The sequence below is a fragment of the Erithacus rubecula genome (genome assembly GCF_903797595.1).
Source record: "Erithacus rubecula genome assembly, chromosome: 6".
NCBI classification, from domain to species: domain Eukaryota; kingdom Metazoa; phylum Chordata; class Aves; order Passeriformes; family Muscicapidae; genus Erithacus; species Erithacus rubecula.
The window spans coordinates 33,505,273-33,649,451 of record NC_136688.1 but is presented as its reverse complement, the minus strand read 5'-3'; the positions used below and the strand labels follow the sequence as shown (position 1 = coordinate 33,649,451).

At 34.6% G+C, this 144,179-nt stretch overlaps 1 long non-coding RNA gene across 2 annotated transcripts; it reads left to right on the top strand.

The window, feature by feature from the left end:
• Positions 1 to 60,062: 60,062 nt before the first annotated feature.
• Positions 60,063 to 108,905, top strand: LOC306803859. 2 transcript variants are annotated; one of them, XR_013774727.1, is made up of 5 exons: positions 60,063 to 60,218; positions 84,233 to 84,363; positions 103,466 to 103,561; positions 107,006 to 107,130; positions 108,430 to 108,905. It is a non-coding gene; the product is annotated as an uncharacterized lncRNA (long non-coding RNA). The 2 variants fall into 2 exon arrangements; XR_013774726.1 differs by lacking the exon at positions 103,466 to 103,561.
• Positions 108,906 to 144,179: the final 35,274 nt, after the last annotated feature.

Below are 144,179 nucleotides of genomic sequence, written 5' to 3'. Positions count from 1 at the left end.
GCCAGGGCTTTTTGCCATATTTCCAAATATTTTTCCTCTTCACCAAATCTGTTGACCTTAAGACCAAGAAGCAGTGGAAGGTTGGAGATAAAATAAAAAAAAAGAGAGGTATGTAATGGAAGATCTTGATAACAGCTTTTAACTGCAGTACTATTAAGCAGTTCCTTTTTTATTTCAAGTGTCTTCCTATCTCTGTAACTGAACTAACTGCAGTAATTTGACGCATTTCAGTTGTGCATAGAATTTTTTTGCACTACACTAAAATTAAAATCTTGGCTTGGCATTTTATCTGTAACAGGTTCCTGAGTTTAATGAAATTTAAAAAAGTTGAATTGTTTTGCATCTACATTAGGGACATGAAAAATGCTATTGCAAAGTACATTTACCATAGGTTTGCCCCAACAAAATAAATCATTCAATCCTTTTGCTGAGGAGGCATGATGATTGTGTACTGGCACTATCCTATTCAGTTAGTTTCTGCTTAGTTTCCTCAACTTGTACTTATAAACTTGATTTTAAAAATTTAATTAATGCACCTTTTATAAGTGTATTTCAATTCCTTGGCTTTTGGAGTAAAGTGCTGCAGTGAGCTAATGTAGAGAAGCCTTGCTAGATTGATTTTTCCTCAGGAGTGCTCTCTGTTATCTTGCCAACTTTTGCAACTAAGAACAGATCATCTCTTACTGTTACAACTGCAATCACTCTCTTATTTATGCCCCTGCTTCTTCCAAAGAGCAATTAATAAACCTGAAATAAAACCTGCATAAGTTGTCTAAGGTCTCTAGCAAACAAATTGCAAAAATGTAGTTTTCTCATATGTGAGTAAATATGTGCAGAAATACAAAATGGGGAGGTTGGGGGTATGATTGTCAAACCAAGATAAGATCTTAAATTTATTACATGTTATTATTTTGAAGACAGGAAATAGAAGTTATTTATGATATGGTGCAATGCGGAGTCCCAGTTTTCATGAGCATTTGAGATTATTATGAAGAAAAGCCTGTTGAGTGTTGGGTATGGAGATCATCTGTATTTTATATTTGCAGAAATCTATGGCGTATCTATTCCATATAAATATCTCTGTATCATGGCTGAAGTCAACACATATATTCACATTAATTCCTTCAGCACTAAGCCTAGTGCAAAAACCACATTTCTATAAAATTTTGTAAGTGATAGCTAGAGATCTGCATAGGAAATGGGCACGTATCTTGAAAAATTAATATATATATATTTCATTTTTAAGAAGTTAAATTGTTCAGTTTTGATAATGGCTTTATTTATTTATTGACATGAATGCTTAGAACATATTGAACAGTGAAATAAGGAAAAATATTTTATTTGAAAACAAAGTAGAAAAGTGTTTTTATATAAAGAATGGGGATTTCCATTTATAAAATTTAGAAAAAAACCTGTTGTTTTCACTTCTGACAAATGGAAAATCTGCTGTTAGTTATGCTAGTGGTGAACCCTGTTTGCCATTGAAATACTATTGGTCACTTCTAGCTTGAATTGATATGACCTTGTCTTTCTGAGATGAAACATTTGTGTGTCTATTTATGACACTAAGTAACTTTTTGTATGATAATAGAACGAACTGTCTTTTGCTGTTAATTTCGTGAAGTCCTCACATGCACTTCTCAATTTTCTGTATTTACCTGCTTTTCAATATTTTTAAAATAATGGCAGAACACAATATTCAAATATCTATCTTACCTGCTTCATATAAGGGAGTAAAGCCTCATCTATTTGAATACTAACTAGTTTCTTATTCATTTACTGGTGACTTATGTTAAGGTTGTGGTTGCAGTGTTACAATTTAAGATCAGACTAAGTTATTCACCACAAACTCCAAATTCTGGTATTACTTCATCAAGATAGATTCCTACCTATAATAGTATAACTTCAGTACTGCTTTAGAAGGCTTTTGACCTTGACAGGGCCTTTAGTATAGAATTACATCTACCAAGAATCTGAATATTTTCTATTTCAGCCTTTAATTTTCACTTGCGCTTCATTTATGAAATCAATTTTTTTGTGTATCCTCAGTATATTAATTAATGTCGTATTCCAGGATTGTATTAGTGCAATACCTGTCCATTAGGAAATATTAAGCAGGTGAAATGTCATTTGTGACCTTCAATAGCTCCTTATTTATTGTTCTTCAATACTTTATAATGCTTTGTGGGATAGTTTTGGAGTTAGTCACACTCAAAATCTCATTTTACTGCACTTATGATGGACCAGCATAATTTTGTCATTTCACATTTTAGATCTCTCTTATGCTGGTTCATTTTTTCTCTCTCTCTGTATCCTGATCTTCCAGAAAATGTGCAGGTAGGCTAAATTTTTTCACATTATGAGTCATTCCTATAGCATGCTTGCACTCTGCTGACTTTACGTCCTGGCAGATTTGGCTAAACAAGTGTATAACTGAGGATGCATAGAGGAAAATTTTCTGAAGCATTCCAGTATCTTCATTTTATTCATCTATTCTGCTCATGATGGATTTATAAAGGGAAGTCAATATCACATGAACTTAAGAGCTTTCATTAATTTTACTTTTCTTGTGCAGGAACAATGCAATAACACAGCAGTGCTGAGGGACTGAGATTATAGTCTTGAACCCACTGCCTTTGCAAATTATCTTCTTGAATTACTTAGTTTTCAGTTATGTTAAAATTTAAAAGATTGTGACAGTCTGAGGCATGAGGTCTGGTCTATCATTCCAATTTGCAAAGAACTCTCTAAGATGTATGTCTACAAAATAAAAATAATATCTACATAGTATAATATTATTGCATGAATACTTTCAAATGTCATGTCAGTTATTCATGGGCACCTACAAGAGAGGTAGAAGAATGTTGTATAGAGACACCATAATAGAGGTTCTTTGAACTGTATAGAGGCAATGTTTTGCAGCTATATTTTCAGTATATCAGTGTGGGTAATATGAATTAATGAATATTTGTTGTCTAGTGATCTGGGTATAAATAATGAAGAGCTATGATCAAGATGTCCTACAGTCTGGAGTCCTACCCCTGAGGTGAGCTTGCCAATACCCATAGTGCAGTGTCTGAATAATACTTTTCTGTCTTGTCCAGTGAATGTTTAAGCAATTTTATTGAACTACTTTATATGGGCAATATCTCAGTAAAATCCCCTTGGCAGAGTAACTTTCTCTAAATTAGGCAGAGAAGTGATTTTAATTCAGGTCTCAAACATAATATATATGATTTAGAATGCACACTAAACTAAGAAAAATGAGATAATGCTTTTCACGTCAGGTTTTATGAACCCATTATTTATTTACATTTAACATTGAAATTTAGTAAACAGTTTATATTGGAAAATGATAAAGAAGTTTTTAATCTAGCTAAAACATTATTAATTGCTTTTAACCTGACTGTCAAATTACAGAAGAAAAAAATAATTTCCATGCACAGAAAGTTTTTGAACTACATCCATCCATCATTTTCATGCACAGTCCACATGATCCGTGGCTGCATGTGTAAGGAGGACAGTAGTAACTGGCTGCTGCTTCACTCAGAAGGAAGGCTGATGGAGTTCCCATAACAGACTATGAATGTTGAGAGTGTGAGTTTGAACATGGCTTGGTCAAAAAACCTCAAGGCACAAACATTGTTGACTTTCAATATATCTCATTTATTATGTAGATTTATTGTAAATTACTGGTTTTGTCGTTATTCACAGAATAGGAGTTAATGGGATTAACATACTTCACAATTTATAATAAAATTATAAATCTAATTAGTTCCTTATATTTCTGGTCCTTAGTAAGGCTGTTAAAAAAACACTTTTTAGTGTTTCAGTATTCTTTTAAAAATATAATTCATGAGATTTTCATAATGAGCAGAAGGTCTTCTCCAATTTTAAATATCAGTATTCTGCTTAATAAGAGCTACCTTCTACATTTCCCTGTTTGCTCAGAGCAGACAGGAAGACACCAGCTGTTGCAGGAAAACACTGCTCAGTTCATGCAGCTTAAATCAAATCATGATCAAAGTGGTTTATTGATTCATCAGTGACATGCAATTAACCAGCAACTGGTGAACTACATATTCAGACTCTGTATCAGCAATGCAGCAGACAAATGAAAATACAAGGTGCTTGCAGACCATTAAAACATTACAGATTTCTAGGCAACCTTGAAAGCTACCACCACAATGTTCTAAGTGCCCCCTGCTTTGGTCCATCATTGGCAGAGTGGACAACCAGCATCCCCACCCCATGGAGCATGTGCCTTCTTCCCTGGCTTGCTAGGGATGGTGAGAGCTCCTGCTCTCTGTTCCCTGCCAAAAACCCCTCCAAAGGCACAGCTGGGCCTGTGTCCCTGCATGCTGCCCCTGCTCCATCACCTCCCTGGCTGCTGCCAGTGTCTGGCTGTGAGACTGCCCAGCCTGGCTCTGCAGGGTGGCTTTGAGGCTGCATCCCTGTCACTCCTCCAGTTGGTGCTCTTGCTCTTTTTCCACAGTTACAAATTTTCATACTTCATGCTTCTTTTGAAATTGACTTCTTTTTGGTTTCAAAAGTCTCCTTGAAGTTCCTCAAGTTATGTTTTAATCCAACTGGCAGTTCTTTAGCTTGATTAATAGTGAAAAAATGACATCTCAGGCTTGTGGGGTGCTCCTTTTAAATACTCTGCTCACACTTGTGCTTCTGCCCCAGCAGCTGGTTTTATCTGAGTTGTACAAATTAGGTTTGGACTGTACAAGTGCTTCCATGGTCAATTAATGTATAGAATTGAGACAAAATGCTCATATGTGTAGGACAAGGGAAAACTGTCACTGTTGGAGCAACATGACAGAATTGATTTATCTGTTTTAGTCAGCATTAACTGAGAGGCCATCAAGTGTGAAAGCAGTGATGTGCAAATTAAAAAATATTATTACCTGCAAAGAGAAAAAAAGGTTGGGATCAAGAAATTTCCTAAAATAATATCTGATCAAAACAAATGTGATTTGACAGAGTCACTTATCATCTACTTGATTATTCTTTCTATTGATTATAATGAAAGAAAAATGGAAGATTTACTGTATTATTTGTAGGGAAATTATCTTGAGCTTATGAAGTGGAAACAAAGCTTTGTCATTTCATAAACAATTAGTAGCCACTCTCTACCATCTTTGTTTCTTTTCACTTCTGGTACTTAATATTTTCTTGCAATTTTCTAATAAAAATATGTGGGGACTTTTTTAAAGCAATCAAGATTTTTGCATGGGACTTCTTTTATTTTTTTTTTTAAGGGAAATAACTATTTCATCATTCCAGAAAGAAAGAAAAATGTTAGCTTGTAACTTTGTTTTGAGTATACAAATATATTATCCAAATTTTGTGATGAAAAGTACTTTGCTTTGGGTAGGAAGCCCCTTTGCTCTCATTACTTTCAATCCTCACTTTTGTGATTGTGTTGTAAATGTTGTCAATGCAATTACTTATTGCTAAATGTGGTGAACTGGATTTGGATAATGGGTAAACTCCCTCCCAGACACCTGCTCACTTCCCCCATTTGAAGGTGACTGTGAGTGACACAGGCAGACCCTGACATCATTCCACACAGAACATACCTGCAGTATCCATGGTACCAAAACTTAAAAGTTATGAGCAAATTTTGTACCTGATTCTGCACAATATCTTTGACATAGACAAAGAATAATCAAATACTGTGGCTGAACATTGTTGGTGGTATTTTTATGATAAATCAATGTAAATGCACAAGATTACTGCCAGACACACTATGCGAAATTACACACTGAGAATTTTGCTTTTAGATTTTAGGCATTTTTATGCAGGGCAGTAGCTGGAAAGAATTTCACAGCAGCAGAAATTTCAGACTAGACTAATATATTATTGTACCTTATTCCAAGAAAATTTATAAAATTCTACAGCATCCTTTATCTCCAAAATTCAGGAGTCAATAATTATCCTTTTTATCAGTGACACCGACGAGTAAATCTCAGTCTAGACTTTAATACTCACTTAAAAGAGTCTGATTATGTTCCTACATGTCTATTTTCTTCTCTCTTTCACACTTATTAAAACTGGGTATATTTGACTACTGCTCTGTATTTGTGGTAATGAAATTTACACGATGACTTTCTACTTTATCCAGGATTTAGAAGGCTGACACATTAGAAGAAAAGATCTAGAGCATGCACATACTAAGTCATGCTTTCAGAACAGTGAAAATGGAACATACATGAGGCTGTAAATGAACCAGCTGCCATGAGTCCTAACTTTTGGAGCAAGATTCTTCAAAACCAAAAATTGACTTTCAGGCAGGATATGTTTCCAGTTTCCAATGTGTCTCAGAAATTTTCCTTTTAAAATATTGCTGAAGATAGCTAGAATTCTGCAAAAAACTGAAGGAAAAAATGGTCTAAGTATCTTTCTCTCTCAGTCATAAAAGTGAAATAGAGTCTGGACTGTACTATCTTTGACCAGTGGGAACAACTGTATTTCAGGGAGTTAATGAGAGGCTCAGAACAGGACTAAGGAAAGGCCTGGGCATAGCTCTCTGCAATACTAACTGCAATACTACTCTCTCAATACTAACTGCAGTCTGACTTCTCCCACTGTCACGAGCCTTAGGTGGTGTCTGCCAGGGCACAGACTGCCTCACTTAAAGTCTGTCCTGTCTCAGAGTGACCAATATGTGTCCCTTTCTCCATAGGGCTGTAAATGGTAGAGATGTAACAAGGTACCGGGCCATTGTCAGCTCCCTGTGGAACCACAGTGAAGGTCACACGTCTGCAGTCTTCTCTGTGATATAGCTGGTGTCAACACTTCTTCTTACTCAGGTTTATCTCATTTCAAACTGCAGTGCCTGGCCTCCCTGAGGACTTTCAGCCAGGTAGCTAATGCATGTATTACAATATAATCGTATAACCTAACCTTTTTTTTTTTTTTCATTTTAAACATTATTTATTTATTTATTTGTTTATTTATTTTTGACAGCAGAAACAAAGCATGGAAATTATCTGTTTGGAAGAGTAGAAAACATTTGAACTCCTGCCCTGTCTGGGAAGTTTTTCTAAAGTAGAGGATCATTCCTTTTGTAGACAATTTTGAGAATTCTATTGTAAAAGCTGTCAGGAAGTTAATTTTCAGGTAGTGGGCAAACCCTTTCTTGCAATGAATCTGGCTCTGTAATGAGAAAATATTCTATCTGAATAGCTTGCTGTTTCTTTTGCAAAAATATTTACAAGCAAGTGTCTTTTTTTCTTCAGAACAAATCTGTTCTTTCTACCTTATGTTCAACTGAAGTCATAAGCCACTAAGATGCATGACATTTTCTAGCTGGAAAAAAAATTATGATTGCCATTCATTCAGACCTGGACAAGGGACAAAAATTTTAAGTTTTGAATTTGAATAGGACTGTTTTCCAAATGTTTTTTAGAGTGTCCCATGAAGCACGAACTGTTCTTTTCAAGGATGGTTGTGCCAATAGGCTAATATTTACCATGTCAGAAAAAGATTAAACCATGTGAATATTCGTTCATCCCTGTTGACATAAGGAAACTGACAGTCATGTCACATTTTATCATGACACGCACGAGACAAAGAACAGCATCATAAAACCCAGTTCAAAGCAGCCTGTCATGTACAGCAAAAAATATAAGGAGATACTGTCTGACTTTGAATATGCAGTAAAAAATCTTTACTGTCTCCAGTTTTCTTTGGTAAGAAATGTCTTATGCTCAACATTTGAAATATATTAAAAGTAGAATTGCTTTCTTCTGCAATATTTCCTTGTTTTGCTAATTCCCTGTGTTTCACCATATCAAGTTGTATTAGCACCATGCAGCTGGCATGGTTGAGAGTCTCTTCATAAAGATTATGGGGCAATAACATCAGATAACAGTGGATACAATGGATACCATGGTGAGAGATTACTATAGGCAACCCCCTGGGATGATGACACTGATAACTAAGGGGAAAACTCATGTGGCCAAAACTCAGACTAACCTGAGAGACAGTTAAAAGGGCCTTTAAAATATATCAGCAGCAAAAGGCAGTCCAGAAATTGCATTATCCCATTTTTATGGTGAGGACAGTCACCTTGCAAACACAGACATAGACATAGCGTGATAGACTCCCAGTTGACTCTGAACTTCCTTCTCTAGCTGGATCTCTATGTCTATGTGCCTTGGTGGGATTCACCCTAGAATACAAGAGCTGGCTGGTGTCACTGGGACACTTCTGTCAGCGATTTTTTGAATGCTATAGGGAATCTGGAGAGATCCCAGCAGACTGGAACTTGACAAATGTCCCAATTTTCAGGAAGAGTAAGAAGGATGACCCTGGACAGTACAGGACTGTCAGTTTCCCTTCAGTATCCTATGGAGACGATTATTCTAGGAGATATTGAAAACCACCTGAAAGACAACACGGCTCCTTGAGAGGAAAGCCCTGCTTATCAAACCTGATTTCCTTCTATGACCGAGTGACCCACCTTGTAGATCAAGTGAAGCCAGCTGATGTAATCTTTTTGAATTTTGGTAAAGCTGGTACAAACAGAATGGAAAATGAGATGTTGGGAAGCAGTGCCATGGAAAGGCACCTGGAGGTCCTGGTTGACTGAATTGGATCCAGCAGTACCCTGGCAGACAGGAGAGCAAGCTCTGTCCTGGGGTACTTCAGGCACAGCTTGGCCAGCCAGGCAAGGAAAGGAATTGTCCTGCTCTGCTCTGAGCTGGGGCAGCCTCACTGAGAGTTCTGGGTGCTGAAAAATAAGAAAGATATGAAGCTGTTAGAGAACATCAAAAGGAGAGCAATGAAGGTGGTGAATGGTCTACAGAAGAAGACATTAAAGGATCAGCTGAGGTCACTTGATTTGTTCAGCCTGGAAAAGAGGGGACTGAGCATAGATCTCATAGTGGTGTTCAGATTCTTCAGGAGGGGAAGTGGAGGGGTAGACACTGAACTCTTCCCTAAAATTACCAGTGAAAGAACCTGAGATATGACTGACCTGAAGTTGTGTCGAGTGAGGTTTAGGCTGGGTATTAGGAAGGGTCTTCTCCCAGAGGCTGATTGGGCACTAGAGGTGTAGTGACAGCACGAAGCTGACAGAGTAAAAAAGGATTTGGGAGATGCTCTCAGGCACATGGTGTGGCTTTTGAGATGGTCCTGTGCAGGGCCAGAAGCTGGAAGCAATGATCCTCGTAGGTCCTTTCTTACCCAAGATATTCTGATTCTATAATTCTAACCTTGTGATATCACACTCTGTAGTCATGAATCTGTACTCAGAGTTGTGACACCTTTCACATTAGTATAGTTCAACACCAAAAAATGTGCTTTGCCAGAGATATATATTCAAAGGAACAGCTGGATGCTGGGTGACTAGTTTACATTAATTCCCAGGGGGAATTATAGGCCTCGGTGCACACCTGTATTTTGGTATGTGCTTTTGAATTTTTAAAGAAGATGTTATTAAATTCTTAAATCAGAAATTTAAACTTGGAAAGCCTTCAAGTTCTGTCCAGGAAAGAACATAAGCATATACTTCAAGGATGTGTTTATATCTAATTTACTTTTCTGTTGGTAGAGGCTCTGCTTAATCTGTCTGCTGAACAGATGACATCTTTATGAACTGTTTTTGTATTATACTATAATTATGCAGGTGATGATTATGCTAGATAAATGACACAATATGGTATCTTAAAGATGGATTCCTATCACTAATGACAAGTTGAAGCCACATAGATCCCTGGGATTAGCACAGTTCTGTGGATTTTTACAGAGTTTATGAGGATTGTTTATTATAAGTGATGTGCCTTTCTTCCTTATTGCAGTATGCCCTATGAAGGTGGGCACCTATTTCAAAGGGTACCTTTGAACTATATTCAATCCCATAATTCTAGGGTAAAGGAATATTTTTTTCTTAAGAAGACAACAATGGCTGAGAAAACAGATCTCGCAAATCTTACTTTTCAATAATTTTCACATATTTTTCAGTAAAAATATTCCAGGTACTATTCTTTCAATTGACTTAAATGAAGAGTGAAATTTGCCAGTTGATAGCTAGCATTAATGTTCAAATATTTGTTTAAAATGCAGACTTTTTGTTCAATTCTCTGGTGCTCTTATATTGGCTGTATGTCCTGGGAATGTTCCCCTCATGTTTTTCACTCTGCTATATGAAACAACGTCTGTAACTCCAAAAATTGCATGAGAACTGTATCCTTATGTCAGTAGTGATACATCTTTTCTCCAAAACACCTCCCCAGTCTTTTTGAGGACTTGAAAATGTCTTTGGTTGAAGGTAATTATTCTGTATTTCTAGGTCATAGTTTGATATAATGAAAAGGGAGTGGAGAGAGCCTTGAGAGTATTTCCAGGAAAAAATAACCTTCAAGCAAGTTCTACCAAATGTTGAACATTTGCTCTATATGAAATTAGTGGGGGGGGGGGGAAAGGAAAGTGTCATTTTCTCTGAGTGTAGATTGCTTACAGACATTCTGTTTCCTAATACTGAGGTCTTGTGGTGGGTCTTTTTTTTTTCCATTACCCCACAGCTATTCATTAGCTGATGTGCCAATGTCTGTCACAGTTTCTCCTGTGGGACAATGGTGTCTTAATATTTTAGCAACAGCACAGAGATGTAATTATCCGTAAATAATTTAGCATGTGTTTCATCCATGTGGAAGCTATCTAATCAGTCAAAGCAAAAAACTCCCAACATTTCCTATCAAAGTTTGAGTCTTCTACAATATGTTTTCTGTCATCTTTGGATTCTCAAAATAATTCATTAGGTATTTCCTTCCACAAATATTTGGAACATCAAAACCATTTTACATAGCTGGGGACAATTTCAGACATGATGTGAATAAGTATATCCTGAGAAATTTGTGATGTTTAAGCCATATATAGTATTACTGAATATTGTGCACCTCGTTAATATTTATTACCTATATTCAGGAAGAACATACACAACTTTAATTAAAAGTTTTTTAAAGATAAGACTATTAATTATGCTGGTTATATCTCTTCTTCTCTCTGATCAAGCAAGCATTCAAAAATTAATTTTCATCAGCTTCTTCACTTTCTTGTTATTTTTCATCCTTTGCACTTTACCATGACAGTTTCTTAAAATGAGAATGAGATGAAAAACGAAAACATTATTCACCACATGGTTGTTCAGAAGGAGAGGAATTTGGTCCACTGACACCAAACTCCAAAGGATCTAAAAGAGGCAGGTCATATCTGTTCTGGACAGTAGTCCTAGCTTGTTCACATGTTAGTTGTGTCTGCCATCTGCTTATGATTTACCTAATTTCTAAAATACACTGCCTAGAAATAAGTGAGTGAATGTGAGTAATCCCAAGGAATATAATAGCATTATTTCCTTGGGAAGATTGTAATGCATATAGACCTAGGTTAGAAAATCCTTTTGAATGGAGGCCTTGTCTCCCCATATGCAAAGAGTTTACCATTCTCTGGAGGATATATAGATGTATATAAATGAAGTATTTGATTCATATTTGACAAATTTTGATATGTTTCCAATGCATATAATTTTTAGCTAGAGGAGGAGCTGACTTCAGCTATTTTGAATGTTTAAGTTTCACTTAAGATGGTGAAAGACTGTGTATTTACCTGAATATGTGTGTGTTTAGGACAATTTATGGATAATCTCACTTTGTACTGAAATCTCAAAGGTTTCCCTGTGATTCTGAAGTCAGAATAGTGTGAAGAATAATCTCTGCAGTCCTCATAGCAAAAATCTGTCTGCATGTACATGTCTATAACAGAGACATCTATTATCTAGACTAACATAAGCCATGAAAATCTATGCTTAGTAAGGATATACTTGACACAGAATAAATTCTAGCTACTTTTGCTGGAAGATAATGACTAGAGATATCAGCTTGTCTAAATGTGCAAATTGCACTCTCAATGAGGTGGGAATAATAAGCATGAAAATATTTGTCCAAAATTTCTTTTATTTCTATTATTTCTCTATCAAAAGTGTAAAGAATTTGAAATCAAAGTTCTTTTTAGTAATAAGTAAGCATTGCTATTAGTTACTGAATGAGTTTCTTTTGCTTTGGTATTGTTGCTGTGCAAAAAGTTACATTCTTTTAGTGACCAGATGAAAGATATTTTGAACTGTTGAAATATATTAAGCATAAAACCTTTCTGAGTGTATAATATTAGAAGATGGAGAGCCAAACCCTGAGGTTTTTTAAACAGAATTTTATATTATAATGGAGCTTCACTAATTAGAACCAATCTGACTCTCCAGTGTCAACTCCTAAAAAGCTAATGGAGCAGCAGCAGTAAGTATTCATAGAACTATGAATGTAGTACTACTGATCACACTACTGATTTGAAGTCATATCTTTTGTGGTGGATATGTTTTAAACATATTTGAATAATATTTGTGAATAATATATGAGTTACTTTTTTTCCCAGTTAATTATCAAATGCATTATTAATGCAGACATATTATTCAATTGACATTTTAGAAGCTAAAATAATTTTATATAAATAGATTAATCTAGATTTCCCCCCTTTTTTTCTGTGGTTTTTCCCTTAGCTAAGATGACTTCTACTAAATTTTGTTTTACCAGAGAAAGGATTCAATTCAATTTGTTTTTATTATACTGTTAACGTGCATTCTAATGTTCCCGTGGGAAATCACTGTAGTGCCATTAGTGTGCTGTAAATTCACATCAGAGCTTAATTTACAGTAATGTGACTAAGGAAAAATTTAGTAAGTACATAGGATTTTTCACAGAGGTTTTAATCTTAAAACACGAATATTCTTCCTTGTTCCTTTAGCTGCAGCAAAATACTGTTTTTTTGTTAAACATACACTTTAGTTTAACTGTCACATTAGGTATGATTGGAATAGAAAGCTGACTATGGAATTAAATTATTTTTTCCTTATTATTTTATTATATAAACTCACAATATTTACTATCAGGTAGTCTCCAGTTAAAAAAAATGTTACTGAAGTATGCAGTGTTTAAATATATGCATCTTAATCTGGGTGTTTTATGGATGTGTAGATATATATTACCATGCAATTAACATGGATTTAATGAGGAACTTTGACTATTTATAGTTTTATAATTCAGGCAGCATCTCCTCCTGTCTATTAAGATTATAAGGATTTGGTTTTAGAGGACACATTTTCTTCATGTGTGAGTACATTGACAAGTGCAGTGGAGCCCTGATAACTGATATGTCTCAATAATCTTGTCTAATTGACATCTTGGACATTTTTGAGTTTTCACATTACCAGCTGCATTGGCGAAGCATTGATAAATGGAAATATGCAAAACTTGTTTCCAGAGCTCAGATGAAATAAATAGTCTGTACTTTGGAGCACAGCCCGTGAGGAAAGAAGACTTAGCAGACTGTAGAATGGTGAAACTCTGATGCTATAAGTACTGGATAGGGAACAAATAACAGGTGGGGCCTTGCCATCATACAGCTATTTCTGTAATTGCTTCGTTCTTTTTTGAAAATATCTCCAAAGAAAAACAATCCTCAGCAATCCATTTGGTAAATGGCAGAAATAATGATCCCAGATCCAATCAACAGATGTCCAATGTCCTGAATTGTCCATCACTGCAGTATTTCTGGCTCCTCTTTCTTCCCTCTACTACTCTTGCTGTGGGAGTGGGAACAGCCCAGAATAATGTGTCTACTTTTTTTTTTTTTAGTGTTTTCATAGATGGGCAAAGCTCTAGAATGAAATTAAGATACAGTTATAAAAAATAATGAGATGAACATTGCCATGTAAATCTATCAACCTGGCTTCAAATAGGAAGAGTTTGTGCTGTACACAGATATCAGGAATACACTGTATTATGCAGTGTATTCTGAAAGTGTTCTAGCACATTTAGTCAAACTGTTCCACCTGTTTAAAAGTTAAAGGAAGAGTAGAGCAGTAAGGATTGAGCAGAGCTGCTAGTAGACAAAATACTTAGAAACTTTACAGTCATTATCCTTACTTCATCCTTACTTGTTCACATCTTTCCTGTGGCTGATATCCAATCCTCTGAGGGTCACTGAGGCCAATATAAAATTGCTATGGACATTGATAAGAGAAGGATTTCTTTTATATTGAGAAGGTTACATTTAATATATTAAAAAACATTCAGCAATAAAGTGAGTTTCAATTAGAAGAATAAACAATGTCAACATATCTTTGAAAATTCTATTCTGAACAAACAATAACAGCAAAAACCCTCTAAAAATGTCCTATATAAGTGACAATTATACTGAATAAAATACATGATCAGAAACTGATTATAATAAAAAGAGTAATAGAAATATAACGAGACTTATCAGAATTAGGTATGTCTAGACAGATGAAAGTTAAAAGGTCACTTTTTCTCTCTTTGATTATGTACTTTGATTTGTAAAGGTAGGAGTGCAATTTCTGAGTATTTTAAATGTGGTGACGTTATTAGTAACAACACATCCAAAGAAAAATCTCAATAAAATCACTAAAAATAAAAAATAAGATCCCTAGGGGAAAAATAATGTAGTTGAAGAGTCAGTCAAAGTAAGGAACCTTATTAAAACCAGAACAGTCAAATTTTCTGGTGAGAAATATAAACAGAAAATGCAGCAAAAGATCTATACTACTTTATCAGATCACTTTAGAGACTTGGAAAACAAACAGAAATTACACAAGAATGGAAAAGGTCTGAATGTAAGGTGATAGAAGTAATAGGCCAGTCAGACCAGATAAGTCACAAGAAACAGTTACAAGATGTAAAATAAGTAATAAGTAATAAGTAATAAGAATGACTGTATAAAAAATTGAAAGGACAAAATGCCTTACTCATCAGAAAGAAAAGAAAATAGTGGGCAACATAGTGAATACAGATGTATGGAGTTCTTTTTCTACAGTATTTGTAAAAAAATCCATGGTGATTGATTTTAAATATTTTGAAAGTTGTAGGAAATATAATAAAAGAAGAATGAGTGAAATGAAATGTAGTTAAGTCAAATGATTAGGCAGTTTATGAGACACTACCTAGGGTGACTTTCAGTAATGGGGCTTTAGCTCAGGTTAACTGTAAGTTCATCACAAGTGGGGAAATGCTTGATCTTCTCATATCTAGAGTTATGTCATAGGGCAAGAAAAATGATGTTGTAAATGAGCTGCCCAATTTCCACCAGCACTAAATTCTTTTAGTATTTTTGCTTATTTTTTTTTTTTTTTAATTTTAGCTCATAGAAATCCTTTCAAGTACTGAAACAAACCTCTTAAACCTCAACTGGATCAACAAATGCCCAGTGAATGGAAAATCTGGTTTATGATCAGTGAAGAAATGGATCAAATCTTGACAAAGGAAGGAAGATGGCAAAATTCCCCTATTTGCTCTCCAATTTAATTTGAATCTTATTATTATGTTCTCATACTTTAAAATTCTCCCTTGTATCCACATGACAGCTGTAAGTAGTGTAGCAACACATCTGTGTTTCTTCACCCACTCTCCAAAGAAAGGATAATGAAAAATATTTATGCTTTGTGTTTATGTGTTTATTGTAGTATTTCTGTATATATGTAGTACTGGAGAAAATTTCTAATTGATTACAGTCATTACCTGGTACCTCAGAACAGCCTTGGAAAGGATTAATCATCAAAGAATATATTGGGAGCAGGATTTTTTTGTACCTCCACTATCCTACACTATACTTACAGACTAAAGGCACAGATCTATTATATTAATGCAATAAAACATATATTAATGCAGTTTTCTCTTTACTACAGTTGCACATAGACCTTGTGACCAAATTTCAGAAATCTACTTTACAGGGGGTCCTTTCTGGACATTGTATAGATATTAATTTTTAATTTGTGATAATTGTACCTCTTCTTCAGAATAATCCTAATACACTGAGAAATTTCTGACTGTGACAGATAAAGGATTACAAAGTACTTGTCCTTTGTGAAATATTTTCTAATTGTCAAGTTAAAATAATATGATATGCCTCCCAAATATCAATTATTTTCTTAATTTCTTTGGTTATGTTAGACTCATTGATGTTCTTTCTCTATGCACAAACAAATCAATGCCTCTTTTAATTATTTCATCCAGTTCCAGCAGACTCATGTTCTATTTAGTATTAATATGTGTGTGTGTCAATATTTCCCAACTCCATTTCTATTGTTTTGTTTGACTTAATGTTTGGTAAGTGTTTAATGTGTGAGCTCTTATCTTAACTTTCACATTAAATGAGTTAGAAATTTATGTTTTTCAGTGGTTAAATTTGATCTTTAGGGAAAATATATTCAATATAATTCTTTAGTAACAATAAAAAATCTAATTTAATGTGTAATTGTTATAAAAATTTCTCTATTCTATTGTAATACTTGTGTAAAAATGACTATGTGCTTATACCTGCTTCTGGTGTATAATCAAAGTAAGTCTCAAGTTGTGTACAACTAAGGTAAAATTAACAAAATAAACAGTGGATATTTACATACTACAAAAAATTTGCCTGTCAGATTCATGTTCTTCTTGAGTTTAGTTGCCCTGAAACATACAAGACTGTTCTAGTAACCACATATTATTTAAGAAATTCTTTCAGGATGTTTAACTAACAAGCTATATGAAGTCTGTCAGTGATTACACTGAAAAGCACTGGAAGTCTGTCAAGGACCCAATAAAAGCTGTTTCACCTGTATGCCTATACTGTACTGATTTTTGAATGCATATACACAGAATAGAAAGCTTAAGGTAGCACAGCCTCTGTGGAAATAATTTTTCTGTTCATTATAATCTGTCTGAGTTTGAATTTATTAGACCTCAGAGGAAGAGTAGAGAGTTTTATGTTAATGTCTTTCCTGTGGCAGTCAAAACAACTGCAAACAATGCAAAGTCTGAAAAAACCTATTGTGAGACAGATTAAACTGAGTGTGTAGAGGAGCTAATGAATTAGGGTGTTAAACTTGAGCTGTTTTCTGTTTTGCAGTTTTACTGCTTTTTTTTTTTAGGATTCAACATATTAAATTCTCAGGGGGTCACCCTGTCAGCCTCAGTTCTGTGGCCTGGATTTAGTTGAATCAATCCTAATTGAAATTCTGCACAGGTCTGGTATTCTGTGGAGATTGCAGATGAATGACAGTGCAGTGGCAGGAAAGATAAATATGCTGGCAAATGAGATCCAGGGTCTCCACAGAGGATGGAATAAATTACTTTACCAATACAGTGGAGGTAATATGCTGGAGAAAGAAAGTGAAATCGAAGCTAGTTTAATACAAGGCTTGTTAAAAAACATATAAAAAAAGAGGCCAACAATACAGTTAGGATTTACTTATTATACAGATGTCTGACGTGAATGTATTTAGGCCACTTCTTTTCTATTGTGAATAATGAGCAATGCATACACTTTAATTTCATTTATGCAGACAGCAGCTTGCACAATTTAAATTCGTGCAGCATTCTGTGTGTAACTCGAGGCCCAGTGGTAACTGTGGTATAGCATATTGATTAGCAATTTGATAAATAGATAAAATGGCACACTGAGTTTAAGGTGCTTCATGAAAAATGTATTTAAATGACCTTGGCTAATTAGCGTGAATAGCTTTGAGGCACTGCTGCCTGAATGAAAGACATTTTTAGAGTCCAGAGATTTAAAAGGTTTCACGACTGGATGAGCAAAATTTAAACCAAGGGAAAAGAGCAAACATTAATTTTCATAAAAATTAAGGTGAATTAGATGATAGAACTTTTGGAACTGATAGAACTTTTTTCAATTTCTTGCAGGTTCTGTACTGCTCTTCTTAGCATATGCCTGTTACTCTTTTCAGTCTAATTGCTAAATTGCTTACATAACTAGGATTTCAGTACTTTCCTCAGAAGCTTATATTAGAGTCTAATGGATCAGAAAGCATTTTACAATATACATCTAACATTATCCTTTTCTCAAGGTAAGCTATTACTTCTTTAGGTAACTATGTTCTGTTCTGATACTTGAAATAATTCCTTCCTCTGTGCCTGTATCCATCTACAAAAATGTAGGTGATCACTTAGCAAAATTATAGGAATATACCTCTTTTATTGTCATCTCATAAGCCACTTTTTTCCTTTACCTAACAACAGTATTTTATTTGTATTTCCTGAGCTAATTTTTGCATAGTAGTGCTGTTGTCACAGTGCTAAAGTTAGACTGAAGTTCTAACCCAGACTGAAAAAAGTTCTTGCCACCTGTAAATTCTGATATCCATCGGCAATTTTTACTGTCCATTTTCAATCGTGTTTCATTCTGCAGCTGACTTTATTTTCCCTGTTCACACTTGAAGCCTCCTTTTACCACTGCTGTTTTCTTCACAATGAAATTGGTTTGAATCAGTAATTTCACTGGAAGTGCTAGCTCATGTTTCTCTGAGTTCAGTCTTTATTTTCAGTCTATGTTTCGAAAAGTGTGTTCAGAAGAAATTTGGCATGGATCTAAGTGAGCATGGCTCAGTGAGATCACTGCAGGCTGCTGTGCTAATAAGAGGAATACATCTTTTGCAGCAAGTAGAAGAAAGTTGTCTGGATGGAGGTGAGAATGGCAGCTCTGACTGGAAGGGTCTCCTGTGAAGGAAATGAAATCTCCCTGGTGCTGAGTAGTGAACATGCACAGCCAGACAGACATTGCCATGGATCAGTGTGGCATCTACCTTATACAGGGAGCTCAAGGAAGAATGTCTTCCAGCACAATTAGACAAAATTTCATTAGGTTTTTTTTTTTCTGACCTTGACTAAATCACACCACTTTTAGTCATACTGGTTAGTACTAGCTAACCCATTAAGAAAGTCCTCAAGAACTGAGCTAGTCTTGGGTTTTTACTTGTGTAATATTTTATTTCTGGACTGTATGTGACAACTGGTGGAAATTAACAGAACAACCTGTGTTTTAAATTTTTTCTCCAGAAATAATGAATTTTTAATACATGATTAATGAATAGAATTAATTAATATAAAAACTTACTAAGTAAGACAATTTTTGTGATGCCTTGTGGTAAGAAGAATGAAAATTTTTTCATTTGCAACAAGTTAATTAATTAAATTAATTAATTAGTTATTTTTAATGGCAATATTCTATACAAAATAAATTGACAAAAAATTTTAAAGTGAAATCCTGCAATATTATAACAGCTTCTTACTGACTAGCTTATTTTTTTATCCAATTCTAATATATATTTTAAAAGTATTGCTATAGAATAAAAAGAAATGGGTACAATACTTAATAATTCTTTTTCTTCTGCTCATCTTGGCTTGATGGCTGGAAGTGACACCCTTGCTTTGACATAATTTTGCTCTGATTTTTGTTTCTTACAGAAATGTCCATTCATTGACTTTCAGGAACTTCAATTCCTACAATAATATACTAAAATTGCTGTGTTACTCTTCTGTTATTGATGTGATGGGTCTCTTATGTTCTGATTTTTTTTTTTTTTTCATAGGAAAGATGTTCCAACTTTCTAACAGATCCATGGTTTTTTTTTGCACTGGGAGCTCTGGAGCTGGACACAGTGCTCCAGGTAGGGTCTTAGATGAGCAGAAATCTGCTCCTCTGACACTGGAGACACTCTCTATGGACTAACCTGCAAGGAGATGCTTCAGAGTGCCACCACAGTAAGTGACACAGCAGGATGAGCCACTCATCCACTCATTCCATCACACAGGTGAGGAAGCCAGACCTTGTGTTCCACCCTTCAGCTTCTGACACCACAAAACTCTGTGTAGACTATTTATCCTCCTGTTTTCCTCTGTTAAACAGCATTTCCCCTATTTGATCTATCTACTTCCCACTGTATGTAATCAGGTGAGATTACTTATTTGTATATTTAGGACTCTAAATATATTAGGGTCCTAAAAAATTTAGGGCTCTAATGCAGATATATTCCTTCTGGTGCTGAATTCAGGTTGTCCTTTTACTATTTTTTAAAAACAGATGAGGATCCATAAACAAAACCAAATTGATAGAGATGTGGTATAAAAATAAGCATAATACTGATAAAAAAATTATATTACCTTACTTTTATCTTAGACCAATGGGAACTGCCATGTTAGTTCTAGATATGTTTCCTTATACTTGCTATGATAAATAATGACTTTATGGTCCTAAGGAATGCCGTGACTCTGTCTTGAGCAATTTATTTTTCAAGTTTTAGTGATGATTTTTACCTTATACATATTATACCAAAACTCAATAAAAAGATTCTTATCTATGTAAATAATTTACTTTTACCATTTTCAACTTTTACTAATATATACCTCATCTTTAGTAGGAGCTGTATGCTTGCTCACACAGTCTAGGTTTTTTGAGATCATGTCAGAAATAACTTAAACTACAAAAAATAAATTGTAGAAATAAATTATAAATAAAATAATTATATTCCAGAAATAATTTCCTTAAAATGGGAAATTTGATGTTGTTCTTGCTTTACTTGAAAGTGGTGCCATAACAGAACCTGCAAATTTGTTAGTAAAGGGCCTTTTTATTCATCTAACTGTTGATTTAAATGAAGTACATAAAATAAGATCATCTATGTTTATGCTCAGAAAAAAGTCAGCATTTCACAATAATAAGAGATCAAAGAGAAATGCTGCTATTTCGGGAAACAAAGCAAAATTGCTGTTTCTGCTATTCAGAAAGGGAAATTATAATTTGGCAAATGTCAAGATAGAGAACTCTTCAGAGTCAGAAGGCAGTAAATGAGCTTCAGAGTGGAAGGTTCAACTTAATGTCTACACCACTAGGTACAGGTTGATGGAATTACCATAAAAAGTATTTACTATTTTTACAAATACTTTGTACTAAAAGAAGAGTGCAAATGTTTCAAAGTAGGCCAATTTTCACCAAGGGATTGACTGCTATGTGTGTGAATGACATTGTAGAAATACCTGAGGTGCTGCAGTATGAAAATATATCAATTGGGCACCAAGTTTGAACAGTTGTTATCAAAGTGGCGCTGCTAGCATTTGTGATGGTGTCCTGCAGAAGCCCTGCTCCCATTTTCTGACAAGCAGGCTGGCCAAACAAGTGGTCCCTGTGCTGGCATTTGTGCCATGTGGCAGTGCTGTGACCGACCTGCTGGCAGGCAGCGCGCCATCCCGACAGATGGGCATGGCTGCAGCCAGCCAAGGATATTTCATTCCATGTGCAGCAGATGCACACGCCTATTAAAAGTGCTGTTCCCTGCTGAGAGAATCTAAACAGCAGTTTGCCTTGAACTTCTTTTTAGAGTTGGTAATATAAGGCACCACTAACCCAGCTCTGAACTTGGTTGACATGGAGCATCATGAGATACTGTGAGGAGAGGGCAAGGAGTTCAAGGTAGTCTCCTATACTTCTTTCTTCAGGAATCAAAAATTTTTTTGTTAGACATTATGCCAATAACATTTGACACGGGGAAAAACATAGAGCTGAGAGCATGTCCTCTATGGCTAACTATATCAAATGTGCAAGATGTAACCAGAGACTCTAAAAGTTGCAGCACAGCACTGAGCAAAAATTAATTGTGGTCATTACTTTAATGATCAAAGCCCACAAAGGGCAGCAAAAGTAGCCTCTATCACTGTGTAAGTAGCAGAACATTAAATTTCCACTATTAACCATATTTTTTAAACTAGAATAATATATCAATAGAAAGAATATAATTGAAAATACAGGCTATTTTTCTCAAAATTATTTTTACTTAACTCTATGAAAAATATACAGATATAGCTTTTGGGCACATCTAAATTTTTACTGTCTGGAAAATAAAACATCTAAGATATATTGTTTCAGGTGATATCAAATGCTCATATTCCAGCAAAGCCACCATTTTGAAGGTTTCTATTTAAAAGAGTTTCATTAGTATTCTTTATGAAGTTCTTTTGAAAGAATTTACTGAGAAATGGGATGAAATGAGACTATGTCTAAATTTGATACTCTATACCAATAAACCTCTGATTTTAAGCTGGGGGTCATAGTAATACAAGGAACAGGGCAGAGTGAATATATCTTTTTGTTTATATACAGTCTTTACTGTTGTCAGAATATATAATGCATTTTTGCCCTCTATTTAGAACTTGTGGAAAAAAGGAAACACTTCAATCCTTTCAAAATACTGTACAACTCAGCCTGGAAACAAACTGGCAATAGAAATTTTGCTTCTATCAGTGTTTTAGCTTCAGATTTTTAATTACTGCCGAATCAAAAATTTGTAACCTGCCTCAAACCTAGTCCACATTTGTAAATCAGCATTTAGAACACACACTCTCCATCACTGAGGAGTTCTTGCTCTCTAGGATACTGCCCTCCTCCTGTAAGTGCACATATGTTCTGAAAAAACATTATCTCCCCTTCATGTCCCAAATTTGCCCAATTCCAATGATGCTATAAAAAGTAAGAATCCCAGTTTTATATAGTTGGTTACCTTTTTTAATCCACAAGAGGTATAGCATCTAATGTTGTGATGGCTGCTGCCCCATACATGAAAGTGATAAGGATTTGGAAAATAATAACAATCTCACATTTTCATTTTTAAGTGATCCGTAAAGTCTACCTTTCTAACAGTTTTTCCTACTGATTAAGTTCTGTTCTTAGATCTTGCCTGATATGGTCTGACAGAAAACTTCATCCAAGCAGCCTAAAAACCCAGTCTATGAAGCACAAAAATAGGAAATGTCTTTCTGCTGCATCATGTTTCTGATCATTTCCAGAAGTGATAGACTTACTCTTCATAGAAACAGATGCATAGCTAATTTCAGCTAAAATCCATGCCATCTCTATTATTTCTTCTCATTTTGGGGCTGGGCAGGGAAAGAATTAAATGCTTTTCCACATGTCAATGATTTATGAAGCTCTAAACATAAATAATTGTTCCAGATTCAGTTCTGTGCAGGTATTATTCCCACACCATGTGTTATTTTCCTTGTTTGCTTGTGGAGTTTTTTTTGTTTGTTTACTTGTTGTTTTATTTTGTTTTGTTTTTTAATTAAACACTCCTATAGTAGATATTTTAGGTTTTTTTTTTAATTTTAGGGGACTATAATATGCAAAGTTTTCTTACATATATTAAATATTTACATTGCTGTTATTGAAATTGTGGGGATCCAAACTATGATTTTTGCTGTGAAAAATAATCCATGTTCTGAAAAGTTCAATAACTAAATATTTGGGACATACCAAGATTTGTACAAAGGAATTATTTTGTCAATTAATGTAAATTAAATAAAAGTCTGATTGTACAATAAATCCAGCAGACAAAAGAAAGGAGCCTTGTGTTTCTACATTATACAGTTCTGAGATGCTTCTTTCATTTTCAGTCTGCTTTGCTAAGAGAGTAATCTAGCAGATTGTGTTTCTATATATATGTTTAGGCTGGTGTCTACATCTTACCTTTAATTTTGGATATGGATGCAATGAGTAAATTATGGAAGTGACTCCAGCTTTAAAGTAACCAAAGGAAGAGCTACTTGAAACAAGTGATCCATGTCTTAAATCCAGTGAAAAGCAAGATAGAAACTTAACACAATTACTTTAAAAAAGTAGCAATAGCAAGAATTAGGTATTTTCAGAATTCTATAAAATTAATAGTTAACATGAATTTTTCATGATAGTGATTAGAAAACTACTACTGCTTTACACTTTGATAAATGAAAGACTTCAATCAAACTGGTTATTTCAGTGTGTTTATATATTCATGATTTGTAGTGCCAAGTACTATAAGTTTTTTTGCAGGATTTATAAACAGATACTATTTTTGTTATTGCTCTCGCTGAGCTAAAAAAATCTTTCAAAGAAATAAAAATATCTAAAATATAACACATATCCATTGGGAAAACTTTTGGGCAGAACAATAGATTTGTGATTAAATTTTATAACAGAAATTTTTATCAGAAATTTTCTAGGTTTCTTGAAATGTTCTGAGTTTTATTTGGAAATTATAAAAGGACATATTTTTGTTTTGCATGGAGTTTTTAAAAGAAAATTTTCAAGTGTGAATTCTTTTTTCAAAAAATGGATATTTTCCCTTAGGAAAGGGAGGTGGAAAAAATACCCTGCAATCCAAACTCAAATTCCTTTCTTAATGGAAGTGTTATTAATTAATAGGACTAAAATAGCAAACATAATTTTTTGCTAATCTTTCATTGTTCTTTTAAAAAAAGTTTTACTTTCTGAAGATATTTTGAATTTTCTTGATTGATTTGTACACTTGGATGTCACAGTTTTATACTTCTGCCTCAGTATGTTTTCTTTGGGCAAAACTGCAGTGTGAGGTGTGCACACAGAATTAGTTTTAACCCTTAATAGCCAAAAGGAAAATATTGGTTCAAAGCAATAACCATCTGGTCCTCCAGATACAAAAATCATGAAAATATTCCTTCTCAAATACATTGGATACATGTAAATTATCTGACAGTTTGCCAAACAAATACACATGATGAAAAATTATGAATGAAGAAAATGATAAATTAAAGGCTATATTTTAGTTTGGAAACTAATTTGAAGAATATTTATTCTAGGAAATTTGTTTCATATGTTTATTTTATTACTATTTGTGTTCCTAATAATGATTCTGCTGGAATTTCTATCTCAGATATGACAGCAAAGACTTAATTGCTGAAGCTCATGGAATGGTCTTATTTTTGCACTGAGAATATTTCAGCAAAGTACAGTTTGGGAAAAGAGGCCATACAACAAACAAACTGCTCCTTTCCCAGCAGGGGAGATGGCAGCTCAGATGGCTATAGTCTTCCAAAAATCTCAGAAAGAAACTTCCAGTGGTGTACTTTTACACGATCAAAGGACAAATTGGTATTATTGACAGAGATGCTGTTTTAGAGAGAACTCCAGGTCAAACCAAGGACTGCATTCACAATAGCAGACTGGAATTTTCTAATGTCCTGCATGTTGGAGATGGAGTTGAACACAGCATGCACACTTTGTTGAACATGTCTGAACAACATCAAAGTCATTCATTATGTAAATATTGGAATGAACCTTTAAAATTTTAACTTTTAATTTTAGGTCTCCTCTCTGAACAAAATAATTTCATAAAAACTTGCATTTTTAATTAAAACCTATACTTTTTGGTTACTATAACTTCAAGTTCACAAATATTAGACAGCTCTTGATTAAACTGTGGCATTAATGTAACTCTGAAGAAACTTACAAGCTGTCAGGTGCAGTGTTTGATTTGCAAAGAGAATGTGACTGAAGTAATGGTGCATTTGCACTTTCCAGTAGATTCACAGGAAATATATGTTGTGATTTCTGTGACAAGGAATAATTTGTTATAGCTTATATGATAAAAAACTTAAAAATCAAATCAGTTATTGAGAGTTCGATGTTGTCTATTTATTTTCAGTCAGACAAAGAGGAATATAATACTGAAGGGAAAAAAATCGCATAGCATTTTTGGATGGAGCATTTAAACTGTAATGCATCCCTAGAACACTATTCCAGGGATGCATTACAATCATATGATCACAGAGTGATTAAAATTCCATAATGGAGTATTTCTTTTCCAGGTATACACGCAAAAAGATCTCTTATCCTTACAATTTAACTTCCATCCACTCAAACAATTTTGTTCATTAGGTACTGGTGTGGAAGGTAATGCATCTAAAAGAATGAACCCTATTTTCTGGTACAGGACAGTTCATTATCCTAAAAGCTCTTTCATTATATCCCTTAAATTGTGAAGGCAAGGGACATCCTGCCTCTGATTTAGCCTGAGAGCAATGTGCATTCTCAAAGTAAATGGTGGAAATGTCTGTAGGTGTGCACGTGTGCATGTGCACATGCATGCAGTGGTACTTCTATTTGCCCTTTACTGAAGCAGTGAAGCACAAAAAAGTTGAGAGTTGAAAGTTAAAGCACAGTAAATATCATTAAAGTTCTTTTCCTCTCTAATTTTGTACTTTTGTATAGTGGGTCACTAAAGAATAATAGAAATTTAGATATTCGATTCTCACTTTGAGATTTACGTGAAATATAAACAGTAGTTTCTAGACTCTATAAGAAGGAGGCTGATTGATTACTCCAACAGTGAATGAGATTCTGAAGCAAAATGCTTGAAATGACCATGTTTTAAGACCAGGAGAAGAGCTGGCAGGCTCAAGAGCTGATTTGATTTTGCTTCTCCATCTGACATAGTTAACCCAGTAGAAGAAACTTCCTGCCCCTGTAAATTTTTTCCAATTTCTGTCTGTTGACCATTATCACTAAAATGATACTATTATTATAGGTATTAAATCATATTATTACAGCATGACTTGACAATGAAATCAAGTGCCAGTAATACTACTGCACTTGACATCAGCATAATTTTCTGTAATTTGTTCATGGATGACTTGATTATCCTTGTTAGTCTCTTCCAAATCAGAATATTCTGTGATTCTGTGGCTTTTCTGTTCTTTTCTTTGCACTCCCTACAACTGCAAACAAATGTTGCCTGTTAGCCCACATTAAATAAGGCACCTGAATCCTGAAACATCAAGTCTGTTAGGCATTTTTTCCTTATTCTTATGAAAACATGAAAAAAACCCTATCCCTATGAACAAACAAAAGAGACATAGATGCATATTATTAGAAGTAAAAAATAGTAGCATGACACAAGTTTACTTGTATGAGCTGGTGTAGGTCTATTGAAGTGAATGGAGTGGTCTTTAGACTGTGCTGACATATAACTAAAGACTTTGACAGGTTCTCATCCTTGTGGCAGAATTTCCTTTCCATTACCTCCTTTGACTTCCTACTCACTTTTTACCTTGGTTTAATATGCACACTGTGGAGTCTCTAAATTATCTAAATACATTTATACTTGCCTAATAAACTGCAAATTAGGTGATTTCTTGCTGATTCTTTTCTTTATCACAGGAGTCAGTGGTCTCACTAGTTCTGCTGACAACTTTGTAAGCATGTGTGATGTAGCATAAAGGCCACGAGTGTGAAACATCCTAAACCTCTCAAACACCCTTTATATGTGCATGATCTGCAGCACTGATCAGTCAGTGCATATATGGACCAGTCTAGAACATAAAGAAATCTGGAGAAATGCCCACTAGTTTTTTTTCCCCTTTTATATTAAATTTCTTTGTGGAAATCTGTAGTTACCTCTAGCTAGAAATGCATAATGTATAAATTCTGGGTAACTACTTATAATTTTATATTGTATTGCTGAACAGTGGAAGGGGAAAAGGGACAAAACCAGTCTCTCCAGTGATAAATGATGGGATGGTGTGCCAAAATTGAAGGAAATGAGCACTAATGGATCCCTCAATCTGCTTCACCAGGTGTTGGCTACAAAGTACCACACCTGAAATGTTTCTACACTAGAGCAGACAGCATGAGGAACAAACAGGAGGAGCTGGAACCTTTGGCCTGCTCCCAGAGATTTGATATCATTGGTATGTGAAAGCTGGTGGGATGAGTCCTGTGGCTGGAATGCCCTGCCAGATGGTTGCAGGCTCTTCAGGAGGGATAGGCAGGGCAGAAGAGGTGTTGAGGGATTGGCATTGTATCTAACAGAAGGCTTAAAATTCTGCATAATGGACAGACATGTTAATTGAGCCCATTTTCTAAATCACATGTCTGTCTTCAGGTAACTCTGCTTCAACACTAGACCATGTCACATGCCTTGTTTAATCATACAGGTTAAGTCTGTAAACTAAACTAGGCTGGTTGATGGTGAAAAGATTAGATGGCCAAGGTTTGGAATGTAGGATTTAAAATATTCTATAATTAGAGTAGATTAGATATTTCAGCTTTATGTAGCCTATGACTGGTTTTACATTGATTTTGTCCTTATTGCCCTCTTAATTTCCTAATACACTGCACAGATATGTTAATTTACTACTCATGCTGAATGCAAGGTCACAGTGTCTCACTTTTGTTTGCAGTTGATTGCTTATCACCTATTCAAGATTCCATTTCTATTTACCATAGATTTGATGATTGGTCGTCGGTAAGTCCCTACAAAAGAATACTGATCATGTTTTCTTTTCTCTCTAACAGCTGCTCAGTAATTTCACAAGATGTAATGTAAGTCTATTCATGAAGTAAAGTGAGACCCTCTCAGCTCGTGTTGATTGTGCTTGTGGAGGTGCTCACCAGTTTGTTGAATAAATTCTGCAAATTTTTTTTTTTTAAGCAGCCAGAGTGCACACTGAAGGCCACATGAAGAAAAACTTCAACCTCTTTCTTTCTCACACACAATATACATGCTGATTCCAATAGAAGATATGTAGCTAAATCCTGTGTACTATATGGATATTTCAAGAGCTGATTTTTGTGAAGCATTGATTTATGTTCAAGCCCAGTGCACTCCTTCTCCCTGACCATTCCTGTCAACAGGTAGTCAGTAAGATACTGAAGCAGATTCCAGATGCACATCTCAGATGTAGTTGAAGAGGTTTTTCATAACATATTCTGTTAGAGTATTTGAGTTATGTTCAGTACTTATGTGAGAAAATAAAACTGATGATCTAGAATTTTAAAATATACTGTATTTTTATAACTTAAAAAATGACAAGTGAGAGAAAATGCCAGATGGACTATTTGGCTTAAAGTTGTAACAAAAACGGAAATTGACGATGACAATGGTCAGGCAAATATAATTTCATGAGTGAAAGTTCCCAGAGCATCTTGGTTTAAATTTATTGAAGTATGGCTGGCTTGCAAGCATTTCAAATCAGTAAGAATTAACAATTTCTGCTATAAAATGTACAGAGTAATTCTTTAAAGCTTTGTCCAATGAGGCTATCTCTATGTGTGTCATGCTTAACTTCTGTAGTTGCAGATTGTCTACTTTGCATAAAATACAAAATTTATTGGACTAGGGAGGCAGAATATGTAATGGTTGATGATTAGTGTAATAGCACAGTGATTATGGTACTTACCTAGGAGGAAGGATTCTCTTAAGGGAGCAGTGGTGGGTGGTGGTGGAGGGAAGGCACAAATTCTTCTTTGCTGTGTGTGACAAATAGGATACTTGAAAAGCAGTAGAAGTTAATGTGCTTGGCACATGAAAGGTAATTTTTGGAAAAAGTAATTATCACAGGTAGTGCATGCTCACAGAAATTCATGGAGATCCTTTTTCCATATATGAAATATTGTCAATAAAAAGTCTGCTCAAAATTTCCATACAAGGACAAGGAACTTTTTTGGACAATACAACTCAAACTTCCAAATGTCAAAATGTGGTATGGTAATATTTCTCTTAAGACTCAAATTTTGGGGAAAAAGATGCAAAAGACATAATATTCTAGAAATCCTACCTCTAACTTTCAGGAAGCCATTCTATATCTTCAATATGATTTTTCTTAATTTTCAATTTACATAATGGAGAGTTATAAAAATGAGATGGTTTGTGTGCCACATTGATCTTAGAACAAAATTAATTTGTTTTATGATAAGAACCATTTGAGAGATAAATGTTAGATGTTGCTGGGTGAAATAGAAAGAAAATATGGACATTTTTTCCCCTTAATGTGTGTGTTCTACATTTTCAAATTAAGGCAGGCACATGTATAGGCTGCTTTCTAATTACTCCTATAATGTCTAAATTTGTGTTTAAATTAGACACCTGCAGGGTATATCAAATACATCCTTGACCATTTATCTACTATTTTAATGCATCTCTAACCCATGGTATGTATTTGTTTCTTCAATGTGATTGTAGGCATCTCTTCTCTGCCAAGGTGCTGCAATAGATGTTTGAAAATGTTATGATTCATGTTGCCAAGGTTTACTTCCAAGATCATGCTAGCAGCTTCCCACTGGAAATACCCTTCCTTAAACAAAGAAGAGAATCAGTATTCAAGTGACTTTTATGTCACATCCAGTGAATAACATTTAAAATTTTAAAAATTATTATCTATTTAGTAAATAGCAATAGGGAAAGAAAGGGGTAGGATGTTGCAAGTAGAGGACAGAGATTTATACATGGGTGCTTTAAATCAGAATGGAGATATTACTGAATTATCTTCAGATGCTTAGCATTTGCAAACTATTATGTTCATGGTTTTTACACATGTAAAAATGTCTGAAATTAAATATTTTTTACATGTGTAGACTGAACTTTCAGAATGAATGCCCAAGGTGAGCAATTCTGCAGTTAGTTAAAACTATTGCTACGTTTTTTACAAATTAAATTTACAAAGCTGCAAATTAGTTCCGGTTCAGTCTGTCTCAGAACTTAATATTTTAAGGACAAATCTAATAGGGACTTAAATGTTAGGTTACCCTAAGCCAAAATTTCAAAATGGATTTCTCCTCGAAGAGTTAAGAATTGTAAGTTTTCTACAGATATAGTGGTACAGAAAAAAATATAATCTCTGTTGCTGTGGATGTTCAGGGAAGCAGACACTGTGTATGCAGTGCCTGACCTGGAGTCTAGTAGCTATGTGTATAAGTGCAGAGAGCTGACTTCCATGTTCTCAGACCTGTGTGTACATTTTGCATGAAATTTTTTTCATTTAAATATTGAAGTAACTGTGAGAAAACAGAACTCCTGTTTCTGATCAGCTTTACAGAATTCTTTAAGCAGAAAATACCTGTTCTTTTAGGCTTGGGCAATTGTTGAGCTTTGCTGCAGACTGAAAAACTTTGAGCCACTTCAGATGGAAAGGAAAAGACCATAATTCTACCCAACCAGGATACCTTGATGACTCTGGCAGTTTTGTGGAAGAGATGGGTTTGCATGTTTCCAATAGCAACATGAGGAAAAAAGGCATCTCTGCTACTAAAAAAGGGGACTGGAGAGTCCTGTATCGAGATTAATAATTACTGTGTTGACACCATGCCATATATTGATCTTGCCTATTGGAGATTAGTAACATGACAATTAAGTCCCTTTGCTCTTAGTAGAAGAAATCACAATTTCCCAGAGAAGTTGCAGAGAGTCAGTGCTTCCAGCATAAGAGAAGCAATCCACAAAGCTTTCCTTAAAGATCTTTTCTTCCCTACCAGTCCTGGCCTCATTCCTTCTTGCTCTCAATTTGCACTAACTCGCTTTCTTTAATAAGACCCTAAGACCTTACAATTTACTTGAAACATGAACCTAATGCTTGCTTCTGCCAGAAGTTTCAAGCATTTAAATCAGAAACTGCAGCACCTAGAAAGTTTATGAATTCGAGTGCAACAGGGGTTTTGGCATCCAGTATCACTGGATTTAGGTCCTAGAAACCTGCCTGAGATAATTTTTTCCTATTTTGGTAATGGAAATATTTTCCTTTGATAATAGATATATAAGATAGCTATCTCTAAATTCCCTGTGCTTTCTTAATAATAAGTTATTAGGACAGACATAATGCTTGGACCTACTTTATGACATTCAACCTTCTATCTCTAAGTTCCTTTTACCATTATAACTTCTGATGTCACCAGATAGGCAAAATTTTATATATAAATTTGGAATTAATCAGTGTTCATTACTATTAGGGAATGCAAAGATTTATGGATCCCTGTTTTAAAGAATAGCAAGAAAAAAAAATGACTGAAAGTGTGCTGAAATAATTTTAAATTAATTTTTAATCCTGATATTACAGTAGATTTTTTTCCTGAAATGTAAAACACTTCTGGAATAAATTGCAATTATATCCTTCTCCCTTTGTTCTTTAGATTTCTCTGTGCAATTTTTTACCTGGCAGATGTGCGTGTATATACTCATAAGTGAGGAATAGAAGAAATGAGTTGAAGGAGGTGGATTTAAAGCTGCAATCAATTAATCTGTTGCTAGGGAACTGTCAGCTGCCCACTCACAAAATAGCAGTTAGCTGGCTGGAGTTAGAAAACATATAAAATGGAAGTACAAAACACTACATGTCTCTCTCTTAATATTGGTTTTTGTGGTGTTTTTTTTTTTTTTTTTTTTTTTTTTTTTTTGTTTTTTTTTTTTTTTAAATTTACTGATGTTTTTATGAAGGAAAAAGGAAGGAAAGTTTAACAGCCAAGGTGAAAATGTCACACATATTACTCTCTTAGTTGAGATGCTTAATTAACTCACTGCAGGAGTTTGGGTTCATGTTTGGCTACTTTTATGTTTATCACTCTTAACCAATATGAGGTGGAGTGGTGAAGTATGTGGAAATACATTATGGAAGAGCATATTTGACCACATCAGGTTAGCTTAATGTGGTTTGATTGGGGAATACTTTGAAACTCCTAGGCATTTAATGGAACACCAGTTAATTAAAGCTTGATGAATTTCAAAGAGTGAGCTGTGGCTGGTTGAGATAAGAGATGACCCTGCCTGATACATATAGAAGATTTAATTTCAGTCACTTAGAGCTCACTCAAGTGTGTGAGGGACTTTAGACTTGAAACAGAATTCCCCATCTAAAGTTCAGATTTGATTTTTGACCGTGGCAAAGCATCTGTCGCAGGCATTTCAGGTTTGTTTTGCTTGTTCTGGCAGAGAAGGACTCATTTTGAAATGACTTTCATGTATTTTGGAAACTTTTAGAGAAATGTTTGCAGAGAAGCTGAGTTTTCTTACTAATGATAGTTTCCATTCTAACTCTTCAGACATTTTTTGTAATCCTTGGTGCTCATAATTTTCAATATTAATGTTAAAGACTAAAGTGAAACTCCATTAAAAGTTTTCCTGTAAGTGTCTAGGTACTCTCATGTGAGGCAGAATATACTGATCTTCCCTGAACAATGTTCTCATATGACTTCTACTGGCAGAGGATAAAAAGCTAGAACAAATTTTGAGATTTTCTTCTAGTCTTATAATTTGTATTCTTGCTTCCATTTCTACATATTTAGATGTATGGGAGAGTCAAAAAGTAGCAAAGGATATGATGGAAGAATTGGCTTTGGCCATTCAATCATCCAGCTACATGGAGCCTCCTACATATCAGCTCTAGTGTCAGCTGTAGTATTTAAAGCTCTGTGTCTGCAATGTTAATGCTTAATTCACATTTATAAATTGGAAATCATAAATATTGTCATGTGTGTTTGGTAGGAATTAACCAACTTAAATGTGAGCCACCAACCTGGGAACACTGTGTGTGCCTTATACACTACATTTTTGATGATTTCCTGTAAGTACCTGTGACATATAACACAACTATATAGAATTGTTTTCCAGTGTACATAAATAAGAAAGCTTTCAGAATGAAAAGCAAAAAGAAATAATTTTGGGACATACCAGGACTGTCCATGCTTCTGAATTTTATAAACAGAAAGAGTTGTCTCTGTTATAGGAAAGAAGATTGCGTAATGTTGTTTATTTTTCATTATTTATTTCCTTTTTTTTTGGTGGTGGAACTCCACCAAAGTAGTTGAAAAATATCTTCTCTAACTGATCACAGAGTTGAGACAAGCATTTCAGCACCAGTAATGGCTGATCATGACCCCCATAACTGTGTCTCCATCTCTGTTCATATCTTACTCTGCTCTTGTCAAGATAGCACTGCTGAAATCAGGTTCCTAAGTGCAGTAGTGCCACTGCTGCTGCAATGAAGATAAAAGAGAATTGCAGTCATCTTGTGGCCTCAGGTCCCTTGCTTTGCTGGTGTGGTGTTCTGTGTGTATTTTCTGGGTGGAGACAGGCACAAACCAGAGCAGAGAGTGCAGGAATGGTGGTGGGGCTGCTCAACTCCAGTACATTGCAGTGTGGGGCTTCACTGGGGTCAAGCACTGAAGGAAGGAGGGAAAACATTTGTCATTGTGCCAGTGCAGGCTGGACTCTGCATTTCTAAACTGCAACTGCATTTCTGAAACACTTAATTTTACTTAAGGCTTTAAATTTTAAATATTAATCAGTTTGTGCTCTATGCAACTGTTCTGCTTCTGCCCCAAGTCACTGGGAAGCAGCTGAGATGAAGTGCAGTGACTGGGTGCACCCAGTACTGCAGAATACAGAATAAGCAAGAATAAAGTTTCAACCTGAAAATTATTACTGATACAGTTTGTAGACCTTAAACAGTTCCAGTACTGTAAATTTAATATGTCAACTCAAGTCCACAGAACAGGTAAAGTTTTGAAATTTCAGAGTTGAACATTCATTTAATGTAGTAATGTGCAGATTAATTAAGTCAGGATAGTGTGCAACTTAGCTTGTGAAATTCATCTTAGAATAGGAGTTGCTGGAACTGTGACCTCTATATGGGGGTATTTTTGTGCCATCTATCTATTGTTTGTACCTCCTGCTGCTAGGTTTTTCATTTCAGGGGTATGCAAATGACTAGTAATAATATCTTATTGATTTTTCATGTTCAGGTACTTTTTATTCCATGCTTCAACTCCATCTAATAAAAATTCATTGTAGGCAGAGAAAAGATGAATATTACTCACAAGCTAATCTGAGTTTTATTTTATGTTCTGATGAAGAATTTTTAGTGAGAAATTTGGATGTTGGATCCACATATTCACTGGAGCAAATTTCTTTTAAGGTGTGAAGCCCACAAATATGAAGGATATTTTTTTTTTGGTGAATAGACTATTGAAGTCAGAAGAGAGATCAATTCTATTATGTTACAGACTATCTTGGAAGGACTTCAGTTACTAAATTAGAATGCTTGCATGGGAATCAGCCTCCTGCTGCAGACTTACATGCTCCTGATTTGGGGTTTATATGAACATCATTACCAACAGGTGAGGAGAGGTGATTCTTCCCTTCAGGGTTGGTGGGATTGCACAGAAATATTTGAAAATTGACTGGCTATGTTCCTGAGAAGCCAGCTGTAATTGATGCTGTTTGGAACTAAGCTAGATGTTCTAGATGATATCCAGGGGTTGCTTCCAACCTCAGTGATTCTTTGGAAATAATTAAGATTTCAACAGACTTATTGATCATATAAGAATCTTTTATTTTGGTTGGATAATAAGGGAAAGTTTAAATGCACCATCTTTTCTTTTTCAGTTGAACTGAATTTTCATTGTCTCTATTAAATGCAATTAATGCTGGGAGGCATTATGAAGAATTGGAATTCTCCATCATTTTGGCTTTCTTTCCCAACATTGCACAGGTTAGAAGGCAAGTACACCCCAGATACATCAGAATAGCTGCAAATACCAACTTCATGGCTATAGGAAAATAACTCGTGTAGAAAGGAGGCTAATATTAATGTTGATAAACATATTGGTGGAACCCTTATCTGCAGTGATGCTGGTGTAGTTGTTTTCCTACTTCTATCCTTTTTTTCTTTTTATAGGATAATGTTTAAAATCTGACCCTTCTTTGCACATCAGTGTTCCTCAATGGAATAAATTACTTTCATTACTATCAAATATTGGAGAGAGTTTATCATTAAGTGACAGTTGCAGCAGCCAGTTTGATGAAATAGGAAATTCAAAGGTGCTCAGGAAGCAGGTGGATCACAGTATTTTTAGAAATACTGAAACTTCTATAATTCCCCTAGCTCCTACAAAATAACTTTCAGACAATATAAATAAAAATATTTCTGAAAATCTTGGTGTCTGTGAACTTTCAGGGCTTGTATCTATTCAAAATCACTGATCTGGGAACTTACACAACATGATGCCAAGTAATTATCAATCACCTTCTACATCCAGTGTAATGTACTGCATTTATTATTTCATGGCATTACAGAGTAACTGACACTTTCAGCTTTATCAGCAAACTCTCAGTTGGCTGCAACATAAAAATATCAAGTATCAGCAAATGAATTTTTTTATATTATATTAAATCTGCAGTTCTGACAGAGAAAGTTAAATATTAGGCTGGGTTTTTTTTTTTTAAGTATAGGAGTAAGCACTGAACTAGTTTGTTTGAAGAACACGTCAACTGATAATTGCTTCTTTCTATAGATCTACATACTTTCCATCCTCACTGTTGCAGTGTTAATATTTGTTGTATAATAAGAGAATTAATATTAAGCTGTGTACCTGCTAAATGACCAGGGACTGGGTTTGCACTGCTTGACCAGGCAGCTGATGCTGTGTGTATTATCAGAGTTCTGTCAATCTTTTTCCATGTGAAAGCATTAATTTGATCCTCTTCCTTCCTATTCAAAGAATTTTCAAAAAACCTGTGGGAACATAATTGTTTTTGAGACTATATTTTGCCTTTGAATTGGTGAGATGAAATAAAAGTTGAAGTTTTAAAAGATGAAGTTGTGAGCTGAAGATAGAAAGAGACATTTTGATTTCAAAATGCGTTTTATTTATTTTTTTTTTTTTTTGAATCAGAGTAAAATAAACATTTTCTGAGTGTATCCATAGTTGTCTTCTGTGTGGCAATGTTGTTGACATTTTTAGTGTTGAGATGTGTACAGTTTTAAAACTATGAAATAGTGTTTTTAGACTAAAATTCTTGAACTGCAAAACATTAAATTCCATTTTCTCTAAAGTATTATGGCATATTTTTCATGACTAGCAAATAACTCATATGTCTGAAGGAGAAAGCCAAAGCCAAACCCAAACCAGTAGTGACAATTTTTTGGCCCTTGTGTTTGAAAGAGAACTGAAATTGTATTTCTAAGTGAAAGGAAAAATAGTTTACAATATTCTTGACTCCTTAAGATTTCCTCTGAGATATGGTTACTAAAAGCTCCAGTTCTGAAAGTGGGCAGCTGATAAATAAATTTGTTTGTGTGTTTGGCATTTGAGTAATTTATCTGGATTGCTGTGTTGACTGATGAAATGGTAAAAAATATCCTTCCACTAAAAACTTCAGAAAAGTCACCTGAAATGGTGAGCGACAAAAGACAACCTTAAAATTTTGTTGTTTGCTAGTATCTGTCAATTTAAGACCTAAACTCTTAAAATTAAAAAAAAGGTGAGAAAAGACAAGCAAGAAAGGTAGATGCATTTTCTTCTCTCTTGTTAAGAAAATGTGTTGCTGAAAGGACATGTGAAAATTGTAAATATTTCCAATGTTCATTGTTTGAAAAATGTGACAAACACACTTTGAACAAGGTACATTATTTGAGTTATGACTGTGCCTCCAGGGTGTGCCAAATAATGTTTTTGATCTTTAATGTCTGTGTAGTGTATAATGAAACTATGGTCCATGAAGAACCCACAGAGGCATGAAGGAAACCAAAACAAATTGAATACTTTTGAACATGCAGAAATAAAAAAAATCCTCCATAAACTATTTTTGATTCTGAAGTGAACACTGAGAGGTAAAACTGGGGTACACAGCTTAGCTGTAGTGGATGTGGTGGCTGAACTGGGATTTTAAATAAGCTTTGTTTTCAGTATAATGCAATTGTTCTTATTGAGCATTGTTCAAATGACTTTTTTTTTCCTCTGGATGTAGTCAGTTTTTCTTCATAGTCTTGAAAAGCTTTGTTTAGAAATCACCTCAATCTTCCTCTAAGTTTGTAAGCTACATTTCTCAAACACACAATTGAACAATAGGTACATTTTTAGTGGCAGCAGCTAAAATCAGTTTTGATAATACATTTGCACTAAAATAATTGCTATTTAACAGGACTTCAGTTGTGAATTGTATGGATTGTCTTTGTGTAAATATACTTCAAAATTTGGACTTTTCTGTAAACAGAAAAATAAATGAGCAATTCAACTTACCTGTTTTTAAAGAAAAATGACAAAGTTCAATACTAGTGTATTCAATAGTAAACAGCTAACAAATCTGAGATCAAGCAAAAGAAGTGAAATATCAGATATTGCTAATTTTTAACATTGAATACAACAGTAACTATATGTTCTACTGTGAAACTACAGTTGAGCAGATAATTGTTATTGTCTTATCACAACTAAAAATAGAGTTTAAATCTAGAAAAGCAATAAAATCTAGTGAATACATGAAACTTATATTAGTATTCCATGATAATTAGTCTTGCTATATATGGCATTAATATATGTTGAAGAAACAAAATTTTAAATTTATTTATTGAAAAATATATACCCTTGTATATTTTCTTCTCTTCAATGCTTTCTGTGAAGAGCAACAAAAATGTAACAGAGGATCATTTAGTATAATTTTAATGTATTTGCGTATTGCGTCAGCATTATATTGCCCTGGTAGTACTAAAAATTTTATTATGCTGACCCACTTATTATTGCTGATGCATACATCCTGTACCTTTATGAGTTCATCAGTATGAAAAACTCATCCATGTACTTCATGAAAAATGTGCCTGTATGCTCATGTTTGGTAAGAGAAGTGTCAGACCTCACAAAATTTGACCCAGCTGATTATTATCTTGAGCTTTCAGACCTAGTCTGCTGCTTGTTATCACCTCTGCTGATGAGGGCATCAAGCATGAGCACCCCCTCCAGGATTTGATCCTCTCTCACTGATCCTCTCAGTTGTGGTGTAATGGTATTCCCCTGCTCAATGCTGCAACAAACACTCTCCCAGCTCTGCAAGTTCTCTCTCCCCTTTCCTGCTACAGTGGCACACAGGTGGAAATTGGAAGCAAAAACCATGAAGAACTCAAGTCGAGATAAGAGCAAATTACTGGAAACAGCAATGTGATAAGAAAACAAATAGATTAACAACAGTGTACAAGAAAGAGTGATTTGCATGCTAAAATGCTCAGCACATTCTGGGATCCCAGGGCAAAGAACAATATGGAATGGCTCCCCCACTGCCCTGTTTCTTCAACCAGAAGGAACACTTCCAGAAAGGAGAGAGATTCCCTTTCTGCCAACCCTGGCAATGATATGAGCTTGTATTGAATAACATTAGGGTTCTGGTCCCAGCTACTGCAAAAAATTAACCCTGTCCTGCCAGGTACCAGTACAGACAAAAAGGCAAAATCATGGTTCCCCTTTTTAGGGGAAACCTTTTTAGGAAATGGGTGCATGTGCTAAGGTCCATTTAATTTCCTCCTTGCTTCAGGGAGACTGCTGCTGCTTCTGCCTTTGAGGAATAAGAATTACAGCTCTCAGTCCTGACTGAGGTGAAAAATTATTCTTGCCAAGGAATAAAATTTTCAAAATGCTTCACATCTTTCCTAGGATATGAAAGGCTTTTTTGAGCAGTTGAAGTGTTTCTGTATTAGTTGCTGGTACTGCAACATGAATTATTAAAATTTGATGTTGAATGAATTCATCCACATATACTACTTCAGCAAATTTTCAGTGTTAGTAGCTAACTAGTAATGATGGAATCTAGCAGTTACAAAACTTCCAGTTTGAAAATGATAGCAAAGATGCCTGTGTTTTTTTTTTTTTTTCCAAATGTCTAATCACACCGTTATGCTTCTTTCAATGGTAGCAGAACATTAACCAGCCTACTTCAACTAGCTGCAGTCCCTCTTTGGCTGATGGACATAAAAAGGTAGAAAAAAAGCCTATTATGTGTAATCTTCTCAATTTTTAATGGAAAATTTTTCTACACCACCTAGAAGAAAAGAACTTCAACCACATTGGGTGTTTTTAATAAGGGATTATTTGTAAACTATTATTCCCCACCCCTCCTCCACCCAAGTAACTATTGAGTGGAATTAAATATTCTTGGACTGTAATGTGGCAGGAATGTAATGTGCAAAGGCTAGCTGAACTCTAGGAACATCATAGACAGGTGACATGGCAACTCTTGAATGATGGTGTGTGTTTTATTAAGATTTATCTGTGGGGGAATTATAATGGATGCTGTGCACAATTACACATGGGCACTAATGCACTGATGCTTCTCATTTCCTAAACACAAAAGGGTGAAATATGATATTTGAGCTTTATGTTTCTTAATAGGCTATGAAGGCATATTAATTTTTGATATCTGTTGCAGAATTTTCTTGCAAGCTAGTGATCAAGGGTATGCTAACACTGGTGAAGTTATAAGAATTTCTCATGCTGGAACCATACTAAAGCATTGATTACCAAGGCTGTTGTTCTAGGCAATGAAGCCAAAGAGAAGAGAAGGAATAAAGGTAATTAAATCATAACTGGAGGCATTTAAAAAGGGCTGGAGAAAGACAGTTATCTTTATAATCTGCCTGTCAAATATGAAGGAATGCAGTTTCCAGTATAAAGCCTAGAGATAAAGAAATAGAAATATAAATGACTAAAAATTTTGGCCAGTAGATTCTGAGGTTAAAGGGTATTTGGTACATGTGCTTGATTACTTATATTTGTTTATTACACTATTTTAGATTAGGATAAGAGAAGGAAACACTGACCAGAGAAATCCCCCAAAATGCTGAGATTATGGCAGAGATGCAATTCCCATTATAATGTAAAAATGTTTCTGGCTCTATTAATTTATCAAGTACATTAGAAAGTGCACTCTTGAAAAGTTTAATATGACATTTGTAGGCATACTTACAGAAAAATATAATTATACCATCACAAATTATTCCATTGTAGTTAAACGTATCTAATAAACAAAAATATAATACAAACCTCCCATGTAACTTAGTATATGTGTGACCTGAAGAGCTGAGACATGACAGTCCTTGTAACACAGAAATGATTCCCACTGGGTACAGATGGCTGGCATTAGATGCATTTTGCACAGGGGAGGTTTGCATAGAGACCTTAAATGATCAAAACACCCATGTGGATTTCTTCTTCAGGTAAAGCAGCTGTTCACATCCCATCTACCATGGCTCTTATAGCTGTCCATAGAAGGGGGATGTTACACACATTTATGATGTACTTTCTGAATAAGTAACCCCCCAGAAGAGTACTGAATCCTACATGGCAGAATTTTCTACATTATTATTTGCTGTTCTAGCTAGCCAAAGGTTGTGTAGATTGGGGTTAGTGCTGAAGGGGTGTGGAGAAAGGGATTATTTTGGCTTGGCCTGACTTCTAGTATGAAAGTCTTTAACCAACATAGATAGAAATAGGCAAAGCAAAGCCCAAGTAGCTGTGACAGTGCAGCTGACTGCTAGGATTCATTCTTCTAATTGGACAGAAAAATGTAAACTTAGAATGTAAAACAGGTGTATACATTTCTACACACAGGGAATTTAAGAAATGTTATAATGAAAGCTAAGGCTCAATTTGAATTTAGTTTCTACTGTTAGTGAGGCAAGACACAAAATTATCTTTTTTTTCCATTCACTAATGCAAACTACACACAAGACAAAAATGAAAGTATTATAACTAGTAGCAAAAAAATGTTTTCCTTGGTTTTTGAAGTGCTAGAACTACTTTGGAAATTTTTGGGAATTTTTTTTGGGAAGCAGCTAGCTTATAGTTTACAACTTCTCTCTAAATGTATGCTGAAGTTAATACATTAACCAGTCACATATACTTTTAGATTGTCCAATAAAAGAAATGAATTCTGTGTGTGTAACATTAGGAACTGAGATTTAATTGAAATTTCAAATGAAAAGGAAGATTATGAATTAAACTGTTATGACTTACACAGGTTTATTTTTTCAATACCATCAGAAAGTTTCTCTCAAAAAAAAAAAAAAAAAATTACCTGAGGTCCCTTATCCCTAAATTCTCTGAGAAACAGGGGAATTTGGCCATGCAATTCCATTATTCTGTGGGTTGAATGAGCAGATCCAATTCAACTCTAAGAAATTAACTCTGCTACATTGATTTATCATCATCACTGTCTATTAGTCAATTCTAAGCCCCTAGACCTTGTGATGAATAAAGTATTCCAGTAAGTGCAGCATTTTAAATTCCATTAAATTGCATTCTGCTTTTTAAACTCGATTATCACAAAATCAATTGCAAAAAATTCTTCCCACTTAGAAGTATGAAGAAAATCTTAGTTCTAACTTACAACAAATGCTAGAATTTTATGCTGTTTTATGATTTATGGTATCATGTTACATCTGTTTAAAGCAGGGTGAAAGATTCTTAAGGTCAGCTAAAATACTCTAAGAATAATAGATATTGAAATGAACAGATTTAGAAACAGTTTCCATTGTAATTTAAACAGCCTTGTAAAACATATGAGGCTTTCCAATGCTTGAGAAATACAAATTATGGGAGAAATGAAATGGTTCAAGAGAAGCCTGTAAAATCTTGGTATTCTGTGTTTGAAGTTTGAATTGCAGAAAGGATCTCTGGAAATTTAGGAGTTAGGATCCCCTTTCTAGCTGAATTTTTCCAGTGTATTTTCTTCTGCAAGATTCTATAAAGCATTTGGTGTGTAGTTAATTCTTAACCCTTATGGAAGTCTCCCACAAATAAACTGTACTCTATGGGAACCTCTGCTGGTTTATTCATGATGAAGCAACTAGGATACTTCATATTACAACCCATGCTTAAATGACTCACTGTTTTGTGAATTTCTAGAGTGTATTAGAAAAAAACAAACCACTGCATAGGAATATGTTACAGTGGAAAGGAAACCCCACTGTAACCATCTGTATGTAATATATTTAAATGTTTCATTAGACGGCTGATATATTAGCAGAAAGAAAAAGATTGCCCTTTGCCTATTAAAAATCATGCATACTCAGAGAAATTGTGGAAGATTCAAACTAGAGACAAAGAGATGTTTCAAAATAAAATGTACCTTTTGTGTATTTATGGCTATCATTGGTAAATAATGTACTTTTTTGTGTCAGGGAGTAACTAGATCATTACTAACAAGCACCTCCTATACTTTCCTGTAGAGGAAATGAACATAACTGAAACTTCAAGTGACTAAACCCAGCATAATTTGAAATAACAGAACCTGACATTGACTGAGGTGGTATTTTTCTAGGGGGCTGACAACTCAGGTATATCTGCATTGTCAGAGAATAAACTATAACTGCCAGCCTAAAATCTCTGTTAGATTTATTTTCCTTCTGATGACTGTTGTCCAAGGCATTTTAAGGTCAATATTTGTTCTGCACTGTGCCCCTTATAAAACTGAGTTATTTTGTTAAATTTCTCATAGGGGAAGTTCAGAACTGAAGAAAGTGTGTGTTTGTATGCTTCTAGGCTTTGACATAGTCCTTACCTTCAGAAAACGTAAGAACTTTGAAACATCTATCAAATGCTGCTTTTACATGTTTACAACTGTTGGCATTAAAATGATTATCTGAAAACAAAACAGTCATTAAAAAAAAATATTTCTTCTTTTGAAGGCTTCTTCATTCTCTTTTAAATTTTGTGGGGATTTTGCTAAATTAAAGGGCAGAGAGAATTCTGTGACCACAGCCGAGAAAGGTGTGACCTTGCTGATTTTGGGCACCATCTTTCCAAGTCTGCCATATGAATCAAATGTCCTCATCATCCTGATTCTGCACTTGTTATAAGCTTCCAGCATGATGATTTTGTAAAAAAGAGTTCTAGTTACACCCTTCTTACTATATTGTCTCCAAAACAAAACTCTTCCTTACACCTATAGGTCTTTTTGTAGTCCATGTGCTTTGCTTGCTCCTAGAGTGGATTTCTGAGCATTTGATTGAGTGAAGTAGACACTGCACGCCTGTTGAACAGAGCCAGAGAAAGTATCTCTGCAAATTTCCCAACTTCCATGAAAGCTAAGCTAGCAATATTTTTATCTCTTTTGTTGATTTTCTTTTCTTTGATGAGTTCTTTTTCAGACTCTGTTGTGACTATGCTCTTTAGTTTAGATCCTTTGAATTCTTCAGAAATGCTATCACAGCTTTTGGGCATAAATTAGTTTTGTAAGACATTCTTTGTTAATAGGGAGCTTTATTAATGGACAAACACGTCTTCACTAATTTGACCTGTGTATGACTGTCATAAATTGAGCATTATTTTTATATACATATTAATATTCATTTAAGCCCCTTTGTACCCCCCCCATTTTCTTTTCAAGCAGTTGCTTAGAGACCACTTGATTCCACAGGATGGAAATGTATAACTGTACAATATTTTGAATATGAACCATCAGGTTTATTGAAACATTTGTTTCTAATGTCAATGAAAATATCATTCAGAAAAGGTCAATGAAAAATAATTAATGGAACTCTATAACATGAATTTCATTTATATATTGACCCTGAAATAATCTCTATTTTTCACAGTACTGCTTATATAATTTTATTTACCTTTCTCTTGGGCAATATAAAATTAGCTGTTTTTCAGCATTTGTAAAAATTATTCTAATGCCTTAATTTATTAGGTTTTAAAAATATCTGAGCATGTGATTAAGGATTTATCTCAAAGTCACCAGTAAGCAGCTACTTATTTTAGTCTTGGTGTAATTAATTGATTTTAATGGAAATTAGGTGTCAAAAGTTCTTGCAAGTAAACGACTTGTTTCTAATTCTGCAAAGACTACAATGAGATAATCTGTCTGTATACATGAGTTTGGCAATTAAATGTTTCTAGGGATCCAGTCTGTAGTAATTAAAGGTTTGACTATAAAATTCTGGATCATTTGGTCAAGAATTCATGCAGGATGCCGGTGGTAAAACTAAGAAAATAATTCTTGACACATCTTTTCATCTCCCAGAATAATCAAAAAGTCTCCCACTTCTCTCACAGGGTATTCACTCTTTGTATTTAGACTGCTCAAGTCCAGGTATTGCCTATTTTAATTGTGATGAACAAAACATTCAAAGAAGAATTTTACTCTGTGTTCAAAACACTACTCCTATTTTTCATGGAAATTTACAGAATACTAATACAGACTAAAATCTACAAGTTTAGTTAAAAAATAATTTGCATAAGCTACTGTGTAAAAAAGAATCAGAACAAATAGTGTTTTCAACAATGTATCTTTCCGTCTGGTAAAGGAGATGGGTTATTTCATCCTTTAGTAATTTTGAACTGGGAGTCAGCTGCACCTGATAGTTCATCAGTGATCTTCATCTTCTTGCTTTGATTTGTTGTCTTACTGAAATTACTTTTAATGAAAATAGTTTTAATTAATTCCTTGCATAGAATGAGATAGTTAATGAAATTTGTTCTAGTTTTGCTTAAATTTAAATTGGCATTTTGTCTAGCAAGCTTTTCTCCCTTAAAGGAGTACAGGTGCAGAAAATACTTGTCAAGTCACTGAACTCAGTCAGCTGTTAATGCAGATTTTTTTCATAAACTTGGTGAGCTCCCCTGACACCCTCTGAGATCAATTTTGGAAAAATTAAGTATTTGCTTCCACAGACTGTTACAGAATGCCACTTGTCTCATGCATAGCTATCAACTTCTGATTTTCTCAATGGACACCTTAAACAAAGTTTGCCCAAAACATCATTTGGTTTGAATAACACGTTCTCAACCAGTTACGTTTTGCAATAAGAAGGAAAATTAATTTGTTCAACTTCATCAATGAGCATTGATCTAAAAAAACCAGGAAGAAGTGGCAAATTTATTTAAGTTAGGGATTTTGGGGACATACTTTTATGAAAACAGTGCCACAGTGATGAACACTTCTTGATAGTAAGTCCAGAATTTTATATCTTTGAAAATTCACATTCAGGAGACCAGAGACAGCCTTTGGGGTTTGATGCTGTTTCTGTGCTGCCCTGATGGAAGGAACCCTGGAAGGGCTGATCAATGCCCCTGTCCAGGGGAGGATACTGGCCAGAGCAGCTGGGACAAACACTTCTGACATTCTCCTGTGCTAAGCAGTGGCCTCTTGCAGGGAGCACAGGACACAAGCTAAACAGCCTTGTGGGTTGTAAAGGAAATTAGACAAGTAAGTTGCCATTATAAGTGAAATGTTGAACCCACTTGGAAGCTTTAGCTTAGACTCTCAAACCAACAAATGCTTATATATCAGGCCTTTTTTCCCATTCATCTCAATATACCTTTTGTTTTTGATGGTATTTCTGCTTCTCTTAAGTCTCCATTTAATAACATATTCCACAGTAAAGTGCAGTACCATCTTCAGTTATGAGATCATAAAAAACACTCTGAGGTTCTGAATCCTATCTGCTCATCAGCTTTTTGCCTTCTGAAATAACAGTGGTTTGTGGATAGTGATACTTTTCACTCCCAGTGATAAGGATAGCAAGTACTTGTGCTGAAAGTGTGCAGGATGACCAAAAGGTGAAAAACACCATCTGTGACCTAAACTGCATCTGTTCATTGGCCACTGAAAGAGGAGGAAAGTTTTTATTTACTAGCCAGACAGCTTTCTCAATTTTCTTGTCAAGAAATATCTTTAAACTGCAATACAGTTATGACAGCTTGGATAACAGCATTTAGCTATACTCCAGCAGCTTTTAGATTTTACATGCTATATGCCTAGACCTGTCAGAAGGACCTGTGTCAGACACAACACTTCTAAAATTTTTATCTTTTTCTTGCACATACTGTATGTGAATTCTCTTTGTCACTTGGTTTGCATTTTAGAATTTTTACCCCACAGATGTGGACTTTAATATAATTTAAATATTAAGAGAGAGTGAACCACTAGGTCTTCTTCATTATTATTTAAAAAAAAAAAGTTGAAAAGGAATATTTCTCATGCAATATTGCCAACATGTATGTATTGCCAGATGTTGAAAGATAGATAAACAGCTTGTTTTCTCTAGTTGTGGATGTTTTTTTATGTGTTTCTTCCATGTGTGTGTGTTTCTTTTTTTTTTTAAATAAGTTTAGTATTTTTAATAACACCTATTAGCTAATAGATCTTAAAACAGTGAGATAAGAAATAAGCCATAGTACCTGTTTGTCTTAACAAACATCAGGTCTTCATGTGATTCTGCTTGTAACACCCAGATTGCAGATGGTTAATTATGTTTTTTAATCTAATGGAGTCAATTTTAGTAGAATACTCAATGTTCTTCAAATGCTATGAGCTGTCAAATAAACTTCTGTTTACGTTCTTGTCATAGTTGCTCATATGCTTGTACAGAGGACAATACAATTAGCCCAGGGCCTGATTCTATTTCTTGTTTAATATTGTTCTTCATGCCTTTTGGGAAGTTAAGATTATTGGCAGAAGTATAAGGACCTCAACAGCAGTGACTTATCACTGTCTTTCTGCTTTTTTTCTACTGCTGTCTGTGAGTTTCATGATAGGTGTGGACTGAATTTGCAACATTGCTGTACAGTACATTTTCCATTTATGAAAACACCTTTTTTTAGCCCAAATATCCAGTGAGCTTTGGCTCACATCATGAGCCAATCCTGTACAACTCTGCTTTATACTTTATTTTCTATAGGCTTTTGATTGAAGCCAGAATTTATCATACCTATCACAAGAGGCCAGAACTAAGGCTTGTCATCTAAGCTGTCTTCCATAATCAACTCTTTTTAGAATAGTTTGCTCTTCCTACCTTTAGGTAAGTGTTCAGGCCTTGGTGAGATAAATTACCTTCCAAAGGCATTGTAGAGTTTCAAAGTCTTCTCTATTTTCATTAATCTTGCCAACTATTATGCAAATGAAATTTATTGTTCCAGAAAACTTGTATGTGTTACCTCAACCATGGACTCACATGCCACTCTTATGTGCCTTTCAGACTTTGAAAAGTCCAAACGTGAAACTAGTGTCTCTTTAAAGGTTTTTCATGGCATTTCACGCTACAATAAAAGCTGAAGGTTTCCTTTAATAAGGTTTGGAAAAAATGTTTTTCCTCAGTGTCTAGGAACTAGCTTAACTTATTATTACTTACTGTGTGATAAGGTATGCCTTAGATTAATTTGCCAATCCCCAAACCCCTTGCTGGAAGAGGTAGTGATGCTGGTTGTTGTTCATGATCTGTCTATCTCATCATGCACCCCTTTCTTATCTCTCTCAGTATCTGAAGGGATCTTGTCAGGGCAGCTGTTTTTGTTACAGAAGCTTCCATTCTGACTCCCTCTGCTTGGAACTACTCACACATAATGGTTAAAATAGGGGTGAGTTATAGTTTAGTAACATGACTGTGTTCCATTTTGTTGCAAACTTTGTATCTTTTAATCTTAATATATGATTAATTTTCTTGTCACTGTTGTGCGTGGAACTGTCTCTTCAGTAGTCTTATCAATTGCTACTCTGAAATCAGATATCTAAGTGATGGAATCTCTTTTTATTTAGAATTCAGATTGTTTTATAATAATTTTAAATTTACCTGCATTGAATTTCATCTACTATTTAGCACCCATTCAGAAGAGTCCTCTGCAGTTCTTTACATTTGACCTTTGTATTATCTGTCTTGAATAACTTCAACAACAGTTTTTTTTACTTTATAATTCATCCCTTGTTTAGGGAACTCATTACAGGGCAGATTAACCAGTTACCAATTTTTACCTTTCTTATTCTGTATGGGTCACTGTAGGTGACTGTTTCTTTCTGCTGTACTTCTAGACAGCTTTTAATTTATGCTTTCTTGAGTAAAAAATTTTGACTTTTTTCAGTATTTTAAGATTCATCTCAGATGCCTTTGTTAGCAATAGTGATATGAAAGTTATGATCTTTAGACTGTGTGATGTCTACTGAATTCTATTTTGGAGGAAGTTTAGTAAGATTTGAACTACAGTGATAGGGAAATTCCACTTGTCATGGAAATCTTTCAATGGGGAATCAATATCTGAACTTACTTTGCAAAGAACATTAAAGATATAGTCTGTAATTCTCTCTTGTACATGTATTCTGAATTCATTATTATCAACTGATTCCATGTGTCCTCTTTCTCTTTTTATTACAAAAACAAGATAGTTTATTACTTCAATTAAAAACAAACAAACAAACAAACAAAAAAAACCAGAACACAAAAAACAACCATATAGTAATTGTGAGATGTCAAAAGGTGAATAGGTAGCATTTGATGATTTTGGAGTCATTGTCATCAGTGAGTAAAAAGTTAAAAAAAGTATGCATTTTCTTAATGTGGTTTAGAAGAAACTCAGAAAAAAGAAGCCCCTGGGCAATTATGACCTTATGACTTATACACCTAACCCTCATGTGCCTTGCCTTGTGGTCTGATGGTGATTTTTGGTCTTAGCTTTCCTTACACCTTTCTGAGTTCTATCCCTATGTCTGTGCAGGTAGACTCTTCTTATCTTGAGGAGCTGCAGCTTCTGCTGGCTGCTGTAGTCTCCTGCAGTCTCTTCTGTCTGCATTTCTGATGCCCCTGCTCTCTGGCAGAGCATGGAATACTAAAAAAGTCTGCACTTAGGATAACCATTACTTAGCAACAATTAAAACATCAGTGTGTTATCAATGTTCTTGTACTAAAGACAAAACAGCATTGTACCAGCTACTAGGAAAATTACTCAGAAAATTAATTCCATTCCAGACAAAAACATCTCTAGACCTAAGTTCAGAGCTGTCAGCCTAAGGCTTCATCTAAACCAGCTACTCAGCTGTGCCAGTAAGCTGGGCAAACAATATCATAACAACATGGTATTATAACTATATGTAACTCATTCCACTGAAAACGTAGCTGTTTATGTTAAACAACTAATATCTCTCAACATCTGTTTAAACTTTCCCCAGGGGATTCCAGTTGTTACTTCTTTTAGGCTTTCCTCAGACCTCTTTTCAGACTCTTTCTCACTTTATAATATTGCTGCAGACTTTCTCCTATACAAGTTCCAGCTGGCTTTCTAAAAAAGAAACTGTTTTAAGATGTTTTGCCAAGATCTGGTTTTACCATTTATCTTCCTTAGATGGACAGATGTGTGAAGTCAAGTGAATGCAAGAAACACTCTTGTCTAACAAATCAGCCAGAAAGTAAACTGTTAGAGATACCTCAAATCATCATGCCTACAAACAGTAATATATTTCCAGTCTAACAGGCATTTTCCAGTAGTTTGTAATAATCAGTTTTAGACTCGAAATTTCAGCTGCTTGCACCTATTATATTTATTGGAAAGGTGATAAAGACTTCCTGCAAGCTTATTTGTAACTCTTAACCCCCCCCCAAAAAAAAAACCCCAAAAACAAACCACTGAATAATTCAATTTTTTTCCCCTTTCTTCTTTCCCATTCCTTCAACAATTTCCTTTGTTACTTAACTTTAGGATCTTATCAGAAGACACAGCTATAATAATGAATGAAAGGGTATTCTAAACCCTTGGGACAATCCATAGTGAACCAGAAAAAGCAGCTTTACTTGGATCCTTAGGTGCAACTTTGTTAAAATGATATCCGGGGATTAAATCCCAACTATGGAAATATTTGTCTGACATCTACTATGTGAAAGTGGGGAGCTTTTCTGAACTCTCTGCAAAGTAAAGCTCTCACAGCCACAACTCTCCACTGTGCATTTTTTACAAATGTAATTGAAGATGCCCAAGGTGATTATTTAATCAGCCCCATCTCTGGCACATTAAAATTCACCATGACTAACACAGCTACCTGAGTCATTGGGGGAAATCTGATGTAGGATTTTCTCACAGAAGTACTGCCTGGTTTCAACACAATACAGTGTCTCACTTGATCACATCTGTAAAAATACTCCTGATCCCTGGAGAGCATGTTAGCATGATATAAGACCACATATTACTTTTTCTCTTTGCCTTTAGGGCTGTTCCTATTAAGTCAAGTGAGTGTGGGATTCAGTTTTTAACCTCTCTTCTCCTCAGAGGCTCTGAGACAACACAGAAGCAGTTTCCAGCATAGCTAATCTAACTTTTCCACCAGATTCTTTACCTACTAAGTGCCTTTAATACATCTTACCTACTCAGTCTTTGGTCCTCTGTGAAACAGGATTCTGATAAACATAAATTGCTCCTGGGATATTTATGTTATCATACATCCCTTTACCCTTAGAAGTCCAATTGCATGATGATATAGGCCATCAAAGTGTTTGAAGCTAGCATGGAAATAACTCATGCAGAGATCAGTCTTCTAGAATTTCCTTGAAGATATATTCAGCAGAAAATCTTAGTAGAATTTTGTGTAATATTAGTATTTCAGTGATGTCCCCAAATTAGTGCATTCCTAGAGGTAATGGTTACTGTAATTTAATTTCATACATAGGAGGACCACACACTGTGATTTTTAATATTTTCAAAGTAGTACATTTCACATTCTGCACTAAAAATTCTCACTGCCTTTTTCAGAACTTGTCTTTGGTACTATGAAAGACTACTTTCAAGTCTCCAGCAGTTGTTTAGCTGTCAGTGTCAACTTGTGACAAACCTTTCAGTAGCTTTTCATATCCATCATTCATGTCATCACCAGTGGTGTCCACATGGTAGTCTTCACTCCTAATTTGTCCTTGATGTTTTGCTTGAGTTACTCCTTCCTCAGCTTTGTTTACAGCAATCATTTGGTATGGGGCATGGCAGGAGGGACCTCATCTTACTTATGTAACACTGGCAGCTTATTTGCACACAGACAAGTGCAGTTTTATTTATTCCTTTAAGCTACCTTACTAAGCTCACCTTTTTGAAGTATTTTGTTTGGATGAGAGCTGTAACCTTGAGGTTGTAAACTAAACTTTAATGCTAATGCCTTTAGGGCAACTCTGATTTCATCCTTCACATCAGTAGCTAAGATTATTGTGTTCTACAGGCTTATACAGTATGTTATCCTGCTTTCCCACCTGATAATAAGATTTCCTTGTTCAACCACTTCCAGAAGAATACATGTTACAGAATTCCCTCATAATCTGTCCCTAGTCAGAGATCTGATCTTGCATGATGCGAGTTCATCATTTTCAAACAGTATCCCTGGTAAACAGAAATGCATAAATTGCCATTCCTGCCACTACCCCATGCACCAATCTGCATGGGACAGTAGGTCCAGTCTCACTTGCACTCCTTCATATAGAGTGGAAGGCATTTTTTCTCTCGAAACTTCTGTGTGATGATGATAAAAGACAGTTCACACATGTGCTCCTCTCCTCTGCAATTGTCTCTGGTGGGCAATGGGATTTGCCCCAGAATGAGAGCACCAGGAAGGAGTTAGAGGAGGAGCCATCTGGATGTTCACATAATTGATGCATTCTGGAGATGGGGGACCTGTGATTGTTGAGTTTGTTGCCCATCAACCTGCAGCTGGGTATACAGTGCTGTTGGACATTGGGCCAACTGGGCCAGCTAGTCTCTAGGGGTGTCAAGCAACTTCTGAGAGTGTCACCCCATCCCCTCTCCCATTAGGGACTCCTGCAGGGTAAGTTCAGCCTGAAGATGGGGAATATTCACTTTTAGACAGGTGAGTAAAAGCCCTGAGGTCTGGTCCCATGCAGAGATAAAATCTTAGAATAGTTACATGGGTGCTTTCTTGCTCTGTAATTGTGCATCCTGCAAGGCCAAAGACTGTAAACCTACGTGTTCCCAGCTGAACCTGCTTATAGCCCTTTAGACATGCTTATATATTAAGATCCTCTATTAGTAATAAATCTAAACATAATCATCCACATAATCAGTGTCACATTTCTCGTGCCTGACTGAGTCTTTTCTGTCAGCTACTCTGCTACATTTTATCACCATATTTATAATAGTTAAATAATGGACTGGAGCCCAACACAAATTGGCAACCTCGTCTTCCTTTCCCTCCTGTAAGATACACAGGTGCTCATATACCCTTTCCAGAGGCAAATATGGCATCAAATTGAGAATATAACTTAGAGATATATACACAGATTTTATCTATGTTTTCTAGCATTTACAGTGTAGTTAAAACTAATGTCACTGATTCTCACAGTATGTTTTGAGGCATTGGCTGCTCTAGAAAATTTTTTACATATAAACATAGGAAATTAAACCACTAGAATGCAGGAAAACTTCAGTATTGAGCAAATGCTTTTTAAAAGAAAATCTTATATTTTGGTGATGAAACTCTATTTTTGAAGCTGTCAAATTTGATTCTATAATAGTAAAAAATCCATAGTGTTTACATGTGTGACTGTCTATTCTTCTCTACATCACCTGGTGTTCAAAGATTTCTGCAACAATCAAAATGACATTTATGGTGTGCAGAAAGTGTCAGGTCCATGGAAAACCTTCACTAATTTTCTGACTCTGAGTTTCTGAAATGCTGCAGTTTTTAATCTCAGTAATTGACATATTTGTCGCTTAGAGACTTTGCCCATACAGAATTTGTACGAACAAATGAAACATTTCTTATTGTTCATGAAAACAATTCATCAGTCATGGGAATCTAATGTTATTAACATATCTTCAAACATTTTAAAATTTATTTTTCAAAAATAAAATGCAAAATTATTTATACAAAAAAAAATCCCACTATTTTTATTGTGACTTAACTGCTAATTAGAGCCTTTCACAGCTCTCTTAATAAAAATACTGCAGTAGATTCAGAGACCTACAGAGAAAACTATTATCAACATCATATAGTTTTAAGTGCTTAAAAAAAGGTCAATTTTAATCAGATATATTATTCAGATGAAAATGCACATTGAATAATTATCAAACTGATAGTCTCTCTAGTAGTGTCAAGGTTAAAGCTATGTCACAGTATAGTGCAAATTCCTCCAAAGTTTGATTCAGTAGATACTCTTGTTGCCTATATTAAAATGTACACAGTAGACCAATACAAACAATCTGATTTATCTATCTCATTATACTTTTGATGTCTTCTGAAGCACTAGCTATAAAATAAGATAACTGGAAAATCAAAGTTTTAGTGACCTCTGAATATTCTTCATTAAGCAAGTTGATCTAAATCAGGTTATTTTAAATTTAGATAGTACATTTCAAAACATGTTTTGTGTAACAAATGGCATCTATCTATCTACCCTTTCCTGTTGAGACCTATAAAGGAAAAATCTCCAAATATAAGTAGTGAGTGTTTGGATATTAAAAGCTTCAGAGAGGCTACCCACCTGCAACCCCTAAGTTTGAAAATATTTCAAGTTTTCCACAACTACATGTTTCTCCTTGTCTCTGATGATTTCTCAGTTATAGGTTGGTACAGTCAAAATCTGCACTTGCAAAGTGGGAAAGGTGCAAAAAGGAAAAAACATTTTTTTCCTATATTTTCTACAGCTGAAAGCAATTGAGAGGAACTGACAATTATGTTAGAGAAAGTTAATCTGCACTTCAGTCCTATTGAGTGCAATGAAAAGTAAAAAAGAGTGAAGAAAGAAGCATCACACAGAAGAAATCATGTATTTCACACTCATTGAAAGAAGTAAATATGGAAATCATATGTAACAGACCTCTCAGTGTGGAATTACCTGATGAAAGTGATATTCTTGAGCCTAATTTCAAAGAAAATTTTTGTTATAAAGAATATCAAAAGCAAAAGTTGTTATATAACATTTTGTATCTGATTATTTAATCAAATCTTTCCCTTATTCCCTCTTCAAAAGAAGCTTGCCATTTAACAACATTTCAATAATTAAATGTGTTAAGAAAACCATACTGATTAACCTGGGCTACACCAAAGTGTTCATCTTATTGCAGTTCTCCAGCTCTAGCAGAAGTCACTACAAGCCTGTGAATACAGGATAAGAAAAAACTGAAACTTCACCTCTGGCTTCTACCAATCCAGGACTTTTTATACCAGATATAATATTTGCATAGTTCTTGATAGACCTATTTGATAGGTGGTTATTTGGTGGATATTTTACAGAAAATCCTTGCATGATTTTTCTTCATCCTTTTTGAGGACTTCTTCTGCTTAGAGCAGGTAAAGTGTCCTGTAGCAATGAGATCCATATGATAGCTGCAGCTTATATAAGGAAGTATCACATTCTGTTTTAATTCTGCTACTTTTGAACTGAATCTCCTATCTTTTGTGTTCAAAGAAACAATGAGTCTCTGGTTATCTTCTCCTTTGTTTGATACATATATATGAGATAAATGCATATCAAAGTGTATATGTCTATACACATTCTTCTATCTAAAGCCATAATTGCTATCTGGTTCAAAAATGAAAAATGCCAACAAAAAAAACCCCACCGAATTTCTGCAAAGAGACAAATTTTATCATTACTATGATGTTCAATCAGCTACCAATTTACTTGTAAAACCTCATCAAATTCAATTTCTTCTATGAAAAATAAATGCTGTAATTTGGAAAGGATTGCTGTTTTTCTCACATCTGTGTGAAATTGGATCTATTGAGTCTGTGCTTTAACTGAAAAACTGGTGCTTAACTGCATTAGATATGTCCATAATTCTACTTGATTGATAAAAATCATAAATTTATAATGCCTCTACTTGAACTAAATAATTTAAAATTCAATATATTAGTGAAAAATATGGTATTAAAATGATTTGATCAATGCATCATCTCTATGCCTCACTTTCCCCATGTAGATGTGAGATAAAATGCAGCTCTGCTGGATTTGTTAGATAATACTGCTTTTCTCCTCTCCTTGAAAAAGCAAGTTCTACTAGCTGGTGGATTTTAAAACACTTGCTAAGCTGACTATAGGGGAAATCCTCCAGCAGGCTAGGATTTCTGATTAATCCATCTGGTCATGCTCACTTCTGGTGTGCTGTTTCACATTGTCCTGTCATTTAAGACCATTCTTCTTCTAGGACTTTTAAGCTTTGGAAATTACCTGTGAAAGGAAAGATGAATTTTCCAACTGTCTGCATTTACATAAAGAGGTGATGAATGGAGGCAGCAGAGATGCAGCTGAGATTTACCTACTCTACCTGAAAAAGGGTAGGTCAAGTGCAAAGACTGCTTGCAAAAACAAAAATATAAGGAAGAAAACAAAACAAATTACTGAAAATCAAACCCAAAGATATACAGTAACAAGAATACCCATTATTTTGTGTGTAAAAGCCATATATGCTTCAATCTTACAAGTTTTGTCTTGATCACAGTGAACATGACAATGACTAAGTTTATAAACATTAATACCAAAGCCTTTAATTTCCATAATACTTTAAAAATTATAAGCTGGTTTCTAAATATAATCATCCTGAAAGCAATGGACTCTAGGAATTGAATAATGCTTTCAATCAATGTGCCATTGAGCAGTTTTCATGAAAAGCAGTAAAAACAAAGCACTAAACTAATTAAAATACAGAATGGAAACATTTACTTGGGGCATTTATAATTACTTTTAGTGTGCAAAGGTTTCCTGTGCTGGAATCAAATATTCACAGTACAATAAAAAAGTCCATTTCGAATCTTATAATAAACATATAATTTAAATATTAAGTACAAAACAGTTTCTGAAACAGGCCTTTCTCTTTTTTTGTTTTGTTTTGTTTTGTTTCTTGTTTAGTCTTTTTGTTTTCTTTTTCTTTATTTTCTTCTTTTTTCTTTTGGTCAGTGATAAGAGCTACTTCCATTTTGGTCTTATGGGTTTAAAACTTCCAATAACTACAAGGTGACATGGTTACAGTGTGCTGTTCAATGTCATTTTTCTGTGTAAATCCCCAAAAGCAGAGCTGAACACGTGTGTATATGTGTCTCTGTGAGTTTAATTTGCAAATCTCTCCTTCCTGGCTGAAAATTTATAAAAATGGTAATTTTGTGAGAGTGAAAGTAAAGATTATACAGGGTTATGTGTTCTCTGCTGGATCACTCCACGCTGTTGGAGTTTGTCTCTTCAATTAATTTAATTCACCTTTTAAAAACACCTCCCATCGAAAGAGGCACATTATTGAAACTGCTACATTTCAGAGAAGGCTGCTAGTAGAGATTTATTTGTGTGGAAACCTATTTTAAACTACAGTTTTACATATTATTTTTTTTTTCCATTTGGCTTCCTTTACAGATAATCTGTGAAGTCATATAGGAGATGCCAGATGTTTAGAAATATTAATATTGCAAAGGCATGCAACACTCCTGCTGTGGCACAAAGGCACACAGAGAAAAAACAATGAACAATACAGCTAAAGGCTTTAGGCTCATTTAAATTTAATAAGCTCAGAATTTGTAGATGTTATAAAAGAAGCAGCAGACAGAGGTGTTTTATTGGTTAACTTTTCATTTCTATAGATATTTTAGATTTCTAAACTTGAATGCATTGAGTTAGGCCACTGACATGAGTCTTACTAAAGCCAGTGGAACTGCTTATGGTAAGAAAGGAATATTCAATATTCCCATCATTGAATACAGGTCAACATGTAGGTCTGTATCTATGCTTATGTTTCAGGAATCAGGAATGAGCATCTCTAGCATTGTATTGGTACTTAAAATGCATAGTCCTTGAGACACCACTCATCAATGCTACGAGATTTTCCATCTTCAGGAGAGAATCAGTGAACAGAAGGACTCAAATATTATGTATTCAGAGTGTATGATGTGCCATATTCATCAGACAGTACTGATGCTCTTACATACAGGGGTTGTCCATGTTGTATAAATCTATTCTAACTTTCTGGACCCTTTCTGAGACTTTTTCCCCCCCCCTGAAAATAGACACTGAAGCAAAACATCTTTTTCATGCCTATTTTTTTCCTGCACTGCATGTCAGCTTTTCCTAGGTTTTGCTGAAGTGACTTTCTGAACATGCTGAGGTTAGTAATTTTAGAACTGCTAATAGAATTGGCCTGAAGTTGAGAACTCTGTTTCTTAAAAACATTGAGATGCCGAGATCTGGACTCATTCTAAATTAAAATCAAGTGACAAAAAAAATCCTACAAGCAACACAGGATAAGAAACATTGTTTAGCTATCATTGAAACAAGTATTTTTGCTCTGAAATTATGTTTCCTGGAATTGTGATTGCCTAAGTTTGCTTTTTTTTTTTTTTTTTTTTAGTTAAATTTTTTTTAAGAAGACAAAGACTTTTTAACTTTCAGGTTAATCTATTGGGTTTGCTGGGAGTTCTGGTTCAAGGCACAGAACACAGAGTTGAGTCTTCTGCTTCTGTGGAATGGAACTTGAAGCATCTGGAACCTGTTATGTAGAGGGGCTAATTTGATTTTCATTTTACTATTTAACATGGGAGAGGTTCAATTTCAATTTTAAGCAGCCTAAATTCTGCAAAAAAAAAAAAAAAATAACCAAAAAACCAAAAAACCAAAAAACCAAAAAAACAAAAAAACCCCAACAAAACAAAAAAACCCAAAAACCAAACCAAACCAAACCAAACAAAAAAAACCCCAACAACAACAAAAAAGGAACAAAAATGAAACAAACAAAAAAAATCCACCAAGCTCCCACAATATTTAATTTACAAATAATTGCATAGCTTTGAAAAAATAGTTCTTTTATAACAAATATCATGGGATTAATATACTCTTTTAACACAAATTAGTATTTCTGTAGGAAATAATAAGGAATCCATCACCTTTTCCATCAAAGTCTGCATACAGGTATTTGCTGAAGATGCCACCATTTCCTTGTGTTAGTTAATTAATGTAAAACACTCCAGGCTTCAAAATAACATAATCTTTGGGTACACAAAGCAATGATAATATTAGCAGCATAAAAATTTATCAAGAACAACTCTTCCAAAAGAAATATGTTGAATTTCAGTCCTTTTGCTTTGCAGAAGTTGAAATAGACTAAAAAGGAATCTGGGTAAAGCTAATTACCCTGAAGCTGTAAAGTCAGGAACTCTTGAAGGAGATTATTCTGATACATGAAAACTGGGAAGGAATGATTAATTTATCTAACATTGTGGATGGATTGAGTAGTGAAAGTATTAATAAAGGATCAATCTCTACTAAATAAGCTTTTTAATGATTACTTTTAATATTTATTATGTGGATTAAAATGACTAAAATGACTGAAATAATCTCCTTTCCAAAGCAGAAGTGAATAATGACAGAAGCCACTGCTCTACAATGGAAATTACTCAGATCACTGCTGCTCTGATGTCTTAGTATTGAAACATCAAAACCATTTGCAGGGAAGAACAAAGTTTCCATATGGATCATATACCAGACAAATGGCCAAATGTTCTACTAATAACGATTCTTGTTTGAATCAATATCAGGAAAATGAAAAAAAAATTTCCCCTGCTTAAAATATGTGATCTTTCCAAGGATGTTATAAACAAAGACACAATCTCTTAATCCCAGGCTCAATATCTACCAATTCTTGACAACTTCCTGAAGTTTTAAAAAATTACTTCTTAGACTTATGCATGTTTTTGTTTTCCATGATATCCTGTAGCTCTGAGATTCATAAATAAAACATATTTTTTTTCAGTTTAATTTTATATGTGTTGTCTGAGTGTTTAAAGGGACACTTCTTAGTTCTTATTTCATGACAAAAAATAACCATTCTCTCTTCCACATAGACTGACTCTTTTTTTAAGTAGCAGGGAACTTAACAAAACCAGTGATGATAAAATTGAAACAGTAGAGTGAGACCACTAGCTAAGACTAACTGCTCAGGCTGGTGAGCTCTGGAGGTGCTGCTAACTTCTCAGACACCTTAAGGGCTTTGTGTCTGATCTTTTGAAACTGGGATATGCCAATACGAAAGGCTGTGCTGGATAATGATTTTTATTCCTATTTTAAACTCACTTTATGGATTTCAAGTGATGATTTCTCAGGAAACAGTTTTTCTTCTCTTAGATTCTAATTCCAGGCACAAAGTTTCCCAATTATACTGTCTCTTATTTTTGTATTTTTTTTGTTTTGTGAAACCTGAAAACCATTATTAATTTTTCCTAAAAACAAAAAGACAAGCAAAAGGTCTCTTAGTTAAACAAGTATCCTGGAAACTGATGAGCAAACTATCATAATAAGTCTGATGTTTTTACTGCCTTGAGCACTCAGGAGTGAAAGAAAGCCCGAGGCTCTTAACAGCAATGAAAGTTTAGCCAAAATGCAGGTTCATGTTTTAAATCCTTTTTAATGTAGCAAATAGCGGTGAGATGTGAGTTTTAGATCTGTGCATCTGTAAACCACGATAATCCCACTAGATGGTGCTCAAGAATACACAGTCCCTGGGACTGGCAAACCCCGTGGATTAAATGACACTCAGGTGATTGCATCGGTCACCATGCTAAATGGTTTATAGCTTTCAGAGGTTTAGCCTCCATGGTAAAAATCTAGAAATTACTCTAAAGTTCCTGGGATCCTGGTACTGGAGAGAATTAGGTATTTCAGAACTGTGTTTCAAAGTATCCACAGTATTCAGAGAGTTTCCCGTTGTTAACTGTGCACATAGGGGCAGCCCCAATGACAAGGGGTCCCTTAAAATTCCAGAGAAGGTTGATCTAATGGTCTTGGTCAGAAAAGATTCTCTTCACTCTTCCTTATACAGACTTGGTGCTGTTAAGCCACATCTTCAAGATTTTTTTCGAAACAATGGGCAAGATACATGGGATTTTCTAGTATAAAGATTAGGAGAAGTCCAGGAATCTGACAGGGTCTGTGTTTTCAGGTCTCGTTAGTCTTTTAAACTGAGACAACAGCCTCTGTTATATTCGTGTAAAGCAACAGGGTCCCTCTAAGATGGGAGATATCTTTGGATAATTTAAGGCAAAGGAAAGAGAGTGGGGATTAAGTTTCAATGTAGTGTGTCATCTAGTCAATAAGTTGTTACTGTATGTGTCAATCATCAAGTTTAAGAAGACACCAGCTCCACCTTCATACTGTAATGGACTCTGCTGATGAGGTTTCCTCTGAGAGCAGCAGCTACCAAGTTAAATCACACAGGGCCATAAGCAGAGGAAACTCCAAACTGTGGATTCACAGGTAGGAATTTGACTTGACCAAAAACTGACCTTGTTTTGCTCATGTACTGTTAGGAAAATGGACAGTGATAAGGTTGGGTCCAAGGTACTGATCAGTCAGATTCCAAGGTTGTGGTTTTGGGTGACTGTATTTTAGTCCAACCTAGCCACTCAGGTACTGGTTTTCACATTAATCAGATAAAGGATACTGTGAAATGTCTGTGTGGAACACTACTTTTTACAAATTAAATGAGATTTGCTGGCTAAGCATAATAAAAATAACTAATGGAAAACAAAACTATTATTTTTAATATTGTCTATAAAGAGTGATGTAGAAAGCAATTATTTCCTTTAAGGAAGCAGAATTCTTTGCTTCTCAGAGCAAAACCATGTCCATTTTCCATAAAAAAAGGCCAGAAGTTTCCCATGAACAAAGACCATCCTATAAAATAAAGGCAAAACAAAAGAGATGGAACCTGTCTTTGTTTCCTTGTGGAGAATGTCTCTGACTTAAGAAAAAGGAAAATAATGGAAAGCTTCTTTGATTGATTTTGCAACTAATAGAGTAGCACAAAAGCATGCTAATTGCTTTAAAATAGAAATGGAGAACTTAATTAAAAACTGGCATAAACATGTTCAGCTTCCATTGAATTAGCAGCAAGTAAAAGCAATGACTCTTCAGACTGTCCTCAACAAAAGTCTGTGCATGGAAAAGCAAAAACCATGAGTTATATGGTGCTCATGTTTCTATATTAAAAGAAAGTGTTACCTTGCACTCTATATTTTTTATTACTCTGTACTATAGATTTCTCAATATGGTAATACTATATATGCTATTGCACTAAACCTAAATTAGACTTGAGTAGATCCAGAATAATTCAGGATTGTTAGGCCAGGGAAGATCACTGAATGAATTGCCCGCTTGAATGAGATTTGGTGTTACTCTCTTTCCATGCGCCTTATAAGTTTTCAAGATAATTTCTTCAAAAGTGGTGGTAATGCTTGCCTTAGAAAATTATTGTGAAATCTGCTTGTAATTGAAAATGCAAAATATATCAAAATGCTCATGACATGAAGATGTTAAGTTTGCTTTAAGGTTGCACTGGAACATTCTCCAGCAGGGGTGAGGAAATGTCTTTCCTTCTGTTGTCAAAAATTTCAAGTACATTCTCAGTAAAAAGCAACCTTTTTTCATAATCATGGCACACAAATCAATACTGCTGTTCTGTACAACATGCCAAAATGAATAGTAGCACCACCAGCTTCCTGTCAGTTGTGTAATTTCTTTAGGGCTATTTTCAAGCTCCAGTGCTCTTCAGTACAGGAAGGTGAATAAGATGTCAATGGGATAGATTTAGAACATTTGGGGTCTGTGTTGTTTATAATATTTGCCAATTCTTGATTAAGCAGATCGACCTGCCCAGGCTTTCAATGTCAGTGCAATTAGATAAGGGTGTGAACAAAGGTGAAGGAGCTGCTCTTTGAGATAATGTATAAGCAGTTGAAAAATGTTTCACCTGAATTTTAGAAGTACGAATGACTGGAGTAGTGTGGAAAGGGCTGGATGAAATGGTATTTGCTGAATCTAAGCAAGACGGATTAGTTCAAAGAAAATGGAAAGGTATGGAAAACAATTGACTCAGTTATTGAGTAGTAAAGTCAACAAGCTACTGTTACAGTATAGCCATATACTGTAGACTCTTCAGCTTTTATAATTAAAAAGGTCATGGCTGTCCCAGCACTTCACTTTGAGTTTAGAAATCCGAGTAACAACTAGTTGCAGCTGGAAGTAGATTTGGGAGCATGGTAAGTAGCATCTTCCCGTGAGTCAGTGTGAAGTCATACCTTAAAAAAAGTATGCAATTTGTGGTGAGGTACAGCCTCATGTCTCTCTGTCAGGGGAGGGTATTAAATTCAGTTCTGGATAAACTTCATCTCTGGCTCATTATTTTGCTCCATTATTCTGCATTTTGGCTACATAGATTCCTGCTGAGTGCTATAAGCAGTTACTGTATTTTATCCTGAAAGGATAACTACTTCTTTAGCTGTGACTTGAGAATTCTTCATTTGGATACTTACTTACTTCACCAGGGAATGCTGGAATGATGATGCTTAACTTTAAGCTTTCAGAGTTAAAGAATTGCAACTAAGCAGCTATTGTGAGGGCAGTCATAATAACAGTAACAGCATGGAGTATTGAGTATTTTTTTCCACATGATAATGTAGCTCCTATAAATTATAGGCTATGTGATTCAACCCTTTAGCATTATGATTGGGCATTCTGTAATCACTGGAAACTACTTAAATAGTAAAGCACATAAAAAGAAAGGTGATTGCCATGAAATACTGTGTTAATTTCACATAAAAGGATGTTTAAACAGACTAAAATGCTGGTATGTGTGAGATCAGTTTATGAATCCAAGTGACTGTGGAAGGAGAAATTCAACAAATCAGGAGGAAGCAAGGGAAGTGCTGGCATAAGCTGGAATCATATGGGGCTGTAATACATGCTTTACACTTTATTACAATTTTCCAATTAGCTGACTGCTGGAAAACACCCTGGTTTAGTGTGGTAGCAGCACAGTTTGTTGCTGCTGCTGGGTGTTAGAATGCAGGGAGAATTACGCCATATTGAGAGTGTTATGGACAAACAGAGCAGAACCACCCATGTAACCTTTTAATAATTAAAATTTTCTGCTTTTCTAAAATGCTTTCCAAGTGTTGCAGCAGGTTCAGGACCCTGTTCGTGCCTTGTGTGCTGAAAAAGTGTTAATGTTTTACATACTGTATATGGAAAATCTTAATTAAAAAAAATACTGTGAAAATGATATTGGTATTTTTCCTTCTCAGTCCCCACAAGGGTCTGTAAGGCATCTCTTTATGAATGGCTGAAGGATGATAAATATATTGTGTAAATTAAAGAAAAACAAATCCTTTTAGCCACTGTTTATATCTCTGGAATTTGCAAAGACTGAATCTTTGTGAGTCAGCCAAATACTTCTCAGTCTTCCTCTTTCACACTATGGTGTTTGATTCTCTGCTGCTTTCTGTTTCTCATCTCTAGTATAACCCTGAGACACGGCCCAAGGACAGGAAAAACCTCAGGTTGTTTAGATTACCATGTTTCTGCAAAACCTTATGCTGATTTACTCCCTATAAACATCTGGCTCTGAAATGACTAATAACTGCTGCTGTCTGGAGACAGAAATTAAAACAGAGCATAGGGTTTTGTTTGCATAATAAAATACTAGAGGAGAGAAAATACCAATGTGATATGCTTAGAATTTTTTTCTTTAGGTGACAACAGGTACAGAAACTCTTGATTCAGCTGAATCACATCCACTATATGTCTAAAGTGGTGTATAAGGCAGTTAGAAACTCATCTTGTTTTGTACAGTTATCATCCTTGAGCATTAACTAATACAGGAAGTATGTACCTGTGTTTGCTAGAAAGGTCCAAGTGATATCCATGCTGATAATGCTAATAGTGCACAGCCAGTTATGCATTATATATACAAAGATTCCTCCTGCTCATGTTAAAATATGCCTTATTACAATGACACAAGCCATCACAATCTTAGAAGCTACGATTTCAGTTCATCGGACAGCATAATTTTATATTAAATACTACTGCAAAAAATTGTATATTAGGTTAGAATAAAATGTCAAAATTGGTAAGGATAGGTATAGCCATGCATACAGTATTTTATACTCCATTATTTTGTTCACTTATGTTGTCATCATGCTGTCATTTACAGCACTCTCTTTGGCAGTTTTTAGGGAGAGGTTTGATTCAATGTGAATTGGATAAATTTTGAATTGAATTGAATTTTGGAATAATTTTAGAATTGTGACCATACTTAAACATAACGTATCAACACCATCACAAAGTCTGATTCTAGCTCAGTAAAAGCCATCATGTAGGAAAACTTAGCATTTAGGTTCCTTTTTCCATCCTTATTCATAAAAATTTATACCTGGTAAGGTTCTAAAATGATCTTGCTTGAAACTTCATTATGGTAAAAAGAAGTACTCATATACATGTAAAGGAATGATAAAAAAAATTCCAATACTTTCATATATGATAAGTATGCAATTCCATGTCTGGAGTTGTACTGAATATATATTTCTTAAGTACTGGATTTATACAAAATCAAACCTGTAAGTCTCCAGTTTTATTTATGTATTCACTTAATCATTAAAATATATTCTAACAAGGAACATGTGAAAATTATATATGTAATATTTTAAAGATGTTTTAAGTCATGTTCAATTGTAAACTTGACCTGACAAATATATACAGAAACAACTAGATACATGATTGAACATTTCTTTTCTTCAGCCACTGATGTTTATTGGCTCATAATATATTTTTTGTAATCTACCCATCACATAGAGTTACCACCCTCACCAAAAAGAAATATTTTAGAGGCAAGTATTAAAAAATAACAGTGCTAATATTAGAAGAATTTCAAATTTCATTGATTTAACTTGTTTGTTTTTCCTATGGTTTTCTTGCATAAGGGTGTAAGAGCAATGCCGAGTTTCTATATGCATTATCACATGATTACCAGAAATTCCTGTTCATATGTTTCTTCTCTTGCACTGTTCTCTTACTGACATCTGTAAGAGACTACTTGTCAAATTGTGCTATAAACTGTGTAAGCAGACATAGGATAAAAGAGAAAAGCCATGGAACTTCCAACAGGATGACAGAAAAAAGCTTTTGTCCCTAACTCAAACCCGAGGATGCCAAGCTGAGTGGTGTGTTTGATACACCTGAGGAATGGGATGGCATCAGGAAGGACCTGGACAAGCTTTAGAATTATGTCCATGGGAATCTCATAGGTTTTAACCAGACCAAGTGCTGGTGCTACACCTGGGTGAGGACAACCCCTGGTATCAGCCCAGGCTGGGGATGGACAGATCAGAGCAGCCCTGCCCAGGAGGACTTGGGGGTGCTGCTGGCTGAGAGGCTGGACATGACCCAGCCATGGGCACTGCCAGCCCAGAGAGCCAAGAGTGCCCTGGGCTGCATCCAGAGCAGCGTGGGCAGTAGGGACACAGGTACAGGCTGCCCAGAAAATTGGTAGATATCTCGCCCAGGAAACATTCAAGGTCAGGTTTGACTGGACACTGAGCAACCCAATTCAGTTGATGTCCCTGCTTGCTGCAGTAGGGCTGGACCATGTGATCTTTAAAGGTCTCTTCTAAGCCAAGCTGCTATCTGATTTTATTATTATACTATGTTCTGTGTTTCTGGTAGATTCCATTAGTCAGGACAGCCTCAGGAGAATGACGTGAGACACCTTTTACTGGTTGTCTTCCCTGTCATACAGGAATCACTTAATTCTTCCTGGAGAAGATTAAGATGCGTTGGGATGTTTTCTTGAGGACAATATGTGTGAGTGCATCTTTTCCACAGAACTCACTCCCTTAACAGAAGTGAGGCTTACATCTCTATATTTTCAAGAATGTAGTAACTTTACAGACTCTGCAAATCACAATATGGAAACACTATCATTTCAATAAGATGTCAGTTTAGGTATAGCAGAAACAGACAATCCTCTTCTTACAAACACACAGAAATTTCCGTATTTAATTGAAAATTCTGTTTCAATATATCACAGAGCTATATAACTTTTTTTTTTTTTTTCAGAAGTATCTTTCCAATTTAGAATGCATAATGCTTGTAAGTTGTATTCAGTGAAAATGAAAAGCTTTACGTCTCTGAGACTCATTTCTATGTAAATGAACTAACAAGCATGTGCACAGCAAAGCAGTGGCTATAAAAAGTAAAATGGAGTTTAGTTTACCAATATTTTGCAAGTGTTTTAACAGCTTGCACAATTAAGTTTGGAACTATGGTGAATTGGATTTGTATGTGTATTTTTATCTGTTTGATTGACAAAATTTTTCCTTTGTTTAACTCTAATTACCTTTTTGAATCACTTTCAAGTGGGAGATTTGCATGTACTAGGCATCATGTATCATTGCCATCCTGTATTGCATGAGGATATATCCATATGTCCAGTTGCTTGGCTGTCAGGAGCTGCGGAACAGAAAGGGAATATATGACACAATCAAAATCCAAACTACTGTCCAAGAATCTAAGTCTGGAAGAAATCTCAATTCTCAGCTGTCTTAATTTTGAGGGAAAATTCTTAGATATGAAGTGATATAACTTCTGTCAGACTGAGGATAAGACTGAAACAATTTTACATGCTTCTGTGAGTGTAATCCTCTAGATTATGAGCTAATATCAAGCACAGATATTAGAATCTTTAAATAATTTTTTTCATCCCTCTATGGTAAACATACTGAGAATATGAGAGTTCCATCACAGCTCGAAAGGATTTAGGTTATGTAGCACCTAAAGATGGTTTCCTCATAATTAAATGCAGATGCTTATGTATGATAGAATCAGAATCATCCAGACTCTTTGTTATTGAACAGAAAAGAAGAACATCTCATCCTGTGTATAGACTTCTGAAGTAAACTGGAAAACAGTTTTCTAAACTTTTCTACTTTGGTCTTGAAACAGCGAGAGACTAGCTTGGATGAGACACGTGTACAGCAGATATCTGAAGTCCAGTGAGGTTAATCCACACTTATTTCTACATTTCATGGAGGCTTAGGTATAAGAAATACTCTGCTGCTTATACTGGCACAATACTAACTTTGTGCCAAAAGTGGAATTTATAGAGAGAATATAACTTTAGAGTCAAGTAATATTAGGCACCTCTGTGCTCACATGGGTAATTAGGTGTTTGCTTGCCACATAAGCAAGCAGCAGTTCTTCATTGCAGTCATTTTAATCCATTCCATGATTTGCTGTAGGCAATAAAGACCTCTTCCAGGTACAATTCTGAATCTTTTGTGAAGTTTTTATTGTGTTTTTATCATCTCATCATTAATACTAAGAAAGAACAATTTTCTTATGGTAAGTATTACTATTGCTCTGTTAGTAAGACAAAAAAGTTGAACAGGTTAAGAATTAGCTGACTGATATAAAAAAATGGTATCTTTCCAAATGTAAACTAAATGTGCTTCTATAGGAAACTCAATGATAACTTCTTTGACTGATTTAAGGATTAACTTAATGGCAAGTACTGAATTGAAACAAACATAGCATAAAAAATTAAATGAAAAACATAATGGACTAAAATAATTAGAAAAAATATTTAACAAAAGAATCCAAAATTATATACTTAACCATAGGAAATATAAGCTACATATGCTGTAGGCTGAAAGTGGCTCAGAAAGTGTTCCAATTCATAATGGGTAGATTATGAATGGGTAGATGAGCTATTCAACAATAGCTCTCAAAATAAGGCCGAAACAAAAAGCAATAATATAATAGACCCTAGTGAGTAGGGATAGGAACATTTATCCCTGTAGATGGGTAAGATTGTATAAAAATATTTTATATAGTACTAGTGTTTGCCTTTTAAAGTGGACATCAGTAGAAATACAAAGAATTAAAAAAAATATTTTGCAGCAAGAAATAAAAAGAGATTATTCTGTATAGATTATAGAAGAATTTTGAGAGTTGGCATGATTACACTGTATAAGTGTGGAGGCAAAAAGATGAATTCCATGAAGCTAATTAAAGATACCTAATACAAGGGATAAGAATGTGCTCCTGAGAGAAACACATCTACATTTCTATGCTGGCAAGATTCCCTTCACATGTGTTGTGTCACTAATCTATCACAAAAGCTGAGACAAAAAACCTTTAGAGTTGTGTAAGGCACTGGAGAAGGTTGCAATTGAAAAATGACATCTTTTAAAACTCATAGGCCTTTTGAAGGGAATTTCATGGCTTGCAACCCTGACTTTGAGCTACAAAAGGAGATCTTTAGTCAAAAAAGTTACTCCTGATACTGAATTCCGCAGTCCCATCTTTTGGGGACAGGAAGAGAGTGTATAAGGCCTAGGGACGAGTTTGCTATTCAGAATGCCATCACCTAAAAACTTGTCTAGTCAGTTTTTACAAGTACCAGCTGGAGCCCTTTTATCTATGGTAATTGGATGTTGTGGTATGAAGTGGGAGGGAAAGAGATTAGCCTGATGTCAGTAGGACAGATGGAAGAGTCTTGTTGTATTGACAGCAAATGGAAAGTCTGGGAGGGTGCAGTGAGCAAGGAGATTTTGTGTTTTGCAGAAGGCTTATGCATTTTCAAAGCTTGAAACGAAACAAAATGCTTGGCAAGGATACTTGCCATGATGAAGCTTGGCAAATATGATTCAAAGTTAAAGTGAAACTACAGAGTTGGTGTGATGCATTTGGTGCTGGGTGACTGTTTCTTTCCAGCTACAGGATCAAAGTCCTTGCTCCAGTATGTGTGGTACAAGTACTGCATTGCTTTTGGGAGGAACTGACTCTTCAGGAATCTGTGTCCCACTTGGAAAATAAAAAAATTAAAAATCAGAGTTTGTTGATGGTGGGGCTTAGTTCAGGAAGGAAGAGATAATGGTATTTTTCAGATTTATCTCCTGTGTGACTTTTAAATTTTTCCTGAATTAAGGCTGAAGTCCTCGCTCTAACATATATATAAATGATTCAATGACCATTATGTTTGTCATGAAAGAAAATAGCATGATATCTTTAACTGAAAAATTGATCCCAGTTCCAGGGAGAACATCTTGGACCAATTGTTAGCAGCATAGAATTCTTTAGTTAATTCATGTCGGTCCAGTGGCATATATGTAATAAATACATGTAAATAAGCACATTGAACACTTTAGTATTTTCTTTAAAATAATTCCACAATAGAACTTGTCATAATTTTAATTACATAGGACATTATATATAAATAGCAGAAAAGTGTGTAAGAAATGTGTGAACATTTGCTGGGTAGATAAGTATGTAAGTAGAAAATATCGAAGCCCATATAAATTCTGTTTCTTATTTGAAAAAGTAGCTGGTGTATTTATTATTGAATCTGTCACTAAATGATCTTTAAAGATTTAACATGAATAAATATTTTACTAGAGCTCCTGGGATATATTAGTGACTAAATTGATGAAAAAAATTCCATAAAGGACTTACTAAAAACATCTAAAACTACATATTGTTTCAGGGGTGGTAAATACCAATTCTAATTGCTCTTTATGGTATTTTCAAACATAGATTAAAAGCAAACAAATATATTTCATGCTGATAAAGCTTCAAAGCAATTTGTAGTTTATGTTAAAATGGGAAATCTTTAACTTTTATAATTAATCTTTTGTGCTTCCATTTTGGAATCATACCTGAGTAGAAAGTGTGTTGAGCCCTTTACCTGAAATTTAATCTACATGCAATGCGGAATTTTTTATTAAATATTTACCTTTACTTAAAGAGATGCAAGAAAATACTTTGAAAATATGTTTTCTACTTTATTTCAAATTCTATGGAAAACAGGAAAATTAGGTTGAAAGATGTAATACTGAAAACAACCCAAACCCTACTGAAACCCAAAGAATAATAATAAAAGTTTCTTCTACTGCTTCATCTACAGAATAAAGTTAGAAAAATGATTACAAGGAAAAATAGATTAATAGATAGTATTCCAAAGTAAATATAGGCCTTAAATCTGAAGAGCAGTTTACCTTTAAGATAAACACTATTTCATATCATTGTAAAACATATTTTGCAAACTTTGAAAGTAATTTTAGAGTAGGGTTTTGATACTTTGATATATCAAGCAATTCAATGAAGAGAGACCCAGTAAATTTTGCTCTTGGTCAATAAAATTTGGATTTTATTTTGAGTTCTGAGAGCCATTGTTTAGAAGATACATTCAAGACATGAGTAAGCACTTGAAACTTGACTGTGGGGTTGTCAGTAGTTTTATTTTACCTTAAAAGTTGTTTTCCAGAATAGCTGCGATCACATTTCCTAATTTCTGTCCTTTATCTGCAGCAACTTAATCTGTACAACCAAAAGTTACAGCTAAAGCATATTTGTCTACTTGCACAGGTGCTGAACAGTGTCCATTCTGCTGCTAGTCACATGAAGGACATTTGCATTTTGATTTGTCCCTTATGAATCATGTGGAAAAACCTGCTCAATTTAAATATTGACTGAATTCTGTTGTTATGGTAAGTCATGATAAAATATAAGTTTCCCTTTCTTTGGTACTAATAATTTACTTTTGGTGGTTAGTTTTGAGCTGGATCAGTTTCCTCAAAGAATTCACTCCCTAGTCTCAAAAATGTGAATATTAGCAGAGTGGAGAGAGTGAAAGCAAAGAGGCTGAGAGTAATGAAGGATAATTGTATCACAGAGTGTTGGATATTGGTGACATTAAGCTGAGATGGAATTACATGCTTTATTTCCTGTACTTAATAGAACTCATCTCTGATTCCATGTCAACACCCAGCATGTGAGGGCAGCTTGCCTTTTGCAAAGTGTAGATTAAACATGACAATGACTTTTAGATTAGGTGTTTTGTCATAAAGTTCTTATTCCTCATGTTAGGAAAACAAATATTTACAACAGCATAAGCAGTTTTTCAGCCCCCTACAGGACGTTACTTCTTTATTTTCCTTTATTTCTCATGAGACTGCACATTTTTGAGTAGAACAGAATTCACTTCAGTGAAATACTTCGTCTTGGAAAATTGAATATTTCACATCTCATAAATTACTTTTCTGTTCCAAAATGATTATATAATTATTTCTTCAAAAAGAATGAATGCAGTAGGCTCTTGGAAATGGGACCAAGTATAGATGATAATTCTCAGATCTTGATATAGCCAGATAAAGAGTGATTAAGAAAGTTCCTCTGCTCTCTCTGCTTCTTCATGATTAGAGAAATGATCTGTACATTGATAGGACATTATTCTAATAATTTTTACTTTGGACAGCCGAAATAGGTAATGGGATTTTAAATTTTCTACTTTCTATCAGAGTGAATGAGTAGTATGTTATTATTACAACATCACATAATTTTGCAAAGCTAATAATATGAGCAAATTAATTCAGTAGAATAAAGTGTGCAAGACCTTGCTTTTCTGTTTCATAGGATTATACAGTACCAAAGTATAATGTATAATTAGATCAGAGCTTTTCAAGCAGTAAAAAACACATTTGTCCATTGATCCTGAGACTTGTTCAGTTGGTTAGATCTGGGTGATAATAACACCAGGGTTGTGGTTCAACACCAGTACTAACCTTCCATTTAGGAATTGGACATGATCTTTGGGGGTCCTTTGCAACACAGAGTAATTTTTGATTCTGTAATTTATTCTGTGATTCTGTGATTTCAGGATAAATTAAACTTCCCCAGAAGTATCTCAGTTTTATGGCCTTATTTTACAATACTGCATATATATATATATTAAAATAGAGACTGTGCTGGAACCGTTTAGCTTTCATAGAAGGAATGCATAAAAGTCCTTTTGTTTATTTTGCTTGACCTTACAACAGATGACCATCTGGATAACTACTGTGCATGGTAACAAAAAAGTTGTTAACCCCTAAAATAAATAAATAAATGTAATTAAAATGAATATCTGCCAAGAGTGTGTAATCATAGGTCTTAGAGTCAAATCTACAAATACAGGTCAAATATTGACTGTCAAGAAGCTTATCTTGCATAATTGTCTTGTGCTAGGAGGGAGAACACCCCCTCAGCTTGATGTTCCCCACTCACTTTATACTCAGTACAATTTATGATCAGTTTTATCTAACTTTTGCCTGACTGAAGGGATGGGATGGATTCTTTTCTGTCAATACTGTATTATGGACAGATGATATAAACAGTAATTCAGCTTCTGGTCTCACTTTGCTCATCAAGACAGCTCAATTCTCATGATTTCAGTTGGAATTGCAAGTCCCTGAAACCATTGAAAACCAGGCCATAATCCATATGAACCTTCTCTGCTTTTCTGAAAATATAAAACAAGTTAAAATCAATTGGTTGGTTCAGGGACAAGCTGAAGCTCTATAAATCTCCAGTACTGCAGCTGAAGAACCAGATGGACTTGATGATCTCAAAGGTCTTTTCCAATCTAGGTGATTCTGTGAGTCTGTGAAGTGCTGTAAAATGGAAAAATGCATTAAAGTGCATTTTTGCGATCCAGTTTTTCCTGTTCATTCTTTTCTGGAAATGGAAATTAGCAATTGGAAATAGCAATTGCTGTCCTCTTTGAGTACTGTTTTTTCCTGCATTTTTTTTTTGCATTTGAGTTGGAAAATGCAGTTTTTCAGTAAAAAACCTAGTTGTTCCCTCATATTTAATAGAGTAATCTATAAAAAATAAACTTGTCTTTATTTTACTTTCACTGTCTAATAATCACAGAATACCTGGTTGGAAGAAGTCTCAGGGATCCTTTGTTCTAGCGTTTCTCCCCTGTCTAGGCAAAACAGTCCACCACCTTATCTGGCTGAATCTTAGAAGTGTCCACTGTCAAGGAACTCATCACCCCCTTGGGAGATTTTTCCAATGTCTAAGTGTTGTCTTTGTGAAAATTTTCCCTCTTGTGGCCAAGAAGAATCTCTCCAGGAGTAACTCTCAGGGCTGCCTCTCAGGCCATCAAGTGTCCCTTAACAGAGGGACCCCCCTAAGACATTAAATACCAGTTGCCATGAAAACTTGTTCCTACTTCTTCAATGGCAGGGAGCCTACAGATAGCTTTGTGACAACAGAGTGAAGCTTTTGAAAGGTATTTGTTTTCACTGAATGGGACCTCTGAATTTTCTAAAAATTGGTTTCCTTAATGAAATCTTAACTTGGTCCAAACCAATACCAAATGAGGTAACCAGTGTATCTGGTCACCTTAAGACTGGGGGAAGATCAGAACATTCAAGCTTTAGCTAGGTATTTGATCTTAGTGGTTATATTGCTTGTATTGTTGATAAAAGAGTAAAGGCTTTAGACTGCACTAAACTAGGCTTTCTCTTCCCTTAACTGTTACAATGTGTTCAATATTAATTAAAGTAATTTTTATGTCATATTTAAATTTTTTCTCATGTGAAAGCTGTTTTGAAAATGAGCAGTCAAACCAAGCTGTTAGAAACAAACCTGCGTTTTCTAGCAAATTCATGAGTAGATTTTGTGATAATCTTACTGCCTGAAAACCAAATTCTTTTGGTTGACAAGTTTGAAGTTATTCCTGATATTTCTCCTGACAATACCTCAGATGGTAACTTCTGACTCCATACATTTTATCATTTGGATACTTGTCATGCATAACTGGAGGGTGGTGGTAAAAAACCCCAACAGTTTTAATCAAGGTAGGATTATAATTTTCTGCAACACCTGTTCCAACCAGATGCTTCTGACGAATGTGATTCTCTGAGTTCTCACAAATTGCACAATGAAATATTTCTGAATTGAATGGCCAAAGCATTGTAGTTTTTCCAGAACAAGTGCTGAATAACAAAACTGAAATTTTTGAAATATGCACTCAGGCTGCTGCAGAAAAATAAGAGGAAAATCTTGATAATGAAAAATAAAGCACTCATTTTGGAAGTCTGAAAATTGTTTGCTTTATAACACTAGAACAGCTATTTTCAACACTGAGGATTCTCTAGAGAAAGGATTATCATTATAACTGAGTTCTGATACTACCTGATTCTTTTTAGTGATTTTTAATTCTTTCTTCCTGCAACTTTCTTCCTGGAGGTATGACTTCCATTATTTTTGTATCTCCATAAATAAAGGCTGTCTATCTGGAAAGCAGCAACAGCATATCTGGCAAAAGTAAGCATGAAAAGCAGCAGACAATGGAGAGAGCAGGGTTAGGGTAGATTCTTCTAAAATCTTAGATTTGTGTGAAAAAATAAAAATAATTTTTTTTTTTTGTTTTTGTTTATTTTGGTTTTTTTTTGTTTTGTGCCCCCTGTGTCGTTCTAGATAAAATACTCCCTCCTAATTTTTTTTCCTCTCATAGGTCCCCAGGTTTCACTTTTCATTTGAGAGACACACTAAAACACCATAGTAGGTTTACCAAATTGTCAAGTGCTGCAAAAAAATAGTTACAGAGATTGGTTATTTGCTTCAGATACTGGAAATTTCAGGCGCTTAGATCTAGTGATTTGAAGTCCCAACAAAAGCTCCAGTGTTATTTCTTTATACAGAGGGGATCTAGGAGAATCATCTTCATCCCTTGCCCAAAAAACTAAACCAGACTGGCCTGAACTCCCCTGTAGATTTGTAAATTTGCACATGAAGTTGTGGAAGAACCAAGGCAAACTGTAGTACATCTGTATGTGGTATGTGGTCAATACTACAGAAACCCAGTTTATACAGACTAAATTTCATATCTGATTAAAAGTTCCTTTATAACTTTTCAGCCCCTATTATAAACATAAATGTGCAAAATCTGCGCAAACTATCTTCTTTTTTGAACTTTTGCAATCTTTGCATTCTAATTGCTTGAGTTTTACTAGAAACAACCAGACAACAGAAAACAGCTTGATGCATTCAATCCTTCTGATCCTTCCTTAGATCAAATATTGAAGATTATTTAGAAAAGAGAACTGCAACTCTGTGCAACTCTGTGTATCAAACTTTATTTAGAATAAGTTATAGGTTTCTAGTTTCTGCTGTTCTAATTTAATTTTATAATTTTTATTTTGAAACATTTGGAATTAGCGTGTTTAAAAAACATAAATATCATTCTGGAAACAACAAAAAGTGAAGCACGAGTTATCAGGTGACAGGATAGAGATTACTGATATTTTGGAAATCTCAGGGTAAATATTCTAGCCTCTGGTACCTGTTATACAGAGGATGACACTGTGCAGTCTGAATAAAAGCAGGGATTTTAAAAGAGGAGGCTAGATTCAATCTTATGTAAATCAGATGGAGGTAGCACAGGGTGCTGAGTCAAGTGACTGCAGCAAATGAATATTGTGGACACCTTTCAATAGATCATGATGATAAATGTTTTCATTTACCAATACACTTGTAATTTGCCTGGTAGTACTTTTGCCAAATGTAAAGATGTCTGAAATTAGTGGGATATTAATACCATCCTCTGGGGCTAGTAATGGTAGAAAGATCTCAGGCACTGTATTGAAATTCTGAGCAGTGGCACTTCTGATGCAGGAGTCGCTTAGTCGTAACGAGAAATTGCAGCAGGGAGGAATGAAATGAAGTAAACACACAGCTAGTACCTGATGCTCTGAGCAAATACAGTGTGTAACCAGGAGCTTGGCTCTGCAGTGGCACAGCTCAGGAGGCAGGGAAAGCATGGCTGAGCTTTCTGTAGGAAGCTGGAGCGCAGCGCTTTGTTACTCTTGTCACAATCTACTCAGGTGAAGCGAGCTGAGAGGAGCAGGTGCAGCAGGGTGATGGGCCAAGCAACGAGGCTGTGCCTTGAATACATCATGAGGCACTGAGCAGCTGCCTTTGAGAAACAGCCCTTTCAACAGAAACCCTGAAAGCATTTCTTTCAGAGGCTGCACTGCACAGCTGCCCTTGCTCCCATTTTCTGCAGCACAATCAAGAACACATCTTACTATTGACAGTAGAAATGCCTAAAAACTATAAAAATAGCTACTATAAATATATAGATATATAGAGTCACTGTAAACCCTGTCAGTGTATTAGTGTAGATTGTATCTATCCATCTACCATAAAAGGTTTTTTTTCTCAGATTTTTAAATTTACCGGAGGAATATTTGAATGATCAGTAATGTCCTAGTTTCCCACAGTTTATGCAAGTTTCTTACTTTACAAAATTAGTAAACAGTGAGACCAGATTGTGAATCCTTTCACTGAGAATAATTTTCTTACTGGGGTCTGTCTCTGTTCAGGGAAATCCTGCTGGGCATACTTAAGCCCCACTGACTCCAAACTCAGCACTTACTCAAATGTTTTCTCAGGCAGGAGCCAACACTGGCTCTAACACGACATCTAATTGCTTACTAGTACGAAAAATAGTTCACAATCCATCTGAAGTTTTGCACTTCTTACAGCAAGGCTTAGAGAGCTTGCAAGATCAAGCCCCTTTAGCTATACCATTCTCCTCAGGTCTCTGTTCCTCACAGAGATCAAGGAATCCTGCTTTAAAGAGGCTTTGAAAGGTACAGCTGCAGTGACATATCTCCTGATATGAAGATATGTTTTCCTACCCAATCTCTTATTACTGTGAAAATTGAAAATACAATACACATTTTCTCCCCAGCATAGGAAGGTATGATTTTATTGGTTTAAGCCCACTGAAAGTGAAATGTTTCATATGAAGGTAGCAATTTATGTGATTTAATAGTTCTGACTTCATGGTTAATAATGGGTTTTGGTTTGTAGCTCTGCCTTTTATAAATGAGAGACAGATTCTCTTTTTTTCTTCTTTTTTTTTTTTAACAGATGAAAATTATTCTCAATGTTATACAAAGTAATTTTGGGGAGCAAAATTTTCTTTATATTTTCTTTACTCGTCTCATTTTGTAAATTAATATGAAGTTAACAAAGATGTTCACAAATTCCCATTTCTAATTATACAGTTACTAGAATCATTAATTTCCTGTGAGACTAATGAGCTAACAATGCATTGAATTTTCTTCCATTAAATATTTGTGTTGGTGTTTCTGTAGTCTGAGTAAATTCTATTGGCATCTGTACAAAACAGACTTGCTCCAAAGTATAAATTATATAGGGCTTTGTTTTGTTTCAAGAACTGCTTCAATTTTTTTCTTGTTGCTGTTAAGCCTGTCTGATTTATAGAAGATTAATGAAATTTAATAGTTTAGTTTTAATATACTCTGCCTTCTTTTATCATTGTTATAGCCTGGGAATGTCTATTCAGTGAAGGATTACTGTATGTTTTCTTTTTATTGATCTGAAATAGTTAAGGATATCTTTTATGGCACTATTAGGAATTGGAAAGATCAGGCTGGTATGTGCAATGGGCCAGGTGAAAATTCAGTTTACCTACAAAGCAAAAGATTTCTATTTGATAATATGAAATACTGTTGTTTTTGAAGCATATCAAAAAGCTTTAGAATAGCTGTGCAACTGTTTGACTGAAAGACTAACAGAGCTAGGATTTCCACTAATCCCCTTGGTCTGAATGACAGGTTTTGCACACATTTAAGTGACACAGAAACAGATCACAAAGTATGAATGGCTCGTGGCACCTTCTCTTCATACTTGGTTTATCTGTTGGCAAGCTCAGCCAGGGAGGTGTTTCACAGAAGGGCTGACGTGACTGAAAATGTGACTTTTCCCAACATTAATGGTTTGCCAATTAAAATACTGTCTCCCTACATATTTTAATATTTTTATATACTTTCATTATCACAGCTACAAAGCCTTTATGTGTTTAGGTATGTGTGAATTCCCTTTGATTTCTATAAGGAAATTATCAAATTAGAGCAGAAAGTACTTTTGAAAATTCCTCATTGTTTTGTAACCTGACTTCTTGTGAAAACTATGCAAAGACAAACCCACTTTTTCTATGGAGTCCTTTCCTTTTGAATTTAATGAAGGATTTTCTACATTTTTAGAGGGGTGATTATAGAGTCAAAGGTAATGATGTTCTTATAATTTTTGGTAGTATGTGGCCAAGCAAATTAGGCAGACCATGTCAGCTTCCTGTCTGAAGACAATTTTTCAGACACCTTAGCAAAAAGTAGCACAGACACAATGAAAAAGGTTTCAATCAGACCTAGCCCCTTGAATAGAAAATTCAATCAAAGTCAAGTTACTAATGCATGTAAAATATTGTTTCATTTGTGCCAGAGTTGATGATCAGTTTGATTTGCTTTTTCAAGGGGATAGATTATACAAGGGTAATTTTTAGAAATATTTTCTCTTCAGAACTATAGCAGAATTCATAGCAACACAGGACCTACTGAAAGAGCAGAAGAAAAAATAAGACAGCAAATAAGTACAAATGACAGTACCTTTGCAAATATGTCCTCACTGTTTGTGAATTCAGAACATATCCAAATTCTGACTATTTGTTGATTTTATTCAATTTTGCATAGGTTTAAAATGGCATTAAACTGACTAATTATCTTTAATCAGTACTCTAGCTTTAGTTCTGTCATTTGCCATGTAAATATCATTAATCTTGTCATCAACCTAACAACTTTTTTCTTCAGCTACAGAAGGTTACAACTTCAGTTGAAATTGATTCTAATCTTGATTCAAAAGTCTAATATTTCATATGTATAGAATAGATGTTAGACAAAAAAAAGATTTCTAGCCTTTGGCTTTTACTATACACCACTTTGGCATTTTGATTTAAGAATCCTAAAACTAATGCTTTTCTTAAATTTCTTGAAAGATGTATCACTAAAAAGATGCTTGACTTGATGGTTCAGGTCCATGCAAACAGCTATAATAACACTGTTTTCATTTAAATGTACAGTGAAGAAGAAAGTAATCCTCCTTACATCTTTTCAGATGTCAACAGTGACAACTTGGCCACCACATGGGAAAATGAAAATACAAGGTTCTCACTTTAGTCTGACTGGAGATGCTTTATTATCAGATGCCCAAGAAAGCACTATGGGTGAATTCCCATAAATTTTGATAAGAAAATGGTGGCAGGAAAAAGATCTGTGTTAGTCCTACTGTATACAATACATTTCAGCAGTCATTGTATTAATCTATGGCAGGTCACTTTCCTGTCAGATTTGCTTGATTTTACAGAAGAAGTAGTTACAGTATTTGAAGAAAGGAAAGACTAAATTAAGTTGTTGCTCCAGCTTGGTCAAAGTACTAAGTAGATTAAATTACATTGCCATATATAGTATTAAACTGACATTAGATTTAGATTTAGGCCAAGGGAAATAGGAGCTTGAAGTGAAATGCCAAATAAATAAATATATTATTCTCATTTTAATAAAATTAATTTAATTCCTTCTGTCTTTATATAGAAGTATGTATCTATGCAGCAGCCAGCACAACTGCAGCTAATATTTGTGTGACCTTCAATATTATGGTAATTTATTTAAATGTTCTTTGTTAATTAAAATATTTCACATAAAAGGCAACTAACTTACTTTTACCAATTAATTATATCTTTGAAATTTTGGAGTGATCAATTATCATAATCAACAAATATTACGGAAATAAAATAACAAATGAGTCTGAAATGCCAAGTGGTCTGTTTTTGGCTTGTTTTTTACTCCTAATTTAAAGAAATAACTATTTTTAAAATGAAAACAAATTTATGTGTTGTTCAGTTCTGCATAAAATAATAATAGAATCTTCAATAATAAGGAAAGTAATCTTTTGAAAAGTGTTACTCATGACAAACTTCATAAAGTGTGTGCAATATTGTCATGGTCAGAAATGGTATTCTCCAGTTTAGCACTCCCATTAAAAAGACCACCTGTAGCTCCCATCTCCACCTCCAAAAAACATGGATCAGGGCTTGAGATAAGAAAGATTTATTTGAAATAGCAATGACATAAGAAAAAGAAGAGTAACAGCAACAATATTGATAACAAAGGTATAAAGCAAAGAAAGAATTAACACCTAAAATAAAATCCCAGATTGTTCTGCTCAGAAGGAATACCCTTCCCTGTGGAAGCCAGAGTCCCTTCCCTCCCAATCCTGCAGTGATATAAGGTGGAACAGAATAACATCTGGACCCTGGCTGTGCCCTTATAGCCACACCCCCCTCCAACTTCTGCCAAAAATTAACCCTGTCCAGGTTCAAAATCAGACAGGTACATAGCTAATGATTAGGTGAATGTTCTACCTTTACAGCTGTGAAAGAACTCACCATGATTTCTATTAGGTAACTCAAATATAACTGAAGCTTCTTGAATGAAGCTTCTTGATTGATTGCCTCAAACAAGGAAAAAAAAAACCCCAGAAATATTTGTCTATTCAATATGTTCTTCAAGAGTGAGGAACTGCTGCAAGCTAAAGGTGACAATATATGATCAATATATGAAAAAATGAGAAAATATTTTGTTGCCTTAAGATATCCAGTTTTTCCAATAGTTAGACAACTTATTGTACAGTCTTTAGTATATTATTTGCATAAGAACATCCCAAATACTTCAAAACCAAGTTTGAAGAAATTTAAGAGTCTCAAATTTTTTGACAGCAAATTTTTGGGTTATATTCAGCAGACCAGGATAAAATCCAGTAACTATTTTTTTTTTCATTGTCCACGCTGTCACAGTCATGGAGCACATTCCAGAACAAGAGAAGAAGGAAATAATAGTCCACTGATGAACATCTACAACATACCTGGTTAGAAGTCTGCAATTGGTGTCAAAATCTGGATGCTCTGGTTAATCTTATGCAAAAACTAACCATGGGGTGCCCAACCATGTGATCTAGATAGCATGGGATAGGAAAATGGACTATAATTTCCTAGGAAAAACTGTGACAGTTTTACTCTGGCGAGCCTTCCTTCCTTCCTTCCTTCCTTCCTTCCTTCCTTCCTTCCTTCCTTCCTTCCTTCCTTCCTTCCTTCCTTCCTTCCTTCCTTACTTCCTTCCTTCCTTCCTTCCTTCCTTCCTTCCTTCCTTCCTTCCTTCCTTCCTTCCTTCCTTCCTTCCTTCCTTCCTTCCTTCCTTCCTTCCTATCCTTCTTCCTTCCTTCCTTCCTTCCTTCCTTCTTCCTTCCTCCTTCCTTCCTTCCTTCCTTTTCCTTCCTTCCTTCCTTCCTTCCTTCCTTCCTTCCTTCCTTCCTTCCTTCCTTCCTCTCTTCCTTCCTTCCTGTTCCTTCCGTCTCCTGCCTTCCTTCCTTCCTTCCTTCCTTCCTCCTTCCTTCCTGTCCTTCCTTCCTCCTTCCTTCCTTCCTTCCTTTTCCTGTCCTTCCTTCCTTCCCTTCCTTCCTTCCTGTCCTTCCCTTCCTTCCTTCCTTCCTTCCTTCCTTCCTTCATTCTTCCTTCCTTTCCTTCCTTCCTTCCCGTCCTGTTCTTCCTTATCCTTCCTTCCTTCCTTCCTTCCTTCCTTCCTTCCTCTCCTTCCTTCCCTTCCTTCCTTCCTTCCTTCCTTCCTTCCTTCCTTCCTTCCTTCCTTCCTTCCTTCCTTCCTTCCTTCCTTCCTTCCTTCCTTCCTTCCTTCCTTCCTTCCTTCCTTCCTTCCTTCCTTCCTTCCTCCTATTGTAGTTCTTCACAAAAAAGAACTCAAAATTTAAAGCACAACAGATTCTCGACTTTTTTTTTCCCTGAAAGTGTCAGCCATCAGCATTAGATGGTAGAATGGAAATGTAAACAATCTCTCTGAGGAATTAAGTTTTTTTAGTGAGAATATTTGGGAGATCTTGCATTTGTACTTGGAAACTGTAGATGCTGGTGAAGATTGCAAAGACAATACTGTTAGAGTTTCTTTTCAAGTACATGTGGAATGACACATTTAAAGAAAAAAAAATAATGGAATTTGCTCAGTATTTTAAATATTTTTTAATGAATATTTTTTTTTTGTACAGTTGTATTGTTAAATTTATAACTCAGAATGGAACAGACGTCCAGATCTCCCTCCATATGAGGTATGTGAGCTTCTGTGTTTAGTTAAGTGATGACAAGGAAGCAGAGCTGACATGACCATGACTGATGAAATTAAATGCCTTTTCCAAACACCTGAAAAATTTGAAAAACTTTTTTAAATGGCAAGAATTTTAGAATCATGAAGATGCATGCAAAGAGTGCACAGTGAAGCATAACATTGCAGCTACTTCATAGTCAAGAGGTTCTATCTAGCAGCCATTGTAGGTTAATCCTTACATTAATTAGGAAAGAAGTAAAATCTTCTTACCAAACAAGCAAAACCACCAAAGACATGCTGCCTTACACTCAGCTTGATTCTTGGAATTAAATATTGTGGCTCAGGATCCTTTTGCTTTAAACATAGGTTTCTGTGGGTGATCAATGAGGGTTGAATGCTTTGATCGTGGTCTCTTCACTGTGCCTATTCTTCATGTGAGAGATGAAGGGCAGGGAATTGTTACATTTTGGCAGCTCTGTGTCACCCCAAGTTGCTCCTATTCAGGGAAATGTCCTGACTGGATGTTTAAGCTGACTTCTACCCTCATTTACATCAACACAAAAAATACCAGTGGTTCTGGTGCCAGTGTCTTTTTCACTTTCAAAAAGAAAATCAAACAGCGTGACTGAACTTGGAAAACTGAACAAGCAGCTCCATCTGAATAAAGAAGGACAAAAATGGAAGAGAAAGTAGCTGATGCAAAAGCATGGTTTTATATTTGTGCTTTGCACTTTGACTCCAGTGGATCCAGATATCTCTTTGAGACTGAGTTGGGAAAAATTGCCTGTGTCATGTGTCCTATAAAAGGCTCAGCACAGCCTTCCACTGATCTGAAAAAGAAATGTAACATTTTAAATTAAGTAACTGCTTTTCAGCTGAAAGGAGGGCCAAGGCATCCAGACATTTCTCTGATTCTCAAATATTCCTTGTGGATGGTTATTTCATATATTTTACATATATTACAGATATTTTTAATAGCTTACATCTATTTAATGTTTGTTTTTTTTAAAGTAAGGCTATGCGATTTTATATGTTCATTGTCATACTATTTTAAATTTTTGTTTTATTTAGATACATTATTTATGTACATAATTTTATGCATCATTTTAAGTATTTACATTTGTATTTACTTCTTCCTTTACATAAAAACAATAATAAAAATAACACTCTAATTGGACTGTATTCAGAAGTTACAATGTTCAAATACTAATGAAAAGATTATTTCTTGTGCCCTGATCCTGCAGACATTAAACCTTACCTTCTTAAGATGAAAACACTCAGAATCTTACAAGATCATCCAAAAAAGTTTAGCTGAGTTAAAGCGAAAAATATCTGAAAGAAAAGGCATATTAAAAGAGCTGATTTTTGCTGGTTTTGTTTTATTTTTAACTTTAGATAAAAATATCTGCATAGTACCTTTTTTTTTTTTTCTTTTTATCTGCTGACTGAAAGTGACAGAAAACTTTCCATGTAATTAGAAAATATTTATTTTTCAAATGGAGTAAACGTGCATTACCATTTTATACTTTTGGGAGGTTATTACTGCTTTCACAATACCTGGTGTATTTGGAAGACTAATGTAAAATGTAACTCACATGCAGCCATTCATCTGTGTCCTCTGTGGTGACCAACATGACAACTGGGCTGAGCTCCTCTGCTGCCTGCTTCCCTCCTCTCCATGCACCCATTACCCTGCTGATAAAAGGGAGTAGGGGATATACTACCTTTCATTTTCAGAGCCAGGTTACTCAATCTGACATTCAATATCCAAAATATATTAGCAGGATTCAAAGACTGGACTTTCACCATGCAGAACTCATGCTGTCAGCTCTTCAGCTCATGTCTTTTCTGAAGCTGCTCCTCTTTCTGCTTTAAGAGGTTTGTTCTGTAAATGAGGGGAAAAATTACAAATTGCCCTTGGGATGGTGCAAACAATAAAATCTGCCTTCCTTGAAGACTCTTTCAGGATGCCAAGTTTATGTTTGAAAATGATGCATTGTAGGAGCTTTTTCATGTATGAGAACATCCCAAAAATAAATTTGTGGTTGTCATAGCTTAACTTTGCAGCAGATATTGGGCATAAGTTTGGAAATAAAGAAGCAATGAAGGTTTTCTCAACTCCTTCAAAAGAGCTGCTAAAAGCAGACTACATTTCAGCTGAAGGGAAAAAAACAAATTAAAGAAGGGCAAAGAGAGGGGAACAGGGTGAGTGCTTACTAAAGAACTATTAGAGAGTGATGGCTTCTACCTTAGAATTGCTGATCTGCCTCTGTGGGTTCCTACCACTCTCCACATGATGTTCCTCATTCTAACTGCACCTGGGATAGGCAGTAGTGCTGCTCTGCCTCACAGATATATACACCTTCTTTTATGGGTTGGGCTTTTTTCCCCCTGTCTAGCTTTACAAACTGTGGGATCCCTATAATTAGGTCAAGTACCTTAACTAAGCTTTTGCAAACTTCTGTACATTCTAAAAGTGAATGGAACAAGGTCTATTCAGTTATAGGTAATATCTTCTCCATCTCCTCCTTTCTTTTGACCCTCTTATCAAATACTGGCAGTTCTGTGCTTGCTTTATTTTAATCAAATCTATGAATATTACATTTAATGATAACACTCTTATTTTACTCTAAGGCTAAATCTAAACCAACAGGTTTCCATGATGAATAGATGGAGAGCATCTCTGAATGTAATATTGACCAGGCTGGTCAGTCATAAGTACAAAGGAAAAAAGAAAGAATGAGAAGAAGCCTCCTTAGCATAAAGTAATCTCACATTATTATTGTCTTTTCAACCTCCTGAGAAACTAACACAGAAATTATAAATCAGTTTAATTGTGATTAATAGTCACAATTTTCCTACTGCTGTGCAGTAGAAGATGAATTTGAAGCTGTAGGAATAACAATCACAATTTCAAATGTAGCATGAACAAGGCTACAAACCAATACAACAGCATCTTTCTTTTTATGAGCCATATCCCTGTGACTCTCCCATGTGGAGAAAGCTACACAGGTGCTAAAATAGTTTGAGAAGAAGTCAGTAACCACCATGGGACTGTAACAGACATCCAGAATGTGAAGTCCAAAATAGATAACAAATGCCAAGTTTAATAATTGTTATTTTTCTTGAAACAGTGTTTTTGGATGTTATGTTACTGGTGACTAGTTGTAAAATTTTTATGGACAAGAGAAAGTTGTCTTGTGTTTTCAAACTATTTTAATTGAGTGTTGACTAATAATCATATAAATTTAATGGATTAAAGTGCCACTAATAAAATAATGAAATAATGCTTTGTTTGTTGCTTATTTATAAGGAAGTGCATATTTATCTTTAGCTTATGAAAAGATATAATTGTGAGCACAGTGTTTACCTTCCAGGCATTCAGAAAGCAAGTGAATACTGAGAGGATGTTAGAGAAATGCTATGCAGCTTAATGACAGCCTTTATGAGGACAGGCAGATGTGATGGACAGATGGGTGGACTAACAGAACTAAATGCGTTATTAGCTGCTCAGACATTTGTTGAATGTCAGCCAAAACTACTGAATCATAGTAATTGACCATTGTTAAACATGTCCCGTGGGGAGAACAACTACATGCATAACAAAAACGTGTAACATTTTGGTTAAGATGCAGAGACAGGAAAATGATTGTACCAACTCGTATAAACCACACTGTAAAGTGTAGAAAAAGTTTGTTTGCTTTTAAAATGTCTGTGTGAGTTTCAATTACTCATCTACCTACTTAATATAGTACTGTTTTAAAAATATTTACGTACTGAGTTCCTCCTTCCACACATCAAGAAAAATAATATCTGGCATTTTTATTGTGCCCTTCAGTCAAATGGTTTAGAAACTTTTGAAATAAGGCTTTTATCATCTCTAACATTTATTTTATTCCTCACTAAAATGCAGTGACTACAAATGGAATGTATTTGTATACAATGGCTATATTTGTCCAACTGTATTCAGCATAGGGCTATTCCTAGTAAAGTGTTTAATCATACCTATTTTTTCTCTGATATCTGCTGGTGGATGAATTATATCACTAACTAAATTTGCAGAATAAATAAAAATGTATTTTTGTCCTGACTCCCTTGAAATTAAACTGCACCTGACTAATATGCAGAGATTAATTGGAAATGGACTGTAGCCCCTCTGAAGGAGGTCACAATGTGAGGCACACCACAACAGTGAGTAATACTTGGGAAGAAAAAAACGATCTGCCTTCTAACATGACAAGAATGATTTGCAGTTAATAATAGAGGGAGCAAAGGCCAGTCTTTTCAGTTACCCTTGGCTTCACCTAGGACAAAATAAAAAATCACTTCAGTTGCTGTGAGCTACTTGCCTTTTTCCCAATCATTATTGCTTGGTTATAACTTAGTGATAAAATCTGTCATTACTGACTTTATTGACATTAAAGTTGATTTATTTGCATGCCTGGTGAATAAGAACTGCATTATGCTGGCTTTCAGATTGCTTGCGTACTCAAGATAGTAAGTGCATCACTGACTTAATTGTCTCTTGCTGGTTCACTTGCTCTCTAATCTCAGTTTGAAAATAATATTGGGTCAAATTCAACCTTGGCATAAGTCCACTGACTTTAGTGGTAGTTCTCTAGAGAAGAGTTTGATCCAGAAGAATCTGAATTGTGTATATGATAAAGCTTTTTTCCCCCCAGCTATTGTGTAATGTGTTAGTCAAAAAGGAACACAGTTTTTTCCTTCTGAAAATTTTCATTTATTCTGTTGGTTAAGAATGGGCTCATCTTCCCCTATTTTAGTGTCCTTATATTAAACAATTAGCGTTTCTATTTAATTTTCCTGTGGTATATGTTTAAGGTAGGAGAAAAAAGAAACTAAACACCAATTGAGAAAATAAGTTTCACTGCAAAATAAATGAACTAAAGCCAAGCAAAATTAAATTCTTCACATAACCAAACATTTCTGTAATGAGCCATTCCAGGAAAAAGTTTTTTGTTTTTTGGGTTTTTTTTTTTTTTTTTGACTGTTTTTTTGAACAGGTTCATTTTCTATAGTTCTTTAAAAATATATTTTGGTTCTTAGCAATCTATTCAAATATTTGCCACATCAATTTTCAACATATCTGATTAAGACAAAAACTGGAAAAATTATCTCTATTTCAAGATTTGTTTTGGTATCCCAGTTTTAGACTTTCAGCCATCCCTTCTGAGAAGAAACTATTCAAATTACTCACCTTCACTTGGACTTTATTGTTAACAGAGATGACATTGACCATAAGTATTTGAAATAACTGAACTCTCACGAGTAACTGAAAAAACATCCAGAAAGCAAAACCTATGAATTATCTATATTAAGAATACGCAGAAGCACTTCAGGCAAACATGCAAATAGAAATTCAAGCTCAATCATAACTGATTTTTTGAAAACCACTTGAGATTTTAGATCCAAAATTATCTTACTACAGTGTGTTCATGGATGGAAATGGTTACATTTTAACCTTAATTAAAATATGTGCTTTCTTGAGTATTTGTAAAGAGCAAATGTGAAATTTCACATAGAAATGTGTTAAAATGGAACACTGTTGACTGTACTTGTGGAGTGTTTGTTTAAAGATTTTCAATATTAATAGACAAATTTTGTCTGATGATTAAAAATGAAAATACCTCTGCATTGCAGGGGCATTTACTTCATTCTATTTGCCAAACAAATTCTCACTGAATTTCACTGGAGTTTTTATTCTTTATGAAACCAATTTCTGTCTCTTTAGTGGATATAATAAGATGAAATTTACTGAGATCGTACAAAACATTCCATTAAATACTCTCGCAGTAATTCATCAATAAACATATGAAGTGACTTCTCTCATGAAACATTTTCTGTTTCTCAAATTTTCTAGTCAAATACAGTTAATCACCTACCCCCCCAGGACTTCAATCTTTTTTTGCTGAGTTTTAAAAAACTATTACCTGATTACTTTAAGAGTGCTCCCTGTGTTCTTAGACTCTACTGTATTAAATGGTCTATGGTTGTTGATTCAAAGAGATTTTTGGTTTCTTGTTTTGTTTGGTTTATGGTGCCAAAAAACCAGACCAAATTAATTGTATGATACAGCTGGAGGAAACTTGGAATGTTGTTTAATTTTCTTTTAATGTTTTTAATTTTTAAATGTTCTTTAATTTTCTGGAGAGAAGAACAGTGGGATATTTTTGACAGATACTTGTACAAAGTCCAGTGATGGAGATTCCACAGTCTCCACACCAACATATTCCACGAGTTCATTATCCTCCTACAAAAGTTTTTTAGTGCTTTGTGTAAATCTTTCAAACGTGACTGGAAGAGTTTACAATTGTTTTTATGGCCAAATCACAATAACCAGTGCAATGTAACAATAGGCCATTTAGATGTATGTGTGTTAGTGAGTGGATAAATAAATAATTTCTTGGTATGACTTTTAAATGTGTTGTCTTTTATGCTTTGTTGGGTGAAATTTGTCCCAATAGTATGAATTATTATGAGTTGCTCAACTTGTCCACTATTTTCAATAATTTCCTGTATCATTTACATCACAGAAGTATGGTTCTAAGTGTTAAATCTTCCCCATTATCTTCATGTTCATCTTCATGTATTATCTTTAGAGCTTTTCTCATGGCAGGCAAGCAATCGACAAAAATGTAGTAACACATTTTCAATTGTCTATTGTTCTTCAATAGAAATTAAAAATTTATTTGCTTTGCATTTTTTTTCCCTAGGTACACTGAAGAATTAAATACATTGCACATTAAATATTCCTTAAATAAATTGCCCATCATGAAACTATTTTTTTTCTTAGTGATTGATCTTGATTTAGGAGGTGTCAGTATGGATAAATTAATGTAAAGTAGCCAAATACAACATTCACTTATGTTTTAGAAATTTTCTTTGTTGTTATGACAGCTAATTATCTGTCTTGTTTATGGAGGAGATTCTTTGTTGATTTTTAAATTCTTGACCTACATTATTTTCAGAATGAGATTTCAGTCCATCTTTTTATTTATCCTTTTCTTCAGGACATTAATAAATGTGTAATAAATGTGTCAAGTACCACTACTGCTAGAAAAAATACAGGGGCATCTCTTTATTAACCTTCTTCCATGTTGAAAATGAACACTTATATCCATTCTTTGTCTTCCTATCTCTGAGCCACTTTCTAATACGAAACAGATTTTTATAATTTATTCTGTGGCTCCTGTTTCTGTAATAATCTTCTGTGAAGTATTTTTTCAAAGATATCTTAGAAGTCCAATTAAATTATTTTTATTAATGGGTGTGTTTTTTCTATTAACTCCTTGCTGTGTTTTCTGTATCAATACAAAGCAATTGGATGTATCCCAGAGTAAATGAGAAAGCTGGTACTTAATTATATCCAGTTTAAATAGTCTTAGTTTAGTCAGGTGGGAAGGTTCAAATTCTGGTGTCCTTCATTAATTTGAGAAAGATAGGTATTGGAAGCATTTTTACTGTACAAGCGAACCAGCACTTTTTCTTAAACAGCAGAGAACTTTTTGCCCATTTCAAGTATTAATATAATGGAAGGTGTACTATTGCCTAAGACAATTTGATTTCAGTATCCAAATTTTGCCATATTTTATCATGACAAACTTTTGTCATCCAAACATTCCAAATTAAGTGCAATACTGAAAATATTGTCAATAACAATCTTAATCAATGCAATACGTTTTACTTATTACAGGAAATAAGTAAATAAGTGCCTTTAAAAATTTGATTTGCTTGTACAGTTTTTGGCATGTGGCCATTCTTACTCTTGCAGGATCACTACAATACTCACAAATTATTGTCCAGAATTTAACTCAGTGGTTTACCAGATTAATTATTAGTCAGTATGTCTTCAAAAGTATTTACTTTGCTGTGAGCAGGAAATATTCTTGCTTCAAAAGTTTTTGAAGTTCCTTAAATGGATGATAAATAGCTTGCTAAGTACTCTGATTTCAAGAAACAGTGAGCAGAGTCAGTATGCATCTACATCAGATGAAATTATAGCTACTTAGTAGAGGCAGGAATTCACACCCATCATTTCCATGAAACACAAAAGAAGATATGTCTAAGGCAGCAGCTCAGCAGCTTCAATGTGGCTTTCAAAGGTCTCTTCAAAACACAGCACAATTTTCTTCAAGGCACTCTTGTCTGAATCTATCAAATGGAAAAGCATTTTACACCCAATATGATCAGTTATTTAAATGTTAATTTAGGAGATAGGGTGTACTTTAAGAAGGATTTGTGCTCAGTGATCCAAAGTATATAGAAGATTTTATACCTTGAAATATTTTGTGCATATTTATGCTATTTTATTTTGTTCTATAGTATTAGTGCAAATATATAATAAAAATCTTATATTTCTTTATTCTATTTATAAAAATTATAATAAAAATAAAAAATAAACCCTCTATTTTGAGAAAAATTTTGTGCAATAAAACAAGCCTCCTTAAAGTATGCATAGTCAAATAGTTACATGTAGATCACATTTTTGCCTTGAAAAAAGTCAGAAGGATATGAGACAAATCTAAAATTTGGCATAATTATTTTCAACATTTTCTTAGGGTAAAAAAAATATGAAAGAAAGAAAGAAAAAGTTTTTTTTTCAATTTACAAATACATTACAAACACTCCCATTTCTTGGTATTGGAAGGCAACAGGAGAGCAGGAAAGCAAGGATGCTACTCCTACAACAGCTGAATTCCTCCTCCTGCTCCAGAGCAAGACACGAGGCAGAGCTCAGGGACCTTTCACAATCTGCCTTGGCAAGTGTATGGAGCAGATGATCACAGTGCCTTGTTTGCTACTTTGTAGAGGCTGGATTCCATGTAATCCCTGATAGCCTCTGGTGCTTTAATAATTAGTAACACTTTGCCTTTTATACTTTTCTGTTGCTGTTTGTTCATTTGTTTTTCTGGTATTTCAATTTAGCAACATTCTTTGTGTAAAGGCCTTTTTTTTTTTTGATTTTGCTTTGTTTTGTTTTGCCAGTTTCTAGTATCTTTGAACTGAATTCCACACAACAACAATGTGAGAGGATAATAGAAGTGGTTATAGTCTCTCACTGATACTGTAGGATTATCTAAACAGAATTGTATAATCTTTTTTGTTCCACCAAAAATAGAATCCTTATTTTTTTTTAATCTGCTAGTTAAGTATTCTGTTGTGAAAAAGTATTTGTGCAATTCTAACTATTGAAAAAAGAAAGAAGCTCCAAGTAAAAGGTGTTCACAATTTTTGTAGATCTTTCCAGCCCCCCAAAAAAACCCACCACTTTTATTAAAGAAACCTGATAATGTAAAATGTTCCTATCCTTATTCTCTACAAAATTCAGGGTTGAGAGAGGAAGTTTTTTCAACCCTAGGTTTAAAAGGTGGGTTGAATTAAGTGCAGCTTCACAGATGATACTGAATGCCATATAATTAGGCCCCAGTCTACATTAGGAGAAAATTATTCTGAAACCTGGTACATACAACATTGTGTTTTTTTATGAACTTTTATTTCTGTAGTTCATCACTGAACTCTATTAATAAATATTAACAAAAATATTTTTTATTACTTTCTTTGTTAGTGCTCTGAAATTCATTCTATTTTACTACACATACCTAGAAACAGACTTATTGTTTGGTCCCAATACCTAATTTCAAGAACATCAAGTTCAACTGTTTCTTCAGCAGATACTGTTGAATCAATTTTGCATTGTAAACAAGGAAATTTCTTTCTTATTTTGTCTCTAATAGCTATTTCATCTAGTCAAGCTAACAGAACCTGAAAATGCAATTTCCTCCTTCCTCCTCATGTAGATCTTCTCTTATCTCAGGCAGTGAAAATTGAATGTCAGTCCCATTTTAGTTAAAGTCAGTTTCACTTTTAAACTTGTCGTTGTACAATCTCTTGGTTGTAAGTACTGTAATACAATTGAAAAGAAAGCATACTTTGTTTGAAATTTTAATACTCTCTTGGCTTTAGGATATATAAAAGGGAAGCCAAACAAAATCCTCTTCTATATAGTGAGAATGATTAGGAAAAAGACCAGTAAGTTAATGGAAAGTGGAGATAAGTTGTCCCTTAGTTTTTTTCTTTCAACTTAAAATACATTTGTATACAAAATTTCCCCACTACATAGCAACTTATTGGACAGATAAGACTCTTTATTTGGGCTAATTTCTGTAAATAGATTGTGTATAGCAGAAAAAGACAAGCTAGAATATGTTTCTAATTTAGTTCAGAAACTACAGAAGAGCTCCTTGTACGTCGAGACTTTCTAAGATGACTTTTCTATGACTAAATTAAACAATATCTACAAAGAACATTGTAAAATAGGACTTGACCAGTTTTCTAATAAAAATATTGGTCAACATTTTCTTAACAAACTGTAAAAAGATCTAGTTGCTTCTGGAAATAGAAAAAATAAACTGTGACTCAAAATCCTTTATCTCACCATGAGTGATATCCAGGGTGATTCATCATGATTAATTAAAGATTTTTTATGTACTTATTATTTTTACAGAGACACACTTTCATTTATAATTCTGTACTGGCAGTTTCATAACTCATTCATCCACCAGAGACTGCAATTCTGCTCTCACAGCTGAAAGGTGCCATACAAATATGAGTTATTTATATGAACAAAATGGCTCGAGGCATATTGAGGCTTCACATGGACACATGGTGAAAACCACCAGGTACAGAAAGAATTTTGATATATACAGTATTTCAGACAGATTCTAATTTAAAATTCTGTAGGGAAGATACTGGCAGAATTAATCAATTTCTAGCTATATTCTTTCCTTCCCTTCAAGACATTACTATATTCCTGCAGGATTTCATGTAACTCCTTCTGGAACAGAGGATGACTTGGCCTCTAAGATCCCTGTTAAACATGGACTGCAACAGTTTTCTGAAAGCTGAAACATGCTGGTAGAATGGCAAACAAATACACAGAAGCTTCTAAGCTACTATTTCTCTCCAATCAGTTTTCTTCCAATTAATTTGCAAAAGAAAATAGCTGTACTGTTAATTCTTTTCTGGAATGGAGTAAAGTCTATCATCCATTTCCACTTGAAAATTATTTGCCTCTGCTTTCAGGAATCCTCACAAACATTATGGCAGTGTAAGTCTCTCACAACAAGAATTAGTCTCACAAATGGAACAGAAGTTTAGTATTGCAATGTTATTCAACTCTTGATGCTTAACAGGCAGATCCAAAAGATGAACAGACAATTACATGTATATAGATAAAATGTGATATTCTTATGCTTCCAATAATATGCATTAAAGACAGGAATGAGATATTTAAAGTACATCTACACTAGTTGGGTACAGCAAAAGTCAGAGTTAAAAATATTAATGTCCAGGTAGTGCAAATATCTATAATTTAGCAGACAAAGCTGAAAGGTCAAGTGCTTGGGAACTGAAGATAGATAGCTGTAAATGGCTTGATATTTTTGCTCTACTGCTCTAATGATTTTTTCCCGTAATATTTCACTACATATTTTTAGTTTTGAATGACTGCACATATTTATGTGTAGTAGTAATATATTAAGTCCTTTCTGAGTGACAATCTGTATGAGCTCATGAAAGAGGAGTTAAAGTTACATGAAGCTTTACTTATATCTAACTTTTACCAATTTACCTCAGTTATACACTTATTTCAGCAGTCTTTATACACTTATTGAAAAAATTGGCAACAGAATAAAATACGAATAAAAGCTACACATTTTACCCAAGAATACTCAAGAGAATTAACAAAATAACACATATGCTACACAATTTAAATCTCCCTTTAATATTTGCTTAATTTGAGGGTTTTTTTTCCAAGCCAGTAAAATTTCTCCTCTTTGCTCTGTGCTAAAGGCTTTGAAATTCAAATTTGGCAGTCTGTATCTGAATCTGATACATCCAAAGGCTCTGCTGTATCCTCCTTCAGAATAATCTGTCTGGTCTCATATCAATGTCCATTGCATATCATGCTGCAATAGAGAAGATTGGGTGTGCAGCTTTGGTACTTTCTAGCTGAAGGAACAGATGTTATAAGTCTGAGGTTTAATTTACCAGAACCTACAACACTCCACTAAAGTAGAAAGAGCTATTTCGAGTCAAGAAATTCTCTACTGCAATGGGGTACACCTTCTTTAATGACCACTAGCAGTAAATTAGGAAGAAAATTCAGTAATACCAACTTTTAAATCTGTACTAGTTTTGTCTTTCAATAGAAAAGATTTAATCAAGTTAACTCATCTTATTTGGGCATTAAGTCATATAGTAGTAGTCATATGCATGATGAAAAGTATAGGGAGCTTTTTTAGTGTTTTGCATGCATTTTACAGAATTTATGTCTTTCAGTGTTTTACCTCAATACTTCTTTTAAAACTTTTAGAGAAACATCATGTAGGAGAGTGAACTGATCCCTGTGGAACCTTGTCAAATGAGAAAGATTTGAAGCTGGAGTCTTCTTGGCATACTTTTTGGGTACATTCCTTGGGAAAGCCCTAAATCATCTAAGCAAATCACTTGATTCCTTGGCATTCCTGTCAGGTGGAAAAAAAGTGATTTTAGTGTTGAGAGAATTAATGTTGCAGAGAAGCTGTGAAAGGCAAGAAGGGATGTCTGCCCATCATCATTTATCAAGTCTACTGAGGCTGTTTCCTTCTCCTCTCCAAACATAAGAATAGAGGCTTCCAAGTGTTAAACGTTTGTATCTGATGGATGAATTTCCAGTCGGCTAGGTTTTATTTAAATGTTTTCTTCAGATCAGAGTGTAGCTGGCCTAGGAATAACATGCAGAAAGAGTTATTGTCCCACCTCTCTATTATTTCAATTTTTTCAAACGTTGAACAGGAGCTTCAGAGTAATTTGTGGTGAAAACTAACAGTCAATTATTAGCTGTAGAAATCTATCCTACAAATCAGCAATGATGCCCATACTGATACTTCTACAGAAATCACTGTACTGTTTACTTGCATAGTGTAACCAGCAAGAAAAAAAAAAAGCAAAATCTGTTGAGCAATAAACTATATTTCAGAATATATGCTACAGAGAATTTGTTTGAGAATTGAGAAAAGAAATTCTGCACTGCTTTGCTTCATCACACTTTAAAATTGGGAGTAGCAGATCTCATCTCTCTTAGATTAAAGTAGCTTCTGGTCTGATTGATTTCAGTTTAAACTCTTTTGTTTTATTGGAGTTTCAGCAAACCTTGTTGCTTGTGAATATATGACGTTACCCACAATAAAATATGGTTGATTATTTTTTGTTTCTCTAACACAAAAATTTCTACTAGTGCCTCCCAGCTAGATTAGTTTTCTGATGTGCAGTTCTCATCCTATCCTGTCTGATCCTATGTTCAGACACATATCTCTGTTGACTAAGGGGCTTTATAATTGTGGAATTTTAATATTCAGCATGTCTGATTGGGAAGTGGTGGAACAAAAATGTAATGTAGTATTCCAGTAATGAATAAAAGCACAGACTGATCAATAACATAATAGGAAAGAAGTGATAAAACAGTGAGCATAAGTTTGTGTCAATATGGCACCATATATAAAAATAGCTCCCAGAGGTATTTTCTCCCCAAAATAGTCAAGATTGAGGTGGTGCAGGTCAAGTCCCTTGTGCCTTCTTAAAGAAACTCAACTGTTCAGTAGCAGTATAACAGATGTTCAAAAGAATTGTTAACTCTCTAAATGTAGGTGTGGGCAGATGCACCATTTCTACTACACATAACTTTGGGGGAGAGGGAGTTTTAAAGAAAATCAATAATGAGTAGATCTGTATACAAATTACTCCTCTAATTATATTTAAAAGGTAGATTAAGATTCTTTGCTTCAGTGATTGTGGCTGAGATAAAGCAGACAAGTGATGAGAGGAGCTATTAGTGTAACCATGCATGACTGACTTGGCAAGTATTAGTAGATCAATGTGAGGCAAAATAAGTGGCAGCATAAGAGAGAAGCTTGTGCCAAAAACTCAGTCCTCTTCTTTTTGGTGCTTTTGACCAAGGCCATAGGAAATACAGTGCCATTTAGATAAAGGAAAAGTAAAATAAATAGATAGGTCTAAAGGACATAAGGAATTTCTGTTTCCACATCAACCAATATATCAGTGATGAGCTGCAGCATAACTTTTGTAACCCTTTCAAGAACTTTACTGGCATTGCCACAGATGGACACTCTCTGTGAAGAAACACTTTATGGGACTGGAATAGGCACAATGACATCTTGTGACAAGATATATAATGTTATTGCTGGTGGGGAATACTTTGCTTCAGGATGACCTCAGAAAGAGGAGTCAGGGGTGTGTGGAAGATGGTTTGTTTTCCTCAGGAACGTGGCTGCAAAAATGTATATAAAATTCTCACTTTGTCTTGCTGATTTACTGTCACAATGATTTTGTATTAATATTGGAATTGTTGTCATTCTATAAGTGTTTATTTTAAAAGGATAGGAAATTTGGAAGATCACCTGTATTAGTACTTTAAAAGTCTTGAAAACCTGTCTGACTTCTCATATCTTTTTAAAAACTATCATATTTTATACAGAGTATCAGTGTGTAAGGAAGAAATGAATAAAAAGTTGGAAATTTAGTTATACTCCTGCTTTCTGGAATGCCCTTATTGTATTTCTGTGATTTTCTTTTTTTATTTTCATATGCTTTTGATAAGAAAAATGCAAATATATAGCAGGTTTCATTTAAAATCAAACATATGAAATTTTAATATTTTGGTTTGAGTATATATATATATTTTTTCCCCCTCCATAAAGGTCTTTGAACAGAAAAGAATTCCTTATTTCATTCTCAATTGCATCTCTGCTTGGGAAGATACACAGGCTGTAGGTCACTGTGAATATGTGTAGAAATCCAGGACATAGTTCCTTTACTTAAGCATGTGCTATATGATGTCAATAAACAAAAGTAACAGCATCTTGGGCTTATCTGGATTGATTCTTGCACAGCTCTCTACTGGTGGTCTCTCATAAAACTGATATAAAAAAATGAAAGGAGCTTTTCAGTGTCACATCAGGTACTTCAACAGTCTCTTTTGGAGGCAATTTTGACAATATTATCAAGAGCTCTCAGAAACTTCTGGAAGCTGGTTTGTAATTCTCTTACATCAGTACACTCCATTCCCCAGCTTATTGTCACTTTCAGGGATGTTTGAAAGCATCTAGTTTCCCCCATGTAGGCATCAGTACTGTGGAGATGGTACCAAAAAACACTCATGAGATTTGCCAGTCCTCTCTCTTTTCCACTCCCTCTGCCTTTGGCTCACATCACAATTTGTCTCTGGTTTGCTAAGAACAGAATGCAGCTTGTCTTTAGCTCTCCTTCTTCCCACTGTGTCAAATGGATTGAGCAAGTTAAGTCATGGTATATTTGGAGCAAGCCATAGGACTGTAAAAACATGTCAGGGTCAGGTGATATAGAGCAAAGTCCAGAAAAGACAGGTATAACTAGACATGGCATTTCTTCAGAGAACATGAATCTTCCCGAACCCCAAATCATCCTTATTGTGCAACATTGCAACTAATAGAGTATGACACCTAGCACAGTAATTTAAGCTACATTTAGAGTCATGAGCTTGCAGCCATATTTTACTGCTGCATAATCACCCTTGCTATCTGTATGTGCACACATGCACTCTCTCCTTCCCTCTATTTCTAACTCCCTCTGGTTCAATATTGTCTTATTCTTTACAGAAGGTTTTACATAAACATAAGCTGAGGACATGTTTTCCATCAGCCACTGCTATTTGCCATCTAGACAAAGAAGATAACATTTTCATTCTCATTTGCTTAGGCTGGTCATCATATTTCTGCTTTAGAAAGTACATCTGCTCTCCTCTAAATTAATGCCATCAATGTACTAAACAATGGAGTTCTGTGTCTGATATATTGTGAGACAAAATAGAACAAAGCAGAGACAAAAATAAAGCATCTCTGTGAGTTACAGGGAACAATCAATTAAATTCATCATCTGTTTTACATTCTAGTCACTGCTTTTAAAAGAGAGGAGTGCATAATACCATGGCAACAGTTGGAACTGCAGTTCTTTATGGTATATAATCATTATGGATTCTTCAGCATTCCCTGAAAATTGATATAAAAAGTCACAGGCGTTGTACTACCTACTATGCTGATTAAATGACAAGTTTGTAATTTACAAGTGCCTTATTGCCATGGGAAGGCAATCATACAATCCTGTTTTCTAACTCAAGGGTTTTTGAAACATGCTGTATGATTTTTAGTTGGGCTGCAAGCTAAGATTAAATTGGAAAGGATAGCATGTAGATTTTTGAACATGGTGTTGACATTTACTAGCCAATCAAATATTGCAACTTTCCTACATGACAGCAGATGTTGACCTTTCAAGCTTTTCCTATCTGCTTTCACGCATTACCTGCAGAAATTAACATTAACTCGCTTCTTGCTCCTTGCTGCTATTAATGTCAGCTGGGAATTGAGAATCATGAATTCATTTATTACACAGAATGGAGACTTGTTTTATACTCTAAGCACAGAAGGGCTGCTCCTGGGATCTGGTATTTTTGGAAGCTGCTTCAACTACCTTTGTGGTTGAGGGATAGCTGGGAGCTATGGTGTCGAAAATGTCACTGGCAACAAGACCAGAAAGAGACAGTGGAGGACGGATTCAAGGAGAAACCTGGGGGCCAAATACTTGCAAATAGAATTGCATACAAAGAGCTTGAAGTCTAAAATGAAACACTTAAAGCAATTCTAATGGAGTGCAAAACTAGATGCAAGGTACCAATGTCTCTTTGACTTGTTAACTGAACTATGAAAATGTGAGTCTGCATAACACACAGCCTGGTAACAAGAAGCTTCAGGGGGTTACACAGCATTGCCTGAGGCTCTCTGCTATTACACTCTGAGGGAAATATTAACTTTGGTAGAGATGTCTCCTGCAATCTGAATAAGATTTTGATAGAATTTCAGCCAATCATGGAATCAAGTGTTTAAGAAGCAGCAAGGAGAATGAAAATGAGAGAAGCATTTTTTGTCTCGTCTTTTTCTTGTGTTAGGAGGAAAAGTTGCTTTTGAGTACCTACAGAAACATTATCATCACAAAGGAAAAGCTAATGTCTACAATTATAACAGCATTCCTGCAAACATCAACTTGTTTATATGTTATTTTTTGTTACATATGTAACTTGCAAGTGCAATTGGTCACTATACTTCAAATAATTTTAAGTTTCATGCATACATATTAATAATTTTATAGTAATAAACTTCAAAGAGGTATCTCATTACACAGCAAATATTTGCAAGTTACATGAATTCCAGTCAATACTCCAAATAAACTAGGAAAACCTGCAGTCTTTATTGGATAGAAGCTTCTTGGTCATGGGCCCTGATCCTCACAGAAGGCTTCAACCACCCTGATCTCCTGTAGGGACATAGAACCAATAAGACTGCTCTGAAGACAAAGCAGACAAGGCAGATCCAGTGCACCATGAGATGATAAATTTCCGTATCCTGAGATGAGGGAACCAGGCAAATAGCAGGATCATAATCCTGGAATTCAGGACAGCAGAATTTGGCCTATTCAGAGACCTATTTTGAAGAGTTCCACAGCAGGCAGTTTTGCAGAGAAGATAGGTTTAGAAGAACAGATTGATTTTCACTGCTCATCTGTCCCAATCTCAAGAATGGTCCATTCCAGTGATCAGAAAGGCAAGAAAGATGATAGGGTGCCTGGATAGATGGAGCTACTGACAAAACCAGGATACATGAAAATGGATATGATTGGTGGAAACAGAGTCAGGAATATGGAAATATTTGCTGAGTGTGCATGGAAAGCAAAAGCCCACCTTGAGTAAAGAAATGATAAAAATGTGAAGGGCAGCAAGAAGGGTTTATATAAGTAATTCAGAAGTTAAAGAAAGATAAAGAAAAAAGTGGTTCCACTGCTGAATTAGGAAAATGATCTGATGAGATGTGACATGGAAGATGCCCTCTTCATGTATACCTTTACTGGTAAGAGTTGCCTTCAGGAATCTCAGATCTCTGGGAAATTCTTGAGCAAGGAAAGCTTGTGCTATGTAGATGAGCATCAGATGAGTGAACATTTAAATCAACTGAACATAAACAAGTCTGTGGGGAAAGATGGGATGCACTAATGAGTATTGAAGGGACTTGTTGATGTAATTTCCTAGTGATTCTTGATTATCATGAAAAAGCTCTGTCAGAAGGTAGAGGTTCCTGGGGACGGTGAGAAAGGGAAAGAAGAGGCAACCAGAGCTACAGACCAGCCAGTGTAACCTTGATCCCTGGGAAGGTGATGGAGCAAATCCTTTTGAAAGCCAAAAACAAATGAAGGACAGGAAAGTGATTAGGAGTAGACATCGTTGATTTACAAGGAAATCATTCTTGACCTGCCTGATATCCCATGATGAGATAACTTGTCAGACTACAAGAGAAGAGCAACAGAGGTTTATCTTAACTTTAGCAGTTTTCAATACTGTCTCTCATAACAACCTCTTTGACAAACTGATGAAGAATGTTTTAGACAAATGAGCAATGAAGTAGGTTGAAAAATGGCTGAACTGTCAGGACTGAATGACTGCAGCACAAAGTCCAGCAGAAACACAGTCACTAATGTCTTAACTCAAGGTTTTTTCCTGGTGTCAATATCCTTTAGCAACTTCATTAATGATATGGGTGGTGAAACAGAACACCCCCTCTGCATGTTTGCAGGGGATGCAAAACAGAGAGAACTGAAACATCAGATGGGGGTGCTGCTGTTCAGAGAGACCTTGAAAGGCCAATAGGAGCATTTTAGAGTCTGGAAATGAACTGCACAGAAAAGGAGCTGAGTCCAGTGATACTCTGGATTAAATTAGGAAGACATTACTACCCAGACCTAGCAGGGCAGTTTATTCCCCCCACCCTTAGAATTGATGAGACTAAATATGGAGGGCTTACTCCATGCTGGGCTCTACTTTAAAACACAGATGTTGACATACTGAAGCAAGTGTGAAGGTGATTATACTCTGCAGTAGGCTACTAATAAAGGTTGGTGAGTCTATATTCTTTGAGACTTTTGAAACCCAACTGGATAATTTCATTGTGAAATTGTTGAAGTCTGAACTTCAGCTTGTTCTGCAGGGGCCTGATTGATAGCAATTGCATAGGTAATTGAGTTCCTGTTTCCTGTAGGGGCTGTCACTGGCAGCAGGATAGAATTTCAAGAAGAGGGGAGCTACATTAATGATTTGTTGTAATATTTATTCTTACGTCAAAGACAAAGATTTATAGACATGATATGAAAGTGCTTGCTTCAGGGTAAAAATCAATTAAGCGGGTGAAAGAGGAACAAGCTGCTTTCCTTTGTGCCACGAGTTTTCCCACAATGGTTCTTTTGCAACTTTTTTTTTGAAACTGCTGTGTAAAGTTAGTGGACAGTTCATTTCCAAGGAGGCTGATAGTCTTCCAGTGTTCCCTGTGTTAGTGTTTTGGTCTCTCAGACATCAATAGCATCAGGAACAACAATTATATATAAAATTAAACACAAATTTAATCTCATTGTATTACTACCAACCAGTTATTTGAGGCAAATGTAGGGCTGGACTATGTTACGGTGCAAAATAAAAAGACTCACTTGTCTGTTAAGAAACACTAATCTACATGTAATTTGCCATTCATGACTAATTCCTCCCAGCAGGAAAGAAAGTGAGATGTAATATGGTTTAATTTTAGTCTTAAGGCTGTCCATTCTCAAACAGAATCAGAGCTTGTTTTCTAGTTTTCAAGTGAGGGAGAATAGACTAAATAGTCTGGGTACCAACATGTATTGCATGTTGGTACCCAGACTATTTTAATTTTATTAATAATGGCTAAGACTATTGCCAAGGTCAGAAAAAAGGATTCATGTCCACTGGATGCAGCTGCTGTTTATGTGGCCATCCCAAAAGTTTCTAAAATATTTCCTCAATGTACATTTATCTACTTTAGACACTTGCATCACAGAAAGGCAATGTAGATGATATCCAGTAAATATTGCCATTTGGACCTTCTACAAACACTGAGTTGAATTAGTAGGACTCAGCAGCTATTTTCTGCCTCCTGGATGCCAAAAGTCAACAACAAGAGCGGTGAATTTTTAAGATGCTGAGATATATTAACTTACTGACTAATATATAACTGACTGATACAGTAGCTAAAGAAAAAGATGGCCTTAGAAGGTCTCAGCAGTATTCTGATTTTGTGGGCACCTAACTAGTGCATGAAAAGGATCTTCCTGAAATATCTCTTCTAGCAGAAGTAATAGTAAAAAGTTTTAGTTCTCTCTTATCACATCAGTCACCTCCCTCTCTAAAGTCACCCTGCAATGGATGCCACTAAGGAGCTGATACTTTTTATCAGAAGAAATAAAAGAATGAAGACTCCAAAAACCTGAGAGAGAGGAATGCCAGACAATTATAAATTACCCTAGTCTAGTTTTCAAATATGGATTCATTTCAGTTGGAATGGGAATGCCTGACGAAATAATTGCTGAAAAACATCTCTTGAAAGTTACTACTTGTCTCAATATACCAAAAATAACCCCACTCCAAAAGCTTTTGGGCAAGAGTGGTCATACACAGACTCTCAATGCCTGTGACCATCTGGCATGTGATGACAAGAGTCCTTCTAAAGGCAGAATAACTGAAAAAGACCTCTGCTCAAACCTGCCAAGGCCTCCACAATCACAGCTGAGTTCTGTTGCCAAGTGAAGTTTTCGCGTTTTCTGCTTGAATACACTGACTAATCAATCTTTGACTTTATGGTTAGTTTACAGTCTGCAGGATGTAGACACCCTCCTGCATAGTTCAAGAAAACTGTCTACATTAGTGAATGATTTCCAAGAGAATGAAGAAAAACATTTCAAGTGGTTGCAAGCACCTGTTTGATTTGTGAACATTACACTGCTAGTAGTTGTCTCACATATTTCTTGGGCAAAAATATATATTGGCCTCCCCTCCTCAGTCAGTGTTTTTGCTCCAGTCATTTCTGTTCCCATTCATTCTACCCTGGTGGTTTACTGCTATACCTCAGGAAAATGACAACAGGCATACGTGTTAGAACTCTGGTGGGACCTCAGCAAAGATGTGACAGGGCAGGCCTAGCTTGACAACTCATTGGAAGCTGGAAATAATTGTCAAAACATTTAGTCTAGAAGTCAACAAGTTTTGAAGGCAATGAATGACTTAAATCTGCAGTTTTAGAATATTATGTTCCTAGCAAAGGAATCTAATCCACATGTTTATAACCTCTCATTTAGTCTCCAAGCCAAATTTGCTTATAAAGTTAACCAAATTGGACTATTACTAATTCACTTGCCCCATATAAATTTTTACTTCTGTCCTAATCTTGTTTATGAAATTGTTTATCTGCATAGCATTTTGGTATTTCTGTAAATTTGTTTCATTTGAATTCATTATAGTTTAGTGATGCAAACCCCACAGCTAGCCTGAACTGAGAATGCAATGAACCACACTCTGAATCATCACTTTAGGAAGTGTGAGAATATATTTTACATGGCATATATAAGCATCACAACAGATAAGACAATTAAACTATAAGCAACCAGTAGTTGCAGTTCTTGACAAAATCATAAACATTGTGGGACGTTTTCTTTCTTATTCTTCAAAAGATAAGGCGACAGATTTCCATAACAAAGTTGAGTTTATAAATAGACCTAGATGTAAAGAAATCTATCCATAGTGCACAGAGATGGCTATTGGCATAAGAGCAACAACTAAATCAATGACTAGAATTCAATGATTCAGACCATCTGGGTCTGATTGTTTAGGGCTGAATTAGTAATAGTTAATGATTTTGTCTTTTCTAGACAACTAGGTGTACTAGATCACAAAATCCCACAGAAAACTGAAGTAATGCCTCACATTATTTAACACTGTTGGACTTCATTTGTCTTAGGAAGAAGGTAAGCAAGTTGTGTTCTGTTTTCCATATTTATAATGTCAGCTGATGATACACTACTAAAAGAATCTGTATTATTACCAAGTGAGCATGAACGAGAAAAGACTTGGCATATGCAAAAACCTGTAGTGAAGCAGTTAAAAAAAAGATATGAGAGACACTCTAGAATTTTCTTGTAGTTTTTAGTAAGTGTGCAGTTGAACTGTCATCCATCTGCCACAATACTGTTTACAGCATGCATATGTCATTTATTCTTGATTATGCTTTTAAAGGTAGCATATCTTCTCACATGTTATTTTATTATGAAGCTTGCAATGTGTTTTGACTATCTGGACTTGTTATAGAGAAAATTTAAGTCACATAATGATATAAAAGGTTTTATAAGCATACACTTTTTTCTCTCCAGAATTCAGATCCTGTTTCTGTTTCTTTGACTAGCTTTTATTTTATGATATTGAAAATTTTTTACTGACTTGTTTTTTAAACTTTTGTATATTTTATTTCTCATTTTTCATTCACTTTTAGTGGCTATGATGATAACAGTTCTGGACACAGAAATTCAGCAGCAGCATAACTGTTATATAGCCTAAGAATAAGAAAAGAAAATAAACTGTTTTCTGTTCCAGGCTGATTAAAACTATGTTAAACCTCATGAAACATATTACCTAATATATGAAAGGTCAAATTTGTGTGGTTTTTTTATTTGTTTCCTTTTTTAAAATAGATTGAGACATAAGGACTAGGTCTGGAAATAATAATGCATTTTTACCTATCTTTCCTGGGAAAGATTGTCATTGCTTTAAATTTGAGTGCATAAAAAGACAACTTCTTGTTTTATATAAACATGACAGTTGCATTGCATTATTCTCCAAATTTAAACACAGTTAGCTGAGCAAAATAGTCATAAAACAGTGAACTAGTTCACTGTTCAGTGTTTAGTTTATTTTCTAAAACACTAATAAATCCTAAAAAATTTTGTTTTCTTCCAACGTTTTGAACCTGTAGGAAAAGGGTCTTGATATTTGAAAATTATGGGGAATTGCTTCATGCGATTTGTTTCTCAAGAAGGTTTTTTTAAGAATGAAGTCAGCAAAAATGGAGAGTTATGAGTCTCTACTTTCCTCTAGTTCTCACTATTTGGTTTTCCAAAGTAATAAATCTTGCAATTTAGTTTCCAAGGGACATAATTCTCAAATGTGTTTATAAATTAAAAAAAACAATTAAAATATAGCAATGAAATTATTTGTTAGCGCTTAGTGCAGTGCAAGAACAGGTTTCAGTTTTTCCTGCGTCAACATTATCTTGATGACTACAGAAGGAAAAAAAAAATTGCATTCCTGTCCAGTATGGGAGAGAGCCAAAGCACTTCTGCTCCTTGAGTAATTGATCTCATCAATGGATTTAGACTGCCCAGAGGAGCAGATTCTACTTGCTGTGTCAGGAAATGGTTTTTGTAAGTTAACTGTTGGGTTGGTAAAACTTCTCCTGTCTCTTGCAAGATAAACTGGGGAGGTATTTATCTTAGAAAGAACAATGCCTATACTTAAATATAACTGCAGCTGTACTTTTTTTAAAAAATTAAGACTGCATTTAGTATTTTCTGTTCAAAATAATTTTCTTTGCTTTGCTAAAAAGTTCTTCTCTTTTATTATAAAGATGCACACTAAGACAAAACTGTGAAACTGAAAAATTTGCACTTTGATGGAATTCATTAGAATACTTTAATCACTATTATTTCTTACTTTGACATTTCTCTTTTAAGCATCTATATATTCAGGAGTTAAGGAATCTGACTCTCACATAAGCAAAATCTTCAAAGGAGTGCAAATCTTGGAAATGCATTCTCTTGCTTTCCAGAAAACAGTAAATTTGGACATCTTCTCAATCAATTCTCTGATTTTCTGTTTGTCACCTTTTTCACTTTTAAAATAAGACTATGAAAAAATTATTTTAATAAAACCTTTTGTCATCTGAAGATAGAAATTTTTTTATCAAAGTATCTTTTACTTATATTTAATTGAGAGCATAGTAATATTTAATGCTATTCTGCTCTCATAGTTGACATTGAATTGACTCCTAGATGTCCATATTCTGATACAATTATGTTTAACACTGCCTGGGTTTTTGAATATCTTTAATATTTTGCAAATATCTAATAATTGTTTTCTTCTGCTAGGAGCAATATAGAGATCATTCTGTTTAGAATTTTGTAATGAGATCCAGTTTAAATGGTTGGATGTATTAGAACTCACAAAAATTGAGATAAGCTTCTGTAAGATCCCTTAGCAACATGTGATTTTAGTAAAGACAGTACTGTGTGGTTAAATTTTAATTGGAGTACTTTCTATGGATGACTTAAGGGAAGATCTTTTTCAAAAGTGTTTGAAAATATTTCAGAACAAACTTTTTGTTCATTTTCACTTGTCCATGTTGCTATTCCATTGTTCAATTGCTACTTTTCTGAGACAGTAGTTTCAATATTTTACTAGACAAATAATTTAAAATAAAATAATAAAATCATATCTTACATGTTAAAAGAGATGTTGGTTTGGTTTTCAATGTGAAGTTATTTTTCTCTAGTAGAAAGAAGAGATGGTTTAACAAAAGATTAGTTCAAGACACTTTCAGTAGAGCTTAGATAGGCAATAGGAAGTCCAGCAGATCCATTGCAGGAGCCCAGTAAATATCTACAGAATGGAAAGTTTTATTCATTTCTACGACAATTGGCAACTATTTCTTGAGATGAATACAGTTCAGTTCCTGACCTTCCTGATAAATAACCATGTCAATGCTAAAGAATAGCAGAAATTCTTTTACTGCCTCCAATTCTACGTTGAATTGAAAGGTATCAGGGATAAAGAAAATGTATGTTCCTCACTATAAAGCTGGCAAATTATCAAAAGTTCAGATGGGTGATAATATTAAAGGATTGATTCTTAATACTTCATAAAAGTAAAATAATACCTTAATATTGCTATTAGCCTGATCTGAGGACAATTTAATTCAGGATATTTAACACTGAGTAATCATTTCCCATTCCTTTTGTGTAAGTTTAATTTCTGAATTTCATATACACTGCCAAACTCTTGATTTACATTTGTATTTTGGGGCATAATTTGATTTACCATTTCTCCTGTTTTTAGACAAAATGTGCTAATGACATGTATAAAATTGAATACATATTCAAAGAGCCAAAGAAGAAATCTGAAGAATCCTTATTTGGCTGCAGCACGCAGGGCATATCTATCTCTGTTAGAAAAATGTTATTTCCCATATGAACTGTGCTAATGTAGTACTTGTCATCCTAAGCTGCTTTTTGCAGTTGGTCAGCGTATTGCACCTGCAAACTTTCTCTATAACCATCAAAAGACCAGTTTATGTCAAAGCATTTTCAGAGCTCTCATCATCCAATCAAGCTAAAAATACTAAAAAAGCATTTTTCCTGCAGTATTGCAGCACCCCTGCTTCTGCCCCAGATGGAGATGAAGCTGAAGTGTGATTTCAAAGATGGCAAAGAAAATGTGTGACAGACAGAGATGACAAGGCTTTGTCTACAGCTGGTGAGACAGTGAGGTGAAAAGCCTTCCCATTGTCCCTAAGCAGTATGTGCAGGGTTAGCTGTGCTATATTATTTCAGCATATTTGTTAAGGTGAATTGGATAATAAGCAGAATAGACTCTCACCATTTGTATATGTGCATTAACCTCTCAAAATGCATGCATGTTTAATTTTTTTCCCCAATGATTCTGACATCTGTGGAACTAGGAGGCCAAATGTAGCAGTATAAAACTGACTTGGTCATCCAGGCTGCAATGGTTGTACTGGGACAAGAGTTTTGCTTCCTGCAGTTTAGAAGAACATAAAGTTATACCAATAAAATTCTGGATGTATGACAGAAAATTCCTAATTAGATATCAGGGGAAGGAAATGCAATGAGAATGGTCAGTGATTGGAACAAGTATACTGTTGTAAAAGGCCTTAAAAAATCTGATCGACTGCACACCTGCTCTGAGGAGTGGGTTGAAGGAGAAAACCTGAGATCCCTCCCAGCCTAAATTATTGTGTGAATCTGTGATTCCATGCAAATAGATTGCATGAAGTTCTTATCTATTTGTTGGATAAATAATTTCTGATAGTAACATCAGAAAAGATATCTAGGAAAAATTTCTTGATTTTGTTTTGCCATATAATTTATAAAACCATTCTGTTTCAGTGAAAAGTTGTCTGTAGCTGTCTCAGTCCTAAAAGAGAAAAAAAGATTTTCATGTGTAAACTGGAAAATGCCACCTCTCCTTAAATATGGTGATATAGAAATGTTTAAACATTCAGTTTTTTCTTTCTTGAGCCATTGGGTTTCATGTCATCCTCAGGGGAAAAAAAAAAAAAAAAAAAGGTTTGTCTGTTTTTTCTTAGTAAACTGACATCACAGTCAACTAATTCCCTCCAATACAGTTCCACCTTTCAATTTTTAACCTACCATCTGTTAAGACTTGCTTGCAGCTCCCTAAACTATTGAAAGGGATCAAATGCCATTTTTTTTCTGTTGTTCTAGGCATTTATTTATACTTCAAACAGCTTTCCCAAAACAAATATTACAAAATATTGATGTTAGAATATCATGGGAAGCTATCTAATGTTACAGTAATCCAATTCATGACACTGACTTGTGACAATACTGTATGCAATGGTAATGAATGATGAAATGAAAGGACCAAAAAAGTCTGGTTTCACTGCTTAGAGCTATTTATCTTCCATGTAAGTACCTTTTTGACTACACAGAGTTGCAGTCTAAAGCCAAAGACACAGCTGTTGAGACAGGGATAAACCACTGGCATTGTGGTGAGTGCTTGTTACCAACCACCTTCTCCACAGGATGCAAAGGATGAAGCCTGGCAGCCAGAGGATTTCTGCTCATTTGTGCCTCATCTGCACAGGGGATTTCAACCACCCAGGCATCTACCAAATAAACACAGAATAGTATAAGGAAGCCAGAAGGATTCTGTGCTGCACTGAGAATTTCATAACTCTGAGAAGGGCCAGCCACCCAAACTGGCTGCCTAGCATTCACCAGACAAACTAACATTAAAAAAAAAAAAGCTAACAATATACTTATCCTCCTTAAAAGAAAAATGGAAGGTCCAGAGTTCCAGAGTGTCAATCTCAAGAAAAATTGTACAATATGTATTTCTATCGCTTTCAAATATGCTGCTACAGCCAAAATCTATCAGAAAATATGAATGTATCAAAGACAAATTGATTGCCCTCAACGTTAAAATCACTCATTTTGAAGAAAAGTGGGAAACAGTCATTATAATGTTCCTTGAAAGGTCCTTTCATAAGACTTTCTCATTTCCATTCCTTCTTAAACATGAGCTGGATGAATTTATTGATTAAATTATTTTAAAAAATCACCTGAACCACTAAATTGATAAAATATTCATCAATGGATTGACAATCAGCTAGTGACTACTGAGAAGCAGGGTAAGACATGACACTGTTGTCAATATTTTTTCCGTATCTTCACAAAACCAAAATTCTCACAGAGAAAATTTGCTTGTTCAAAATAAAATATTTATATGCACTAGGAATGTGACTAGGATATTTGAGACAATTTTCAACCCTTTGGGGTTCTTAATTCTATGAGCTTTTTATCATGCAACAATTTTAAAATGAAATATTGTGAATTTTGTGTACAGTTATGAAACATCTTTTAAAAATATAAGGATATAAAAATATATCCTTATAGAGGATGTCCTCTATAAGGTTTTAGTTGCTTTTATTATAGACATATACTTCACTTATTTAGTATTCTAAGAGATTCAGCACACCAACTTGCAACATAAAATCCAATATAAATAAAAATAATTATGTAGAATGATTAGAGAAAACATTCCCCTGGATTTTGCATTATTTCATTATGGGACAGCCTAGTAATTTGAAGCAGCATTATTGACAAAAGATACTTTAATCTAAATGGAGCTTTGACTACTCTTACTTCAGAAAGTCTGTGTGATTTGGTATTCACTTTAAAATATATAACTATATAAACAGGGATAACATCCTCTGTCCACATGATTTGTAGAATACTTACTTTCAATACGTATCTCAAGATAAATGTCCTTTCCTGATGTCTTCTAGACCAACATCTTTGTTCATTTGAAAGAAGTACTTCATTGCTGATTACAAATAAAGAGGATAAATTTTACAATAGTTGAATGCACCAAGGAAGGAAGCCTATTCTTAGGCAAAGTGATATCCTTATGAGTAACCTTGGGGTAATCCAAATTTTAATGGGAAGAAAACCTATACATCCAGACCCTGAAAATGCTAATTCTGTAAGGACAAAGAAGAAGTCTCAAGCTGGAGTGCATCACAGACACACACAGGATTTTCAGCTACCTGTCCATGAGCACATGGATGCACACAGCAGACAGTCTCATCAATGCAGTAACTCCCTCTCCTCTTGCTCAAGCACTGGTGCAAGTGAAACTGAACAAAATGGGCCAATACCAACAACAACAACAACAAAAGCATTTGATTTTCTTCTTCAAAGGAAAATAAAAAGGTGCTTATAAATACGATCCCAAGAGTAATAATTCTGAATTGAGTTTCTGACCTCTCTTCATGTGATTGTTATCCCAGGAATCATACAGGTTTTGTGTCTTCCACTCAAAAAGGGACTACTGTGTAGTCCCTTGGAAAAGTTCTATCATTGCATCTGATTTATTTCAACATCACAGTGAAACGAGAAGGTGAAATTTGGCTAGAATCAGCTAAGATGGAACTTCTTTTCAGCATTTTGCTTTCCCCCTGATGTTCTTTCATCTTAGAACCATTTACAGTCTCCAAGAGGAAATGAAAGCCATATTTTCATCTTCCCTTAAAACTAAATCAAACCAAATAAAACTTTTGAATTAGTTGAGTGAAAATCCACTAAGAGAAAATTTGCCCTGTAGTGTTCTTTCTATACAGCACAGAACCTCCACTATATAAATATCAAAATTTAAATGGATGGTAGCCATTGGAATCCAAGTTTTGTAGAGACTCTGGCCCAGACTGCTATATTGCTTTTGAATAAATGATATGGCAAAATTAGTACAATGAAATTAATATCACAGTTTTGCATATAGAACATTGTCCTGCTTTTGGCTGAAATAGAGTTAATTTCTTCTAAATTGCTGGTCTAGTGCTGTGTTTTGGATTCAGTATGAAAATAATGGTAGCAATACACTGACTTTTTAGTCAGATTTCTATCTGACTAGTTTCTTCTGCCTTGGTTTTCCTCCATGTATTCAACTTTTCTAGGATACCAGAATAAACTAAGTATCTTTTTTTTTTTTCCAAAATAAATTTGATCTGTTGTGAATCAATAAAAAATTCTTTAAAGTTCTATTTACTCCTTTCTATGCTATGTCTACCTTATTTCCTGTGTATAATGAAAAAGTTGAGACAGCATTTTGAAAGAATCATTTAATTACAGCTTTGTTTGGTAAAATTCTTTGTTCCATTTGACTGGAGAAGGATCTGGAACTCTCCTAAGTCTACTTGTTAAAATTCGCCCAACAATCTCAAGAAAGTTTTGGATGGAGTTTCTTTACTTCTGACAGGACCTGCTGGGAGTCTTGGGTGAGTGAAGTACTGATAAATTGTACTAAAAAGTAAAACTGAACTTGAAGGTTCATAATGGTCTTCTTTGTCTTGGGGATTAACTGGATTGTGAAAATGTCAGATATTTCAAAAATATATATCCTCTGAGAAGAGAATCCTTGGTGCCTTCTAGCACCTCCTTTCAGAATATTCCAGCTGAATATTTTTTACTTATTATAATAATTATGAAAAAATATGAATTTTATAAAAAGCACACTGCCTTCTGCTTTCTACCACCAATTTTAATGAACAACAAATACTTTTTAAATGAATCAACTTTCTTTTAGTCCTTCATTTTCATGAATGAATTTGAAAGAGAAAATATTCAAAGTGCTTCATTGAGATTTGGATGAGCATTCTGTATACATATATTTTGCCTAACACTGGAGGATTTATTTTTTTGCTTTTTAATAACAATTTTAAATGAATGCTTTTAAAATTTTAAACATTGTATTTTCATTATAAATACAATTTATATATTTATTTATTTTTAATATTTATGTATTTATATTTAATATTTTCATTATACTGTATTTTTCATTTGATATAGCCAAATATCTTCCAGTCCTGTTTCCTGACAGGTATTTCACTTTTTAAACAATATTAACTTTCAGTTTATTAGTTTAGAGGCTAAATGAAGAGTTTGAGCAAATGAAAGTATATGGTTTGTTTATCTCTGTGACAAAAATTTAATATGAAAAAGGACCTTTGGGGCAAGAGAAATTTCATCACATTTTATGCTTCCCTCTTTCCAGTTTCAAATGTTGTTTTAAACTGAAAACAGTTGAATCTCACTGCAGTGACAGGTGTCTTGAGTTGGGTCACATGAACCCTGGATACAAACAATCTGTACATGTATTACATTTTCCTAAAGATCCTGTTATTGCCTGCTCATTGCTCTTAAAACTGTGTGTATCCTGGCAACAGTTTTGTCTGCAACATCCACTCAGAGGAAACATCAGGACATCTCACCCCTGCCATTTCTGTACCAGCTGAAGACATTTCACAGATGTACAGTGTCTCTTGCAAAGTCTTCAAAGAGATTTTGCTGTGAACTGTGTTAGACCAGGATGAGTAAAGAGCTGATTTAGGGTCTAATCTGTGTCTCTAGGTAAATGCATCAGGGCTGGGTTTTGCTGTGCCATCCTGCTGACTTCATACCTTACTGTATAAAACTTGTCATGAGCGTGGAAGAACTCCACCAAGTTTTAGTCCTTAAGCTTCCAAGCTGAATGAGATACAGAAGTTATAAATTGCTTGAGGTTTGGCATGGTAAAAATAAAAGTAGTCCTCTGCACTGAACTCTGTGTGATTTTAACAATGAGCTCACAACTTTAGTTCTATCACTGCAGTTAATAAAAAAGAACACCTTTGCAACTAATTTTTCAAACAGAGATTTGAGCAAATGATTATTTAGACATTTTTGGACTAGATATAAATGTTATTTTCAATTTCAACCCTGTGTAGCAGACATTTTTTGAAAGAAAAAACTTCATGTTCTATGGCGTTTCAGGAACAGTGGAGGAAGGAGTGTAGTGGTTACTAATTCCTCATTATCTGGAGTATGCCTGGTAAAGCTCAGACATGAGACAATTTGTTCAGTGTCTTACTCCTCTGTTGACAGCCCTTCATGGAGAAATAAAACTTCCAAACTAACATAACCACCAACACAAAACCTCCACAAGCAGGCCATAAATAGGCAAAATACAAATGTGTCTTTAGAAATGCCCACCCCAATTTCCAGTCAATTCTTTCTTTCATTACAGCTTCTTTTGCTCTTTCTTTCTCTTTCATTATATGTCACATATAGGAATATAAGCATAAATCCAGAGAAATAGAAAAAAGAGGAAGGACAATGCCTTTGGTTATGTTTTGTAGTTGTACAGCTAAAATAGTTGTAGACTGATGTTTTAATTTTTTTCCAGAATCAACAAAGTTGCAATGCCTGCTACAAAATCCTCTGCAATCTGTCCAGAATCAACAGAGAAATGGGCAAACTACAAGCAGAGTGGTTTCATAACTTTTTGGGTTCCAAATGACCAAATATATGTTTTAAAAGCCTTGCAGGATTACATTGGCACTCTCTGAACATCATTGAAGAAAATACACAGGAAAAATTTACTAGAATAACTATCTGTTGACTAGTCTTAAACTCTGTTTTGGGGTCAAGTACTTTTAGTGTTAACCAGCAGTAATTTTATTTCATGATGGCAAAGGAAATGGCAGTCGTAAGATCAAATTTGAAGGGAGGCAAAAGAATCTTCTGACAAAGCACAAAGAGGAAAAATAATCTTAAAACCCCAACATGTTTAATGTGGGTATGTATTTGAAACACTTGGCATACTTTCATAATTGAGAATAAAAAGGAAAAAAAATAATTATCCTAGGAACATTTTTTATAATATTATGATCTTGCTTCTCAAAAGTATGTAAAAGTTTGATAAGGCTTTCCTTATACATGTATTTTCAGAAATGTTAACTCATTTCTTTGTATCTTTCCATAACTATCTAAGGCAGACAGGAGGACATTATATTTCAACAGCTTCTGCCTGAATAGTTTGTAGACATTAAAGACTTTGACTCATATATATAGAATGAATTAATTTGAGACAGCTGAAACAGTTTCCATTCCTGCAGTCTGCCTTCCTATCTGCTGCCAGGCATATTAATGTAAAGCATATTAAAGTTAGTGGTGGTTTATGTTAGCATAACAGTCTGCAAACTACCATGGTTCATCATCAGCCAGGCCTTTCACAGCCTGCTCAGACAGCCCTGCTGTGGGAGTGTAAATTTATGGCAGAGCAGAGGGATGGAGAAAGGAAGATGGTAACCACTGCAGCTAGACACATTTAAGCCAATGCTATAAATGACTCAGCATCTGCAGCAAGAGCAAAACTCATCCTAAACTTTGTTGTAGCTGGCATGTTCAGTTCAGCAAACATAAATGAGACCCAGTTTAGTTTTTCTCATGGACACAACAGGAATAGCTGAATTCAGCATTATTGCAGTGCAAATATTAGTTCTTGAACCTTACTTAGCTCTGTGTACTAATTTCTCATGACATGTTTTTCTTTTTTTTTTTTTAATAAAACTTGAATTAAATTTCCTCTCCCAGAGACAAAACTTCTGGGGAAAAAATTCATAGAGTGTTAATATAAACTTGAGACAAAAATAAAGGAGAATGACAAGCCAATAACAAACAACATAATAAAAACCATTCAGCTTTCAGAGCACTTAGGGAAATACAGAAATACCTGGGTACTATATTAAGGAGTGCCCCTTCCTGGTGGTAAATTTGAAATGCTGCTTTTAGCACAACTACACAATTTGTTTAATCTATTTTCTCAAAAAAGACTTTGAAGAAGTAAAAAACAAAAGCCAATTGGATATTTCTATATGCATATATATAAAAATGGTTTAATGGTATAATTTTTGGAACTGTTGAAGATAATGAATGGTATATAAAATATACTTGCCAAAACTAACATATCAATATTTTTGAGTTATTAAACAGCACAGACATCTCTAACTATTAACATATTTTTAGAAAATTGGAATTAAAAGAATATGATTTTTTTTTTTACTTTTTCAAGTCTAAAGTAATTATGTTAAAACCAGAATCTGTGTCCTAATGGTGTCACACAAATCTGTGACAGCACTAGCAAATATAGACACATAAGTAAATGTAAACTGTAACTGTTTCCCCACTGTAAGAACTTTTGGAATACACAGTGTGATATTCAAATGGAATGTCAAATTATTATTTCTATTATTATTATCACCATCATCATAATCAACATTATTATTATTATCTTTTTATTATTATCATTATTAATATAATAAAATTATAAAGCTAAGTAGTAATGATGATAGATTTAATGTCTTTTAGCTAGATTTGATAAACTTAATTTCTGTCTGCAGCTACAAGGAAAATATGAGATTTTTTTCTGCTTTGAAAAAAGCCCCAAAAAACTAGCTGCATTACTATTTAGAATGTCATTTTATTTTATTCAAGCAGCCATGTGCAAGTAACTTAGAAACATCTGATTTATCTTATTTAAGAGGTGAAAATATATCTAATATTTGCTACCTAACACCAAAATCCACATTTTTAAGTATCTCTTCATTTCCAGGGAAAACAAAAGCTCTAGAGACCTACTAATTAAATGTATATTTATGTAAACAAGAGACTGTTAGACCACCACCATGAAAATAAAAAAGATATTTTCTTTAATCTCCTGACAGGATTATCATGGCTATATGGATTGTTACTTTATTTAATGGTGTCATTTCAGAACTATAGGTAAAAAATTGTTAAGGCTCACTGTTCTTGCACAGCAGTTTGGGGACATAGAGATCCTCTTCAGACACAGTGATCTGTATGCTTATTCCCTGATAGTTAAGATTAGATTCACTCTGAATAGTTCCTTTCAAACTTTCATGGCAATATGGAAGCACCATATGGGTTTTACAGAGGAAAAAAACTAATCATATACCCTGCTGAAAAGATGCACCGGGTCTGGTGGAATTTCCTGACTCAGCCAGCCAGCCTGCAACTGAACATCCCCACCCACACAGGACACTTTTCCCTCAGATCTGCCAGGTGACTTGGACAGGAACCCCTTGACTTACCTCTGTCTAAAATTGCACAGTCTAATGAGCAAGGTTTTGCTATTCATTTTGACAGACAAATATAATTGAGCATTTTCTAAACAGTTTACTAGGTAGATTGAAGGTGATGAAAACCTCCTAGTTGACAGTGTGACAAGCATTGAGAAATCTTTCACTTTTGAACCGCTGCAGTGGGAAGAGGGCATCTAATCAAGCCTTAAGTTTAAGAAAAAAAGTGCCACACCAAATAAAACCACTTTTGCCTCATTCTTTATAGAAAGAAACAACTTCCTTTCAGTATTAGATAAAGATATGCAAAAATACAATAAAATGAGTTTGGGAGTTTGGGATTTCACCGGTAACAGCATAAGGTTTTAAAGCTACAATAATGTCCTCTAGTCTACTGTCCTGTAGAAAATATATCTTAACAGTTATTAACTGAGGGAAACAATTCTGCAAAATTCAGATAACATTTGGGAAGCTGGATTGTTGAAAATGATCACTTGGTTTTATAAGGTATCTGGAAAACAACAGTTTAAATTCTTCTTTTCAATAAGGATTGAATATAACAAGGTTAAATATATTCTGAATTTTCACATTCCTGCAAAAGTCTGCTTTCGCAGAAAGTCCAAAAATGTACAGATATTTGCACTGTTCATATATAAAAAGTTTTTTACTATTCTGGTGACATTTCATCATCAAAACAGAAAGGTTATTGCTGAATACTAACCTGCTTAATTGTGTGAATTTTAGTTCTTATACCACATAGGCTATTGTATGTGAAGCATCCTGCTGTTCCTAGACCTCCATGATACTGTGCATAATAAGGAGGGTTAATGACTCTAGAATTTCCTGGCAAGCGCAGATTGAAAAAGACCTTTAATACAGTGTTCATGCAGGTTTTTCTGTGTGAAAGAAAATGTTGTGGGAATTGGGTCTGAGTAGAAGAATTAACATTCCTTAGTCTTGTAGGAAATGACAGGAAAGTGTTTGAGATGATGGCAAAACTGAGTAGAGTGCCATTTTTTGCACAGGGCACACCACCTGTAGTATGACACACTCTCCTGGTGCTGAAAACTGGGTCCCAATTTCTCATTGTAGACTGAATATCTGTGTTTGAACAACTACCTTACAGTTTTTCCACTTTCCTTGATTACAGCATGGCTGATCAAAGCAGTGCAGAAAATAAATAGCCAGTCATCAAGCTTTTGATAAAGACTTTTTTTTTTTTTTTTTTTTTGACTGTAGATGTAAACCTGACTTTAGCAAAACAAATTTAACAAGTGGAGTAGATAGCCACTGTTTTCAGCTCTTGAAATCAGTGTAGAGGCCTAGACATATGCAAGCTGTTCTGTCAGAAGCATATGGCCTGGTGTGCCGCTTTTACAGATCCAGCATATTTTGCATTTTTTACAACATGACATATGGGTTGTGTTTCAATTTTATTTTAAAGCCTCATAGCTTTAAGGAAATCTCTGTCTCTTCTGTCACCCACAGCTGGGGAATGGGAGACGGGGTGAGCCAGATGAATTAGAAATTCCTGTGGCTCCTGGAAAAACAAGATTATCGTGCCACCAAACAATGGGCACTCTCCTGCAAGTGTGAATGTAACTGAGGGCTGAATGCTGCCTTCACACAAGGTCTGCCATGCAAGTATGATTTGACCTTGATATTGAGTGGTGCCCAATAGCTCAACTGAAATTATCTCCAGGTTCTTTAAAAGAGGAATTTTGTATCATGAGCACAAATAATCTGAGTCTGAACTCATAAATATTGCCAAATACTGCTGTGACATCAGATATACAAGTCAGTGTCTGTTCCCATGTAGTTTCATAATATTCCCAGGATATGACTGATCTTTATGGTCCATATGCTATGAATCTGAACAATAAGGGAATAAAATTAACCAATTCATAATGAAAGTGCATATGGAAATGTATGTAATGGATCACTTATGGCATTTTTACAATTTATATGAAATGTTACTGAAATCTAGCTTTGCTGGGGCCTAAGCAGTCCCTATGGAGTGACTCTAAGCTGCTTTGTTTAAGTAAATAATTTCCACTCCTCTAAAACCAGGATTCAGCAACATAAAACCAATTTGAGATCATCATAGTCAAGTAAAAAGTCTCAAAGAAGTGTGTGCATCTTTGAAGCAAAGGCAAATGTTGAATACTGTTCACACAGAACTTTGGAGATAGAAATCCCTTTTGAAGCTGAGCATAATTTTAGTTTTGGTATGAAATTGTAATTAAGTCCTTTTAAAATCATTCATATAGAATTCACCTTTCAGATTCAGAAGACTCACCAAAGTTAATGGAACATTTCTGCTTCTGTCTGAAAAACCTAATATTCAATATGCATTCTTCTTATATTACTAATAAAAATGTGTTTGAGGAAAATAAAAAAACTGGTAGAACTATGGGTTTTTATATATCACACTTTCTTCAGGATCTACATTCTAATTTCCTACCTTGTGCTGCTTCTGATCAGTTATACAACAGAAAACAGATGACAAATGAATTGCCAAAGGCTTATATGTCATGATATTGCACAAAAAAGTGTGCTTTTCACTTTTTAAAGAGCTGACTTCAGTCAGTATGAGTACACTTGAACCACTTTTACAGGTGTAGACTGGCCAAAAGAAGACTACTTCATACAAAGCAGGAGTCATTCTTGAAAAGTAGCTCTGCTGTTACAATGTCTTAAATAATATTTATTGCCTGTCAACTGGTCCATATGCACAGATACTCTTAAAATAGCAAATCCCTTAGATGTTTGCCTGGATTTTTGAATCTTGTAGAACTGGAGGATTGTATGGATTAGAGGCAGGGAGATACATCCCTTCCCTCTCAGTGCACTTGTTCAGTCCTACACCACCTGCTTGTCGTGTCTCTGTTCTTATCAGCCACTTTGTGGACTCATGATGCAAGGACATTCTTCCTCAATGTCATAAAGTCATGTATTGCTAGAAGGGAGTGAGCTCAGGAATATAATTTTGTGATATAGTGACCTGGAGCTTTAAAAACCCCTGAGAAATCCTTAGAAAATGCAGCCCTGAACAGATTTCATTCAGTTATTTATTCATACATCAACTTTCAGACTAAACCCTAACACCTACTCTGCTTCAGCTCAGTACTGTGAGAAAGTTGTAAAAAAATACATAAAAAAGTTTAAAATAAGATTGTGGGTCTTATGAAAAAAAGCAAACCATTGAATCTTCTGTGACTTTTGAGCTTTACCACTCATTTGGAAGGCTATTCTTCTAGGGAAAAAAAAATCCATAAGTAAAATTTTTTGTTTCAGAACAGTTTTGATGTTTGTTATCAACAATATTGAAATTGTGAAAAATTCACTTTTTGCAGATATGGCGAAAACTAGAGAAGTGCTACTGTGTTGTAGTTTGTATGAGAGAGGCATTAAGATGTTGTAGGGCCTTTCTGAAACCTCTGCCCACTTTCTTATTCATGTTTTCTAAGTCTCAATGAAAGGGCATTTTAGAAGTTAAGCTCTGGGAGAGATTCATCCCAGATTTTACATGAAGATTCTTATGTCCTACATGCATCAAAGTAGAAAGAAAATCTTACTGTGCTTTCATTCTGTATGAAATTGGTAGTTTGTGACTCAGAAGAATGTTCAGGAAGCATTTCTGCCAGCATTCTGGATAACACATAAACAAAAAATTAGGAGTTTTGAAGAGAAAAACTGAACTCCTGTAAATACTTGAGAAAAGTAGGACAAAAAAGAAAAAAACAATGACATAGCGAGTTAGTGAAAATACCAGTTTATCCTGCCTACTCTGTTAAAATGTGTACAGATCTGAACTCTCATGCTATAGTAGCTCAATTAAATGTCTCATGAGTTTGTCAGCTGATTCCTGTGTCTTCTGAACCTTAATGTTCTTTTAATCCTTTTTTTAAACACTTGTGTTTCTGCTATTGTAGTTCTGCAGCTGAAATATGGAATAACCATTAGAACTATGACATAGAGCTAGAAACTTTATTTTCAGAGAAAAAAAATGCTGGAATTGTGGGAAAATTACACTTTTAAGTGGGACAATAGTACTCAACCCAAATTTATCTGAAGAGGGCCAGATAATAAAACCTCCAAAATCCTTAGATATTTGTAAGAAGAAAGGTTTTACTGCTCAAAATATATGCTATTAAAATTTATTTTAGGCTTTTTGAAGCTGTGAAACTTTAAATTTTTATATAGCACTGGAGATTTTCCTCAATAGAATGCAACAAGCTGAAAACAGGACGGCAATAAAAGAGAAAAACTTCATTTTCCAAGTCAAATGAACATTAAATTGATACAAAATTTGCAACTTTAACTTATTTTGTTGAATCACTCATATCCTTACCCACAAATTTCTGTTTCAGTTTCACCTCAACAAATTTTAACTTTTTCAGTTTTTATTCAAGCTGCAACTCAAAAGACTTGCAATTGCAAGATGTGGTTCCACAATTTGTCATCTTCTGTATATCTCTCTGGGAAAATATTTTTTTTTTACACCAGATAACATCAATATATGAGGAATAAAACAGAGAGTAAAATGGAACTGATAAAGGAACCTAATATCTTAGGCCTGATCAAGCAGAAAACGTGTTAGAGTCAAACACAGATAAAAGCTCCCTGGGCAAGGAGTGACCAAGAAACATGTGAAAGTTGATGTCATGAAGAATGTGTAACCAATGGGAAATTATTAGTATACATAGAACCCTATATAAGTGCCATACATATATCCCTAAAAAGCCCCAATAAAAATACCTTGTATACTCAATATAATTTGTTTGTGATCCATATTCGTCCCCATCTCTCAATTGCTGATATCAATGCTCTGGTATTTGAAAGCAAAGACAATGTGCTTATTTCACAGTGCTGCTAAGTTTTAAAAAAAGTTTGTAAATGGTTTTGTGTTTTCTAAGGATTTCTGATGGAAAGGTGAGGAAGAATTGTTTTTCAGTGCATTGAGCAGTTTCTCCGGAAGATGCATTCACTCACTGGTTTAAGATAAAACACTGGTAAGTGCTACTTCACCTATAAAAGCAATCAAGTGCTGTGTGAGCTCTGAATTCAGCCTCTGCCAGGCTCAACCTCAGTGATTTTGTTGACTTTTAATAATAAAGTAGTCATGGCATAGGAAAAGATTGACAAAAACCTATGTCATGCAAGTCAGGAAACAGAAAGACAAAAATGAATTATAAGACAGGTGTTGCCTGTTACAGTAGGGCTAACACTCTAATTGTTATGAATGTGAGTAATTTCACATCAATAAATAATCAGTGAAAATGAATAACATTTATGTTTTGTTGGAGCCATCTGGTGCAGCCATAAAATAAAGACAAAATTGAAGACGACAAGAAAGAACAAATTTTGTTTCTTGGGATCTTTATATGTTGTTTTAAATTTAATTTAAATCTGCTGGATTTGCACTTAGAATAGACACATGGGGTTAATGCTCATTGATATGCATTGATGACTCTACCTCTTTTGTTGGCCTTCAAAATGCAGAAATAGATTTTCACAATTTCTGAGATCCACATCTTGTACCATATGAAAGCTATCTCCTTTTTTCCTTGCAGAAACTTAAGAAAAATGGTATTAAAATGTCTTAGAATTTTTGCAGGAAAAAAGACACAGTGCTCACAGGTAAATGTACTATCATTCACGTGTAAGAAAGTGCTAAATAAAGTCCTTTGTATGGAAAACATGAAACAAATAATTTTGTTTATTATTATATTTTTACTTTGAAGAGTAAAAACGAGAAAACAAAATCTAGTAATACTGAGTAATTAATAGAATCTTATATACCAATCAATCACACAGTTTTGTCTATACTAAATTATATGTAGGGAAGGAGGTGCTATTTATTGTGCAGAAAATGTTGAAACTGAAATAAAGCCTTATTTAAGACTAGACAGTACCTCTCTTGCTAGGCCATAGTAATACCTAGCAGAGCAACAACAGAGTGCTCAGCTGTCCACTGATGGCACCATCTGGTCCTGACTGCAGGCCCTTCTTTCTCCTGTCCCAGTTAAAAATTTTGTCTTGAACAAAGTAGAACAGCACCAACAAGAAAAACTAAAAGCAATTTACAGGGAAACTCTTGGAATAGTTATTAGGTATCTCTAATTAGTTGGCCTGAATCAGTCAGAATAAAAATTAAAGCCTTGCACATCAAAGATTGATTGCTTACTGTCTTAACCATTGGTTCTACTCTTCACCCAAACAAGATTCCAAACCTCAACAATCCCACACTTTCCCTCCTCAGGCAAGTGCAGAACATCTGTCTTAGTCACTCCTTCCTGGCCCTTTGGCAATGTCTTGCCTCTCTGTGCTACCCACGGTTGGCAGGTTGGGCACTGAGAGCGAAGGACAGCAGTTTTCAATTCCTTCCCTTGGCACCATAGACTTAATCTATCCTCATAAATTAAACATTCCCAGGACCATTCTCGTCACTGAGGCCAGCTGGAACAGAGCCTCTCACATCCACACTGCTGCACTCTTTCCCCTTCTACAAGGGTGACATCATCCAAACTGCATAATAGGACTGGTCCTTGGTCTATTGTAACTCCCAACTGTGTGTGGTAATTCTCTGGGAGAGTCATAGCTGACCCAGAGCCAGAACTGTACCAGAGACTTTTTAGATTATTATGTTTCAAAGGTCCAGCACGCTCCTTTCATGATCCTATCACAAATGCAATAATATTAATTGCCAGAAATAAATTTGAATTGCAAAAAAGTCTTTCTTGGCCCTGTGTAAGAATATTCAGCTTTACAACAGTCCAGTAGGAAATAGGCTGTAAACATAGTGTTACCCAAATCCACTCCTTAAGAGAGAAATTTCTGTTTAAACAAGTTTGGCAAAGTGACAAGAAATTGAAAACAAGGTCCTATGTGTTTGTTTAAATTGGCATGCCATTAACAGGTATCCTACAGTTGTAAGTTCACATGCTAAAAACTTTCCTGAAAGGCTCCATTTTCAAGCAAATTTTACACTTCCAGTTATGCACCTGCATCTTGTACTATGAGTGCATATCTGGATATTTGTGACTGTGATGAGTTCATTGTTTGTCAAAATTATGTAGTAGAGGCTTACAAGTACCAAATTTTTGTATATTTCGCTCCCCTCAAGACTGAGAGTTTCTGTGATCCATTAGTTTCAGCTAGCTGTGCAATTTCACAGCTTGTGCACAAAAATGGAAAATATTAATTAGCAATTTTCTCATTGTTTGTTTAAGAAAAAGCATTAAAAACTAGTTGAAATACGTTCCCATAATTCCCTGTATTTACTCCAATGCGTAGAGAAAAATTGCTGGTAGTGTTAGAAAGTATTGAAAATATTAAATATAGATATCTAGCCTTGGGGAGAAAATTAGCATGTTTTTAATTGATTGCAATATTCAGGGAAACATTCCTCAAAGAAAATTAATTTTAGAGCAGCATATTTTGACAAGCACGTGTGCCAATTTAAAAACCTGTGATCAACTTTAAATAGATTTTAAAGACAACAAAGAGCTCTTTTTAATACTATAAGGAATTAACCCTGTATTTTAAGCATGTTTTCCGTGGGATTGATTCATACAGTATATAGAAATCACCATAACCTTTCAACCTTTAAAAATAGCATTCTGAGGGGCATATTTTAATCTCAGTTATACTGGCGTGAATAGAATAATTACTTTGAATATAGCAGAGTTACTCCTAATGTGTGCCAGTGTAATTGAGAAAAGAATTGAACATACAAAGTCCTGGTCTGAAAGAAAATGCCAATTGGCCTAAAACAGGGAACACTAAGGGACTGCTTGATAGGCAAACACTGAGTGGAATTTTCAAATGTTTGTTAATGTTATGTTGCTTTTTCATTCTCTCCACCTTTTATTGAAGAAGTCTCAGAAGTCAGAAGTCTCTTCTTTAATTGACACAGGTGGATTTCCATCTGTTTTTGCATGCAGCACATAGAGATGGGATGATATAAATGAACAAATTGATGCTTGGTGAAGCTGCTAACTTATTTTGCTCTTATTTGATAAGAAAAGACAAAAGAATTCCTTAGAATTTATTCAATAACATACACACTGCTGTACTCTTTAATTTCTTGAGGAAGTAGGATCTATAAATAGGTGACGTGTGCATCTACTAGAGCTTGAAGGAACTTTCCTGCAGTGTGGAGTTAGATATATGGGCTCCTGAAAGCACTGCTTTGCTTGCCATTTCATGCTAAGAAAAGCCTCTTGCAGCCCCATTGTTGACTTGAAAGTTGTTGAAAATTCTACAGAAAATGAATAAATATTCGAGTTGAAGTGCAAAAAATTAATTTAAAACTTTCTAAATTATGTAGTTAATTGCTCACTACTCGTCTTGATGTAGTCAATAGTCTAGTCACCTGTACCATTTTATATGTTTCCTTTCTTTCTTCAGAGGGATCAAACACAATTTAGTAAGATAAGTACATATTAAAAGACATCTTGACCTTGTTCCTGAAAGCTTCATTTAATGAAAAGTACCAACAACCTTTTCTGATTAATATATCCTTGTAATAAATGCTACATAAATTATATTCTGAGTTATAAAAGAACCATTTCTGTCCTCATTTGAAATTCAGAAAACACACAGATTATGCTTTCAGGTGGCAAAAGCTCCAGGGTTTCCTGGCTGTCTTTTGTGTTACACAGACTTGTAGAGTGCTAAGGGCTGACAGATGCTTATCAAACATTCATGTAAACACTGCTATCAAAGCTGTGTTTTCTGGTACTGGCTCCAGACAAGAGGGTCAGCATGAAACATAATTAAAGGAAGGACAAAGCTAGAAATGTCATGGCCCAGTGTTTGCTGTATTAGGGGACTCACATAGTGTTCTGTCTAGCAAAGAACAAAAGCGTTAGATAAACAGTAAAAGATACAGAAGTCAAGGATTAAAAATGGAATTTTTTAAAGTAGTCACATATTTTAAAGCACATATGTTCAAAACATAATTTCTTCTAGCTAATTATGCACTTTTCCCCCCAAAATATTGCCAAAAGCCTTTAGATAAAATGCCCCAACCTTTGCACTCCAATGCCTGACTTTTGACATTTGCCTCATACTTAATATTTTTACATTAATTATTATTGACAGTAATTCCTAAGTAATACTTTTATTTGTATGCCAAAATATATGGAATAAAGAGTAATGAAAGGGAAAGTTGTTTTAGCACTGAATTCACATTTAGGGCTTATTGAGACACTTATTGTAGAACATCAAAAAGGCTCATGCACTGCAGAGGTAACCACTAGTATATTCACTATTAGCTTAAACTGTAGTTCTACTCAAGGAACAAAAATCTTCTGCTAATGAGGGTCAAGAAAAAGCAACTAGTCTCTATTCTCAGATGCAAACAGGCTGAGCAGTCTGCTGGCAAGGCAGACATTTGAGGTCGTCTAGGAAAAGCATTTGTCTTGCTATCAAAAGTCCAGAATCTTAAATTTCTTTCTGTGTAGAAAATGTGTCAATTCCAGAATTTTCATATGAAACAAGAAATCTGATGCAAAAAATGGTTCAATGCATAGGAATATCATACAAAATATTCTTGTGATCCTAGAAGCACTGACATCTTCTATTTTATAAATACATATTTCAGTCTTCAGGTTTCATATCTTTGTAGTTAAAGTAATTCTGAAGTTAATTGGAATCATCATTAATAATTCGACTCTCTAGGAAATGAAAATGACCAGAGATCATTTAATATAAAATGTATTTTTGAAATTGATACCTGAACTCCTTTCTTATGTAACTCTTGGATAAAATTGTTTTGAGAGAAGGTAGAGCTCAGAGTTAGGATTTGAATGGAAATACTGTAGAGAAAATAGCACTGATTGTATTTTGATTTTATCCTTTTAATTTCTTCCTTACAGACTATGTTATCTTTTTATTCACTTGTTTTGTTTGTATTGATTTTTTAAATCTTGCATGATTATATTCTACAACTAAAATTTTATGAAGGTACACCCTTGAAGTGACCTATGGGGGTCACTTAGGTTACTCAAAGTGATCAGAGACTTCTGGAGCTACAGTTCTATCAATACTTATGAAAATGCAAAACAACTTGTAATTTTCTACTTAGTATTCAGAAAGAGGAAAGAGTGTATCTCAGTGTGACCAGAAGCAAATAAATTGAAGATGAATGTTACCTAAAGACTAAAAAATGACACATATATGAATGCCTATTCCATTTTGACCCACCATCGACATGAAAAACTGTTGCTGTGGCAGCAGATATGCAGTGAAAAAGCCATGAAGAACAGATCATATGACAATTCACCTGCTTCAAATGTACTGACCCCCAACACTCTGACTGAGACCTTTGTTTCTTGCTTTCTTTTATTTTTCATTAATTTTTATTTTCTTTTATATGGTGGTGAAAATTTGGGGGTTATGTTTTGAGTTATGCTGCCTGTATCTGTTAACAGCACCTATATAAGTAAACATGTGCTAGCACCAACACATGAAGAAGACTTCAGAGAATTATAATGAATAATGAATTATTGGACCTAGTTAATTATTTGGCATCAATGTATTTGAAGCAAATTGATTGTTTGTATCCTATCAAATATGTATGCAGTCATTACCACACAAAGCCAGGCTTCCAGACTTTGCACATGTCAAAAAATATCTGTATTTGAATATGTGCCATCATGACTCCGCTCTGAAATGTTTCTTTTAGAGCATTTTAAATGAAACATTATTCTTTCAGTTTTATGGTATTAGCTAGTTGTTTTACACAGAGGATGATGGGCAAAATCAGCATCTCTGCAGCTTCCTCCATGCAATCTGGTTAATTTCAATGTAATGTTTATGAAATGGGTTTATATTTCATTTTTGCTTTCCGAATATTATTCTATTTAAGTCTGCTGTACTCTTCTTCAATGGCATGTGCAAAGGAACTTAATTTCTTCTAGCTTGACCTGTATTGTGGAGCTTCTTTCATTCTGCAGGAATGTAATTATTTAAAAAAGACTATCCAGTAATTTGTTACTGGGTACCATCATACACTCCTCTAAAAGACTTGCACAGCTGGTAGATATTTGTTATGTATTTATGAGGAAATGATACAGTTAGGCTGACTGCATTGAAAGAGAGTGCTCTTGCCTTTTAACTAAGTAGAAAGCTCTGCAGGTTTTAACCTGCAGCAAAACTGCCCATCTGACATTCACTGCTTTCAGAACCATGAACTAAAAAACTTCCCTTTCAGTAGGTTTTTTTTCATTTTATTTCTTTTAGGTCTTTGGATAACACCTAGGAGATGAAAAGCATCTGTGTTTGAGTAGGGACTGGCATATTTTCTCTAAGAAGCTACTATAATGTGGGAAAGTGAAACAGCTGATGTGATAAGTGTTTTCCACCTTTAGTTACTGTGACCATTATGAAATACAGTAAAGACTGTTTCAGCTGTACCTTTCAATTTTCTCAGCACTGTATAAATATTAATATGTTCAGAAATGTACTTCAGTTCAGATGAAAAATAAGTTATTTGGGTGCTGTACTCATGAAGTGAAGGAAGTGAAGCCAGAGAAACCAGAAAACTAGCTATTACATTTGGGCCCCAGGAGATGTCTTGGATCATCAAACAAGACAGGGAAGACAGGAAGGGGTGCTGGGTTGTTGGAGGCTGCCTCTGGTCTGGTTGTGACTGGTGGTGCAGGTTCCCAGCAGAGGAGGCTGCAATGCTACTCATTGCATATCTCATGTCTCATTCCGTGGGACACCCACGCCAAGGTTTATTCCATTGCTGATTTTAGGCAGGAATTTCTGTACAGTTCTACAGTGAACATATCTTGAGAGCAGTAAGGTGTATATAATGACATAGCTAAATAGTATATATGTTTGAAACCTAACTGAAGCTGTAATGTGTTTTGTGGGTTGTTTGGATGGAATATCATTCCATTGATAAATGTTACTTACTCAAACCCAGGTTTACCAAATAAGGATTATTTTCAGTTTATTTCCAGTGAGAAGACATTTTGCTTTCCATTTCAACTGTAAATTTTGATATCTCTGAAAGGAAACATCCCATTAGCAAACTTGTGCAAGCTTACCTAGAAAATCAAGGAAAATGTTTGGAAAATATATTTCTTTGTACTGTAGATTAGAGATGGCATTAAAAATATATACATTAAAAATATCTGATTAAAAATATACACATTTTAGCATTTTCATTTCATACATGAAAATAATATTAAAGTGGGCTTGACATAAAAATTATGAGAATGTTATCACAAGATGTGAATAGAATACAGAGTATATGCTCAAAGTAAACTCAGAATTCTTATGTTGAAGCAACAATATTAAATTCTCAGAGTTTCAGCATGTAGACCTACATGCTACAACATAATACAATTTATTTTTATTCTCAACTGAATATTGCAACATTTTGAGAAGTAGAGAATAATGGAAGAAAAGTGCATTTAATCACAATATTTCAATTGCGTCCTGTCTCAGCTAATGCTTTGTCAATTTTAGTAAGGACTGAAAAACATAATGAACTTTTGTATTTCTCAGAAGAATAAGTATTCACTATAGATTAAAGATTTCTAAACTGAGATAGTCAAAATCCATGGATGCAACAGCTGAGTAACATAAAAATCAATCTGGAGTTATGATGCTGTTTAATGTTTGTTAGAATGTTTGTTTACTCTTCAGGGGTGACTTAGCTAAATAAGAAGCCTTCATGAAGATGTTTGTTAGACAGTTACTGGCACAGGTATAACTGAGATACGAGAGTGTAAGTTTATTCATTTCCCAGTAAAATGTAAAATATATATTTAATATACTTTATAAACAGCATATAGATATGTTGGTTTCAAAAAGAAGGATCATAAAACAAAATAAGATCAATAGGTTACTTCAGGTACTTATTTTATTGAAACCTTACACATTGCTTTGAAATTTTTACATGAATTTCTTTAAAGTGTGTTGAGCCAGATCCTCAATCTGCATAAATTGAGGACAGCATCCATTTGACACTTTTGAAGCTTTTGGAAAGTTATTGTGAAGAGCTAGAATGTATTAGGGACAATCTCTAGTGAAGCTGTTTGCAGTTTCTTAAAAATTTACATTTGAATTTACATTTGCAAGTTAAATTTGCAGTGTGGTTGTTCTCCCTATGGTGTTTGTTGAATTGAAAGTGATGTTTTTGGCTGAGTATTGAACATAATTTAAAATCCAACTAAAACAGACCAGCTATTCTTTGGAAATAGAAAAAATTGTCGTTTTTATGAAACAAATAATATCATTTGGGTGAAGAAACCTTCTAGTACATTAATCAAGAACTTTCAGTTGGGGAGCTGGAGAAATGGAGAGTATCAACTTGAGGTCATGGAATTGTTTTGTTATTGGTGTGAAAGACACCTGTCTTTGGCCAACCTACAAACTCCTAAAAACCATTGTTTGCACATGGTAAATATGGGTTTGTGTGTGTCTGCCAACATACTCTCTGAAGATGCCATCTGCATTGAGCATGTGGCAGCACAAGGAGAATCTTTGTGGATTCCAGGGTCCACTGAGGTTATGGGCACACAACAAAGCAAGAAGGCTCCCTCCTGAGCATGTAACAATGCACTTGCTGTTTCTCCATGACAGTGACAGAAGAAGATGCAACATATGCAAAACACAAATATATGGACAAGCTTGGGTACAAACTTCTGTGATGTAAATGTTTTCCTAACTTAACAAATTTCTACTCATGTACGAAAACATATTTATGACAGTGACTACAGCTACCTTTCCTATGTTCATTGTAAGGACATTTACCTTGTGCCATACTGTCCCAATTGAGATGGCATTAGGATTTACTGAAGGAAAGCTTCATTAATATTTCTCAAATTTTACAGCAAATTAAAAGCTAGAAGAAAATAAATTGATCTAGTAATTTTAATGAGTTACTTTTCCTTTACTAATAAGCAAATCATATTGCTACGCTAATGAGATAATGAAATATATCTTTTACACAAAGAACATTCCAAGATATGAATCAATATTTTCAGTAAATAATGTGATCCAAGGTCTTATTATTTTAGGTTTGTACCTTTCATGGTATTTGCTTTTTATAGCTGTTTTGTTTCTTGTTGTAAATGTCAACAACATGCAACCTGAAGTAATTATTAGGGAAAGTGATAGCATATTTGCTAGTGGTGGAAATGTGAGAAGTGCTGTGTCTTCTGTTTCCCCTCTCAGTTAAATGCTATTATTTTTGCCAGACATGTTGGCACACTGTTGTGAGTTTGCACAGTAAGGATGATTTCCATCACTTCCATCATGGTGAAAAGGAATGCTGTGAGAAAGAAAACATTTTCCATGAGAAAAAAGCACAGAGAAATTAAACAACTTGACTAAGGTCACACAGGAAACTTTGAAGAGAGGTATGATTCAAAGAAATAGCTTCTGAAAATTATATGGAACAGCTTAACAAGAAATCTACCTTTTTCCTGCAGCAGGCTTTTTCTTTCCTCAGAATAATTGTTCCATATAATTTGTGGCATCTGCAAAGAAAATTGTTTAATTATGACTAATTTTAGAGTAATATGATGTCCCTCTTTTTATATTAGCTCTCTAATGTCAGCTAAAATAAACACAAAATCCAATTTGTTTAAGCAGTGATGTTACACCAAATATATCCAAACTTTGTATTTCAATACCTACCTAGAATAACAGCATGAACCTGCTTTTGGTGAACTCATGCTAGGAACAGGAAATATTACAAAAGTATTCCTAAAGACAGTCAGCCTCTTATGAATTGATATTTCCTTGGATAGAAATGAACTTCAGGAGTAATAAAAAGCCAGTGGGATTTTGGGAAAAAAATTTTTTGAAATTCTAGTCAATTTTTATATACAAAATATACTATATTGAGTAGACTGTTCCACAATTCAAGTAATTTTCTCAAAGATTGATTTAATTATATTGTTACAGCAATCAAAATTTTTATATGAGATTTTTATATAGCCAGATAGTAGTTCAGCATTTCCTATGCTTCTGTTCTTTTTTCAAGTGATCCTCTTCCTAAATGCATGGAGATACAAGATTTCTCTATTTTCATGATCTATGAAAATGAGTAGTGTGGTGATTTAACCCCATGCAGGCCTTTTCTCATTCCCCACTTCAATCAGGTGGGATGGAGAGGAGAACTGGAAAGATCTATGGATTAAGATAAGGACAGTTTAATAGGTGAAATGAAGTAAAATACTATTATAATAATAGATAATTATAAATAATAAGGATGATAGTAATGAAAATGAAGATAAAAAGAGGGAGAGAAATAAAATTTAAAGGTAAAGCCACAAAACAATTGCTCGCCACCTCCTGACTGATTCCCAGACAGTGATTGATGGCTGCTGGCCAAACCCCCCCAAGCTGATTTACTGGGTATGATGTTGGAACATTCATTTGGTCAGTTTGGATCAGCTGTCCTGCCACACTCTGCTCCAGCTTTTTCTGAGCCTACTCGCTGGCAGAGTAAGTCCTTGACCTAGGCAGGGTAAGCACTACCTGGCACATCAGTGTGTTGTGTTGTCAACATTACTGTCATATTGCAAAAGACTGCACTGTACCTGCTAGGAGGAAGAAAATTAATTAAGTTCAAGGTTCACAGCTGTAAAGGTGTTGGCTGCTGTTTCACATATGAACCTTGCTCAGCATTTTGAGGAGTCAGGGCTTTAGTGGTTCCCTGTATCTCCACAGAAGCATATGATTGACATTGTGGGAGGTTGGTTTATCAATTTTTCTTTTAGTATTTTCAATTCAGAGAAAATGCAAGTTCAGTTTATTCTCATTTGTGAATGTCCTGGAAGAAGAAGAAACCAGTAAAATAGTCATTTACAGACCATATGGAGACCAGAAAAGTCATTCTTATAGTCACAGAAATGAAAACAAAAGGGCAAAAATAGATGATTACACTTTCTAATCAGATGAAAAATAATTGTGATAATATTATCAGCAATTTCTTCCAAGTAATCCTATTATTTTTGATAAAGAATGAATTATATTTTTTTTCCATATAAGACATGAAGCAGAGTGACTAAGATTCTTAGTAAACTTTTCAGTTTAAATTATTCAGTTATTTTTAGGCAGCTAATGTCTAAATAGGTTAAATAGTAGAATAGCAATAAACGTGTTTTCAAAGTGGTTTGATTATCTCTCATACACTTCATAATGTCAATTATTATGGTTTTCTGTTCTTTCTATTCTGATTACTATAGGAGGATGGAACATTTCCTTCAAGCTAGGACAGGAGGAAAGTCAAATAGAAAGCTGAAAGAGAATTGAGACAAGGATAAAGGACAGTTATTAAATTTGTGAACTCTATCAGGGGACAAGAAGATAAACTGTGTGACTGACTGGAACTGTATTGGAGTCTGACATTTCATTTTTATGCAGGTCTCAGTGTGATAAAGGTAACACATTGAAGAACACTGTAATTCCACAAAAGCAGTTAGCACATTCATTGAATATCAAGATGGCTAAAGTGCTTCTCTTTTGTTGCTATCTCATGCCTTTATATGGGGCAATATAGTGCAGGGGCTCATGACTGAAGATCAGACATTCTGCTGCTGTGGCAAGTTTATTACAAGATTCCTTTTTTATTGCATACAGAAACTTAATATCTGGGCTGACATTTTTTGTCACTCAATTTGTAGAGCTGTATTCATTTATGATTTTTTTTAAAGCTATTTGTACCCCCCCCCCCCAAAAAAAATAAAAAGGAAAAAAAATAAAATGCATAAAGGAATGAGCTGTAAGCTAACCATTAGATGAGCATTGAATAAATGCTGAAATAGAGAGCAAAGGACTAAGATGAAATGCATTTGAGTGTGAAGAAAATACAATTGGTTGCAAAGTTAGAAACTATTTTAAGACACAGTCAAGTACCAACACAATCTGTTTGCTAAAGAAAGCAAAAGAGAAAAAAAGTATACGATTATTTGTCAGGCAGGAGTGTGGCAATATGGCTTGAAGCCCTGACAGCCCTAGACTGAGGCTGTCCAGACTGTATTCTGTAAAGCCAGATTACTAAATTTGCCAAATCCTTGATAGAATTAGTCTTCCCAATACTGCCTCAGATTCAGGGCATGGGAAAAACTAGTGCAGCAACCAGTAGATTGTCTGCCAGAATGTGAAAACATGGGTTTTATTAAATATTTATGAATGGATATCTTTCTGCGAAGAATCTCTTTATTCTCTATTTTACTAAAACTTGTTAGCATTTACATCAAAATACATAAACTTTGTTAAAAAAATACTTACATACGGGGAAATTTCAAATAATTAATTGCACATTTTAATATCTTTTTACATTTTCTACAAGAAAAGAAGTTTTGGTGGTCCTATCATAGACCCTCGATCCTGCATAGATTAGAGGTGAAAAAGAGATGCCTCTATCGTTCCTCACTACAGTCTAGAAGCTACCATGCATTTTAAAACAGTGCTAAAACTTACAATGTACCCATATAGGGGACATCTACACTACTGACTATTTCTATACAAGGAAGAAGGTAGGAAGTTTTGACTTTCCATGGTTATAGGGTCATGTTGTGCAGCTGTACCTAATAGGCAATGCTAATTAGATTTCTGCACAGCTATCCCAGGTTATTTTGTTGTCATTCTAAAGTCCTCCACACAAGTAGAGAGCAAGATGTTAGAAGTTAATTTTTCTGCATTGCACGTGGTGATTTGTGGATGGTGTAGTAAGGCACAACGTTGTTCTTGTCTTAGCCATGAAACATTGAAAAGTGCACAACAACATTCTACAGTGCACAGCAAACTGTTCATCCAGGCACAGATACAAGCTAAATCTACACCTAAAAAGAGCCATTCCAAAGCAAAAAATCACCAGTGTAGATGCACACAGAAGACTGAGATTGCATCTCAAGATAATTCACTTCCCATGATAAAATAATGAAACTCTCCTCAGCTGAGTGGGAGATTCTGGCTATTTCTTGATCATCAAGTTAATCAGCCATGAGACTTGATTCAGCTGCTTCCCTGCTCCTACTTTACACACATATATCACATCAAATCTAAGCTTCCTTTCGGAGCAAATCAGCTTGCTACCATTTAAACAAATGTTTCTTTAGGTGGATTTTCTCTCCAGAGATCCTTCTTGGTAGGCTCTATGGATTAATCCCAAATATCTGGGTCTTTTAACTCCCCGTAGTTCTTCATGCTCATCCACAGAGGTCTTGTACTTACTGCAAATCTGTTGTGTCCTCCATTCCCTCAAGTGATAACTTTCTATTAATTACTTATCACAACAGAGGAACCATAGGTACAGTAAAATAAGGTTTTAAACTCAGAGGAGCATCACAAGGAGTTTGGAAGAGACCTTGGCCAAGTTGTACCCAATATGGAAATAGCCTGCCCAGCCTAGTGGTGTCCAGCCTTGGGCAATGTGGAGATCAGAATTATGCATCCTGTGGCCTGGGGACTGGTGGAATCTCTCACAGTTAGTCTTAGCCTTCAGTGTGATCAAAGAGGAAATTAATTGATCCATCCTTCACATTCTTACTACTATGATGTGGTTTATTTAACAAATATTTTATAAAGAAATAACATATAAATTCTATAAATTAAAGGGCCACTCTTATTAGGCAGCTTACTTGATATCAGTAAGATTGCTTTATACACACTTTATACACAGACTGCTATTGTTCATTATTTTTGTTCAGCTTTTCAATCAAATTTAAAAATGCCACAGATGATTAGCATTTTTCATATGTACTGCATCCAAGAAAATGCAATGAATTTTTTCTTCTGTGTAATTTTTCAGTCTCACCCACAGTTCAGCCTTACTCATGACAGTCCAACCCACTTCAAACTTGCTTTGCTGACTTATTAAAGTACACACAAAAAGGAATGTGTCTCTCTGAGATTCTTCTTTCAAATACATTAATATAGGGTTTTTTTTCACTAATTTGAAGTTCACAGCATGCTGCAGTACCCCAGAGCAAAAGGTGTAGCACATAACTCAGGATCTTACTATACTTTATCCTACTATACTTGGAAAAAACAAATCAATACATAGGGCAGCTTAATCACGCAGATGCTCTTCTTATCTGAGTAGGGAAATAAACTGAATGGCTTAGGTTCATTAATATTGGGAACAAGCATGACCACATCATTATGTTGTATTAAATTAATCTCTGTACTGAACTCAGTAACCTACATTTTGCCTCATATCTTGATTATGACATCAAAAGAATGAGAATCTTTCTGCTTTTTTGAGATTTTTTTTTTTTTTTGTGGTAGCTTGTAACATTATTTTATTTACCTTTTTATCTATCTCTCCCCATTTCTTGAACTGTTGCATACACTGTTACACTAAAGCATATGGCTGAAACAGACTTATGTTTTTATTTTTGTTTTGCAGTACTGATGGCTTGTTTGAAAAAACTCTAATTCCAGACAACAGGTCTTGCATAATTAGAAGATATTCAGGTCCATGATTATCCTATTAGCCATTTTTTCTTTTGAAGGTGATATCCACCACAGTGGGAAAAGTACTTAGGTCTAGAAATAGACCATCCATGACACATCAACAGAAATGTGTGTGTACCAGGATTCAAAATAACTTGTTTGTCTGGGCATGGGTGTATATGTACCATTTATCATACATTGAAATAGATAAGAAATTGATTGTTTTTCTTTTCTCTTTTTGGGTTTACTTTTTGTTTTGTTTTGTTTTGTTTTGTTTTGCTAGAATTCTATAAAATGTACACAAAAATAATGAAAAGGACTATAGCCAGATACTGACTAAAAAGACTCTTTTACGAGTAAAATAGTAATATATAAAGCAAGGTTTTTTTTGTAGCTCAAATTTTGAGAAGGATACTATAATATAGCTGTTTTAACATGCTATATTTAGACATTTAGAAGACAATATCAGAGGAAGAAAGCCATTAAAGCAAACATAATGAGTTTGGCATTTGCAAAGCAAATGTTCATAAAATCAGCAATTCTCCATATGTGCCACAAGAATTTAACTTGAAGAACACTTGAAATTAGCCATCTCTAAAAAGAGAGCAATGAACTTGCTAGAGTTACCTGAATTAATGCATGAAAATCACTGTTTTGGTGGATTATTCTGCTAGATTTAATTTCATACAGAGACAGACATAATACAACCAGGCATGAAAATTATTTAGGCTTTTATACCTTAATATTCTTGAAAAAACAATTCCCATGGACGGTAATTAATCAGATTATATAAATACTTTAATTTTCAAATTCTTACAAAGAAGTTGTGTGCTTTTATTGCAATATGCCCTGCATATTAAAAAATCTTGGGAAAAATTTAAAAAATAGCTTGTGCATAATATAACTGTGCCTGTATTTTGAAATTTTTCACATAAATTGCTTGAGGAAATTTGAATGATTTAATCACATAATATTCTGCCTAGACTGATGCCACATGTGTATTGAAGCTGTATCTATTGAGGTCTAAAACCATGCTTGATATTGCAGATTTAAGTATCTGCAATTGTGAATCTGTCAACTACACTAGTAACATCATAGCATGTGTAGACAAATAACTACTTTAACTTCCACCAGACATCTGAGAATTTCCAAATTCAAGCTTAAAATTGATTAAAATATTTCCAGTGAAATACTCATTTTAGTGAAATTAGAATTTCATAGGAAATTATGTTATTATTTCAGATATTTCAAGCCTAAAGCTTGGCTTTATACTTTATAATGATGATATATTTAAAAGAAAATATAAAATTTAAAAATGTCAAATAATGGTTATATCTGTTATGCTTATACACATTTATCATGATGTATATTTATGTGTATTTATATGTATATTTATTTACAATGGGATCTCAATATGGGTGATTTACACTTGAAGAGGATTTCAACATTGTATCTCAGTGTAAGAAAAATTACATTTTAAAATCTCAGCATTTCACCCCAAAATGGAAACCTGCATTTGAAACAGGTTATAGTATAATGTTTTTCTATGCATGGAAAATATCTGCCTGAAAAGAGAGACAAGATATGCTCACAATAGGAGTAGGACATGCATATTGGACATGCAGGCAAAAGTTTGAGAAAACCTGAGATTCAGGAACTAACCTAGGCTTACAAGCCAACTATCTTTTAGCAATAATTTTACACAGTGGACAAAAATGTGGATGAAGTCATCACTTCTGTATTGGATGTGATGAGTCAACCAGATGCTATCTGGTACTCTCCACAAAACATTACCTTAATTTTTAATTTTTAATTTTAATTGACTTTAGTGTACTTTATAGTGCTAATTAGTAACGGTTGAAAGATAACTGTTCTAAAAAATAATCATAGCAGGAATAAGTTAAGAAAGAGAGAGCTCTGAGAAAGAGCTGAAACAAGCATGAAATTCATCTCAGAAAATTATAACAACAGGACACAGAAAACAGAATCAAGCAGAAATATTTTTGCTCATTTTATTTACCTTATTTTCTTTCTTTTTTTTTTTTTTATTTATAAAATTTACTTAAGGAAACTAACATTACACCAAGTGATAAATTGTTGCATATTCTGTGTTTTAAATTTTCAAGAGGAATACATAATTATTTCCTTTTGGACAACTTGGGTTTTGTGGTATAGCCAAGAAGGATGACTCACAGCAGGAGAGGGAGAGGCAAGAGGAAACAACAAACCCTACAAAAGTAACTTCTTTCAATAAGGAACTTGATCAGTGGGTTATGGAATGTGGTTATCTTCTCTAGCACTAGCAAGGGAATGATCTCCCTGACCAAGAAAGTCCCTTTATGAGATAATGTACTCCAGTATCTATCATCTTAAGTTTCTTCAGGGATCACTCCATTTTCAAGATAATGGTTGTAATTGGACCATAAGCTGTCAAATACATTTGGTTAGAACAGGAGATAGCAATTCCTTATGGACTCCAAGTTGTTCCCAGAGCACAGAAGTTGGAAATTTGCATCTCAAATGATTGAATCTATTGCATAGTTTTGGTGATAATATTTGTACTTTATTTTAAACCGTACTTTTCCCCTTTATTTGCACATTTACTATGCAAAGCTCTGTTAGATTTTGCCTATTGCAACATACAGGAGATTTTTCAATGATGGGTCCAGATTTTAAGAGGACTGCTCTCTGAATTTAGAAACAAACCAAGGTGATGCTCTGAATCAGGAAACACTTTCACCTTTTCAAGCTGCTTCACGAGTGTGAAATCCACATAGACTGGGATTGATATTACTTGAAAAATCTGAAAAGCAGCAATATGAAGCACTTGTCTTATTTGGAGCTAAATGAACACTTTCTGACATCACATCCTAGACAGTCTGTCTCACTGCTGTCTGGAATTGAGCATGAAACCCTTCCTTCATTCTCATATTGTGTAGAAACTGCACCTCACATATCTGACATAAAGGCAGGTAGGTAAAATTGTTATGTTGGGAATTTGTGGAAAGAAATATAACAGAAACATACTCCAGCAGAAAACTTTTTCTCTATGAGTGAAATGGAAATAAAAGTAGTAATCTTTTACTTAGACAAAACAGTTTGTCCTCAGAGAAATAGAAAATCCCATTAAAGTGTTTTCTTGCTGTTAGCTGAAGTGGCAGCCAGTTTAAATCATCATCAGTGCACTTTTCATTACAGATCACTGCTATATAACTGCAAATCATTGCTACATTTTATTGGAGTGAAATTCCATAAAGGAGCATACATTAATAAACTTTTTGGTTTCATTTGAAAGTTGAATAATGTTTATGACTTGTGGCATATTTGCTCTTAATGTTATATTACAGATAAATATTTTTCTTTATTTTATTAATGCCATATAACTTTATCTTTTTTCTTTATAACTAGTAGTCATTAGGCAATGACACTAATACTGTTAAGATGTTGTAGATATACAAATAATAAAAGTGAAGAATTTGAATTATCTTTGTTTCTGGACTTACATGATTTCAGATTTGATTGAAAATTCATTTATGTATTAAACAGGGAGCAGTAGGGATGAGATGAAAAGGAATAACATGGGATTCTGATGAAAATCTCATTTTAAAAAACAGCCTCATCTTCAGTTGGAGGTAAACACTGGAAAGCAGCTTTACAATCAGTTTCAGGAGACATTTAGAATCAAATTTTCTGTTGTTATTGTGATGTATTCATCCAATCTCTTAAAGAGGAAGACACATATGCTAGATATTGTTTTCAATCTTTTTGTAAAGAACTATATTAATAGTTTGATTTCAAAGAAAAGATTAAGATAAGGTAAAATTAATTATTGGGCTGAAAACAAAGACTCCTCTACACTTCACTTGTATCACCAGACCACAAAAAACATAAACAGGATGAATTACACCTACTGATTGCTAAGTATAATTTCTGTCTGGAAACCAAGATACTGCAAGTATCATCTCATAGTTTGCAAAATAATTTTCTTATCTTTCTTTGATAGAATTTAAATGCAGGTGAAGGTACAAGGGAAATTAAGAAGTCAATGGTTTCTTGAATATCATCCATATTTGAAAAGGGAAGGATCGTTTCAGAAGTATGAGAAAAAACCCACAACTTGAAATAAATACAGGAAAATTCCATCTACAAGTTGCCACTTATCTCTAGCCTTCACTTTTTACTTTGCAAGTCATATATGAAATTTTGAATTTCAAAGTGTTCTTAGTCTTTGTATTTTTTTAACTTTACCTGAGACAATATATTAATGAAAAACCACCAAAATATAATGTACACAATTATAATTACTATAGAAAGTGATTTTTGATGTTAAAAAATTATTGGTTTTAAGGGTTCTTCTTATAATTTTACTTTTTGCTGCCCTCCTACATCAGCAGGACTCTGGACTCACTGCAAAGCACCAGCCCCTACCAGTGTCTGCAGTATACCTGAACAAACCAGGTTTGAGAATCTCTGCTCTGATATCTGGGCTTTAAATCTCTGTATGAATCAGTGTCCTGCTCACTGCCTCTGCAGGGTTCAGAACAGGGAGTTGACAGAAATCATGGTGGGAGATGTTAAACCTTGTCCTTGCCAAGCAGTCACAGCCATCTTGCTTAAAGCTGATCATAGGTGCTGTTGAAGAGCAGGAACTGGACTTGCAAACATCATAGTCTGACTGGAACAGAATAATTTGGAATACCAGTGTTTCTTCTCTGACAAAGATGCTGCAATTTTTAATTCATGGGAGAACCACATACAGTGCTATAGCTAGAAGCCGTTGTCCAGTGAGAGGGTTCTAGAAATGAACTGTGAAAAGTCCCAAAGTTTTTCATTAATTCCAGGTGTATGGGACAAGCCTTATAAGGCAACAGTAACTTCAAGTGGAGCAGAAAGAATAAAAACATTAAAAGAGAGAGATAATAATAAAAAATGACTTAGAAAGAGAGGTGGAGCTATGGGTGTGAAGAAAAGAGAAAGCTTACTTTAGAAAATGATAATCATGACTTTAGAGAATGATAGTCATGCACAGTGATGGGTTCAGCAGAGGAAGACAATAGAGAAAAAGAAGTGTTGCCAAATCACTAAAGCAAAGTTGCAATAACTATGCCTTTTAAATTTTTTTTTTTTTTTTGTGGAGTGACATCTCTGCTGTAGAGAATAGCACCTTTAGAGGTTTTTTGCTTACCCCCCTGCTGATTAGAATGACTTATCTACAAAGATATATAAATCATATCTACAAAGATATAAATTTTCTTTGCTCTTCATGCCTTTGATTTCTACTTTTATCTGCCTTTCATATTTTACCAAACCCAAAGGCTTTTATGACATCATCAGTCTGCATCCATAGGGAAGACAAATACCAAGAATTGAGAAAGGATAACAGTTTAGTACTACCAAAAGCAGAGATATTTCTTTTTGAAGACATAGATTCCTCATCCCTGGAACATTTATTTAGTAATTGCAATGCATGTTTGTTAATTACTTTCTACTTAAGTTTACTCAAAGGAAAAGAAAAACTATTGCAGATCACTCCTGTTATGAATTAGAGAAAACATATATTATTGCATTTTTAAATTAAATTATTTAAAAACACAACAGGTAGACATATATAAGGAAAGGGAAAGGGAAAGGGAAAGGGAAAGGAAAGGAAAGGAAAGGAAAGGAAAGGAAAGGAAAGGAAAGGAAAGGAAAGGAAAGGAAAGGAAAGGAAAGGAAAGGAAAGGAAAGGAAAGGAAAGGAAAGGAAAGGAAAGGAAAGGAAAGGAAAGGAAAATTAAAAAAAAAAGAAGAAAAAGAAAAAGAAAAAAAAAAAAGGAAAAAATAAAAAAATGAAAAAGAAAAAAGGAAAAGAAAAAGGAAAAAAAAAAAAAAAAAAAAAAGCAAAAGAAAGAGAAAAAGAAAAAGAAAAAGGAAAAGAAAAAGAAGAAAAAGAGAAATAAAAGGTAATAGGGCAAAAAAAAATTTCCAAACAAGATTATCCTCTATAAGACATATCATTGCAGGCTGAGTCAGTTAAAGCTGTGGCCAAAACCAGGAAAATGTCCTATGTCTCAATTCTCTGTTTTTGAAAGGGTTGTTAGCTTTCACAAGATGGGTAAACACGGAGAGACTGAAGAGGATGCATCACAGGTGAAAAATGCTGTGGAACATTTGGAAAATTATAGCAGCACATAGGGAATTACTGGTCCTGCAGGATATCAAAGAATTGTGCATTCTGTGGTATTTCCTGTGGAGGGTGATCTCACATCACTTAAAAACCCCTATTAATTTCTACTACTCATTGCCATGTTTGAAACCATATAAATAAAGCAATATAAGAATGTGGTGTCCCAGATACCACCTACTGCTCTGTGATGAAAATAACAATATAGCATGTTGCATTTCTTATACCAAAACATATAATATCTACCATGAAAATATGCCATTTCATAGCATGTACTGCACCTTTTTGCCATTATGCACTAATCTCTTTTAGATCCAAAACATGTAGTACATAAATTAATACAAAAAATGAAGCCAAGCCTGGAAATGATGGAAGACAAATATCAATGTTGGCTTCTATTGTAAGTGATGTAAAGGTGTAAGACATCTTTAGGCAGCAATAAAAATAATAATTTCAGAACTCTGAAACTGCTAGAGTTATGTTCACAAAAATTCTTCTCATCTTAAAATTCTGAGCAAAAACCATCATTATCAAAGATGCAATCTTATAACTTTATGAAAAACTGCCATAGGTAGAAAATACATGAAAGCAATATCACTTGTTTACTACTTCATAGCAGTTACCCAAGTGCTCTAAAAATCTATTCTGAAGAAAAACGATCTAACACTTATTGTATAATCATATTGTATAAGTAAAGATTTTCTTTTGAAACTTGTTGACTTTGATTTTTTAGAAAACAATGAAATTAAGAGATCAAATGTTAAAATATGACATTTCAAAAAAGAACACTTCTGATTCAATTTCAAATATGAATTTGTATCTAGAAATTTATTATGAAATGAAAATTGTGACTTTAAAAATTGCTTTTTTACAGAAATTTAAAAAATGTTGACATTTAAGAAGAAAATATTTTATTGAGATTTTATTTCTTGAACAATTTCCTCCAATATATTCTCAGAATTCTATTCTACTAATCAAGACAACATATTTACCCTTACATGTGTACTTTATCTGTCTAATTCTTTCCCATGGCATGGTCTATAGGTGGGCTAATTACACAATTACAAGTTTCAGGTTTGTAAATGTCATATTTTAAAAGTACATTGACAGGCTGGTATTTTAAACTTCCAATACATATCTGTCTCAAAAGAAATGTATGCACCTCTCTCTTTACTTTCTTTGAGTCCCAAAGTCTCCAAAGCTGCTTTTGAGCTGCTACTCAAACCTACAATTACATAAATCTTGGTGTTTAATCTTCTGTGTGTCAACATTTGCAGAAACACTTTTGTGCTGAAACTGCTCTGCAGAAAGACACCTCTGAGTAACAGGTCAAGCCAAGGCTTAAGAGTGTTCAAAATTATTCCTGGAATTACCTGAGATTTTTTGTGATAGTGTGATCTCATCATGATCTTAAGTTAGGAACATTGTTAGACAGTGATTTGCTGTGCTGCTTGGTTAAGATAAAAGCAGGAAATCCAGTGGAAGAACCACTGGGCAGCCACGAGGGTCTATCAGGGCACAGCTAAGTGAAAGGTAAATACAAAAGTGGTGTGCAGCAAGAGGATGAAGAACAGTCAGATGGTTCAGGGCTGGATGTTTGGCTAGTGATGCCTGGAACTAGCACAGCCATGGCTCCAGTGCCCATGGATCCTGCATTAAACAGGCAGAACAGGACAGCTCCAGAAGTGTTCATCACATGAGATAGCTTTCTCAAAACCAACTCAGATGTGTACTTGATATCATGCTATTTAGGTACTAAAATCAAAGCTGCCTCAGTAGAAAAGAATAACAGCTATGGAAAGGTATTAATTTAGCAGACAATTAGCTTCTGAAGATACTACTACCAGAGATCCATTTGTTCCTGCTTCTCCTTTGCACTTCCATCTAAAAAACTCAGTTGATACTGGTTCATCAGACTTTCCTTTTGTCTTTAACCAATAGAATCAATTTAAGCAAGATTGTTTTAAACTGAAGTTTTGGATAATTTGTTGTATTTTATCTAAAGTAGATCTAGTGAGCATTTAATCAATGAGAACTTGTTAAAGAAGGGTACCAAGAACCTTCTTACAATGGCAATATTTCAGACTTTCCCATTTTACATTTGGCAGGAACACTGCAGGCAGAGCCCAGCATTAGCCCAGTTATACTGTTTCTGATGCATGGATTACTTCAGTCATTTCTGCACATCACTGCAGAGCACTCCAGAGTTTGGAAAGCTAATAGAATCTTGAATGGCACAAAATTTTCTCAAATGTTTGTCATATATTTCATAATAAATATATTGCAGAATTTATTTCTAATTTTCATTTTTGATAGAATAGTTTTTATATTGCAACAGATATGTATCTGGTGATTCAGCTTCCATTTTTGCATTTGTATATAGATATGACTATGTATTAGAAGAATTATTTAAGCACACCCATGTATGCAACAATAATTTATATAAATTAATTTAAATATACATGTTTTTTAAAAATACTTTGTGGAAACATAAGAAAAAATCCATCATGAAATTGTCTTCAGTCTGAGACCACCCTAAGTCTACTGCAGTTATGACTAGACTTATCAACTCCCTGCATAATTTCTCTTTTTCTATTGTCTCCTGTGAACCTTAAATATACACTTAAAGATGCATTTGTTTCAAGATGAATCAGAAACTTGTACATGCCTCATCATCTGCAGTAACAAAGGATGCTCTATAATGCAGCTGTGAACATTAGAGACGTGCAAGTGCATGAACTGTGAGAAGGGAG